Source organism: Pleuronectes platessa, chromosome 2 (genome assembly GCF_947347685.1).
Source record: "Pleuronectes platessa chromosome 2, fPlePla1.1, whole genome shotgun sequence".
In the NCBI taxonomy this organism is placed as follows: domain Eukaryota; kingdom Metazoa; phylum Chordata; class Actinopteri; order Pleuronectiformes; family Pleuronectidae; genus Pleuronectes; species Pleuronectes platessa.
In genome coordinates this window covers 4,071,002-4,181,044 of record NC_070627.1, presented here as the reverse complement: position 1 = coordinate 4,181,044, position 110,043 = coordinate 4,071,002, and the positions used below count along the sequence as shown (strand labels likewise).

The 110,043-nt window shown below is 43.4% G+C and overlaps 14 protein-coding genes across 23 annotated transcripts in view; 4 read left to right on the top strand and 10 right to left on the bottom strand.

Moving 5' to 3' along the window:
- The first annotated feature begins 475 nt into the window (after positions 1 to 475).
- On the top strand, positions 476 to 3,935 carry LOC128459301 (uncharacterized). Its single transcript, XM_053444436.1, has 5 exons — positions 476 to 1,075; positions 1,382 to 1,552; positions 1,647 to 1,825; positions 1,975 to 2,215; positions 2,415 to 3,935. The coding sequence occupies exons 1-5, from the start codon at positions 476 to 478 to the stop codon at positions 2,940 to 2,942; spliced, it is 1,719 nt and encodes a 572-aa protein (XP_053300411.1). The 3' UTR covers positions 2,943 to 3,935.
- Positions 3,936 to 4,308: 373 nt separating this feature from the next.
- Positions 4,309 to 9,026, bottom strand: pdhb (pyruvate dehydrogenase E1 subunit beta). Its single transcript, XM_053429710.1, has 11 exons — positions 8,935 to 9,026; positions 8,781 to 8,834; positions 7,181 to 7,288; positions 7,004 to 7,066; positions 6,852 to 6,887; positions 6,568 to 6,758; positions 6,218 to 6,312; positions 5,939 to 6,049; positions 5,677 to 5,768; positions 5,450 to 5,591; positions 4,309 to 5,172 (listed from the first exon to the last, which is right to left on the bottom strand). Exons 1-11 carry the CDS (start codon positions 8,971 to 8,973, stop codon positions 5,027 to 5,029), a joined length of 1,077 nt encoding a protein of 358 aa, XP_053285685.1. The 5' UTR covers positions 8,974 to 9,026; the 3' UTR covers positions 4,309 to 5,026.
- Positions 9,027 to 11,982: 2,956 nt separating this feature from the next.
- Positions 11,983 to 29,653, bottom strand: pxk (PX domain containing serine/threonine kinase). 4 transcript variants are annotated; one of them, XM_053429708.1, is made up of 19 exons: positions 29,376 to 29,651; positions 23,192 to 23,242; positions 22,326 to 22,373; positions 20,574 to 20,760; positions 20,399 to 20,476; positions 20,093 to 20,166; positions 19,906 to 19,980; positions 19,113 to 19,217; positions 18,459 to 18,560; positions 18,192 to 18,353; positions 17,896 to 18,013; positions 17,693 to 17,771; positions 17,399 to 17,447; positions 17,202 to 17,279; positions 16,530 to 16,616; positions 16,081 to 16,144; positions 15,841 to 15,900; positions 15,028 to 15,056; positions 12,139 to 12,206 (listed from the first exon to the last, which is right to left on the bottom strand). In XM_053429708.1, exons 1-18 carry the CDS (start codon positions 29,475 to 29,477, stop codon positions 15,040 to 15,042), a joined length of 1,536 nt encoding a protein of 511 aa, XP_053285683.1. In that variant the 5' UTR covers positions 29,478 to 29,651; the 3' UTR covers positions 12,139 to 12,206; positions 15,028 to 15,039. The 4 variants fall into 4 exon arrangements, 3 of the variants coding, with proteins under 3 accessions (XP_053285681.1, XP_053285682.1, XP_053285683.1); XM_053429706.1 differs by lacking the exon at positions 15,028 to 15,056 and having other exon boundaries at positions 11,983 to 12,206; positions 29,376 to 29,653; XM_053429707.1 differs by having other exon boundaries at positions 12,061 to 15,056.
- Positions 29,654 to 30,711: 1,058 nt separating this feature from the next.
- On the bottom strand, positions 30,712 to 31,532 carry LOC128455242 (hydroxyacyl-thioester dehydratase type 2, mitochondrial). Its single transcript, XM_053438928.1, has one exon. The coding sequence runs from the start codon at positions 31,530 to 31,532 to the stop codon at positions 31,047 to 31,049; it is 486 nt and encodes a 161-aa protein (XP_053294903.1). The 3' UTR covers positions 30,712 to 31,046.
- rpp14 (ribonuclease P/MRP 14 subunit) lies at positions 31,479 to 34,133 on the bottom strand. Of its 3 annotated transcripts, none has more exons than XM_053438936.1 (6): positions 34,016 to 34,133; positions 32,646 to 32,805; positions 32,422 to 32,506; positions 32,022 to 32,098; positions 31,833 to 31,911; positions 31,479 to 31,616 (listed from the first exon to the last, which is right to left on the bottom strand). In XM_053438936.1, exons 2-6 carry the CDS (start codon positions 32,735 to 32,737, stop codon positions 31,560 to 31,562), a joined length of 390 nt encoding a protein of 129 aa, XP_053294911.1. In that variant the 5' UTR covers positions 32,738 to 32,805; positions 34,016 to 34,133; the 3' UTR covers positions 31,479 to 31,559. The 3 variants fall into 3 exon arrangements, with proteins under 3 accessions (XP_053294911.1, XP_053294914.1, XP_053294918.1); XM_053438939.1 differs by having other exon boundaries at positions 32,646 to 32,824; positions 34,016 to 34,079; XM_053438943.1 differs by having other exon boundaries at positions 33,940 to 34,058.
- Positions 34,134 to 35,150: 1,017 nt separating this feature from the next.
- LOC128461750 (monoacylglycerol lipase abhd6-A) lies at positions 35,151 to 40,760 on the bottom strand. Its single transcript, XM_053446847.1, has 9 exons — positions 40,545 to 40,760; positions 39,844 to 39,971; positions 38,424 to 38,583; positions 37,909 to 38,022; positions 37,428 to 37,560; positions 37,176 to 37,333; positions 36,819 to 36,873; positions 36,516 to 36,616; positions 35,151 to 36,058 (listed from the first exon to the last, which is right to left on the bottom strand). The coding sequence occupies exons 2-9, from the start codon at positions 39,957 to 39,959 to the stop codon at positions 35,885 to 35,887; spliced, it is 1,011 nt and encodes a 336-aa protein (XP_053302822.1). The 5' UTR covers positions 39,960 to 39,971; positions 40,545 to 40,760; the 3' UTR covers positions 35,151 to 35,884.
- A 3,213-nt stretch (positions 40,761 to 43,973) lies between these two features.
- Positions 43,974 to 55,614, bottom strand: lmcd1 (LIM and cysteine-rich domains 1). Its single transcript, XM_053440573.1, has 7 exons — positions 55,381 to 55,614; positions 49,018 to 49,178; positions 48,498 to 48,753; positions 46,620 to 46,769; positions 46,228 to 46,461; positions 45,688 to 45,906; positions 43,974 to 45,288 (listed from the first exon to the last, which is right to left on the bottom strand). The coding sequence occupies exons 1-7, from the start codon at positions 55,405 to 55,407 to the stop codon at positions 45,178 to 45,180; spliced, it is 1,158 nt and encodes a 385-aa protein (XP_053296548.1). The 5' UTR covers positions 55,408 to 55,614; the 3' UTR covers positions 43,974 to 45,177.
- Positions 55,615 to 56,800: 1,186 nt separating this feature from the next.
- gmppb (GDP-mannose pyrophosphorylase B) lies at positions 56,801 to 64,315 on the bottom strand. The gene is made up of 10 exons (XM_053443364.1): positions 64,197 to 64,315; positions 62,847 to 63,037; positions 62,632 to 62,712; positions 62,279 to 62,327; positions 62,020 to 62,162; positions 61,224 to 61,382; positions 60,941 to 61,019; positions 59,352 to 59,479; positions 59,072 to 59,254; positions 56,801 to 58,690 (listed from the first exon to the last, which is right to left on the bottom strand). Exons 2-10 carry the CDS (start codon positions 62,973 to 62,975, stop codon positions 58,559 to 58,561), a joined length of 1,083 nt encoding a protein of 360 aa, XP_053299339.1. The 5' UTR covers positions 62,976 to 63,037; positions 64,197 to 64,315; the 3' UTR covers positions 56,801 to 58,558.
- A 1,893-nt stretch (positions 64,316 to 66,208) lies between these two features.
- pde12 (phosphodiesterase 12) lies at positions 66,209 to 70,447 on the bottom strand. Its single transcript, XM_053439246.1, has 8 exons — positions 69,564 to 70,447; positions 68,894 to 69,321; positions 68,657 to 68,762; positions 68,080 to 68,230; positions 67,659 to 67,737; positions 67,427 to 67,549; positions 67,080 to 67,285; positions 66,209 to 66,751 (listed from the first exon to the last, which is right to left on the bottom strand). Exons 1-8 carry the CDS (start codon positions 70,142 to 70,144, stop codon positions 66,632 to 66,634), a joined length of 1,794 nt encoding a protein of 597 aa, XP_053295221.1. The 5' UTR covers positions 70,145 to 70,447; the 3' UTR covers positions 66,209 to 66,631.
- Positions 70,448 to 71,433: 986 nt separating this feature from the next.
- atp6ap1la (ATPase H+ transporting accessory protein 1 like a) lies at positions 71,434 to 75,677 on the bottom strand. Its single transcript, XM_053444387.1, has 6 exons — positions 75,583 to 75,677; positions 73,510 to 73,578; positions 72,958 to 73,146; positions 72,613 to 72,663; positions 71,803 to 72,040; positions 71,434 to 71,691 (listed from the first exon to the last, which is right to left on the bottom strand). Exons 1-6 carry the CDS (start codon positions 75,675 to 75,677, stop codon positions 71,434 to 71,436), a joined length of 900 nt encoding a protein of 299 aa, XP_053300362.1.
- A 1,121-nt stretch (positions 75,678 to 76,798) lies between these two features.
- Positions 76,799 to 78,826, top strand: rps23 (ribosomal protein S23). Its single transcript, XM_053438413.1, has 4 exons — positions 76,799 to 76,889; positions 77,800 to 77,959; positions 78,154 to 78,274; positions 78,637 to 78,826. The coding sequence occupies exons 1-4, from the start codon at positions 76,886 to 76,888 to the stop codon at positions 78,781 to 78,783; spliced, it is 432 nt and encodes a 143-aa protein (XP_053294388.1). The 5' UTR covers positions 76,799 to 76,885; the 3' UTR covers positions 78,784 to 78,826.
- A 1,035-nt stretch (positions 78,827 to 79,861) lies between these two features.
- Positions 79,862 to 87,132, top strand: LOC128455289 (dynein axonemal heavy chain 12). Its single transcript, XM_053438986.1, has 13 exons — positions 79,862 to 79,985; positions 80,286 to 80,441; positions 81,004 to 81,056; positions 82,214 to 82,348; positions 82,552 to 82,710; positions 82,921 to 83,166; positions 83,696 to 83,867; positions 84,290 to 84,395; positions 84,483 to 84,662; positions 85,498 to 85,626; positions 85,756 to 85,884; positions 86,376 to 86,529; positions 86,756 to 87,132. The coding sequence occupies exons 2-13, from the start codon at positions 80,311 to 80,313 to the stop codon at positions 86,941 to 86,943; spliced, it is 1,782 nt and encodes a 593-aa protein (XP_053294961.1). The 5' UTR covers positions 79,862 to 79,985; positions 80,286 to 80,310; the 3' UTR covers positions 86,944 to 87,132.
- A 4,225-nt stretch (positions 87,133 to 91,357) lies between these two features.
- On the bottom strand, positions 91,358 to 98,896 carry ip6k1 (inositol hexakisphosphate kinase 1). Its single transcript, XM_053438999.1, has 7 exons — positions 98,664 to 98,896; positions 98,425 to 98,551; positions 95,990 to 96,230; positions 95,425 to 95,606; positions 94,715 to 94,896; positions 93,238 to 93,471; positions 91,358 to 92,203 (listed from the first exon to the last, which is right to left on the bottom strand). Exons 1-7 carry the CDS (start codon positions 98,778 to 98,780, stop codon positions 91,685 to 91,687), a joined length of 1,602 nt encoding a protein of 533 aa, XP_053294974.1. The 5' UTR covers positions 98,781 to 98,896; the 3' UTR covers positions 91,358 to 91,684.
- Positions 98,897 to 109,355: 10,459 nt separating this feature from the next.
- The window catches only part of ccdc66 (coiled-coil domain containing 66), an 8,108-nt gene continuing 7,420 nt past the window's right edge, over positions 109,356 to 110,043 (top strand). For all 5 annotated transcript variants that reach the window (XM_053439506.1, XM_053439498.1, XM_053439516.1 and 2 more), the window contains exon 1: positions 109,356 to 109,633. In XM_053439506.1, the coding sequence (XP_053295481.1) occupies positions 109,623 to 109,633 (11 nt within the window). In that variant the 5' untranslated portion in view covers positions 109,356 to 109,622. The remainder of the gene's footprint in view (positions 109,634 to 110,043) is intronic.

Here is a 110,043-nt window from a genome sequence, read left to right as displayed (position 1 = left end):
GAAGCAACTGTAAGCTTTAGCAAAGTGTTAGCATTTGGTATTTATACACAATTTCAAGTATTCATAGATTCATGCTTAGCTGTTCAAACCTATAGGACTGTTTACGATCTCATTGAAACAGGAACCTGTTGAGACCTCCCGTCACCAGGGGGCGGCGGCCGCAGCGTCACATTCAACAGGAACAGGAAGCTGTTTTGTTTATACGCGGTTACATCCTGTTGGTCTCACCGTCTGTATTTTGCGTCTGTTGCAGATAAACTTCTTCGTTAAACTCCGCGTCTGTCGCGTTCTGGAGTCAAACGGACGCGGCCGCACGAGTCACCGAGGCGGACGGGTTTCACGGAGAGACGCTGGGAGTCCCGTGGGTCGCATGTAGCATTAGCAGGTCGCGTTAGCCTGGAGCGATGACCGCGGACAGAGTTCTTCTCTCTGCGTGTTTCGACTGTTGACTCAAACCGGAGATCCGCCGCTCGTCATGTCGAGTGAGAACAGCACCGCGACGACCCCGGGGGAGAACGGGCCCTCGTCCGACCCGAACGAGCACGACTATGCTTACTCCGTGGAGAGCGGCTCTGCTCCCGCAGAGGAGCCCTCCTTCTCCGGGACATCAGCGGTTGACAGCGGAGTCACTGCGGGGGAAGGCTTCACTGCCCCGGCTGAGCAGGAGCAGAGCACCCCGGTGGAGCCCGCTGCCTCTCTGCCGGTAGAGCTGCCCGAGCCGGCCGTGGGGGCGGAGGTGGACTGTCCCGTGGGGAACTATGTGGAAGCGACCTCTCTGATGGCGCAGGCCGCCTCCTCTACCAAGCAGCGCGGCAGCCGCCGGCGGATGGCCTGGCCGGAGGACAGCAGCTGCTCCTGCTGCAAGTCTGTGTTCGAGCGCCACGGCCGCAGCTTCAACCGCCGGGCGGTGCACACCTTCACCTCCCCGGACACCGTGCACTGGGCGTTCCCGGACACTGTGGTGCAAGACCGGTCCTTCCTCTGCGAGACGTGTGCCCAGGTCATCCGGAGCAAATGCAAACGCAAACAAGTCGGGAAGCGGTCAGTGTGGCTGAAACCACCGGACACCAAACAGGTAGATGTGGGTGTGAGAGGGAGAGAGAGAGTGAGTGTGTGAGAGTAGGTGAAAGAGAATAAGTTGTGTCTGTGAGAGAGAGAGAGAGAGAGAGAGAGAGAGAGAGAGAGAGAGAGAGAGAGAGAATGATTAATTCCTGAAAGTCAATTAAAGAAAACAATCTGGGTTTTAAAAATGTTTCCAAACCATTTTTTCTTTTCAAAACGTAAACAGTCCGAAGTTGTATCTTCTTGCTTTATACAACATGAGTGTCATTATGTCCATAAAGACCAAACACCTGAAACATCCTCATGTGCTTGGTGACAGCAGTCAGACGGCAGAGACAAGAAGAAGAAAGGCCGCAGGATGGGGAAGAAGAGCAAAGCGGCGCAGCTGGTGAGCAAGTCCTGCTACAAGGCGGCTTTCAAAATGCTCTGGTCGGCTAAAGGCGCCCGGAAGCCCATGATGGACTTCTGGTGTAAACAGCTGAAAGAGGAGGTGAGGACGCACACTCCCGTCATTCAGGATAAATCGCTTTAGTCTTCATAACAAGCACGTTTTTATTTGTTGTGTATTCCCTGTTGCGGTGCAGATGAAGTTACTGTCGCGGCAGACAGGCAGCCCCTTTCATCACAAGGTGACGAGCAGGAAGCCGCTGTCCTCCTTCCCCTGGCGACGCTGTCTGAACTGGGCCCAGGAGAAAGCTCCACTGGTCACCACCTGCCTCCGCTCCCTGTTCCCGGACCTCAACGCCCTCGCCAAGAGCAGCCAGTAAGTTGCGTTTGAGCTTTGAATGAGGAATTCTGCTGTCTGCTCATTACCTTTTTAATATTATCTACTTAAACTTCATCATAGGCCTGTGAATCTAAATCTGAGCGGTTGGGGGTCTGACGAGCATCTGCTTTTCTTTTGTGCGGTAGCCTGCTGTCGGAGGAGCAGGCGCAGACGCTTCTGGAGCGCCGGGCTGTGGTGGCGCTCTCCATCCCACTGTTCACTCGGAACATCTGGAAGAACAACTTCCTGCAGGCGGCTCTGGGGGCGGAGCTCCGTCTGCAGGGCTGCTCCGGCGCCGCGCTCGATGCCCTCAACACCATGGGACTGTGTCAAAACAAGGACACGGTCCGGCTACTGCTGCACCGGCTCCGGAACGGCAAGAAGACAGTGAGTGTCATGATCAGCGGCTCTGGTAGTGCAAAGAGAAAGAATGTTGATCTAACATTCATCAGTGAAACTCCTCCGGATTCAAATGAATGATGATGCTTTTCTGTTTTCTGTTACAGTTTAAATGTGTCAATACTTTTCTAGGAACTTTATTCAAGGTCTTATTTCTGAAGTTTGTGTGTGTTTGTGTTTTTGTCAGTCAACACAAAATGGACGACAAAGGACGAGGTTGATGCAAGAACAGATGAAAGGTGAACAGATGTCAGATGTGGAGGAAGACGATATCGAAGAGGAGGAAGAGGAGGAGGATGAAGAAGAAGAGGAGGAGGATGATGATGATGATGATGAGGAGGAGGAAGAAGAAGAAGAAGTGGAAGAGGAGGCCGAACTAGAATTGGCAGTGGAGCAGACAGAGGTACCAGATGGTGTGCCACAGGAAGTGGAAGAGGGGGAGGAGGAGGAGGTGGCGGATCAAGCAGCAGAGGAAAAAGAGGAGAAGAAGAGGAGGAGGAGGAAGAAGGCAAAGAAGCAGAGGAAGGAAGAGAAGAGGAAGGAGAGAGGCAAACGAAAGGCGAAGCAGAGAGAGGAGGCGGATGATGATGATGAGGAGGATGATGAGGATGATGATGAGGAGTCGGAGCAGAAGAAGAGGAGGGTGGTGGTGGTGAGGCTCGGCCTGCTGAAGGGACATTCAGAGGTTGGACGATCCGACCTATCAGCTCCCTAAGACTTTGTAGGCCCCACCCATGAACTCAACATGCCACACCCACAACCAGCACGAGAGGCTCCGCCCTCACCTCTATTCATTTTCTCATTAAATCGCTTTTTTATTTCATCGTTAAATTTAACTCGACCATATTAAAAAACATCTTCATCCTCAAAATTATGATTCAGGGTTTTGACTGTGGCCTGAACAACTCGATAGATTGAGTCTGAACCAACAACCATCAACCGAGGACAAATTATAGTAATAACATAATGGCTTTGGTTTAAATAAATTATAGTTTTTAACATTTGTAAACTCAGCCAATCAATAATCTCTTTGTATCATTTCCTTGTAAAAGCAGTTTTTTTATTTTCAATAATGTTTCCTGGTTGTGTTTTTCTTTGATTCAAATCCTCTGGTGGTGGAACACGGGTCCACTTGAAGAGTAAAGCCACCAGCCACTGATGAGTCTGTAAATGTTCAAATATCTGTTGGGAAGTGACCTTCCAGATGTTTCTCCAGCTGCTGGGTGATTCAAGTTATGGGGAAGTAAAAACTGTTTTGTTTTCTAATCCTTATTCAGATGGATTTATTTTTATTACCTATGAGAGCAGCTCTCACAGTTCAGAGTTTGATTGATGAAGGAGCAGAAACTGGTGGATTCTGAACACTGGAAGCCTCAGACTGTTTGTGATCACAATCTGAAGTTGTGTGTTTCTTGTTTGAAAAGTTTCCTCAGCTGAGTCGATGTACAGACGAGTTACAGACCTGGGATTTCTACTTTTATTTTTCTGTTTACTGTTCGTGAGCTGAACAGATTCAAAGCTTCCGAACCAGTTTGAATCCGGCTGTAAATAAAGATGGACGACATGTCAGATCCCCACGAGTCAAACCAAAGCGCCTGGATCAGCGGCAGTACAGGTCATAGACCCCCCTCTCCTCCATGTTAGCGGATGGGACACGGATCAAACTAACAAGTCAATGTACACGTTGAATAAAAGTTTCTGAAATGTGGTTTGCGTCATTTTAGGTATCTTTGAATCAAATGGATGTACGTTCACGTTTCTTATAAGTTTATTTGTTGCTAATGAAAATGAAAGAATTCTCTAGAGCTAGAGGTTTCCTTGAGATAATGTGTTCACAAGGCAAACAAGGGGTTTGAGGTCAAAGTGACCTTGACCTTTAAGGTCATTCTTTCTCAGCACAGAGGCAGAAAAACACATTTTCCCTGAATACATCACCAGTGAATTAGAAAAAAAATCAGATTCACGGCTACAGTTTTAAGCTAACCCCAGTCACCATGTGTTCATACTGGGAGGAACCAGTGCACTGGCAGACACGGGGAGAACATCCTGAAATATAAATGACGTGCGAGATCGAGGCAGCGTGAAGGACAAAGGTTTTTATTTCTGTAACAGTCATTTACAGCAACAAAAACATCCACAGAGCTGCTGCAGCTACAATAAATAATCCGGACCACGCTCCACCTCCAGTGATCGGCTGGGTCATTCTTCTTCACTGCTGCTTTCAAAGACTGAGTTAAGTGTCGGTATAATTAAGTAAGTAGACTGAGTTTGTGGATTTGGTGGTTAGAAATATAGGAGAGCAGGGAACATTAATCTACAAAGTCCCTCTGGAGGGCTGAAGAAATTAAGTTCACACATTTATTCTGACCCTGGCAGCTCTCAGACCTGTACACTGATCAGATCCTCACCTTCTCTATGCTCACTCAGCAGTTTGTTGTCATCAAATGTCACAGAAATACAGTTTTAAAATCTACAGGATAAAGCTACTCTTATTTTGAAGAGGAAGAAGTGGACAGAGCAACCAGAGCCACACGCAGAGCTCGGTTAAGTGTGTACATGAGTAACAGAAGTGATGACTTGACAGAACTCTTGTGTGTCGGCAGCTCTGGGTGCAGGTTGAACAGCTGTGCGTTTCATCGATCAACATCTGGATGGAAACTAAACAGTCGGGAGAAGTTTTTAAAGAAAGCGTTTGACTGTTATTTACACAAGGTTTAAATATTTGACCAATATCTGTGTGAGCAAGACAAAGAGGACTCTGGTAGGATTGTCCTGTGTGTGTGTGTGTGTGTGTGTGTCTCAGATGTTGAGGGTCTTTTTGACAGAGAAGATGATGTCTTTGATCTGCGGCAGACTGTTGTCCTCTAGGATTTTGGCGTAGGGCATCGGGATGTCGACTCCTGTCACTCTGGTGGCTGGAGCGTCAAGGTAGTTAAAAGCTGGACCTGCAAACACACACAGGAGGTTAAAATAGAAAATACATGTTCCCAATCTGCAGAAGTAAACAAAGGTGGTGGTGAGAAGTCTCCAAAACTGCGGTCAACATCTGTGACAATAACCCCCAGGGCTTCAAGTTTTTACTGGAACCACACATTCAGAATCAAATAGCACTCATGAAGAGGAGGAGGGGGACATATATCAGTTTCATAGGTTCTTTAAATCAAGATATCCAGGTTTAAAGTTCACCGACAGATCAGAACACAGGTGTGGGATCATGCTCACCTTCCATGACCCTGGCACAGATCTCTGCTCCGACGCCGAACTGAGGCCAGCCGCCTTCCACCGTCACCAGATGGTTGGTCTTCATCACACTGGCCTCAATAGTATCGATATCCATAGGACGGATGGTGCGCATGTTGACCACCTGACAAACACACACAGAGGAAGTCGTTAACCCAGCGCTGAGCACAGGTGACCTCTGTCAGCCATCAACTGTGTTGTTCCTCTACCTCACACTCGATTCCCTCCTTGGCGAGGACGGCAGCGGCGTCCAGACAGTAACTGACGTATCGAGAGTGAGACACCAGCGTGACGTGAGTCCCTGAAGCACAGAGGACAAGAACAGAGTTTAGAAACAAGTCAATGTCCAGATAATCGACGAGTCCAGGTCCATTTCCATCCACTGTTGTATAAATATTAGGTGTTGTTGTTTTATATCTTTAACACTCAGACAAACTGATGCATATCACCTGAGGACGGCATGAGTCTCACCTTGTCTCTCCACTTTGGCCTTGCCGATGGGAATGGTGAAGTCTTTGGATTGTGACTCCTCCGACATCTCGAAGGCAACGCCATACATCAGCTCGTTCTCCAGGAACACAACTGTAACACACACAGAGGCACGGTTACAGCTAAAACATATCAACAGAATCTAAGTACAAACTTGGGCTTTGAATGCGTTTGTATATAAATGAGCAGAAAGTAAAAAAAAGCTGTTGAAAGGAAGGAGCTGGAGGAAGGGAACACCCCCGACAAAAGATGGTCTCTCACCGGGGTTGTCGTCTCTGATGGATGCTTTCATGAGACCTCTGGCATCTTCTGCGCTCCAGGGACTAACGACCTTCAGACCAGGACAGTGAGCGTACCTGCACGAAGAAGACCATCGCTATGAAAACACTTCTCCTTCGGATACTTCAAGTACTAAAAGGATATTATCTCTCAGGCTGGTTTCATGAAAGGGACGCTGAGCACAGTTAAGATCTGAATCCAATAGAAAAACTTTGGGAAATTTGCAGCGTTAATTCAGCTGCAACATGCAACTTCACCACTAGATGTCACTAAATCCCGCTCACTGAACCTTTAAGTCCTATGTAAAGCTACCAGAGTAATAATGAACGCACCAGGCAGCGAAGCACTGTGAGTGCTGAGCAGCGACGCCGGCCGATGCTCCGTTGGGTCCCCTGAAGACGATGGGCACCGACTGCAGACCGGCGGACATGTAGTTGGTCTTTGCTGCAGAGTTGATGACGTGGTCGATGGCTTGCATGGAGAAGTTAAAGGTCATGAACTCACAGATGGGTCTGAGTCCGGCCTGCAGGGGGCGACAGAGTAATATCAATAAGAGCTGACAAATAACGTTATAAATTCACTCACTGTAATAACCGTGTGTGTTGACTGAACTCACCATGGCAGCTCCCACTGCAATACCAGTAAAGCCAATCTGTGTCGCGGAGAGAGAGAAGGAGCATGTTAGTTGTTTCCAGTGTTTTCATCACAAACAAAACAAACAGGTTTATTTACAACAGAGAACAAGAGGTCGAAGGTCGAGTGTCTCACCTCGGAGATCGGAGTGTCGATGATACGGTTGTCTCCGTATTTCTTCCACAGACCTCTGCTCACCTACACACACATGTTAAGGATTTATTAGACCTTCGGCACAACAGAACAACATTATTTTGTTCCTGTTTGACCATTTTCATGGACGTCATCGTGCTGTGACGAGGGTCCACTCACCTTGTAGGCTCCGTCGTACTGAGCCACCTCTTCACCCATCAGGAACACCCGCTCGTCCCTCTCCAGCTCCTCGTCCATCGCCTGGTTGAGGGCATCACGGACGTTCATCTGATAACAAACAGCAGCAGAAGGAGAGGTATCAATATCCTGAAACCACTTTCTGATAACAGCACTTGGAGAGATAGGCGGATAGAGGGATAGATACAGAAGACTTTATTGTCTTGCTTTGTCGAGGCAGAATTTTGTCTTTGCTCACATGTGCAAAAGGTTCTATACAAGGTTTCGTTAAAAACACAAAATCCATCCAGAAAGATTTAAGAGAAACTCACATAAGACTTGCAGAGTAGAAGTAAAAGGCTGAGAAAAACTAAATTCATGATCACTGATTTTTAAGTAAATTTGAAACTTAAATGAGGAAAATGTAACCTTAAATCCTAATATGCTAAAGTAAGGTTGTGCAAATTCTCAAATTTGAGAAGAAGTCAATTATAGCTTAAAAATTAAAAAAAAATATTGCTCAAAAGGTAAGAATGTGTTTCTGAAGGAGGCTGTGGACATATTCAGGCTGTCAGTGCTTTATAGGGGCTAATATGACAATAAAAAAACACAGCCTAAATATAGGTTGGTATGGTCTGGACTCCCAGTATGAAGCCCATAGAAAAGCAGTAGTCTCGCCCCCCCCACTGGTTTCTGCAAGTGAGTGGGGAGGGGGTTGATGATGCTTCTAAAACGCGACAGGTGCAAAAATGAAACAAACAAAAAGTGTAAAAGTGGAGTCACACACGTAGAAGACACAGACGGAGATGTCAAAGGTTCTTGTGATAGGAGCTGATGACAGCTGTAAAACGTCACTTCCTGTCTGTCTGCTCCACCTCTCCATGAGTAACACACAGGATTTGTTGCTGTTGTGCATGTGTGAAAACAAAACTCCGGATAAACTCTGGAGACAATTCACCAGATTTCACCCGCAGGTCACGTCTGACAGGAAGGATCCTACTGTAGAAGCATGGCGCTGCAACATGGCAGCCTCCAGGGAAGAGGTCCCACTTGTGATGTGGATATAAAGGCTCATTCTAAAGTAACCAAAACCCGTTTAATCTCAGTTCCAGGTGATCGTATTCAAATGAAACACTATGAATCGATGTCTGCTGATGAATCCTTCACACTGGACCTTTAACGATCTCTTTTAAAGCGGTTCTGTGGGTTTTAAAGACGCGTTTAACAGCTTTGACATCCGCACGTCAGCCCTGGAACCGGAGCCTCGACACACACACCGGGTGGCGGCTGCGGTTTTGCAGGTGACCACGGCTGGAGCCACATTGTCCGATGTTGTGCTGACATTGGAAAGTCGCTCCCGAGGAGACAAGTGTCACCAGGAGGCTAAAAAAAACCACACACAACCGGTTCAGGGATGAAGTCAAACACCCGGAGGATCAGGGGGTCGACACGGTGACACCGCACAGGGCGGACACACACCACCCCCGGATACAAACTGATCACAGCTGGTATCTGTCAGTGAGCTGCGCAGTTTTAAACATCAGGGAATGAAAGTGTGTTAGCTGGGAGGAGGCTATCGTTAGCCTGTTAGCTGCTAACTGACCTGCACTGCGGCCGGAACGCTCCTGTGAAACGCCCGCAGCGTGGACACGGTTCCCTGAGGGGAGAGACACACACACAGAGAACACACAGCGGCAGTCAGAACCTCGTACTGGGGATTAAAGTGCAGCATAGAGACGGTGGAGCGGGTTCCAGACCTTTGCGGAGCGCAGAAAACTCTTCACGGACGCCGCCATCTTCAACCTGTCCTCTGCTGGGCAGAAGGCGGGGACTCTGCTGAGGTCGGAGCGCTCCTACCAATCAGCGCCGCGCTTCTGTTGTGGGTCGCCCTGCGTCACGTCGTTCAGCCAATCGCAGCGGTTCGGTGTTGAAGGGGGCGGGAGGAAGCGCGAGAGGAAAACCCAAGGACATAGTCAAGAGGTATGGAGGACAAAACCTGCCATTAATTAATATATTATATTATATATGTTTAACAATTGTAAGGATGTAAATCAAAAAAAATTATTTTAATCACAGAATTTGACAATTTATTCTTCAGTCAGAACTAAATGCAATAACTTTACGAATTCCATGTCCTACACAAATATGCATTTTTAAAATAACATTTTATTAGTAAAATAAATTATTTAGTCATAGAACTAAATGTATTATTAAACTAATGACATGGCTTACACAAATACATATTTTAATACATGTCGTAACTGAATTTTAAAAGCAACATTTCATTAGCGTCATCGGGTTTGCAATAAATAAAAAACTCAGTCACGATTTTCCTGAACCACTTTTTATTCAATGTTCATTTGGTAGATGCAGTTATAGTTTCATCACAGCAGGCTTACTGGAGTTCTAACCTCAGTATGGATGAACACGTTCATTGTACAGCTGCAATAAATGTAGAGGAGATATTTTAAGACATTGGGAAAGAACTTGATAACATTGTGTGTCAGTCGTCAATAACCTGGACACTGCAGTGGTTTTAATAACAACTTGCTTGTAAACCAGCTCTGGGACTGAACACAGACACACCTCTGGACTCGTCTCCCACTTCTCTCACGGGTAAAGTGCTGCAGAGAAACATTCTGACACAATTTAATGACCTTTCAAGACGTGAAGACCATCGCATTGGACCGGATTGCACAGAATAGCAAAAAACAAATGATTTCAGCACAGAGCGTTTCATTCAAAACCAACGCTCCCAGTGCTTAAAGTTAGTGATTAGAGTCTTCAGGCTGCAGGAGTCACCTGAGCTCAGGACTCTGCCGCTCTGTCGCAGGACAAACACCTCAACACACAGAATGAGCTCTCGTATTTGTCAGGTAAGCATAAGGCTAAAGCTAGAAGCTACAACAACTGTGATCTTTCCTTTTTTCTGACATTTTAAAGACTAAATGAAAATAATCATTAGTTGCTTATTGAGGGTAGTGGTAATAATCTGCCTGAAGATGGAGACATCCTGTGTGTTAGAGTGTTTGTATCCTCACCAGACAGAGCTTCACACATACAGATGATCTGATGTCAAATCATATGATACTGTGACATGCAAAACTTTTACAAAAAAACTAAATCAGATTTACACAGGCACAAGGATCCATATGGCACAATAAAACAAAAAATAATCTCAGCTGTGACGACAACAAACATTAAAACACAACAGAATTAAAACAATAATATCGGGAATCAGACAAGGGTCTGAAATCAAACCTGAAATGAAAGTTAACTGAGTTCTGTGGAGGGTGAATGTTAAAGACACCAGAGTTAGTGGACGGTGTTTCCCAAACAAAACAACTTGTATTTCTGTTTCTGCAGGTTCGACTTAAGCAAACTCAAACTTCTCTGATCACTTCTCTGATTTCCTTCTTTCCAGGCGGCTGGAAGCTGAAGAAGTCGCATTCGGAAAAGTTGTGCGTTCGGTCCGCTGTCAAATCTCTGATGTCTGAACGTCACAAGCTCATCACGTTGGAATTGCCGAGTCTTTTTTCCATCGCACCTTCATCTCATTTTTATTGATAAATAAACATTTGTCTAATTTTCACTCAGGTTTTCTAGCAAACTGAAAGTGCACAGTGAAGGTGGTTGGAAATGCTTTTTACTGTAATTGGCAGCATCACGATTATCTGTTTTTTTTTATGCTCTTTGTTTTGTGCGACACTTTGAGTGCACGTCTCGACTAAAAGAGTGATTACGTTGTCCAGAACAAATCTACATCTGACCAATCAGGTTGCTTCATGCTTACTGAGCGGATCAACACAAAATGGAGTCTGAGCTGAAAACTCACACGATCCTGAACAGAACACTGCTCAGTCCAATAATGTTCAGACCACACAAAGTCCACAGCAGGTGTGATTGGTGCAGTTTCAAACACCCCCCCCCCCCTTCATATGAAGTCATTTCTGTCGGTCATGTGACTCTTGTTCTTCTTGTTAAATCTCATTATTCTCCTACAATCAACTCTCAAAAAAAATCTGCAAATTCTATATGGTTTTATAACTCGTTTCCGAAGCAAATAAATGTTCTAATATCAATATAAAGGTACATTTGTCTTGTCTCTAATGCAGAGGCCTGTCTTATAAACATTTTGAAACTTAGGTGATTTTTATATATTTTTTTGCAGTGCAGTTCAGCTCCTAATATTCCAGAGGCGTTCTTCATTTCATCTGATGTCCTGCAGCGAGCGAGCAGCAGAGTCTGGATGCTACACGTCAAAGATGAGTGCGAGATGATTTCAAAAGAGAGGAAGCAGGAGTTCGGGCCAGTTTCTCCACACTGCTCCAGGATCAGGACTGTGCAGCGCCATGAAAACGTCTGATCACATAGTTCTTGGATCAAGGATATTGAATTTGTCCCCCACTTGGATCAGGCATCCACAGAGGCTCCAGAATTTCAAACTCCAGAATTCAGCAGCCCTCCAGACTCGGTTTGAGTTTACCATCTTGTGATCTGGAGCCTGGTGGCTCCGACCCTCAGGGGCCAAGGATTGTCTCGAGTTCTTTGAAAGCAAAAGACTGAGGCGACAGTTCCTTCCTCCGACAGTCCTCTGTTCTTTCTACCCACAGCAATGGATTTAAAAAAAATTAAAAGCAGGTAAAAGCAGGAATGGAGATAAAAACTAAAAAAAAAATGGTACTTTGATTGGTTTTCACATCTCTGGGAGCAGCGACATGAACCGGACCACGATGCAGAACCAGTGGGTCGTCATGTCGCTGTGATGATGGTTTGCAGTTGGAGGACGGGCTGCAGCGGGCGGGGGGGCGGGGTCAGGTGACAGGTTTGCTGCGGGCGGCGGTCTCAGCCTTCTTCAGTTTGCCCTTGCTGAAGGCCTGGATGGAGCTGAGCAGAGCAGAACGACCTCCCCCTGCGCCATCAGAGGAAGACAGGGGAGGAGGAGGAGGAGGACAGGAGGAAGAGCCCGGCATAGGAGGAGGAGGGGGAGGAGGAGGAGGTGGAGGAGGAGGAGGAGAAGTCTGGGCTCCTGGATTAACGAGAGAAGAAGGAAAAAGGAAGGAATGAGAGAGAGCAGCGGTTTCTAGTCACTTTCACTTTCCCCAAGTCCCCAGAGGTTGGTTACACAAAGATCTGTTCACTCTTTAGTCTCAGGAGCGGTTTTCATATCACAGCAATTTGTTTGGCTGAAGATTAGAAAATGAGGAGAAGAAGTTATATCACCAGACGTCAGCTCATTCGACAATTTACTTCAATTTTTGTTCCACTTTCTAATAAGACACCTTTTACAAAAGGGTTTTTAACTAATAGCTTCATTCAAATGAAATGGTTACTACATGATTTTTGAATCCTTTATAGATCAGTTATACGCCATTAACAAGAACAAGTTTATTTACTTATATCGTTAATAAAAGGTGGATTTTCAGACTTTCAGAAGAGTCAACATCATCTACTGCTGGTGATATCAATAAGCTGCAGGTGAATGATAAATGCAGCACTATTGTGTAAAGGGAATTAATCAAGAGTTAAAGGGAAGGGGTCTAGAAGGTCTTTCACACCAAGTCTGTATTTTTGGTAAGCATCTTTTAAATCTGTGATTAAATAAAAAAAACATTGGGTTCATCCAAACCATTTATCTCTGATGTTCTTTTGTAATTTAGATTTGATCGAGTTATGACATTTTTGACAGAAATTCACCTCATGCTGTATCTTTAAAAATCGCTGGTGTTGCTTAACGGCTTAACGAAGATTTATAAAAGGTTTGGTGAGATATATACTTACCAAAGCTTTTAGTTAACTACTTAACCTTTTTATAAAAGATGACTTATTATTATTCTGTGGTCTGTGGCTTTTCCAGAGTTAATCTTTGTGAAACCAGCACCTGCAGATCAGTGTCCAGGCTGAACTCAATCCACCACCAGTTCAACTCAACCTACAGTTCAGGTTGTCAATAGTTTTTCATGCTATTGACAAGGTTCGATTCCGGGCTTCATTTACATAGATCAAGTCAAGAGCTCCATTGGATCCTGGACTGTGTCTTGTACTTTCTGAGCTACTGTCCCTGGGTTCTCCAAACAGAGTTCAGTCCATTTGTTTGGTCAGAACCACGTTTGAACTGATGGTGAGTTGAACATGAACCTGGAACTTCTCTTCCACTTGTGACACTTCTCTTCCCGAACCAGATGAAACCCAGGGGTGACGACAGGCAGCAAAGAAAAACGCTGCGGAGCTCAAGCATGAAGCTGAGACCAGAGACTCCGGCTCTCTCACTGTGCAACGACGTCCCTGCTACGTAATGATCCCTCAGTTTGAAAGATTCTAACCAGACCTGGAGACAAGAGACACTCTGCCTGGTTACAGACGATGTCATCAGTGGACAAACCAGTTTCTTTTTGCTGTGATGAACACAACAGGAGTTTTAGTCATTCCACAGATTCGTTAAAGATGTGAGTAATGACAGCAGTGATTGTCTCCAGGAAGGTTGAGGAACAAACTGACTTTCATTACAGCTGCAGTGACCTTGAGTGTTTTTGATGTGATACTCAGATGATTCTACACAATGCAATTTAATTTGTGTGCTCAAGCTTTCTGAGGACGAAGAATGATCTGAGTAAACAAAACAAAACCAAAGAAATGCTTCAAAATGAGGTATTGAAGAGTTCTATTAGACTTTGAGAGGAAAAAAAACCCTTCACAGCTAATAGCTTAAAAGAAATGACCAGTTCCATAAGTGTTTAACATCCGAGACGTCTCCACTGTGAAATCCCAAAACACATGAAGCGCAAGACAGGAACAGAGAAGGAAACAGAGGAACAGACAGACATGCCAACCGACAGAACAGACGGGTCACAATCTCCAATGAGAACACCAGGTCTGAGTCGGGGGGGGGGGGGGGGGCTGGACCGTCTGAGACGTTTTGGAAATCATTGCAGATTGTGAGGTTTTCATAAAGATGTGCGTACACCCTCATCCAGGCAAGACACGTCCTCACACTCGAGAAACTTCAGCTGCAACATTCTTCTTTTGTTTTTCTAACTTTTCAGATGTAAAATTAATCTTCATCATCCTCTGGCAGTTTGGTTTATGATGACACGGTGTTAGAGAGAGTTGAGATGGAGATTGTTTCTAAACTGATGGCTTCCCTCTCAGGTTGAATGAAGAATAAAATATATATATTTCATACATGTTATAAAGGATCAAGGGAAGTTCTCATTGAAGGAAATAAACAGGCTTATTGGGTTTTTTGTTGAATTATAATCAAACTACACTCGAGAGTAGGTTTGTCCGGGTGAGCTCTCATTTCTCTTACAAACATTTTGATCCAAGTATCATAGTTTTGTAATTTGCGAATGTGAATACGAGCCAGATATGAATTATAATAATCAATGTATTCGTCAGACAATTATCATCAAGAAGTTGAGGTGGAGAAATGTAAAAGTATAGTTTGTCCACCAGAGAGCGCTGTCAGGTTGACTGATACACTCCAGGATGGGCTACTAAGTAAAATCAGAATTAAGAGCTGAAGTAAGATTGTTTAGGTTTAATAACAAATATTAAGAGGCAATACATCTTTATCAAACTTTTTCATAAGCGCCTTTCGAACGTCTGGGCTGAAAAACGCTGCGATGACCTGGTGAATGTTTGCGACCATGAGAGTGTTGTGGTTCCTCAGGTTTCAACTAGGTGTCGTCTTCTTCATGACTGGATCTCATAATGTTGCGACAGGTCTTTGTGACCAGGAGCTTGCTGGGAGGCCCGGGTGTACGACAGCTTTTAAAAACAACCAGAGACCTTCATCATCATCATCATCATCATCATTATCATTAGCGCCATTAAAGCTTTTACTTTACCCAGCGACATGGTCAGAATGGAGCATGCTCTATGGTGGAGACAGCAGAGGAAGGAAGAGGAGAGAGAGGCACATGACAGTTATCTGTTCAGTGGACCAATCAGCAATTACACAGTATGGACAGGACGGAGAGGAGAGGAGAGGAGGAGAGGAAACAAGGAGAGGAGACAATAATACCAGGGTAGGAAACTGAACTCAAATTTGGGTTCGAAAAACAAAAGCTGAAAAAAGAACATCTGGTGGTCTTCTCTATTTTTCTTATTGTCAATAAACCATTGTTGGCCTCTTGCTCAAAAGGATCTTCATGGCCTCACTCCCTCATATATCTGTGACGCTCAGTACAAGCTGGTTTAAAGTGAGATCCTCCAGCAGAGGCTTTTTCTATCTGTGAAATACAAACTGATACCATGTGGGTTTCATTCCACACAGGGAACCTTTTGACACTAAGAAAAATAGAGATGATGACCAGACTTAGACTTCGGCAAAGTATAGAATCAAACCTCTGTGGTTCCCACCCTGTGTTCAGCTAGTTACAGACACAACCAGGTCACGAGGACACAGAGCTACAGCCGACACACTGAAAACCAGGCAATCCAACGATGAGAGAGACGGTGAAGAGACAAACAGGTTGAGGCAACTGTTTCAATCAATTAATCACACGTGCAGGTTTCTGGTGCAATGATGCTGTTACATGTGAGACGACGGTGCTGAAGAACTACTGACCGAGTAGGTTCCCTCACCAGTCTTCAACCGACAGACACACAGACAGACAGAAGGGAGGACAGACATCTATATTACAGACAGAGAGACATACCTGTGGTGGATGGGGGGGTGGGGGAGGATGGGCATGTGGGAGGAGAACTGGCTCCAGAACCTGAAAATACAAAGAAGAACTGAATTTTAATCTTCATCATTAACCAATGGAGCTGTATTATTAAGAGTGGGTTCTTCATGATGTCCTGGAGAGTTTAGATTATCTGTATTTGAAGAAAGGTGCCACATGAAAAACAAACAGACACAAACAGACTGAGCTGCAGGAGGAGCGCTGACCTACCAGAGTTATTGTTGTTTCTGACAGAGAGGTCTTCTTCATTTTCATAAGCCGACTGTCTGGACTTCTGCAGAGACACAAACCAAACATGGCTTCAGGCTTTGTTGTGATGTTGCTTCAAACATTATCGGGCAAACGAGGTCTCTTCTCTGAGAATTAAAACATTCAACATCTCGTGTACTTGTTGAGTTTGAAGGTCACACTTATTGGAATGCAGGCGGATGTGAAAGGTCAAAGTTAAGAAAGTTGAACTCCGATGGAAGCCGAGCTGCTGATTTGCTTTGCCACAGGAAGTGAACGTTTTATTCCCCCCCCCCTCGCTGGCACAATTTCAGTCTTTATAAATGGGGGTTCTGTCCTTCACCCTAAAGCCATTTTTAGAAATGAACTTTGAACAAAATATCCCATAAGCCTTAGTCACAGAGGGTTACGTAATGGACTCCGCTGCCTACCTTCCTCGCCAGAATCTTCCTCCTCTTCTTCTCTTCCTCGGAGCCGTGGTGCGACTGAGCTCTGGTCAACCTCCTGTGCTGGTGCATCTTCAATCAGAAGTTCAGACACAACGTTAGCCTCCTGACAAACAGCAAACTTCACCTTTACAATCTGCTAGATGAAACCTGTTAATAAAACCTGGACAGAAAACTGAAAATGTCGCTGAACCCAGAGGCTTTCACCAGATAAAGAAAGTCAACAATAAATATCATAGATTTTTACATACACTGGATAATCTGCACAAACTGCATTAGAAGATTTGAAAGAACTACTGCTGCTGCTGAGGGTCAAATTGGGTTTATTGTATTTGGAGTTTTGCTACTCTCATGAAATCAGCATCCTGTGCCCATCATGGCAAGAGCAAGTTAAAATAATACCACGTCGAAGTCAGCACGGAGTTTTTGTGGTTGCAACATGAAGAGGTTGTGGGAAAACTGTGTTGCAAGGTTTTCCACAGCTATTTTGTCATAAGAGCCACAACTCCTTGCTGAATCAATATTGTGTTGCCCTTATCTGGAAGGTCCCTGTTGATGAAGGGTCGTGACCCAAACGTCTCCAGTCGAGCTGCTCAGCAGTTTGAAACAGGAAAAGTAAAATATGAACTCAAGTAGAAAAGGAGATGTGTGACGCACCAGCCTCTGCTCCTCCTGCAGCCGCCTCTCCAGGCTCTCCTTGGCCGTCTTCAGGGCCTCCTTCAGCCGGCTGGGAACCTGGAGGAGGAAGGTTGAAGACATGATCCCAATCTTTCTTACAGAACATTTCCCCTGACAGAAACTAAACAAAACAGCGAACCCAGCTGACAGAGCAGATTTCAGACCGAGCCTCTTACCTTGATCTGGAGTTTCTCTGACTGTTGGAGCTGGACATCACTGAACAACCTGCAAAACACAAACCGTTACACAACAGCGACACAAAAGATGCTGCTCTGGTTCCTGCACATTTCCCCTTTTTAACATTCCAGCCATTCCTCTACATTCAAGAGGAGGATCTTCTTTTATACACAAACCTACCAGTGGCCCTTTCTCTTATGGACGGAGGCTTTACCCTGATGTTAAAAAAACAAACAGCCATTGCAACCTGTGCATACGACAAAATTTAACAAAGACACACAAAGTGAACTCACGGTGTCTGGACGAGCTGTGACACCGTCGGCATCCCGCTCTTAGAGGCTTCTGAGGACAGAATGGACTGCAGCACTGACACTGAAAACACACACACACAGACACACACACGTTAAGATCCGTCTCCCATCAAAGACACAAACTTCCCATCCCTTAGGTCGTGTGTGTTCATCTATACGAGGTGTGGTTGTGTGTTTACACGTACCCACGGCTGTGTAGGGAACGGAGGCGTACTGATCCACGGGGACTCCGTCTGGCGGGCGGCCACACGTCATCTCGTACAGTAAGTGACCGAAGCAGAAGACGTCGATGCTCTCTACGGTCTGCAGACACACACATGTATTATCTTCTACACATCAGGTAATGGATCTTCATCATAGACACAAACAACCAGTCACACACACACACACAGCATCACACCTACAGGCAATGTCAAATCGCCAGTTAACCCAACATGCACGTCACTTTAACGAATCATTAACTGAACCCATGTTTACTCACATTGATCTTCCTGAGCGGGGTGAAGCTGGGTCGTAGTGTTGAGGGAACTCCCAGCATGCCGTTCTCCACGTCCATCAGTCGACACACGCCGTCCTCCACGATGACGTTAGACGCATGCAGGTGACCATAAAATAGGCCACCATCGTGCAGGAGCTTCAGACCCTGCACACATACACACACAGACCTTAATAACACTGAGAGGTGACTGCGTGTTATTCTGTGTGTGTGTGTGTGTGTGTGTGTGTGTGTGTGTTTTTGTGTGTGTACCTCCAGGATCTGCCGGCCGTACAGTTTGATCTGCGGCAGTTCGAGGCCCTGGCTCTTCTTCGGGTTACAGTACTTCTTCAGGTAACTCTCTCTGGGCTTCACCTGCAGAGAGGGAGAAGTCAACCGTTTGTACTGGAAACTACTTTCTTCTATTTTCTGCTTAGGAAATAGTCCCAGTGAAAAAAGGCCTTTTGTCCTCTGTGGTGAATCCAGGAATACAAAGACGCATTCTTTTTAAAGATGCAATTTGTACAATGCAATAAGCAGCACAAATTGAATTCTATTCAGCCCCAGTGTGTTGGGGTAGGAGATAAATCTGAGATACAGATATTTCTCACAACTACAAATGTCATTAGTGGAGTGATACTATTCATAGTAGGGTTTATCTAACCCTAATTCATAGATCATATTAGCCCTAAGAGTCCTGGGCTATTTTGGCCGTTTTTGCCTTTTCATACCACATCAAAAAAGTTTATCTTGCCAATGTTTCTTTGTTTTTTTGTCCATATAACTAGAATTTGTTTTCTCACTTTGCCATCATTTATCAACATAAAGCCAGCGTGACTCCAGAGGGTTTGAGGCAGGAGGTGTTTTGCCCGGCCTCTGCAGTTGGGCCGTTTCTGTCCCTACATCCTGAGTGTTAACGCAGTGTACCTTACAGATGTGGTCTCTCAGGGAGCCTCGCTCACTGAACGGCCGGATGAGCAGAGCTGAAGACTCACTGGTGCTGGAGAACAACAGCGGACAGAGATATGGCGCCTGTGGAGGAAGAAGAGGAGGAGGAGTTCACCTAATTAAATTCCACGGTTAATCAGAAATGAATATCTATCTGTCAATCTCATATTAATAATCATATGACAAAAACTTACAGTTGAATAGGAGCATGTGATCTAACTTTATCTGAACCACTGCAAAAACTGCAAGGTCCCTTTAGCAGGAGTTCACGTGAGTTTGTATTTCCATCGTCACTGGATTTAGAAACAGCCTCATTTAATAATAATGGAGAAACAAAGATATTCATATCGTTACATCTTCCAGCTGGGGAGTAAAATATCAGAAAACCAGACATGTCTGCACTTGAGAGGAAATGATGCAAGTGTAGCAGCAGAACTTGGTCTTCTTCTGTGGTTTTATTGCTTAAGAGCGGAAACTTTTAATTAATTTGTTTATTTTATAGGGAGTAATGTCGGGGGACCTGCAGGCCCCAGCCTGTCCGGGTCAGGGACCTGAGCAACACCACCAATTGTGGTTTGTCTTGTTTGTTACTGAAACTTCACATGAAGTTTTTACAGTGTTTCCTCAGAATTGATTCAGTCTGTGGTGGTGAACTCAGGCTCCTCCTGGTAACTGACAAACACGTCGATGACACAACACTTTTTCCTATTTCATACACACACACACACACACACACACACACACTCACATTCACACTCACACAGTTACTTACAGAGAGGCTGGTGAGCAGCTTCATCGCCGACTGAAGGTCTTTGTCCGACAGGAACTTATCAGGACCGATGTCGACCTGCAGCAGACACACAGATCTGATCACTTTGTATAAAATCAATTATTTTATTGATCAGTAAAAGCTGTTGTATTGAAGATTCATGTGTAAGTGTTAAAAGTCCTGGACTCACCCAGCTCAGCAGGTACCTCTCTTTGGGCTGCTCTTTGTTTTTGATTAAAAAATATTTCTTCCTGATCCTCCAGCCTGAAAAATACAGAGCATCTATTTGAGTGAATGATGTTTATTGAGATATAATGCATTCTCTAGCACGAGAGGTTCACTTTATATTTGCCTCTGGAGGGTAATATCAGGTTTGTTTACAGGTAATCAAACCATTTCACCATGATAAAACTTCTCTTGTGTAAACAGCAGAGTGAACTGATATATATGATGTACAGAACTTTTTCTTTGTTAAAAGCTCGAACCTGAGTCTTACCAATGTCTTTGAGAGGCTCCTGAACCTCCCACTTCAGGTCCGACCTGAAGAACATGGCGACCTGCTGCAGGGCGATCTCTAACACACAGACAAAAAGAGAACACTTCTTTAGTTGACTCAAGAAAATGAAATTCTTTCTTTTCTCTTGGTTTTAATGACAATGAGGATTAAAGACCTGTGTAGTTGGCACAGTAGTTGTTGGGGTCCAGGAACTTCTTGATGGTCAGGGAGCTGCACAGCAGTGGATGCTGAGTGATGGAGTCCAGGTAGCTCTGCAGTCCTCTCTGTCTCTCCGCTATGAACTCCCTGTCCATGTTTCCAAGCAGCTTCTTAGGAGGAAGAGGGAGACTGATCCCACACACCTGGAAGGAAAGAGAGAGAAACTGCTTCAACATCCATGCATAGTTTGTTTTCTTATCATGATTCAAATTCCTTTTTGATGATTTCATCTTTTCTCGTGTTTCATAAAAGTATTCTCCAAAAAAAAAAAAAAAAAAGCACAGACAAACAAACAGACTTTCAGGAGGTTTCCCGAAAGTTCTGCTGTTTATTGACTGAGGTCGGGGGCTGATGGGAGATGGGGGTCAGAGTGGGACCTGGACAGGAAATGAACAGGCAAAACCTCAGCAGAAAAACTGCTAACTTCCTGTTATCCAGGAATGAAGTGTCCCGACCATGACAAGAGGACACAACCGGAACAATTTGACACACGACTAGTTGAAGGTCCAAACTGCTGAGTTTGATGTTCTGGGCCTCTTTGGAATGTGAACCTTTAAAATGATTAATGTCTGTTTTTACAACCCCTGTGCTCGAGGTTAAGATGTTTATGATCTGTGAGCAGTTTCACGTCTAAACTTCTGCGGCTGAGTCACTTCAATGAAGGTCAAACGAAGTATAACTACCTGATATTACAAATGTATGTAGATCCCACTAACCCTCATGTGAACCCTCAGATTTACCCTTTGACCCATTGGAAGGAGACTGAACTCACTTTTGAATCTACTTTTCTAACAAAATCATTCATGGGTTTTTAGACAGATTTAGTTTCCTTCAGTTGTGGTAATGTTTAATAGTAACTGCTGCTATGTAAACTCTCTGGAACGTAGCAGATTAAAATACAGCATGTGAATCTATAAAAGTCACTAGCTCTGCATTTGAACACATGACTGATCAATGGTTAACGACAACGTGGGGCTGAGACCTCAGGTCAGTGACCATGCGTAAAGGTTCTAGTTTTCCATTGTTTTTCCAATGGAAGCTTCTCATTACAGCCCTAAGAGCTAAATAGTGTGAAACCATTATCTCTCCCCTATCACAGGACCAGTCAAGACTTGTGATGACACACTAACCACAGCTCTGACGTGTCGTAATCCACCGGAAACAGAGAGGAAAATTAGCCAAGAAGAAGCTGGGTTGTGCTTCAGAGAGCGTGAAAGTGTGAACCGCTGACTTCAGGGCAGCTTTTCTTATAAAGTGAAACCAATCATCTACAATTCACTCTGTTACCATCATCCAAAGTCGACCGGCAAGTTTCAAACACGTCAGAACAATAGAATCTTCTTCCTTGTGTCACCGGTAGAACTGAGTCATTTAAAATCATTTCGAAATTATTCTCAACTGAGCAAACAAATGTCTCAAATAGTAAACAGCCACATGAGAACTTTGTCAAAATAAAATGATCTCAACTGTAAAATGGCAGAATATGATCCTTTACAGTTTTCTCTGACACATCTGAGTCAGTACAAAGGAAGGATGTTCACTACAGCACCAGTCATCGCCTCTTTGAGTATTCCTAAACTATGAGTTGAAAACTTAAAACACAAAATCATTCACCACCACAGGAAAACAAGGAGACGTCCATCTGGCAGCTCGGTACGTTTTGAAAACATACAGATGTAGATGTTTGGTGGAAACATGTGAAACTCACCATCAAGCTGCCGTTGAGAACATCGAAGTCACTGTAGCGTCGAATCACCTGCAACACACACGAGAAACTGTCAATCACTGTCATCACTTCACCTCAGAACACCTTTATGTTTAATTCACTTTTCATCGACCGAAAGAGAGACATAAAATAACTCGAAATAAAAAGTCAACCCGGTATGAACATTAAAAAGGAAGAGAAATAATTCCAAGGATGGATTATGGATTAATAAGAAAATACAATACTATACATAACCGATTTAAGCCGATTATACATATTTACACCCAGTCTAGTCTGAAAGGTGAATATTAACTCATCATTTCATTATTTTAATCCAGTTCTCAACAAATGCTTTAAAAAAAGAAAATACACACCAGGTTGTTACAGTCATCAACAATACCTTGAAAGAACTCATATTTACTAATACACTAATATTTCCTCGACAAAGCTGTATCACCCAGGTGGATTCTAACTGATAAGAGCCTTTCACAGACATATGGCTATCAGCCTTTCTTATGTGTGTCAATATGAAAACCTTTATTTTCCAGAATAAACAGTGCAGATAAGATGTGTTAGATTTGTTTTCTCTTTATTTACAGTTATTTATGATAACGTTTATGGATTTTACAAATATATATCAGCTGACATACCTCTGATCATGCTCTCGTAATTATTACAGGAGCGAAGGAGGAAGTTAGATGTGAGAGTCAGAAGAGGCACAAAGTCCACATGAGGAGACGTTTGATTTGAATGAGTCAACAAATCACACAAGAGACAATGTTTGTTTCACGTGTGAGAGTTTGTGTTATTGACGACAAATGTGTGGTGGACCTTGTGGAGACACGTGATGTTGTGATTGGTTTATTTACCTGCCAGCTGTTGTCTGAGGACACGCCTCTCTGGACTCGGATGATGTACTCCTGAGAGACGGAGAGAACAAGCCCATCAGTACATTTTATATGATGCTATTAAAAAAAAATGAAATGTCAAAATAATCTGAAATTGAAGTGGTTGAAACAATAAGAAAACTTTGCCACATAAAGTTGTGGTGAAATAGTAGTACTATGGCTATTATAAATTTATACTTTGATGGTATCCGACATTAATACACCAATTTACATTAGTTCGACAACATTGTATGAATTTGTAGTGATTTTTCTCAGCATCACTGAGCGAGCTAAGCCGGATTCAGTCATGAGTACCAGGAAACTCTGACTCAAGTATTAACAAGCAGCTGTAAAGTTCAGTGAGGCCATAATGTTCACCACATCCCAGAAAACAAACTTACCCGAAAGATACAAACTTACCACAGTGCCATTCTCAGAGCCTTACCACTAATAAGGTAAAAACAAGTCTGGTTTAAAAGTATAACCCCACAACCCCAACTTTGTCTAGTGACACCTTCACATTATCTATGAAGTTACTGGTAACTGTTGTAACTGTTTCTACACATTGGCAGAAGTGAAACCTCTGTTTGAGACACGTTCCTGGTAGAAGTGCTGGTTCGTTGGTAGTGATGGTGCATTCATTGGTTTGTTGGACTGGGTGACTCCAGGCTATGGTGGCCACTGACTCATCCAACAATTGGCTTTGTTGTTGTATGGTTTTGATCATGTTGTATGGTCTGTTTGGATCAGACACCAAATAACCTTTGAGTTACAAGCAGAGTTTTCCATGATTGTGAGGATATTGGTTTTCTGATTACCCTTTTTGTTAGCATTGTAAATGAATGTCTATCTGTTTCATGTTTGTGTGTTTCATCTCATCTAAAGATTCACTGACACTGACTCACAATAAAAGAGGGCCGGCCGACCCTCCTGGGATTATTACAAGTAATGTATTCTTACTGTAAATGAAAACACAGGTGTAAATCAACAGTGGTGCTGTGCTGCAGAGGTGCAATGCTATGGTTATATAAAATAAAATAGATACCAAGTAGAAATTGTCCAGTTATATATTCATTTAATCACATGTTATTGTTTGGGAGAGACCGGAGCATGTATTTAATAATTTCACACTAAAGTTGGCGTATATGAAGACAGCTTTTGTTTTCGCTGGCATCATTTGGACGTGGCAGCCCATCATGGCAAGATCAAGAGCAACACAATCTATACAATTCATCGAGGTAAGGTTGTGTTGTGCTTTCATCCATGGGCAGTTCTATTATTCACATGGAATCAGCGAAGTTAACAGTTTCCATCGTCCCGGGTTCTGTGCAGCACCGGTCTCATCACGGGTTCATAGATCCAAAGCCATCACCTGCTCCTTCGAAAGAAGTCGAGGCATCGGGGGACGAAGCTGCAGCAGTGCTGAGCAACACTGCTACCGTTACATCCAAGAAAGGTACCGCGGCACCAACCACAGCTCTAGCAGGACCGGCCTCATGCAGTGCTGCTGAGGCTACGTTAATAGCGACTGCAGCATTGTACCAAGCTGTTTCAACATGGCATGCAGTTGTAGCGCTGGTTGAAAGCAGTGCTGCTGAGACGTCGCGCAAAGCTTCTGCAGCATTGTGCAAAACTGCAGCCACGTGGATCACAGCTGAAACGTGGATCACAGAACCGCTCTGTTGCAGTGCTGCTGAGGAGTCGTGCACAGCCACTGCAGCGTTGACCAAACTTTGAGAAAGAAGACTCACGGCCGCAACACTGGTCGTCTCCGGTGGTGCGGCGGCGCCTGACAGAATAGAAGAGGGGCAGGTCCTCTCCAGTTCTGCCATAGCATGGTGCACGGTGTCTGCAGCGCTCGACAAAGCTGCATCCACCTGGAACACGGCTGCAGATCTGGTCTCATCCAGTGATGCTGCCGCAGGTCCAGTCTCATCCTGTTCTTCTTTAGCTGAAGGCTCCGATTCTGCAATGGCCGATGGATTCTCCTCTCTCTCTCCAACGCTAGCTTCTGATTCGGGCCGTTCAGTGACAACCATGTGTGTTAAATTGTTATCCTCATCAATATGTACATTTCTCTCTCCAGTTGGACGGTAATGGTTAAATACAGCCATCAGAGTGATAGTTACAGTTGTGCCTAAGAGGACACCAAGGCTCAGGAAGGACATGTGGCTGGGTTTTATTCCTTTCAAAATGTGTGGGTATCCAGAATAAGACAAATCTGCTTCTCTTAAATCGTGCCTGTACAAAGTAGCTTCTTTATTCCTTTGCTTCACAGGTGGCCTCAGGACCATACAGTGCCAGAGTAAAGAACTAAAGGCTTGGAAGACCAAAGGCATCGTCTTGTACCAGATGGACATTATAGGTCAGGTGTCCTTGTACCGGGCCGGCCTTTCTTGACAGTTTGATCCCTTCGCACTGCCCTGCTTACCTGCACTCACTTTTAATGTTAACAATAGGCTAATTATGGTCATAGGACACTTACAGTTCTTGAAGTTTATTTTGTGTATGTTTGACACGAGAGGCACACAGCCATGACAAAAGATTGAATGGGAAAATCCTGATTCATGATCCGACACCATCGATTAATAACTCAATTGATGTGATTGTGCGGCTTCTGATAGATTCTGATGGGCCTGTAGTTGAGTGTCAGAAGAGGGTCGGCCACTTTGAACACAGCAGCAGGTTTCCATGCATTGAAAGCTCACCAGTGGTGCTGTGCTACAGATCTGCAATGCTAGTGGTATATAAAATAAAATAGATACTAAGTAGACATTGTCCAGTTTTATATACTTTTAATAGCATGTTCGTTTGGGGAGAGACCGGAGCACCCGGAGGAAATCACACTGTAGCGGGAGCATTTGAGGGAAGCTTTCCAATGGTAACATTTCAACGTGACAGCCCATCTTGGCAAAATCTTCGGCACCACAGCAAAAAATATATGCGATAAAATATCCAAACAAACCCATATATACAATTCATACAAGTAAGTTTGTGTTGTGCTTTCATCCACGGGCAGCTCTTTTCACATGGAGTCAGCGAAGTGAACATTTTCGAGCGTCATGACTTCGTGCAGCAACGGCCTCATGTCGCCAAGTCCAACGCCATCACCTGCATCTTTGAACAAAGCTGAGGCTGAGGCTGTAGCGTTCAAGACAGCTACTGCAGCATCGAACACGGCTCGGGCAGGACTGTCGTCTGTCAGCGCTGTGGCGACGTTGTTCACAGTGACTGTAGCATTGTACCAAGTCACAGCTAAATTGCCGGCAGCTTGACCACTGGTTGACTCCAGAGCTGCGTAGAGGTTTCGCAGAGCATTTGCAGCACTATAAAAATGTACAGCCAGGTTGTCCACAACTGAAACACTGGTCTCATCCTGCAGGGCTGCAGCGTAGAAGGCAGCCACTGCCGTGTCAAACAGAGCTACATCCGAGCCGGTCTGGTAGAGTGCCTGTGCGGAGTTGTACACAGCATCCGCAGCATCCAGAAAGCGTTCAGAATGGTGGAACACAGCTGCCCAACTGGTCTCTTCCGGTGGTGCTGGAGCGTTAGCCGGAAGTGAAGAGAGGCAGGATCTTTCCAGTGCTGCTGTACCATCGCACACAGTGTCTGCAGCTTTAGACAAAGCTAGGGCGACTTGGAACAGAGCTGCAGTGCTGCCTGTGTCCAGTGAGGCTGCAGTGTCCAACACAGCTGGTCCGATCTCATGCTGGTTTTCTCTAAGGTTTAACAAAGCTGCAGGGTTTGACTCTGAGTTGTTATCCTCATCAATGGCGGGGAGGAAATAGTCAAATATAAACCTCACAGTTTTGGTGACTGGTATGCCTATAAGGCAAGCAAGGGTCAGGAGGGGCATGATGCTGGGTTAGGGGTTCTATTCCTTTCGTAAAAACGGAATGTGCTTCTTTTGTTTCGTGGCCTTGCTAATGAGCTTCTTTGTGGGGGGGTTTCGGCAGGTGGCCTCATGATAAGCAAAGGTAAAGTAACAAGTATCAAAGGCGTGGAGGATCAAAGGCGTGGAGGATCAAAGGCGTGGAGGATCAAAGGCGTGGTGGGGTCATGATTTTCTTTCATCCATGCTTATATAAAGCACAACCACTCTGTGCCTTTGATTCAAATGGAGGGTTTGGACGAGTCGATAATGAACATGTTGAACAAAGGTTTTTTTTCAAATTACAATGCACTGGCTACAACAGACTAATAGAAGCTATAATATTGACCAAGCAAATTGTGTTTAATGATCCAGAGCGTTGCTGCATCAACATCAACACTGACCTTATTCAGTGTTGATGTTGTATCAGGCAGATGTGACTGATCCACAATTTGCTTGTTAACTATTATACAATTGAGCGTTTCTGCTAAATTATTTAAGTCATTACAAGCTGCTGACTCAGTTTCCAGTGCCACAGTAATCTCTGACCTCAAGTTACTTATCATATAACACAGTGAGGTATTCAGGTTTAAAGTTTGAGTATCAGCACATATCTTGAGGTGAAGTTGTGGAGTTGGAACTAGAATGTTACTCAGTAAAGAGGCCCGATAGTTAGTTCTCTTATGAAGCCACTTAAAAGTCCCATCCTCCAGTCTTAATGTAAGAGAAACACAAATTCTGGATCCACATCAAAGTCAAGTCAAAGTTTATTTATATATCAACGCATTTCAATTAATTCCATTATAAAAATGAAGATGTGGAGGTTATATTACAAATGATTGTCTGTTTGTTTGGAAGCAAGATTACGGAAAAACTGCTAAACGGATTTTAAAAATAATTGGTGGAAGGACGTGGAACTGGTCGGGGAAAAGGTCCGAAATATTCAGTGTGAAAATTGATCAGCTGGAGATTTTAAACTCTTTTTATAGTTTTGAGATTTTAACTTTTAGCTGATTCTTCGGAGGATAATTCATGGATCTTGATGAAAAATTATGTGGCATGTTTATTGTTTAGGGGACTGATGTGTATATGTGAATGAAACATGGTGCAGATCCGAATAAAAATCTTCATCTAGTAAATTTGAATTGTAAATATTCAATATTCCCAAATCAGCGTTTCTCTTAAAGGGCTGAACCAGGTGTGACATCCTCCTGAGGAAGAACTACCACTGGTTTCATTAGGGGACTGTTGGGCCTCAATGGAGTGACAATAGAATTGCATACATGATTTGATTCCATCATGTGGGGGGGTTTTACAGTAACAGCCTGACTGTCAACAACAAACGAATGCTGCGTTCATTATCGGACAGACAGAGAGTCATCCTGCCCTAATTTGAATACAAACAATACCAAATCGTGATAAGCTGAATCGGCTCACTGTTTGTTTACCTGCCGTTTCGAGTGGTTCAAAGCTCATATTCCAACTCAGGGGTAACACCGGACTGGTTTGTCAACATCAGAAATCAGACGCCAAATTCCGTCCGCAAATCCAACTGTTTACTGTGTCAGTAGATTGCAGCAGACTGCTGAGATTTATAAAGTAAATATACATTTCAGCCATTCGATAGTTTACAGAAAGAAGCACATGATGCGATACATCCTCGTGTTTGGTCCCGGGGAAGCGGTCGATGGGGAAAGTAAATAATAACTACATGTTGGATTACAGGTGTTTGATGGAGGTGATCAGTAACACAAACAGACTTGTACGTTGTGTAAACATACAACTTTAGTTTGTCAGTATTTTAAAAGACACATTAAGACCAGAAGTGTTTGGTGGAATGTGGTCTTGGGATCACTGGCCCCAGAGCAGGAGAAGTTCAAGTCAATCGGGGACATAGCTCCTTGTAGTCGGCAGTGTGCTGACTCCTAATCAGTGACAGCGCTAACTGAGCCCGGGTCAGCTGCCTGTCCGATAATGGACCCATTCGGAGCCCGATACACCGCAGCAGGTTGAGGACTCATGTCAGCTGAGTCTCGGGAGCCGGAGCTGCTCGTTGACTCCTCGAGTCACAGGACGTTTGTGACTAATGTCAATTTTCACGCGATGAGACACGAATGAAAGCGTCTACAAACGTGTCCGATAATGGAAGCGGTGACGCAGCGATAGACTCAGACGCCCCATTCAGAGGAAGTTCGCGGTTTTCTACAGACCAATGTTCGCCGACAGGGAAGCAGCGAACTGCGGGTTCACAGCCGAACCTTCACCCGCTGGTGTTTACCTCCGGAGAACACTCACCGTGTGGGACTGCAGGTTCTGGCTGGCTTCGATCACCGCGGTCAGGGGCACGGTGTCGTCCAGTAGCAGCTTGCCGGGGGCAGGCTTCTCCAGGAAAGACATCCCGGGGCATCAACGGTGGAAGTCCAAGCCTACGGTCCGTCTGTCAGTGACTGAAGCCGCGGGAGAGACACTGAGGCGGAGCCCCGCTGAGCGGAGGAGGAACAACAACAAGCCGAGCTAGCTGTTAGCTTAGCCTCATCGTAACCAGGAAGTGCTGTCCTGGCTGAACGTCATCACGCCAGCTTCGTCGTCATTAATAGAAAGTGGAGCCAAGGACTCGAAGCCTCGTCACCGCTCCCTGCTGGTCAGGAGAAGGAAGTGTAGCCACACACCCGTTTTCAAATTCAAGAATAAACCTTATTTATAACCTTAACCTTATATTTGTTTTAAAAATGTATGAAACTTAACTTACAAATACAATACAATAAAATAAAAACAATTTAAAATAAACTATCAAAATAAAAATAATACAATATTTTTGGTTGTTATCCTCCTCATAGTTGATGCTGCAGTTCTCACGAGAGTAGTGTTTTGTGGACTCAAACCATTCACCCACCCTTCCATCGGCATAGTGGTGATTAGATGAGTGAATTTAAATTTTTTGGTTGAAGTATCCGTTAATCTGAGCACCAGTGCTACCAGCGGCTGCTGCACAGAAGCACTGGGAGGTTGAAGATTTCCACCATCTTTACAATGTAGTGCTGACAGTTTTTTTCCCATATTGATAATGTGGAGGTCAAAATCCACCAAGACCAGCTGGACTATTGTCAGACCAAGAAATTTAACATGTGAGGCTAAAGGTGGTTCAATTGAATGCATTATGATCAACAGTCAACACTGAAGACAACATGTGAGATTCCTCTTAGAGCAGCAAAATATCCCACAATACAAGATATGGAAATATGACCAAGGGATTTTTTTTTTTTTATACCCGAATCTAATTTTCACCTGTCTTCTGTTTTGCATTAACTTATGTGATAGTTGATAAATAATGTGTCTGTTTTACTGTGGGACAAAAGCTATTTGGAGACAACTTGGGCTTTAGGGGATTCCATGTACTTTGCAATATTGTCTAAGGTTTTATAGATCAAATAATCTGACAAATATTTGGCAGATAGATCAACCGTGGAGATATTTGTTGGTTATTCTACAGATAACATGCTGCGGTGATTGGTTGGACTGAAGAGCAGCCTGTTGGTCCTCCATGGACAGCCTACACAACCAGAGTGAGGCAGCAAGGGGATAACAGAGGCAATGAAGTGAACTGGACTGACAGAGATGCAATGTAAATTAATCAAATTCAACAATAACTTCACAATTTTATTCCACCCAAAAGTTTCTAACGTTAAACAAAATGCAGAGCAGAGCCAACAAAGTACAAACACTGCATTCTAAATAGTCATCAATGTCTGCTTGTCATGGTTCAAGATCAGAAAAAAAAGAGGAAACAATAGAATGAAATGTGCAAATTCCACTGTCTAGAAAAGTTGCTTCAAACCAGAACCAACTTAATCCTGGAGATGATGAGCCGCAGCATGGGCAGCAGCAGCGGCCGCCATTTTTAGTCCCAAAAATTGTCACATCATCTGAACTGTTCACTGTCAGCTTGCTGTGACCTCTGACCTCATCTCAACCCTTCTTCTGCTGATCCTCTGGCATCATCACCATCACATCCCCCTGCATCACCACCTTGTCCTGTACCGAGCATGTCACCGCAATCAAGGCGAACGACATCTTGATCTTGACGACCTCGGCTTCGGCCAGCACCTCCTCGCCAATATACAGAGGCGCTGGGAAGCGGATCTCCTGGTGCAGGAAGACGCAGCCCGGGCCGGGCATTCTGGTGCCGAGCACAGCCGAGATCAGGCCATTGATGAGGACGCCGTGCACGATGGGCGCCTCGAAGGAGGTGGTCTTGGCGTAGGCCGGGTCAAGGTGGAGGGGGTTGCTGTCACCCGTCAGTACGGCGAACAGCTCCACATCCTGGGTGGAGAAGGCTTTGGTGAGGGAGGCGCGCTGGCCTATGTGGAGCAGCCTACAGGGTGGAGGAGCTGCTGCGATGGTCGAGAGACACAGCTGGGACTTGTTGAAGACGCCCCTCCATATGAAACTCATCTTGAACAGAACGATGCTTCTCCTGCGTCAGTCCAGCTGCAGCTCTCGGCTGTTTCCTGTCAGCGCCAGAAGATACGGAGACACCTGAAGACAGAATGTGTGAAACGCGTCAACCTGACAGAAATGTTTCCTCTCACATGCAGAGGTTCACCTCTGACCTCTGAAACCCAGCTGGGATCAAATAATGTGAACTTAACACTCCCAATTTTATTTTAAATGTCTCATGGTGTACGTATTGTATCTGCATCAAGAATTAATCAGTTTATATAAGCAGTTTTGGAATAATTGATGATGTCTGACCTGCAGCACTCTGAAGGCACAGGCCTGGTTCTGGTAGGATCCCAGCAGAGTCAGGGAGCTCCACAGCTTCACCAAACCCCTGAGAAAACACACAGAACCAATTCATCACATGTAGCAGGTGGTTTGAATCAGAAAGTGACTCAAGAGTGGAAACTTGTTCTGGTCCTGCGGCTGCGGACTGAAGCTCACCTGCTGTTAACACGTAGCAGAGCCGTGCGTTTGTCTTCATTGTACTTCAACACGTCAAAAGCTAAAGCGGCTCCCACCTAAACAACACATGAACATGCATGAAAACAAAACTGCCTCCACAGCTCACGGGGTCTGTGGCTCTGTGTGCTGGGGTACATTCGACTGTGTCAAAATGAGCACAGGTTCAGTTCCATTGCCGCTAAGCTGCGTTTGAACCGCTCAGCAAAGGTGTCTCTGAGAGCGGTGAATGCAGGCGTGTCTGAGGACTTCCCATCATGCACTGAGCCATGGGAATCATCAAGGAAATAACACCTGAAGACCTCCCAGCATCAGAGCACATCACATTTGTTCAGCTGTGGTGGGAATCAAACAGTCGGCCCGGACATAACAATGACCTCACCTCTCCGTACAGGCTCTTCAGGCCTGAGGTGATAAACTGCTTAAATTCAACAGCACTCAGTTTGGTAGACTCATCTTCCAGGACACTGAACAAACAGAGATATAGGATTTGTGAGAGATGGGCAGTAATCATGTATAAATGCTCTTTTAGAATATTTTAATATTTTGGAGCAGACAATAAGATACTAGATTTATTTATCACACTAAATGTTTACAGGGACTTACAGGCAGACATTCACGTAGTGGTATGGCGCGGCGTTCTTTAACACCACCCGTTGGTAAACACCGGATTCGTCCTTCTTGATGACGCCGCTCATGATATCACAGCATCGGTGACTCCGGCTCCCTCAGGTGATGAGCAGCAGGCCAATCAGCTGACGTCCAACTGGAACAGGAACAACTTACTGATTAAAAGAGATGTTTCTCAAGTTCAACGTGAAATTTGAATATAATAAGTCAAACGTGAACGTGTGTCTGAGGTAGATTGTGACTAAACCATTTCAAAACAACCGGATGTTATTTTGCACAAGCCTGAAAAGCTTGTTTTTAGTATGGATGTGTCTGATGGGTTAACACACCGACGAATCAGAGGTCAGCCCCACTATCTCCAAACGTCAATGCATTTTATCTGATGCACTTAAAAACTCAATACAGAGCATCACGTGTGCAAAAGTTTGGGAACTTTTGACTTCTTGACAGTGCTTCATCTCTGTCCATTAGACTTTAGTGACTCCTTCTCACAGACTAATCTCCAGTGGTCTTCATTAGTGTGCACCAGGGGCTGTAGTCACTTCTTCTCACTTTAAAACAGATGTTAGTGGTAAGAGTCAGTGTGATCTGTGTGACACATACATATATATATACACATTTATGTACACACAATGAAATGGAGCTGCTCCGAATCAACATAAACAACCAGAACGAAGCTTATATCTGCCTGGTTGAAAAGTCACTGTGTCACATGGTTGTAACCACCTGAAGCTAAACTAGCTAACAAGAGGTCAAAACGGAGCTAAGTGAAGTGGCTAACGAAGCTAGCTCGTAGCTGTTGGGATGTCCTCTAAACACAGCTAACAAGCTAGCAGCTTATGGCATTGAACATGAAGCTGCAGGATGTTTACTCACAGTCCAAGCTAACAAGCTAACAGCTAACAAGCCTGTTGTTGTGATGTTTAACGTGAAGCTGCAGGATGTTTACTCACAGTAAAAGCTAACAAGCTAACAAGCTATAAAGCTAACCAGCATGTTGTTGTGATGCTTAACGTGAAGCTGCAGGACGTTACTCACAGTAAAAGCTAACAAGCTAATAAGATAACAAGCCTGTTGTTGTGATGTTTAACATGAAACTGCAGGATGTTTACTCACAGTGAAAGCTAACAAGCTAACAGCTAACAAGCATGTTGTTGTGATGTTTAACATGAAACTGCAGGATGTTTACTCACAGTAAAAGCTAACAAGCTAACAGCTAACAAGCATGTTGTTGTGATGTTTAACGTGAAGCTGCAGGATGTTTACTCACAGTAAAAGCTAACAAGCTAACAGCTAACAAGCCTGTTGTTGTGATGTTTACATGAAGCTGCAGGATGTTTACTCACCAGCTTCACCAACAGTCAAAGCTAAAAACGTGGTTTCCACACCAGCTCCAGGGCAAAGCTCACCAGAGCGCATGCGTGCTCCTTGTGGTGCGTTCGCGTCTTCACGTTTTTAATTCCCCACTGATAACGTGTGAAGTTAAAGTGATGGTTCACCCCAAAAAGGGAAATTCTCTCTTTTTGTTCTCATCACTATACTGGTGGAGTGGGCGAAATTGGTTGAGTCCACAAAACACTTCTGGAGTTTCAGGGGTTAAACAGTGCTGCAGCCAAATCTAATACCATTGAAGTAAATGGTGACAGATTCTTCATATGTAACAAAACAACAGAAAAACAACAGAGAATGCCTGCATACTGCTCCAGTGGTGTCAAAGTGTCCGTAAGCGCCAACATTCAAATTCGAGTCGAAACGGCTTAATTTACACTAAGTTTTAAAGGTTCAGTGTGTAGAGTTTAGTGACATCTAGTGGTGAAGTGTCGTGTTGCAGCTGAACACCCCCTCACCTCACCCTCCCCTTCCAAAAATGACAGATAACAGGTAACCTTCAGATGTCATAAAAACTCAAAAGGTGTTTAGTTTGTCCAGTGAGGGCTACTGTAAAAAAAATGGCGGCCTCCGTACAGAGGACCCGCTCCCGATGTGAATATAAAGTATTTAAATATAAACGGCCCATTCTAGTGTAAAGAAAACAATAATTATTTTATATAAAATTTCTGCCATTAGATCCCTTTCAACTAAATCTTACACACTGAACCTTTAAAATTAAATGTTTAAGTTATCGCCGATGTCATCATGTCATGTGAACGTTGACGTCTCTTTAGAAATTACAGAAAACATATCTGATAAAAAATAATGAACTTTAGTGAACTTTTTAGATGAGGATGAGGATGAGGCAGGATTTATGACTCTATATGCAGCCAGCTCTCAGGAGGCGATCACAAGGATTTGGCTTCACTTTGGGGGGTTGTCAAGTCGTCCATCTTTATCTACAGTTGATGAATATATAGAAATATGTTATGTCATGAGAATGTAAATGATTTTTTTGCACACTTATTTCAATTTAAAAATGGCCTTTCAAGTCAGACCTGTCAGGATTAAAAACCTGTCCATGATTTGAGACACCAATTATTCGTCAGATTTCTTGTTAGAAGGTTGTTTTTATTGGGAGTTACACGACTCTCTTTGTTGAACATACTGCAGGTACAGTGCAAAATATTTATGGAAGAATATGCAAACATTTTGTTTCAAGCTTTGAAATTCTTCATGAAACTTTACGGCTCAGTTGCCACACAGAGAACTATCTTTCATTTTTCATGGCGAAACCTTTTACAAGTGCTAAAATTCTTAAATAATTATCACATTTTTATCGTTGATAAATTGACGTAAATATCAAATATTACACATAAATCGTGAATCCCATTCACCATTCGTAATGTCAATCTTAATGTGTTTTTATGAGATTAAATATGCAGCAGGAGATTTGAGACACAGACAGACATCTGTCACTCAGTGAAACAAGAGACAGAAATACAGTTTTATGAAAGAGGAATGTGCAGCGTCCTCACATGGAATGTTCTCACTCAGCATATAAATCTAAATTAGAAATAACATCCTGGTGCTGTGTGAAATCCAAAGTGGTTGAACACTTCAGGACTTCAGTCGGTGGCTTTTTTGTGCGTTGGTTTAGTTTCACAGATCTAAAGGCCGTCTTGGAAAAGTCTTACAATAAACTATACCAGTGCATCACCACCACAATCGTTACCTCCGTCACTAATCATCACCATCACTAATCTTCATCTTTACAATCACTATCTTCATCGTTGTCATTCATCATGAGGTCAGGGGTCATCGGAACGGTTCTATAGTTTTCTTCAGGATCGTTTTTTAGAGTCTTCTCCGTTGGCTTCATGCAGGAAGTCCATGACCAGCTTGGCAGACTTCCTGGGCCGCTCCAGCATCAGAGTGTGACCACAGTCGTCCAGCAGCTCCACCCGACAGCCCGGCTGTGCCGCCTGCAGCACCCCCGCCCCCGACACATCCAGCAACTGAGGGACACCAATTTATTAACAGCTTATTAACAGCCCGTCATATTTGTGGTTCATTATATTAATCTTTTCAATAACAGTGTGAGCAGCACAGCTCCATTGATGGCGATATGATAGTTAGTCTTCAAAGTAGGTAAAGAAACAATTTAGTCCCATTTAGGATGAACTTAATTAAAACAGAAAGAAATATACATTATAGTTTTAGAATTTAGCTCAAAACACACATCAACCTACGAACTGCTGACATGATTATAGACTATAAGAATGTTTTTTTAAATATGAAATTAAACTTTATTTTTTCTTCTTTGAATATTTGGCTTTATTTTCTTAAACTGTGTATTATTTCAATTACAGTAGGAATTGTCTTATCATTTTCTTCTGCTATGTAAAGCTGCATTCTGGTGTTTTAATATATTTGGTTTCTTAAGGACCATTATGATCAGTGTGATTCCATTACCCGGTCTTCCTTCCCCCATATGACCTGCAGGGGCGCTGTGATCCGATGCATGTTCTCCTGCAGTGAGTAACGAGACGTCTCCCCACAGATCTCCGTCAACACTGAAAACATAAAACTGTTAAGATGATGCCAGCACAGTGAAACACTTTGCTTTTCTTCATAGGGATCATTAACATCCACAAAGAGATCCTCACTCTTCAAATTGAGATGTTTTCATTTAATAAGGATTCGGCCAATTTTTTTATTCTACTCTCAGCTGCTGAAGGGCTTTTATTGTGAAGTACACGTAGATTGTAGACTGACCTTCTTTGAAGAAACTATTGTCAGGGATTCTGTTGTCCAGGAAACCTTTGAGGACCTGGTAAAACACACACACACACACACACACACACACACACACACACACACACACACACACACACACACACACACACACACACACACACACACACACACACACACACACAGAGACAACTTAAATGACCGCCCTGCAGTCACATGATTAGCTGGAGGAGCTCCTGAGTTATCCCATTCACAGGACCCAAAATGTATTTGGGTATTTCCCAAATACACCGGCAGCAGCAATAAACAGATGGAAGGAAGTTGTGTGAATCCTTGAAGTCTGAATGGTCCTGAGTCGGAGGCAGCCGGGTCCTGTACCTGTCGGTGGAGGTTGACTGGGGCGTGGATGCAGATTCGCAGCAGGTTCTTCACCTCCTGAATGGTGGTGGGGATCAGAGCGATGCCGTCCTCCTTCTGATTCGCCTCCCGCTCCTTCAGATGAGTGATGAACTCAGAGTCCTTTGGAGAATCCAGACCTGGAGCACAGAGAGGACGGGAAGAATAAGAGTCACGATTAATTCTGCCTCGTGAAACGCTCTCGGGTTTGAATCCCGGAGGAAGACAATTTACCTGACGGGCACATCAAGGTGACACTGGACAGGTGGGCGGGGTAACAGGCAGCGTACACACCAGCAACTTGTCCCCCCATCGAAATGCCGAGCAGGTGGAAGGGTCTTTTATCCAGACCGATACTCTGCACAAACTGCACAGACAGAGAAGTGATCCTTTAGACTCGGACACACAAACCGTTCATAAAGATGGACGACATGACAGCTCCCATGAAGTGAAGCCGAAGCATCTCAATCGCCCCCTAGTGGCTGGCTGCTGTATGGTCGTAAACACACCTGGTTTATTTCAGTGGATGGGACAAGGACCAAACTTAAACTTCAAACTACACAGCCGTGGTCCGCCTTAAAGCTGGTAGACCCAGAACTCGCTGGAGGGATTTCACAGTCCATACGGCCTGGTCGTCCATATCTACCTTTTTTTAATCAAGCGTTTTTTCGGACTGAAACTGTTGGACTTGAACCTCTACGTGTTTTGAACTGACCTGGTGGATTCGGGCGACCTGGCCCTGGCTGCTGTAGTCCTCCACGCTGGTGCGACTCGTCCCCCCGTGTCCCGGCATGTCCACACACACTATATGCAAATTTTTTGGGAAGAACTAGTCGGAAAACAAACACACAGAAGACAGACAGGAAGGAAATGTGAGTCCCAAAGCCAAACAATGTAGTCATTCCGGTTCTGAGCCTTTCAAACCAGAAGAGTGAGTTTGTATGGTAGTTTGTTACATGTTCTGATTTGGGACTTTAAACACATCGATCCTTCCTTCAGTTCCACTTTTATCCTTCTTCCTTTCTTCTGTACATTGGGTCTTTCTTTCTTTCCATCCTTCATGCTTTCCTTCACTCCTTCCTCGTCTCCTTTGGCTTTCCCCATCTCTCATTCCTTTCTTTCCTTCCTTCCATCCATCAATCTTTTCATCAGGAGTATACTTGCAGACCGCACTCATCATTCTTACTTTGTGTACATATGAGAAAAACAATGATTGTGTGTATGTGCTACCTTCAGGAAGGGCAGCCACATGTCCTTGTTGCCGGAGAAGCCATGCAGCATCAGCAGAGATGGTGTGGCGCCCCCTGGCGTACCGCGGCTGGAATAACAGAAGCGGTAACTTCCACTGTAAGAGTAGCTGACCACCAGCCCCAGTCTGCGACGTATAAACCTGCAGAGGATCACAGAAGAATCACTGGGAGGCCACGATGGTACAGAGCTGAGATGTTAAAGAGGACACAGAGCTGTGTAGAAAGCTGCTGTCCTCAAAAATCTAACTTCTGTCAACTCCATCAGGTGAAAGTCCAGCGCGAGTATCAAACAAAACCATTAACAAGCATTAGCCAGTTGAGGGTTCATCCTCTGGAGAGCAGGGTGTGGCCAGGAAATCTCTATATTCAAAATGACAATGTTAACGGATGAATGTTCCAGTTTCAGAATCAGAATCAGAATCAGAAAGTATTTATTGCCAGGTAGGTTTACACCTACAAGGAATTTGCTCTGGTTATTGGTGGAAACATAAAAACATAAAAACATGAAAACATAAAAACACAATAAATACAACACACAACACAATAAAAAGAAACAATATATATTTACTCACTATTTACTTCTTATTTATTCCCTTTTTCTAATATTTATACCAAGTAACATTTATTTAGACATAAACATATCTAAATAAAATATATATAATAGATAAAAGATATAAAAGTGAAGTAAAAAGTGAAATGCAAGATGCAAGACAGTGAACAGTGTCAGATAATAATATCTATTAACGACCTAATTTAAGCACTAAGCTTATGATGTCATGTTTTTTCTCTCTTGATCTTGAACTTTTGCTCAGTTTCAAATCTGCTGATAAAACTGTTATATGACAGTGACTCAGCACTCGTGTGTGTGTGTGTGTGTGTGTGTGTGTGTGTGTGTGTGTGTGTGTGTGTGTGTGTGTGTGTGCGTGTGTGTGTGTGAGTGTGTGTGTGAGTGTGTGTGTGATATTAAGATAAAGATATTCTGTGTCTCTCTACAACTTGGAACAAAGTCCAGTATTGGCTCAGATGAGGTCACATGTAAGTGTATTTTGGAGACATTGACTATACAGCTCAGCCACAGCTTGTTATTTACATCTGAATACACTATTATTTTTATTATTATACCACCCCCCCCCCCCCCCTGGCAAACTTAAACCACCATCCAGCCTGGAGAACAAACTTACATGAGCGAGAGATCTTCAACAGCCCAAATAACCACGAGATAACCTAGATAATCACTCCACATATAAATATACAATTTTAAAGTGACTTATGGACTTTGGCCGGTGTTTGTGCTGGACCCTTGCCCCCCGTCCCCCCCCTTACGGCACCCCTGGCTTTGTGTCTGTTTGTGTGTGTGTCTGTGTTTGTGTTTGTGTGTTTGTGTGTGTGTGTGTGTTTACCAGTTGTAGGCCTTCAGCATCGCTCCTGGCCAGAAGAGGAAGGTTATTAAAGTGAGGAAGGGGAGGAGCATTATACCTCCTGCTGGAATGATCATCTTAGCAACATTCAACTCCATCGCTGCACACGCCTGTAATAATAAATAAATAAAATACATTTTACAGGACGAACATGTGCACATGGGTGTTCATTCCAATGGATCCGGTTTAAAGGAAACACAGGCGTCAACTGAGCAAACAGGTTGGACAATATGTATAAACAGTTTATCTATATATATATATTATCTCAAGGCTCCTTACATAAAAAGAGAGTTTTCTGTATGTTTTAAACACTCAACGAATCTGTCACCATTGATTCTGCTGCAGCGCTGTTTACCCCTGAAACTCCAGAAGGGTTCTGTGAACTCAAACACTTCAACCACCGCTGCACCAGCACAGTGGATCATGAGTGAAGTTTCATTTTCGGCTGAACTTTCCTTTTAAAGGAACTTAAACAGAGAGAAGTGGGCTGAGTCAAATCTGGAGCAGAGTCCTTGGATCGAATCCTCACCAATAACTTGAGTGTATATAACAGAGTTAGTTGGTTCAAAATAACCAGATCAGAAACTGCAGGTCCCATAAAGACACTGAGTCAGTAAAGCTGCTGCTTTTAAACATTATCATCATCAAACATGATCTGATCTGACCTGTAAAAAGTACTGTACCTGTCAGAGTCCTCTTCACTGTCTGTCCTCACTTCAGTCCTCTTCACTGTCTGTCCTCACTTCAGTCCTCTTCTCTTCAGTCTTCACTTCAGTCCTCTTCACTGTCTGTCCTCACTTCAGTCCTCTTCACTTCAGTCCTCTTCACTGTCTGTCCTCACTTCAGTCCTCTTCGTGCTCTTTCACCCACTTTACCAAACGTCAGATCACACTTTCAAGTGCACTTAAAGGGGACGTGCAACGAAGGGGCTGTGCTGCGTTCAGGTACTGTTTTAAACAATGCACTGTTTGTGTGTGTGAACGAAAACTGCAATAACACACCACACGAGGGCGCCACCACCTCAGGCCAAATACTAAAGTGTGACTGAACTCAAATATTGAAGTGTGACTGACCTCAAATATTAAAGTGTGACTGACCTCAGCTGGATTCAGGTCCTCAGGTTTATTCTACTATATAATATTTGTGTATTATCATGACCTGTGTGATACAGTACAAGCAAGTGTATCTATTTCAACACAAATCTTTGCTCCAGAGATGACAAGAATAACCAATATGTTGTTCGACAGAAAATTATTTATTGCTTATGGGAAAATGATTTGATAAGTAGTTTGATAAAGTAGCTTTATAAAGCTGATATGCTAAAAAAAAACACAAAAGCATAGTAGTACAAGCTTCTATAATGTGAATATTTTCTGGTTTTAAAAGTTTTACCAAGACAGTAAACTCAACATCTTCATATTTCAATATATAATTTATATGTATCTACATTTTATGTAATAAAAAAATAATTTGAAACGGGGTTTACAAATAAAATGTTTTATTATTATTTGTATTATTATTGTTGTTTTCATTACTTGAAGATTGGTTTCAGGATTGATCATCTTTTTGAGGTTTACTGATTTGTTTCCTATTCTATGATACATTTTGAGCATGTGTGGATTTTCTTCTTGTCCATGTTTGGGTGAACTCGTAAATTTTATCACAAAACAATCAGTTAATTAATAAAGACAAAAATGAGTTAAATAGAGACAAAAACACAGAAGTAATTTCAGATATTAAAAACAACTTTGTAATAAAGAAGTATACACGATATAACGAAATAACCTAAAAGAACTCAGCTCTTAAAACCAGATTTCCAGTAAGTTTGAAGCCACATGTCGGAGGATGGAGGCCTGACACAGCTGTTACTGTATTTGAGTGATGATAATTCCAAATCAATTTTCAGTTAATCAAATTATTTGGACCCGTGTGATTCTGTGGCTGCCCCCTGGCTGGTTTCTGACGATGTTCTCCAGCAGTAAAGGAACATGTGTTACACTCAACAACACAAAGCTGGACTCATCACACTGATCACTTCCCTCAAAACACATTTTCTCACCCACTTTCTAATGGAATCCGACATAAACATCAGATTTTCTGTTAAATTGGAAACTGTCTCTAGCCTCAGAACGTTCTTTGTGTTCTTCTCACTGGTTGAAAGTGGTGATGTCTCCATACATGGGTATTTAGAGCTGTCTCCGTAAAATCAGCTGCCTGCTGCGGCCCTTCAATTACATCATGAGCGCATGAGGGTGAACTAAAGCCGTTACGACGTGGAACGATCAGATAAACAAATGAACTGAAACCCAGTGTGAAGCTCCATCAGGCCGCTTCCCGCAAACAAACCCTCTCGTCACTGTTGCTTGCAGATCTTTTTATATGACTTTTACAAATGCATATCATAAAGATATCAGTTATGACATGAAGATCTCCACTTCCTAACTTGACGAGCAGGATGAGAACCGGGATGGAGACGAAGAGATGGAGCCAGGATTCTCTTTTTCCAGTCTGTTCATTGTGAGATCCCAGGGGAAAGAGGGTCGGGCGTATTAAGGAGACGGATCTTTATGAGTGTGTGAGATTCGGTGCAGCTTGAGTGGATTAAAGAGACTGTTGGTCCCTTGTTGAGTCGATCACTCCGCTCAGTGTCATTCTAGTCGTGCACGTATGTAATCATGTCCACATGCATCCTGGAGGGGTCCCACAGGAGTGATGCTTTAACTCCATTACTCTGGATGTACACAATGAAATCTATAATCCCAAGAACAAGGTGGGGCATTTGTGACAAACTGGACAGATGAAGCTGGAGACTCTGAATGTCCCATAATTCTAAATAAAAGCATTTAGCCCAATCGGAGTATAGAATCACAGGAAGTGCTGAAACAATTCCTCCGTGAACCCCCCCCCCCCCCCCCCCCCGATGATGGAGTGTGCTATTACAGATCATCATACTCAGCAACCCAAACACATTTATCTCAGTTAGGGACTAAAAATATCCTTTTCTGGTTTTTCTTTCACAGTTTAGGTAACAGCTGCCAGGCGCTCAGCTGGGTGACGCAACCGCTCAGGAACGTCCACCGAGAAACCACAGGAATAATTCACATTCCTGCAGGAAGTACGTCAGCATGAGCTGGCACACACACACACACACACACACTCACACACAAACACACACACACACACACACACACACACACACACACACAAACACACACAGTGGTTGGTATCATTAAATTAATGATATTTGGATCTGGATCTGTGACTGACGTTATGGTGAAACCTCTACATGCTACTCGGCCGTGGACAATCACATTTCATCAGAGGTTTATTATTCATCTCTCTCCACAATCAACTGAAGTAGCAACTGTTGCCTCAAGTTGAACTGTTTAAACAGGTTAATGTGTTACAATGTGTTTAAATTGATTTAAACTACCTTTTAGTTTTTGTTTGTTTTTTAAATTAATCATTTATTGGTTATTTATTGCTTATCTGTGATAAAAAAGCGCCATATAAATAAACATGGGGAATAAAAATATGTCTTCATCAACAGGTAGTTTTCCATCTCACTGTAAAGTCAATGTACACAATGCTAATGATGTGAGGAGCAAGAAGAAGAGATGATAGATTTACAGATTGAACTATTATCAGATATATGTCATCACTTGTCATCAAGTGATCTTCAAGAAGACGACACACAACAGGCTGATCGGTCAGAATCAACTTTTTATTCTGAATGTATCATCTGTGAAAACATGACCAGCAGAAAAATCTCTTCCCTCCGACAAATGTGAGACATTTTAAAGACAAAACACAACTGAAGATAAAGACTTCTTCATACGTGATGGAACCATAATCAATATTCCAAAAAGATTTTACTTTCTACATTACTTTGTTTGATAGCATCACATTGAACAGAATTGTTGATATGCTACGTCTTAAGCTAATTACGTCAAACAGTAAATTGTCATTGTTTCTGAAGAGTTAGCAGCGATCTGTTTGAAAAGTAGAGGAAGGATTAAAAAAAACGACCCAAGCAAATATCAGCTGATATTAATATTAATTATATCTTAGAAACAACGTAAAGCTACCTTCTATGTAAGGACGGTTTTATTTCTGGCTTGCTTGTTTTTAGGGATTATTTTTGGGCCAGAAACTTCTATTTCCCTCAGTACGTTCTTCTCACTCTTCATTGACTCGTAAGATTATAATTTTTATAACTTTGTTTAGAATATGAAACTCAATGAGTGATACAACCTGAATAAAGCAGCATTAAGCAGCAGCAGAGATCCATATGAAAGATAAAACAAGTCTTCAGTTTAACTCAAATAACGCATTGAACTGTTGAATAAATATGAAGAAAATTATATATCAATGGGTCATAACATCAAACTTTTTAAACTTTTTGTTCTGTTAGTTCAACACACCATTAAACGTCAGTTAAAAACAGATGCTTGACATAAAAAAAAACATTCAGCTACGCAGGCTACCATTATTGCTAATTGCTAATTAGTGTTACGTCTTTTCCAGCCATTTAAATATCCAGTTCTCTGAGGTTAGAGCTAAACAATACGATTATATCTGCTTGAAATAAATGTTAATACGTGAAACACAAAGCTGCACAAACCCAAACCTAAAATTTAAGGAGTTTAAAGAAATTTCAAAAAAACATTTACAAGTTTGTTTATAGGTTTTAGGTTTTGTTTCACTGACATTAATGTTAACATAACAATATAACTCTCAGTTAGCCACAATTTTGCAAACACAGAGTAAGAGTTTTTTTATTATTATGATCAACAACCATCTTTTTGTTTTTAAATTAACTTTAAAATTTTTTTCTTTTGACTCCATAAAAGATAATAATGACATTGACAATTTACAAATGGACATAAAGTAAAAATTGTTTAACAATGTATCTAATCAAATGATTTGTTATCCCTTTTAAAAGACATATTGTTTATGATTAATATGTCTCATTTCATGTGACTCGTTTGTTTTCTGTGGCTACTCTGACTTTCAGTTTGTGTCTGAGACAGAACATCTGGTTCCCGTCCCTGTGAGAACTCCAAGTGCTAATAAATCTACCAACTCCTTCTCTAAGTACTTTAAACACTCTGGAGTCAACAAAATCTCTAGTGTCATAAACGTGGACATTTTATCCAATTATTCTCCATTATTTATTCATAACTTGTTATAAAAACCGCTAATAAACAATGTTACTTTTACTTTTTGTCTGCTTCAATGTATCTGAGTCACATTGTCATTCGGTTTCCGAGCAGAGCTTCATCATATCGGGGAGAATCAAACTGTGTGAGTGTCTCAGTGCTGACACGGGGTTTCCAGGTCTTGTCCACACTTCCAGCAGCAGCAGTGATGAAGATGCCATGTCCGTCCATCTTTTGCTTTATGGAGAGTCTGGCAGAAGATCAACTGAGGAAGGAGAACAGGGGACAGACAAGGGGGGGCGGGAGTATTTAACATCGATAGTCACTTTATTTAAGTTACAATCCCAGCAGATAGAGATTGTTTTCTAATTGAAAATGTTTGAGGGGCTTAGGTAAAGTTCACTTCACAAGTAATCTGGTAGTTACACCTTTGTTTTGTTCTATGTTCTTAAATTTTAAATAGATTAATAAACACCACAATTATTAATTAGTGTCAGCTTTAATTTGATCTGGGTTTAGTCATCACTGAATAAACTGTTTGGGAGATGCACACGTCGCCTAGATTAAAAAGTTAAATTTAACACAATTGATAAACCTGATAAACTTGTGTGTCACAGAGTGAAGTTTGATCTTTTAAAGTCAGTTCCCTGTGACGTCCGCTCACCTCGTCACATCCGGAGCATCGCGGCCAAACCGACTGACAGTAGTGCCGTCCGCAGAGCAGCTTCTGATTGGACCAGAAGTAGACGAGGTCCACCAATCCCTGGCCACACTCTGAACACACGAAGCAGCTGGGATGCCACAGGGCGCCATCGTAACCCGCACGCTCAGCATAAACAGCTGGACTCTCCGGGGCAACCTCGCTGTGGCAGCCAGAGCACCGCTACAGGTCAGAGAGAGGGAACAGAATATGGAAATCTTTTTTTTATCAATTTTTTTATCAATCAGTTTATTAAACCAAATAACGCGAAACTGACAAAACGGAGCAGTACCACGGGAAACCTCTGGGGGCAGTGTAGCCGATAGTTCAAGCGTACGCAAGAAAAAAGCTTCACAAACTCTTCCCCTGGAACTCTTGACTCTGTGCTGCCCTCTAGTGGATAGATTTCTTATCAACCGTGCCAACGTAGTGGCCGAATGTAAATGAGCTACATCATTTGAAACTAAAATGATTTAAAAATCGTCAGGCGCCTTATCTACTCACATGATCAGTCTTGGTGTTATCGGTGCCGTTGATGGAACCAGTGGCAGAGGAAGCGCTGCTACTGGTCGAGCCGTGGTCCTGGTGCTCCAGACCGTCTTTCTTATCCTTCGCTTCCTTCGCTGTCCTCTGGTTGGCTGCTTCCCTCAGAGCTCCGCCCTCGCCAGGTATGGCCACCTCTCCGACTCCGAGCACTTCCTGTTTGTATTTCTGCACAAACAGCAGCATGGAGGAAATCTGCAAGAAGACGATGCCCGAGGTCTGAGATCAGAGACTTTGTGGTTTCATCCGACATCGAACCACAAAGATCATCATTAGATAAATGGTCAGCGTAGGTGTGTGTGTGGGGCCTAATTGAAACAGTGTTGTGGTTGCATGTTGTTGATTTGTGTTACCTCCTCCTCACTGGCCAGGCTCTGACACTTCATGGGGTCCTGGTCGTAGGCGGGGAGCTGGCTGAGGAGCTGCCGGCGTCGCTGCAACGCTCCATCAGTCCCCGAGACCGGACGTAGACTCTCCGGGATTAGCTCCATGTACGTCATGGCCTGAGAGGAGGGAGGGGTATTTAAGTTCTAGCGCAGGTAACTCCAGACTCACACTAAACAAGACCCTTCAGTCAAGCCTCAGGGAATACCACCCTCCACCGTGCACCAGAACTGTGCTGGGGTTCAAACGTCTCAGAAGCACTTTGCTCTTCAGCAAACAAAACCTCTTATTGTTTCCTTTCAGCATTTTTTAACAACTATATTAAAAGTGTCCACACTCTCATTGTGCTCCTTCAAGTCGTGAGGAACCAGTTGTGGTGGTTTGAGCATCTCATGCACTGCCAGGCACACCCAACTGGGAGGAGACCCCAGGGTGGAACCAGAGCTCGCTGTAAGGTTTATACATCCCATCTGGACTGGGAACGCCTCAGGATCCCATATGGAGCTGATACTGTAGTTATTTGTGATGTGTGACAAATAACACTGCTACACTATCGGCCCCATGTTCCCACAGGAGGAGCTGGAAAGTGGAACAGCCGGCTGCCACCTCGACCTCAGGGATAAACTACAAACTTGAGTGAAAACAATAAATATATCGTCAATATCAAAACTTCAAATAAAAACTAGAAAATATGGAACCACTGTCTTTGTCTGTCTCACTCTGTAAAGTCAAATATCACAGTCGTTATCACACCATCCAGGTGTTGTCACTGACACGTCTGTGCCTCGGAGTCAGTAGCAGTGACTAACGTGTGTGTTCACAGCAGAGAACCAAATCATGGGATGGAACAGAGAACATGCTGACGAGGCGGATCTGGAGAGCACAAGCTGAACCACAGTAATGTCTCCTGCCCCTGCGGAGCTCAGTAATCACTGTCATCATGGTAATTACAGGCTGTGAAACCTGAAACATACGTGAGGCTGTTTTTAATGGAAACCAGACTGTGGACTGGGACGAGTGCAGAAACAGAACTCAGCTCAACTCAACAGAACTCAACTAAATGAAAACTAACAAATGAGTTAAGAGGTAAATCTCTACGATCGGAATTAAAGGTCTCATGTTGACAACATTAACAAGTACAGACACTGAAGTATTTAAGTTTTTCCCTCATTAAACACAGAGAAACCTGCAGATGGGAAACACGGCTGCAACAAGATAATAAGACCTGTTATTATTAAAACAAATCCAGTTCAATGTAAAAAAGTTTAAATATTAAAGGTCCAGAGGGAAAGATTCAGGTGATAGGATCTATTGGCAGAAATTGAATATAAAATGTGATGACTTCACTAGTGTGTTTCATCTAAATTGTATATATATATATATATTATATATATATATATATATATATATATTATAGTTACATCGGAGGCAGACAGGTTTTTTACAGTAGCCCAGACTGGACAAAAAACTAAACCTTTGAGTTTTTATGACATCTGAAGGTATCCAAAGGTTCTCTCTTATGTTTGGAGGGGGGGGGTATTCAGCTGCCACTTGACACTTCGCCACTAGATGTCACTAAATTCTACACACTGAATCTTAAAAGCTCAGGTTGAATGTTCACACTGTGTTTTCGTGTTTTTTTTTTGCAGATACTCCATCTTCCTCCCACAGTCCAATGACATGCAGCTGAAGTTACTTCGAAACTAAATCCCCACTTGAAGGTTGTTTGTCTTTAAATATCAATATCCTGCGATAAACATATAGAATGTAGCTGTTCAGATGTGACCTGACAGACTGAAGCATCGCACTGGAACAACTGGCCTCCTGCACTTCCCACTGATCCTCACCAGTTTCTGGTTGAAGCCGGCCGGCGCCCAGTCGTATGTCGTGGTGCTGAAGGTCGGGTCTTTGCGTGACACCACCGGATTTGTCACGATCATACGGTTCCTCTTGTACGTGCGAAGGCCACCACCTCCCTTGACCTTCGCTGTCAAGTGGGAGCAGGGTGAGTCTGCGAGCAGGCGTCCCATTCGCTGGTCATCCTCAAGGTCACCTCCGGGGGCGTGGTCGACCGTGCTGCAGCCGCAGGCCATACAGGCCTTCCTGTACAGCAGAGGTGGAGATGAGTGGGAGGTAGAACAGGGAAACAAAATCACCATCAACGACTTGCTTGTTGATAATTGTGAAGAATCAATTTCAAGATTCCTATTTGACTTTCCTCAGTTTATTGTGGCTCAAATAAACAAAACCACAATATGTTTCACTCCAGGAAGGAGCAGAGGAACCAACGGGACTGCATCCAGAACTTTGTTTTTCTTTTTGTTTCATTTTTCATCCAAAGAGGAATAATTAGAAAAAGGGTCGTACCTCCAAGAATGTGGCTGAAATCCAGAGCAGCTCTCTTTACATACGAGACACACTGCTGCTGCTCCTCCTGCTCCTCCTGCACCTCCTGCTCCTCCTGCTCCTCCTGCTCCTCCTGCACCTCCTGCTCCTCCTGCACCTCCTGCAGTCTGCTTCATAGACATCTGAGAGGACATTGAAATAAAAAAACATTGAAGGATGCACTTCTGTTATATATATATATATATTCAAATAATTGATATGACTACAGGAGATATAAGTTTCTGCATTATAAGAAACCAAACACAGAGAGCATCAAAGGTCAGAGGTCACGGCAGCCTGTCAAGACAACTGGTATCGAGGATCTTTACACCAGGAGAAGAACAGATGAAACATTTATGAAAGACAAGAGGACAGTGGTCTTTGTCTCTCGCTCTCCCACAGAATCCGTCCCAGTCAGACGGACCATCAGCAGCACTGGGAGAGATCCTACCTACGTCTGTGACCGTTAAAACATCCAGAAAGATACTACTGTCCACATCAGGCAGGCTTTAACAGTTTATTTAATATACGTTTTCAATGCTTTCTATAATTCCTATAATTAAGTTAATATTCTTTTAAATAGGCTTTTTAATACCCCTGAGTAATATTCAAACTATGTTTGGTAAAAATCTGTTGCTTTCACAAGTTGCTCCGTTATTTCTGACCGTCAGACCCACAGCTATGAGAGAAGTGTGTTTGATGGAAAATTTATTTTACAGCACCGCTCGTAAAAACTCAGCAGAGTAAACAGAGAAGATGAAAACATGAAATCCTGACTGTCCAGAGGCGATGATGAAGATGAGTGAGGAAGTTTGGGATGAGAAAGAATTTAGATCATTTCTCAGCGCGAGTGGGAGGAAGAGCAGGGAGGGAACACACAAACACACACACTCACACACACAAACACACACACTCACACACACACACACACACACAAACACTGGGTGGATGACCTCACTGGTCCACCCAGTGAGGTCATCTGTCCTCACAAACCCTCCAGAGTCTTACTGCTCACTTCATTCTTCACCTCCTCCCCCTCACCTCCACTAACATACTCTTTTTTCCTCTTTTATGTTTCATCTGTCTCTCTCTCTCTCTCTCTCTCTCTCTCTCTCTCTCTCTCTCTCTCTCTCTCTCTCTCTCTCTATCACTCTCTCTCTCTCTCTCTCTCTCTCTCTCTCTCTCTCTCTCTTTTAATTCACTCCTCACCGTGGTTTCTTTTATTGTTCACAATGTGACTCACCTGTTCTTCTCTTTTCTCCTTTTTCAGTTAAAATGAATGAAAAATCATCCTCAATATTTTCTAAAGTCAGCTGGAGTGATGGAGACATGATTCTCGATGTGTGTCTGTGTGTGTGTGTGTGTGTGTGTGTGTGTGAACCTCTGGCATGAAACCTGATGACACAACCTGCTGCTATTATTGTCCACCTGTCCATCTGTCACCTCTCAACAAGCCTGGGTCTCCTCAGGGAGTCGTTTGTAATATAGTGTTTATTTATAGAGACCCAGGTTCTGACAGAGGGATGAAGCTGCTATAACAGGGGCCTCACTCACAGTGATGAACAATGTCCATATGCAGCATCATTACAGCTGGAGACAAAGAGCTCAACTAGGAGAGTAAATAACCATGTAGAGATCTTTATATCTCTACATCTCTATCTCTCTCTATGTCCATCTCCCTATATCGCTATATCTCTATACCTCTTTATATATATTTGTCTTTGTATTTAATGCTCTATCACTCTATCTTATCTTATCTCCTGTACACAAACACAAAGAAGAGTCCTGCTTGTGTTGCTCGATGTGCTGCTGCTGAGGTTTCACGTTAACGAGGCTGATTGACACATGTGAGACATAACCAGAGGAGAGACGAGCCGTGTGATTGGCGGCGAGGGAGGACACAGGAGTGTGTGTTCAGAGGTGTGAAGTGTGTGTGTGTGACAGGGAAGAGGCCGCTGATCGGCCCGTGTTGAAAAGGTCACGGTGATGACGGCTGGAATAGAAGCAGCTGAAGAAGAACAAGACCTCATTACATCCCCCTGGAATACACCGACACATACATAGTGTGAGTGTTTACCATTGTGTTACCAGACTGACACCAGTTCACAGGCTCCAGGTCTGATCATCTGAGTTCAGGGAGGAAATACGGATTTTCCTCAGGAGACGCACACAAAGATTTCAACTATGAAAGACAACAAGATTCAAGAGGCTTTGACGATGAGGGTCGACATCGATGTGCAGTGAATAAAAACACCTGGTTTCCACAGCTGGATTTATACGTCATGTGCTTCCTGCTGCCGCTCTACCCAGGCTCCTCCCAGATCATGTTCACATCCGAAACAAGTACCTTTAAAAGGAGCATTCCACTGAAACTCATATTTCGGTGTAATTTTATTCTTCCTGTAAATAAATCACTGCCAAGGAATCCAGTTTGTTTGGAGATGTGTTTGTTGAAAAGTTGTTTTCACCAGTGACTCACTGGGACTCTGGTGGGAGGAGACTGAGTCACAGGAACTTCAGACATGATCCAATCTTTCCTCCGGATAGGAAATTAACTTATTACTCATTACTGACACTAGACAGAACACAGACGACATGATGAGGTGATCTTGTCTTGTGTTTTGATCAAGTTTTAATTTGCGGAAACAACTAGTTTTCTCTGTGGTATCTTAAATTTTGTAAAAATATATAGGCGGTGGACTAGGCAGAAACTTGGACTATGGGCAGAAAAGGTCTCTGGTTCGACTCCACGGAGAAACAACAAAAAGACAAACCTGGATTGATCTGTCCAAAAATCCCTACCCTGTCTAGTGCCCCTGAGCAAGGCACCTTACTCCCCCAACATCTGCTCCCCGGCCGCCGTACATGGTCGCTCACTGCTCTGTGTGTCCTGCACCAGATGGGTCAAAAGCAGAGGTTAAATTTCCCTACCTGCATGAGTGTGGCTCTGCATGTGTTTGGGACTAATAAATGCATCTTAATCATCTTAATCTTATTTTTCGGTCATTTCGACTTTTATTTTGAAGTCCACTCATTCTAAACTTCCTGTTTATCTCTTATATACTATAGAAAACGTAATAGGAAACATGTGAAGTTTCACCTTTTCTCTAACTTAGCTTCAAAACGCTTAAAAAAACCTAAGAATGAAATGACAACATTTCACAGATGAAAACAAACTGTTAAATATTTAGGTTTTCTTCAACTATAACCAGAGCTAAGAAGTTCGAAAATTCATTTTCATGAATAGAGAGCGAGAGAGATTTAAATGAGCTGAACTAGAAAGAAGTTTTTTTCTGGAGAAAGACGTTGGCAGCTCTATATTTAGGATTCAGATAAGACCAGTATGTTGTCGGTGGATCGGACTCGGCCGCCCTCAGTCACTCCAAACATGTGGGCTATGTGAAGGGGAAAGGGCCGGACACGCTGGGAGATAAGAGGCTGGAGGTCACAGGGGTGAGGCGACCTGCTGCAGTTTGACATCCTCACTCTCCCAGAGCAGACGTCCTCCACCGTCCCAGAGCAGACGTCCTCCACTGTCCCAGAGCAGACGTCCTCACATTCCCAGAGCAGACGTCCTCACTGTCCCAGAGCAGACGTCCTCCACAGTCCTAGAGCAGACGTCCTCACTGTCTCAGAGCAGACGTCCTCCACAGTCCCAGAGCAGACGTCCTCACTGTCCCAGAGCAGACGTCCTCCACAGTCCCAGAGCAGACGTCCTCCACAGTCCCAGAGCAGACGTCCTCCACAGTCCCAGAGCAGACGTCCTCACAGTCCCAGAGCAGATGTCCTCCACAGTCCCAGAGCAGATGTCCTCCACCGTCCCAGAGCAGACGTCCTCCACAGTCCCAGAGCAGATGTCCTCACAGTCCCAGAGCAGATGTCCTCCACAGTCCCAGAGCAGATGTCCTCCACCGTCCCAGAGCAGACGTCCTCCACAGTCCCAGAGCAGACATCCTCACTATCCCAGAGCAGACGTCCTCCACTATCCCAGAGCAGACGTCCTCCACAGTCCCAGAGCAGACGTCCTCACATTCCCAGAGCAGACGTCCTCACTGTCCCAGAGCAGACGTCCTCACAGTCCCAGAGCAGACGTCCTCCACTGTCACAGAGCAGACATCCTCACTATCCCAGAGCAGACGTCCTCCACAGTCCCAGAGCAGATGTCCTCCACCGTCCCAGAGCAGATGTCCTCCACAGTCCCAGAGCAGACATCCTCACTGTCCCAGAGCAGACGTCCTCACAGTCCCAGAGCAGATGTCCTCCACAGTCACTGCAGAGACTCAGTTTCCATTGCTCTTGTCCACTCAACCAGTTGTCTTGGATCATGATGGAGGTGCCGGATGGGCCTCAAAGGGAGATTGGAGATTTTTCTGACATCTACACAATTTCCTCAGAGAACAATTCATGGGTCTTGATGAAATAAATCATCATATGTGGAAAATAACATCTATTGTATCTTGGCTTGATTCAGTTTGAGGTCAGACGGCCACTGTGGTGGATCAGAAAGCACCTCCTCACTTGCCTTTATATGTATGAATACGAGATACAAAATATTTGACGAATGAGTTTATCATGAATTCAACATTATCTTTTTTTTTGTATGTTATTTGTTCCAAGGACTGAAACCCACAGTCGATGGTTGACACGGGGCAGAGAATCAAACCCACAACCTCAAAAACGTCTGGAGGATTCTCTCCCTCCAGAGGCCCCAGCTTTTTCCTTTGGATCTTAGAGAAAGAGTCTGAACAAAGGGAAACAGGCGGAAACCTAACGACACAACGCGTTCCAGTGAAGTCTGAGGTTCCCTCTGTATGAGGCTCAGTGAATTCACACCCAATGTGAAAACACTCAGCTCCCAGTGAGACCAGTAGCACATTGGGTTCATTTGTGGGTGTGTTTGTGTGTTTGTTGTGGGTTATTTCCAGCCTGGTGATGACACTTTTTCCATAAAGGGGGGACGGGGGGATGAAACCCTCGACAGGTGACACTGATCCCTCAGGTTTCGGGCCTCAGGCTGATGTGACCTCTGATGAATTAAGAGGGATCTGTGGGAGACAGATACCAGAGCCGGACCCGACCCGGGGATCAGGTCCGCTGGGTCACGGATTACATCGACTGATTTAGAAATTGGACGTGAACGAGCCCGAGAGATTCATCATAACTGACTTCAGAATATTTCTAACTGTAGAACACACGTGTGAAACAGAAATGTTTTTCTTTTGAGCTAAGTTTCTGCTCTGGTGTCGAACTGACAAACCAATCAGACTCGTCATGTTCCTTTGTCTGGTTTTAAGCAAAATTGTGCAAAACCTACTGGACGGAATAAAATAGAACTTGGTGGAAGGTTTTGATATTTATACATTTTAAATCTAAGGGTCAAACAGGACCTTTGCAAAACAAATCCAGGAGCTAACAAATGTAATTATCATTTAGATGAGTTGCTGCCATGTTTCCAGCCTGATGATGCCGAAAGTCTGATGTTCTTTTACACTGTTCAAATATTTGGGATTGAATACAATACATTTTTTAAATAAAATAGCTCAACACGATCCTGAAATAATATTAAAGACTGGAATGATTAATTCATCAGGAGGAAAGAAGGAGGATTTCATTCATACGTTTATTTCGCAGATTTCTCTAGAACAGAAGTGAAAGTGATAAAAGAAATAACCGCTGCTGTTTTTTGGGAAATATAGAAAGATTGTTCTCTTCATTGAAGAACAAATTGTATATTTTCAATACATTTGCATTCATCAAGAAATAGAGTAAAAAAATAAGCCAAATTGTTCTTTTAATTAAAATTTTAAACTGTATTTTAGTGTATTTTCCAAAGAATTGTGAAGGTTTCTGTCTCATCAGCTCATGGAGGCAGGATTCATTCATTCATTCATTCATTCATCTTATTATCAGACCCTGGAATGCACTGAAAGTTGGTTACATGACTATAACAAGCTTGGAAGTTGTCGTAAATCAACATATAGAGATAATAATAACTCATATAGCATCAGGAGGAGACTGACAGAAGCTCCCACAGCTTCTATAGACATAACGTTTCTCTGAATCAACATCAACACAAACTAAATAATGAAGATAAAAAGTCTGATGATGAGTGAATCAGAGCAGAAAGGTGATGTTTCAGGAAGCTTGTAGATAAAAACTCTTTCCCACTATCAGATTCTATATATACATATCTTCATGTAATTGGAAACAAAGTTCATGTAACTCAGAAGACTCATAGTCTGAGAGTGTTTCTCCAGAACTCAATCAACAGCAGAGTGTAAGTGACCTCTGACCCTTGACCTCCACTCCACAGGTCCTGGACAGGGGAGACTGTTTCCTTCCTACCTGTGCCATGGCTGCGCTCACGTCCATGTCGTCCGGCGGTGGTCGTTGGTTCGACTCCTCGGCTCCTCTGGTGCTCTCTGCCTCTGCTCCTCCAGAACAATGGGACTTTAAATTCCTCTCCTGTCGACCACACTTCCTCTCCCCCCGCCCACAGGCGCTCCTGCTCTGCCGGCTCCGCTCAGCCCACAGCGAATTCAACCGTCTAGACTTTCATCTCATGTCAATCCTGCTGAGCTGAGCACCGACCCTCCTCCTCCTCCTCCTGCTCACTCACTCACTCACTCCTCCACCTGGTTCCCACCCTCGGCTTCCTGTCGGGACTTTTTCTCCTCCCTCCTTCTCCTTCTCCACTCAACTTGAACTGAGCAGGTTTCTTCACCTCCTGATTTTGCTCCAACTGGGAAGAATGTGATCTGTCTCCCAGCTTCATTCACCTCTGTGGTTTCTCTCTGCTCTGGCACATTCTGCAGGAACCTGCAAAGTTCCAGCTGCAGACATTAGACCAGTTAGGCCAGTTTGGAGTTATAACCAGCAGCTGTGCACTTGGTAATGACCCAGACTATTAGTCTGGTCCTGGTGGTCAGTGGAGCGGAGGAGGATACCTGGTGCAGCGAGGCCTGACCGCTCTGTTTGTGTTTTTAATCTGAGACAAAGACAGAGAAGCCCTGAGGGATTCCCTGCTCTCGCTCTGCCAGCCAGTCACAGAGGAGACTGAACGAGTGATCGGCCAATAGAAACATCACATAGTCCTCCTCCTCCTCCTCCTCCTCCTCCTCCTCCTCCTCCTCCTCCTCATTCTGCAGCTTTTCACTGTGGTTCTGAAGAATGTGATTCACCACTTCCCCAAGCAGGGCCCAACGGCTTCAGCTCACTTTACCGAGTGTGTTTATCCTCAGAACAAAAGCTGTAATCAGAGATCTGGACCTGAGACTTTATTCAGACTGTTTAGCGCCTGGTGGTGGACATGAGGTTAAAAAGGTTGTGTTTCCTTTTCCCCCCATCAGCATTTCATTCGTTCAGATGCATCATCCATCTTTATACACAGTGTATGATCTGGCTCTACTTTATTTTCATAGCTTATTAGATGTTTTTTCATTTTACCATGTCACTCAGATTTGTTGTATATGATTACTTCAGTAGTTAATTGTGTAGAATTCAGAGCACTTGTGAGACTGACAAGAAAAACTCGATATAATACGAGTCCAGCTCCTGAAACACTGGATCAGGATACAACAAAATAGTTTCATTTTGATTCATTCATTCATATTCATGTTCATCCATGTCTCATTCACACAATTTTTCAAACTAAATTACTATAAATAATTCATTTGATTTCTCTAACCCATTTTCACAAATTAAATGTTTCAGTGTTTGAACAGTAAACTGATAATCACACAAAAAAAAGAGGCGAGACGAGATGTGAATGTCAGTAGATTATATTATTCTCTTTAAAAAAAGACTTTATTACAAAGAGTTGACTTCATTCGTTCAGACACAAAGTCTTCAGTATCCTAAAAACAGTTTTATCAATAACTGCATTAACGAGCATAACTGCATCCTGTTCAGAGATCAGTTCGGTGTCCGGCAGCTGGAATCACCGGCTGCTTTGTGCAACATGGAGGAAAAAACATCAGATCTGACCTCAGTGCTCCAGAAAAGCTTCTACTGGAGATGTTCAATGACTCGGGAATATGTAAACCTTCATTTGAGTGAAATCTGCTTCCAACAGAGTGTTATTCATGTAGCTCAGTAAAAAACTTGAATTGCCCAAATGTGTGGTTCAGTCATTCGGGGTCAAAGCACGACAGAGTTTTAGGGCCAAAGAAAAACAGAACTTATTTCATAATATCATGAGGAACTATGAGATCTATACATGACAGAGATGTTAGCAACAATAACCTCGAAGCTGTTTCCTCCTCCATTAAGGAGATTATTTCAAAGTCCTGATACGTTAATTATGTATCTTATACTGAAACATATTACTTGATTAAATACAGATGACAGACTGATTTTCTGATATCTCTAATCATGACATGTCCCCTAAACTTCTGAGGTTTTCTCAAAAGGGAGATTTTTCCCCTCTGAGTGACCTGATGCTCCGTGGGACCAAAGGATGAATCCTTCTAATCATCAGTTTAGTTCATGACAGGATTCTTCTACAAACAGAAAAACATGCTGGAAATAAAGTTATATGTCCCTTTTGTATTCTTAGTGTCTGACTCTAAAATGCAGTTTGTTTGGCATTGAAGCAAAGTTTCTATGATACAAAGAAAGAACAGAAAAGTTCACCGAGGCAAAGACGAAACAGAATTCTTATATAAAAATCGATTGAACTACATTCAGGCGGAAACAAAGACGACTCCAGTTGAGGATGAGGCCGTTTCTCTGGGTTTCATAATTCACCGCAAGAGCTTCAGATGTTGAGTCGACACTTTGTTCTGCTCGAACCAGGAGACCAGACATGTTGACGTTGAGCTTTTAGAGCCCTTAAGTCCAGAAGTGAAGTTCCACATTACTGATGTGGTTTTAGTGAGCGCCCTCTGCTGGATCCCAGGGGGTAAAACACTTCAGATGGTCCGATGTGCTTCTAGGATTGTAGATTTTGAATTCAACAAGCAGATTGAATATATGAATAAAAGTGACAGCCCTGGTGGATTCAATTATAACCATCACAGCGTTTTGATTGATCTCAGTGACACGGTTTCAGGCTCCGTTAAATGCACAGTGAATCTGAACAGCAGTGATCATATCCTTCCCTCACCCCCTCGTCCCTTAACATTCTCAGTAACTTCAGTATTTGTCCCTCCACCCCGGCCCCCCCCCCCCTCTACCTCACCCTTTATTATTAAAGCAGTGTTCACCACCTGCCACATTCAGGACGGGCCAGGCTGCGTTTCAGCCGATCATGCTAACGCCATCGTGTCAGACTGATGGAAGGTGCAGCCAATCAGGGCGAACAAAAAGAGGCTCAATTAATTAAATAGAGTAAAAACAAAAAACACCTTCATTTGTTCCCTTTCCCCTCCTCCTCCTCCTTCCTTCTGCCCGTTTGTTCCTCCCTCTCTCTCTCTCTCTCTTTCTTTCTCTTTCTCTGGCACAGCTTGGGCGTTCAGTTGAGTTCATTAAAAAGAAGAAGGCGGGGCGAGCTCTCTCCCCCCCCCCCCCCCCACGCCTGCAGCTACATGATGATCCGCGGCTCCGGGACCGACTCGTTGATGGATTTGTGAGGCAGGACGTTGGCCCCGTTCAGGTACAGCTCGTCGTTCACGATCACGTCCTCCCCGAGCACCGTCACGTTCTCCATGCGAACCTGACGACAGAAGTTAAAACAGAAGTGAGACGACTGATGAAAATACACATGACTCATTGTTTAACTGTAGCAGGTCAGAGAACTTCAGATGTTAATACAGGTTCTGATTTTGACCCAGGTCTGCTTTTAGGAGGAGATGAGATTCTGCCTGATTAGATCAATTCTAACGGACAGTTCTTCACGTATATAGAGAGTCAGACAGGAGCAGTAGGTTAATCTGACTCTTATTTGCTAAAGCTGGTAATTATTAAACTCAAACAGTTCTGCTTTCACCATCATGTCTGTGTAAATGTCTCTCACAGCACATGAATCAATTCCAGAGTCCATCTTGTCAAATGATGTTTGTTTGGAAACAGCCCTTGTCCCTCGTCCTCCACTCACCCACTGACCGACCGAGGAGCTCCAGCCCACGATGCAGCTCTCCAGCCAGGAGTGGGATCGAACCCGCGCCCCCTTCATCACCGTGCAGCGCTTGATCCGGACGCCGTCCTCCACCACCACGCCGGCGCCGAGGCTCACGTTCGGCCCGATGGTGCAGTTCTGCCCGATCTTAGCTGTCGGGTCCTAAGGAGGAGAGACAGAGAGGAGTGGAAATCATCTCGGACTGTTTACGGTTCTTTTTAAATCTGATGGAACCATAACTTCAACCAGTGGTACCCACCACCAGGACGTTCCCAAGGAAACCGGGCCCCGTGTGTAGCCTCTCAGGAGCCTGTTGTCGTAGCGACTGAAGGTACATGCACATCCCTGTCAGGAAGTCTTTGGGCTGACCGATGTCCATCCAGAAACCTAGAGACAGACAGACAGACAGGTGGACAGACAGGTGGACAGACAGACAGACAGACAGAGATAAAACCAGTGAGATCAGTTAGTTTCCACTGAAACAAGGACACAAAACCAGTAGGTTCTTGTGATCTCCCACAGGTTTGGTGCTGAAAGACGACGTCACATGATTGACAGATAAGTCACCTGCTCTATAAGTTCACAAACAAATTGAATAACTTTCACTGTTGAGTTGAATTCCACACGTTGAGCATCAGTGAGCACAGTTTATTTTAATTTATTCTGTTATTCCATTTAAACTATTTTTTTTTAAATTGTACTTATTAAATTGTGTTGTGTTTATAAGCCTGTGTACGTCAACACATCTTAATTGTGAAAGTAAAACTGTTGTAATTATTCAGCTACTTGTAATTATTCAGTGATATCTATGATGTTGTGTTGAAGTTGACTTTTGCTCTGACGGCAGATTTGTTAAACTGGGCAAAAGAATCACTTCATCAAATCCTCTGCATGAGATCACAAAGACCTTCAGTTCAGTCGTGGTCTTAGTTGTTAAAGCAGGGAGCTGCTCACGAGGGAAACAAAGCCACTATGAGGTGGAGCAGAGTGAGACTGGGACCAGTCTGTCTGACTGGTCTACAGGACGAGAGGAGGATTAACTACGTTGCCCTGCCGTGTCACTCAAAGCTTCTTGCTCCCAGAGAGGGACGTGGATCTAGAGAAGCACCGATAACAGATCAGAACGGTGGTTGATTCTGATCTAGATATTGATTTGGGTCTGAAGCAGAATCCAGATCCACTGATTCAACGTGTCCCTGCAGAACAGCTGATGTCAGAATCTGTGCTTCTCTACAGACGAGTCCTCTCCAGAACTACTGACTAGAATAACACTTACGTCTGGTTGAGCTGTGAGCTGCAGTGACCAAAGCAAGCACGCAGGTGAAAAACCAAAATACTTTCTAAAACCATGTTTCCATTTTGCTGTGTCTGGTAAAATAATTGAATCCTGAGTACAGAAGCCCAAACTGGACAAACTAAACACCTTTTGAGTTTTATGACCACTCAAGGTTTCCACAGGTTCTCTCTCGTGTCAGTAAGGGGAGGCTGAGGTGAGGGGCGTTCAGCTGCGACATGACACTTCACCACTAGATGTCACTAAATCCCACACACTGAATATTTAAAGTATTAACATGTCGTAATGGTGACCTCACTAGAGAACAGACCATAAATCAGATGTATGTGTTTGCGATGTCATATTTTTTTCTTCTCAAAAGGAATTGTTTCTGTTTATACAGTATAAAATGAATAAGTAACTATGGGTAGGTGGTTTTCATTCATTCATTCATTCAACTCAAGAATCTATGACACTATGTTGAGTTGTGTAACCAATTACAAAACATGAGGTCTTTACTGAATCTGGTGTATAACAGCACTATACTGTGGCCCAGCAGTAGTGGTGACAGTTACCTTGGAGCTCGAAGGCGTACAGGTGCCCCTCCTCTGCCATGACAGGAAATATCTCCTTCTCTATGGACGTCGGTCTCAGCTGCACAAACAAAAAAAAACAAAATGTTTCTTCTGCTTTTCATTCATTATGTAGAATTATCAAAATAGAGAATTTAACTTTTTATGCAGTTTTACAAGTCTCAGTACTTGCTACTTCATTTTAGACACATGTTGACACAATGTTTAAGTAAGTAGACGTGTGTTTGTGTGTGTGTGTGTGTGTGTGTGTGTGTGTTCCTCTCACCTGGATCCTGCTGAGCATGCTGGGATTGAAGATGTATATGCCTGCATTGATCTTGTTTGAGACAAAGACCTGTGGTTTCTCCACGAAGCGATGGATCTTCCCGCCTTCCGTCTCAAACACCACCACGCCGTACTTAGAGGGCTCCTCCACCCGAGTCACCTTTACACACACACACACACACACACACACACACACACACACACACACACACACACACACACACACACACACACACACACACACACACACACACACACACACACACACACACACACACACACACACACACACACACACACACACACACACGATTAGTCAATCTTACATTATAACACATAAGTCTTCTGTATTATATTAAAAAAATTAAACACAGCAATACAAAGTGTCAACTCTATAGATAGTCAAACAAATTTCTGAGATGTCGCCTTTTATTTATGTATATACAGACATAACGTATGAGGTAAATAATAATCAAATACAAAGAGGACTCTGCATGACTGTAAAACGTTTATTTATATGTTTGAATTTATTTAACTTCATTTCTCTGATGGAAGTTGAAATTGTCAGTATTAAAAATTTAAGCCATATATAATTGTGGTCTGAGTTTTGTGAGAATGACGATATCCAACTTCAGACGTTGTTTTAGATTCACGACTGAATATTTCAATCTGTTCTCTAACTGCAGTCAACTTTTTAGCAGCACAGCTAAAAACCATCTAACTCTGACCGGACCTTGTGTCTGGGTTTTCATTCTGCAGCTAAACAAGGTCCCTGTGCTTGTCTCCGTCTTTCTCACCACGATAGTTCCCTCCTTGCCGTGGTTGCGGTGGAACTGCAGAAGATCTTTGAAGGGAAAGTCACAGATGACGTCTGAATTCAGGACGAAGAACGGCTCCTTGTCCACATCCAGCAGGTCTCGTGCCAGCGCCAGAGGACCGGCTGTAAACCAACACACATAGTGACGTCTGATTTCTACTCTTTACATCAAACTTTCAGTCATAGTCATGAAAGATCAGTTTCCCGTCTGGTTTTGTCTGTGGTGAAGAGAAACTCACCTGTTCCCAGAGGCTCCGTCTCATGAGACAAAGTGATACGGATCCCGAGCTGAGGAGAGAACAAAGGAACAATCAGGATGCAGCCCCATGAATATTAACACTCAAATGTATGTAACGCTGCAAAATATGAACCACTTAACAGCTATTTATCAAGCTGTTTTCAGACATGAACCCTGCGAATAATAACATTTTGACAAAAGCACTAGAGTGCTTTTACTTTGAAACGGGTACAGGAAGTGTTGCAAATAATGATTTACAGGTTTTTCCTGTTCACAACTAAAGCGTTCAGATTGTGTTGTTTATATAGGTGTGTTTCACAGGTGTCATGGTGTGTCAGTGATTGTTCCACGTACTCTCTCCTCCTGGACTCGCATTTCTCTCTCCAGCAGCTCTGACATGTAGCTCACCGCCAGAACCACATGGTCCACCCCGGCCTACACACACACACACACAAACACACACAAAAACACACGGTGACAAATTACTTTCACTGAAGACAAGAAAGTTGAGAACACGAAATGACACATTGGCAGATAAGGTTAAATCCCCCTGGGTGTCTCCTCTGTACCTTGACCAGCGCCTCCACCTGGTGCAGCAGGATGGGTTTGTTGCAGAAGTCCACCAGCGGCTTCGGGACGCTGAGGGTGAGCGGTCGCAGCCGGGTCCCGTACCCCCCCACCAGGATCATGGCCTTCATGCTTCTGGTAGGTTAGCAACTTTTAACGTAAGGGTAACTTGCAGCTCAGAACCAGAACCAGCCTGGACAGGAGAGAGAGGGGAGTCACAGATTTGACCGTCACAGCAAGGTTTGTTGAAGCACCTGCCAGATTCATCACATATTTGTTTATAGCTTTGATAAATTCAATCGCTTATTTCTTATCCCAAACTATCTACGATTATGTTTTAACCCATCTAATATTTCAAATGATTGGAAAGCGTAGCATTAAAACATTAGTCTTTTACAGTGTTGCATTATGGGTGACTTGTAGTCTCATATGTTGCAGTAACGTGAGGCTGTCAGAGAGAAGAAGGAGGCTTTGTTTGTCCAGTTTAACCTGCAGGAGATTCTGAAGACTGGTGTAACATGTTATGTATATTACTAAAAAACTCGTAGTAAAAACTTGCACAGCCAGATATTCACGATGAAAGATAATCCACGTTTAGTGTCTGGCACAAAGGTCTCGCTCATCCTCACCCTGACAGAGAGAGAGAGAGGCCAGGAAACCATTTAAAGATCTATGGGTGTAATAATGTAGTTATGAGGACTGAGGACTGAGTACTTTTATAGAATTTGTTATAATGACTCATGAGTAATACATTAATAATATAGTAATGACTACTGAATATACATGTACTAGTGTTAAGGTGCTAATAAGTATCAATCACTGTAAAAATGTTGAGTACTGACTGAATATTCATAATGACAACTGAGGTGACATGTAATAGTGAACTACACACTACTAAGTACACGTGTAAAGAGGCAGTAATGACTTCGGAGTACTCATGCAGTGTTTTTGGTAGTTTTTGTACAGGTCGGTAACACACAGGTGACAGCAGCACAACACAAACACAAAGCAAACGACAGATTGAAACGTGTCATAGTAAGAATAGCAGCAGCTAGCCGGTGTTAGCATCACACCAGAACAGCTGGGGCTAACGAGGAGCAGCGTCAGTCTCAGTGTGAACACGTGGGAACAGTTTTGAGGAGATAAACACAGACTGAGTGTGTTTTTGGTTTCAGTCTGTCAATGAACTCACAGTGATTGGAGCTAGCTCACGTTAGCCAATATGCTAACAAGCTTCATTTAGATCAGCTGACAGGGGAGGCGCCTGTGAGCTACAGTTGTTAGCCACAGTTAGCATCGCGTGTGTTTCTTCTTCTGTGTGGAAAGTTGAGTAAAAACAGTGAAGAACTCACCGGGATCAGTTGATTCCAACGAGTCCAGCAGGTTCAGGATCAGTGAAACTCCACGAATGACACGTAAGATTGTTCAAACAGGAGCGGACGTCAGGACGTGACACAGACACAACATCCGGTTCACGGTTTCACAATAAAACTTGTAGTGCTATCACATGTCTGTCCCGTGAGCTGAGTCATCTGTTGGTTTCCCTTTATTTTCACTCACTGAGTATTTCCTCACGTTACATATATATATATATATATATATGTGTATATATACATATTTATGCACAGAAGATGTCATAAGCTGGAAAGATTGTTGTGATTTGTGACATTGAGCTACATAAGTAAAGATTGACTGGACTTGTTATCACTTTTTATTCAGACTCAGGATCAAGATAAAATAAAATCTATTAATAATAATCATCATCATCATGATAAAGACAATCAGTAAAAGTAAATATACAATGCAAACATTCAAATATGTCTAATTCCACATAGACACAGATATAAATATACACCTAAAACACTCACTTGGTCTCATTCACACTTACACATATGCACTTACACAACCAGAACTACACGACACCATTACATTCATTAATTTTTAATGACATGTAATGTAAACTCCACCTCCTTCATTTAAAATAACTTACCATTTGAGATAAACCACCAGGCACCAGAATAATGTGTTACATTACATTACATTACATTACATTTAGCTGACGCTTTTATCCAAAGCGACTTAACAAACTTTATTTTTATCGCATTATTTTAGTTTTTACAAAACTCCTTTGTTATGTCCAAACTTTGAGTTTCAATCCCAGGTTTCAATCTGATCCATCGAAAACGTTTTCAAGCTTTTATTCTGGTTGTCAATCACCTGGTTTCCGATTTGCGTCTCCCTGCTGTCACCGACTCGCGGATGTTGGAATTCGCCCGATTTTTAATTAAAAGGGTGAATTATGCTAAATTAGAAAAAACAAAAATATGTCTAGATATTTAATTAATTCTTATTGATTAAAAAGAGACCTAAGCTTCAAGGCTATCACATCTATGCCGTAAAATTGTATCTTAACTTTGTCTCCACCCCCAACATAAGACTCGGTGGTACATTCCACTTCGGTACCGCCTCCTCACCACTTCTGACCAATCAGAGAAAAACAGCGTGGCGAGGGAAGGCGGATGTTAATGTGTCATTTGAAGAATATGAGGAAGTTTTAAATCATTCATGTATTAATTAAAGGTCCAGTGTGGAAGATTGAGGTGAAATGGATCTAATGCTAGAAACTGAATGAAATAATCCTAGTGATGGTTTCACTTGTGAGTTTCATCATAGAGTAGATTAAGCAGAACAAAACTGAATATAAGTAATGTTGTTTATGGAAACACTACCTTTTTTTTTATAATCTCAAAATGTTACCAACAAACAGTAATAGTATACACAATTTGACACAACACACACAAAACAGTACAGGGAGCAGGAAGATAATTCCCTGACTCCACGTTAAGCCAAGAGGAGATTCAGGTGATAATTCTCTAGTTGTCATGTTGTTATTTAAAACATTGATTAGAGCCACTTCAATGACAAGTGTCTTGTTTGAGAGTGAATGAAAACTAGTGGGAAAATCGTCCCTAAATTCAAATGGCCAAGATGTCCTGCTTCTGTGGCTGAGTTCGAGCTCGTCCTGCTCCTGCTACGAGTGAAATAAAGGGCTGATGACATGTGATGAAAACACTGTGGAGAATATTTAAATCTAATGTGCACTGAATATAAAGCATTTGTAAACAATGGTCATTCCTAAATGATCACAAAAATCAGAAAAATATATTGTAATCCTACTTTGTTAAAGTATATTTTTATTTTTTCTTCCCTGACAGAATTTGACTTGACAGATCTCAGATAATACACCCCCCCCCCCCCCCCCCCCCCACACACACACCCCCCCCCCCCCCCCCCCCCCCACACCACACACACACACACCCTGAAAGTTCAGATGTGTTGACAAAAGGAGCCAAATTCATCGATGGACGTTTCAGTAGACTAAATTTATTTTTACAATTCAGGCAACTTGTTTGACCATATTAAAAACAATAAATACTTATATTGAAACCATTCAGATTACATGTGGTCTAAAATGATTTTTAACGGCTGTTTAAGAAGGCGAAGGTGAACCAGCCAAAGAATCACTTCTGAAAGAATTAACATGCAAAATTTAATTAATAACTTTTTCTTAAAAGTGAAAAATCCAACACTGAATATCAGTGATGATAAATCATTCTTGATATTAATGACTGTAAATAATATGACATGATCTCAACTGTGTCGTTCATGTTGTTGTTGATTTTCACTTATCTCCAGTAAACTCCAGTTACTCGATTTCATTCAAATATTAAAAATTAAGTATTTGCAGTTCTCAAGCATCTTCAACCAGGTGACTGGAGGTCAGAGGTCAGGGGCTCCAGCGCAGGTCACACACGAGGGCGATGTGGTCAGACGGATGAGCCACACTGGGCAGAGCCTTATAGGTTGTGACCTCCTGGTGACTGGGCAAAGGAATCATCTGCTCCACCTGCACAAACGCACACATGCACACCATGTTAGCTTCTTTGGTTAGTTATACAAATAACACAACCCAATTAGAACTGTATAATCAAGCAATTTAATCATTGCCAAGGATTTTACCTTTTCATCTGCACGTTCCAAATAAAAATCTGGATCTAGAGAATTTAAATCTGGGTTCATGAGAAGTTGAGCCATTTACTCTACTGAGTTATATTTCAGTACAAAGATTTAAAACAGTAATGAGTTAGTAAACAATGTACCATTTCATTTACAGATTTTCTCACACATAGCTCTCATGCATTGGTTAGAAGCCTGTCTGGTATCAGTATTAGTACCTGCATGCTGTCGGGCTGTATGAAGATGTAATCCAGGCAGCCTTGAAATCCCCCCACATAGTTGGTGTAGGCCGGCTGGCCGCAGGCACTGAGCAGCGGGGGGAAACCAGAGAGCAGCTCCATGCTGCAGGACTCCTCCGGGCCCGAGCTGCTCCAGTCTGCGTGCTGCTGAGGAACCACCACCTCAGTGAGCAGCTGGAACACACCTGACACGGCAGCAGGAGGTAGACAGAGATAATGTGAGCAGCTGTTACAATGAGATGGTGTCTCTACTAAACAGATCCACAGAGGCAGTGAATATTAAAACATTGAAATCCATGAGGCCAGACGTTTGGGTGGGGATTTACCTGAGGAAGGGGTGGAGTTAAAGTCTCCACAGAAGAGTAAAGGAGCTCCCGGTGCGACCTCACGGATCACATGACTCAGGTGTTTGAGGGCGACGCCCATCTGGACCAAGCGAACGTTCCCTCCTTCAAAAGAAATTAAATAATTTTCGGACATTTATGTAAATCATGATCATCACACTTCTTCTTCTCTTGTCAGTGACTGAGGTGTGTTCATGTTCGAAGGAGCTTTTACCTTTGGGGTGCCAGTACAGGTGAGTGTTGGCCACACACACCTTCCTGCCTGGGGTCTTCAGGTCCTCCAGTATACTGACCTGCAGGAACAGGAGAGATTCATAAAGCTGTTATTATATTATTATAAATATATAAATCGGCTTTTATTTATTTATTAGTTTGACTCCTGTTGGAAATATTGTGCTCTTGATTTGTCTGTTTAAATCTTCATAACGGTAAATGCTGCATTATTAACCCCAGAATTTGTTTTTTGTAATACTCTTGTAAGGACTATTCTGTTTCCGTTCATTCCAGTGAGTAAACTCAAAACCTGAATGAGATGCATTATCCATCAGCAGCAGTAATGAGAGTAATTTTTTGTTTTAACAACCTTAATGTTTGATGTAAATATTCATAAACGTATGTTGCACAAACTGTCATACCTGCAGCGAGGTGGATCTCTTCAGTATTCTGTCCTTCAGGGTCAGGTCGCTGTTTGCAGAAACCCTCTCCAGCAGCTCAGAGTGGATGGGGTCAGAGGTCAACGCCTCACTCAGCATGATGTCATGACGACTCAGCAGCTGGAACTTGGACCTGAAATCAACAACATTTATTATTTACATGACCTAATCCTGGATTTAGATGTAAATATTTAAGATTATTTTTAACCAGAGATAATTATTCATCTTCAAAATAAGAATTAAACCAGACACATTCAATTATGTTAAATCAAGGGATAAGCATTTACACAAAGTCAATATTGTCATTTAAATCAGTCCTGATTAGTGTCCTGATGTGGCACCAATCACGATGGACTGATACATCGAGGACTTTTAGTTATAGTTACCACAGAATTTCTTGTATATCAAAATCACCCAAATTATAAGCTATAAAATCCAAAACACTCACCCCTACCATGACATGAATTCACACTTATAGAGAAACATAATCAAATCCTGACTACCCTCAAAAACCTCCCCCTGACGCTGCATCAGACTAAACTACTCCTGCAGACCTGACCTGCGGTAGAAGGTGCTCAGTCCTTCATGCTGCCTCTCCTTCAGCTTGAAAACTCCGTCCAGACCAAAGGCATCAAGAGCCGGAATCAGACTGTCCTCAAACACCTCTGAAGACGGCAGAGACACACATCCATCATATGTCAGCACAAAGAAGAGCTGGAATCTGACATCTTTGGTGTGGATCCTCTTCTAATAACTCATATATCAAACTGATCCAAGAGAAATGCTTTTTCTTTACCTGGGTCGACCTCCTGCAGACAGATGATGTCAGCGTTGTATCCAGCCAGCTCCTTCTTGATCAGGTTCTGTCTGTAGTCCAGCTGCAGAGCGTACGGGGCGCAGTACGGGTAGAGCACCGTCTTGGACAGTTCTGTCTGGGCGTAGACATCTGCAAGGATGTTGTAGGACACCACCCTCATCGTGGGCCACTCGGCCTCTTTGACAGTGTACGCGTGTCTGTCATCAAACGTGCACATGCCTGGTCCGGCCTCCACGGCTCCCACAGAGACCAGCTCCTTGGCCAAGCCACTGCGACCTCCATCTTTGGGTGTGCAGCGCAGTTTGAGTCTGCAGCCAATGTCCTTGTTGGACGGGATGTGGACTCGCCCACATCCCACCTGAGTCCAGCTTGGCTCCTGACCTTCGACCTCCCCAGGAACTTCAGAGCTGAGACCGTCACTTCTGCAACTAATCTTAAAGCTGAGGCTGTTTTACTGGGATTCTGAGTGAAAAAGTGAAAAGTTAGATTGCTGATATGGTCCTGATGTGACAAGTCTGAGTAAAGTGGATTTAGATGTTGAACTGGTGTGATGGGGTCTGGATGAGGAAACCGATCATACAGTGAGCTTCAAATAGCACTGAGCCTCTAAAGGAACTCTTCATCATGGACACTGTGATTTGAATACTACCTTTCCCTGGTGTCTGGGCCTGTTTCTTTGAACCAGGTGAACTCGCACTCCTGCAGGTCCCCGAACTCCACCTCCAGTTTGGGGCACACGGGGAACTCGGCCAGCAGAGACACCGGGAGCTCGGCGGTGGTGAAGGTGGGTGAGTTCCTGTGCACCGAGTACTGAAGGTCTCCCACCTGCAGCACGGCTCCGTCCCGCCAGGCCTCCGAGTTCAGCTCCGTGTCGGGCACCTCGTCCCCCCCGAAGAACAGCTTCACCACGGCGGCGGGCTGCGGGGCTTCGCTCGGCTGCTGCGACTTGCGCCTTTTGGTCTTCTTCGCCTTCCCCAGGCCCTTGGCGAAGCCATTGGAGATCCGGGCCAGGGCCTTCGCCAGCGGCTCGTCCTGGTCCCGCAGCATCTGCTTCTTGCTGCCGTCCAGGGTGAAGGAGATGGTGAGCTTGGGTTCCCCGGGGAGACACCTCACCACGGCGGGCTCCATCGTGCGGAGGAGGCGGTGGCAGGCTCGGGTCACGGTCTTCGGGGAGGAGAGCAGCAGGCGGCGAGGGAACAGAGCGAGGACAGCGGTGAGGCGGTTCAACATGAAGTCCCCGGAGCCAGTGAGGGGACAACCGGGCAGAAGTAGACCGAAGAGGGGCGGCGAGAGGCAGGTCGAGTCATACAGCTCCACCGGTTAGCCACATGCTAACAAACTGTGTGACAAACACACTGAAACCGCGAGTTGGACTCAACATCCGGTGGCTTGTTTCACAACTAAACTACACAAAAGGTTCGTGAATTAAACCTCAGCGTAGATCAACGTGTTGTGTTTAATATTTAAAAGTTAGAACATGAACTGTCAGCACTTCCCTGAGGTCAGCGTGGGCTTCCACCTGCTTCTGTGGTGTTGGTTTCATCACAATCAAAACACCGTGTAGGCGCATTACTGCCACCTATAGGACTGGAGTGTTAATCAAGAGATTATACAGGAGGAATAGATGATTTTAGCTGCATTTCTTTGTTGATAATAATAATAAAAAATTATAATCACCTATTCATTTATATTTTTTATATTTTCCATGTGTTTAAATTTCATGTTTACTTTACTGGTGTCTATTTTTGACTGTCCCCTTTGCTGAAACACAGTAAATTGTTGTGGGGCTAATAAAGGATTATCTTATGTAATACTACTACTACTACTACTACTACTGCTACTACTAATAATGTATACAAAATAATGTAACCGTACAAACATGATTCCTCTCATTACTAACTCGAACGACAATAAAGTACCTGTTAAACTGTTTCGGTCCACGGTGTCTGCATTTTCCATTCCTGTGACATTGTCATGATATTATCTTCCTGCGCTGCACCCCCCTTCCTGCCATTATAATACTCTATGTCCAAGTACATGTCCTGCCTTAAGCTTTGATCAGTGAAGAGTCATGTGAGACGCTGAGTCTGCAGCTGCTAAATGTTTTTACGTTCTGTGACAAGAAACACAGAAAAAAGGTAAATAGATATAATAAATACAATAAATACAATTGTCAAAGGATATCTAGAGAAGAACAGAGCAAACCAAATGAGCCATTTTTAGAATTTATTTATAACAAAGACAAATACCACAATTCACCGATAGATTACAAAACTCTTGTTAAAGAAAGCAAGTCCTGAGCAGAAAGTTCAATCATACCAGAGATCTGGTGTCAGAGGTCAGCATCGAATTATCTGTGGTTGTGAAGTGTTAGTGTGTGTGTGTGTGTGTGTGTGTGTGTGTGTGTGTGTGTGTGTGTGTGTGTGTGTGTGTGTGTGTGTGTGTGTGTGTGTGTGTGTGTGTGTGTGTGAGAGAGAGAGAGAGAGAGAGAACAGTCTCTATTCATCTTCCTGGTTTTACTACAGGATATTTTTCTCTGCCATGTTTTCCACATAGCAGTGTTCAGGCTGCTCAGGGGTTTGTGGGTAGTAGGTGTCGGCCTTGTGCTCGTCCTCGTGCTCGATGTGCTTCAGGTGGATGACCATGTGCAGGGCGTAGGCCAGGACCAGCAGCAGGATGAGGGAGGTGACGAGGCCCATCAGGATGGCCGGCGTCAGGAAGGTGGCACAGTCGCTGGCCGGAGAAAACTTACCGGAGCTGACGTTGAAGGCCTGAATCTGAGGAGAGGGAGGAGACATTTTCAGATGTAATAAACAAACTTAGTGTGATGGTTCAAAGACATCCTCCCTGGTGTTAAGGCGCAGTAAGTGTGTGTCAGTGACTGGTACCTGGAAGTCGGTGAAGGTGATGGTCCAGCGGCGGGCGTGGTCGGTGCTGGGCAGCAGCAGGGCGCTGTGGCGTTGCAGGTTGCTGACATGGAGGCAGTGGTAGGAGGAGGAGGCCGGAGCGTACACCTCGCTGGCATTGAACACAGCTTCCTCAGACGTGTTGTAGAGCAGAGAGACGCTGTCCACGGAGAACCACCACTGACCGGACGACTCGTAGAAGGTGTTGGACAGCTGCAGTCTGACACCAGGGGGACGAGAGAAGACTGTGAATCCAGACTTCACATGTGTGCTCTGCTTGGCTCTTCATTGTTAACACATTAGAAGAAACACAACGTGCCTTATGGGGAGTAGTTCTGAATAGAATCATAACTTTTATTAACTTCCTAGGGCAACTTTTAGACATATTCATGTAGATCTGACTTATCTGTATTTTTGCCTTTTTGATCACGTGATTGTCATTTATTACCTCCAAAAAGAAAAAACGTTTATGGCCTGTTGTGTTTATTTGTCAGCTGGATTACATAAAAACTACAAAACCCATTTTCACGAAACTTGGTTGAGGGATTCGACCTGGACTCTGGAAGAACCCGTCAAAGTTTTTTGTATTTGCGAATTAAAGAAACATCCTAGCCAGAATATGACGGGATGATCTTGATGAATAACGATGCTTTATGACAACAAATTAATAATTTAGGTTGTCAGACTATTCACTTATTTCTTGTATATATAATAGCTGGATAATTGTTGGGCCTTGGGGGAGTTTTGCAATATCGTTTGGTGTATATACGGCAAGCAGGGGGTATGACTAACCTGATTGAAAGGCCTCTCAAATCCTCCACGTCTCCAAACCTCATGAGCAACCTTCAGAAACACACACACACATTATTGTTACCTTGTGATTTGATGACCCAAGAACATTCTGACTCTTTGACTCTATTATCAACATCCTTCCTCTGTTTTGACTTATTTCCACGTGTGATTCAAGGGACTTTCGAAGCCCAAGGCAAACAATTTTTATTCAAATACATCACAAATCAGCTCAGAAAACAGATCAATCCCCAAAACATCATTGTTGTCTGATGCTGTTGAGGTTGTGTGCACATCAGGCAGACAGGCAGACAGGCTCATGCAGACAGACAGGTGGACAGTACATACGTTGCCTTGTCCCGGCGGCAGACAGACTGGCTGGTGTCCACAGATTTCTGAGGAGAGAACGCTCTCTCCGTCAGGTCCAGCTGCTTCTGCTTCTCGAGGCGCAGAGACAGTCTCCGGGCCTGGAACAGGACGCACGGCTCCCCGTCAGAAAACACCTGCAGGGGAGACACAGGTGCAACGTGGGGGATTTACTCAGATACTGTACAAATGGGGTATGCCTGAACTTCAGTATTATAATTTTATGCAGCTTCATACTCTTACATTCAGAGGGATTAGTTCTACTCTACTAGTTTGAACATATGTTCCATACCCTTACACCTAATGAGCTGAGAATAGTAACCTGCTAAATGAGACATTTAGAAAACCTATAGTCACCAATATGTTGAATTAATAGTATCATAGCTAAATAGATATATCTTATAGAGCAGATTTTTCGTCGTATTGTCGTCACATGAGAAGATGGATATAAGTTTCATGTCTGCGCGCAGAGAGCAGGTCCAGGACGCAACCTGGAACATACAGTTAAGTCATGTGTGAAGTGAATTACGCCACCTTGAGGGGAGGGAAGGGTAGAGCAGCTCCTCGAACCTGAAGTAACTTCCTCTGTGGAGCCTCTGGAGACTGAGGAGGAGGATGGACACAGAAAGTGAGAATAAAATCACATGGATTCAGAAAGAGCCATTTATATACATATTAAAGTAACTCCAAACTTCTAATATCTTCTATATTATTTATGTGTATGAAAATAAATACGTGTATCAACACAATCTTTGTTACAAAAAGGTTTATCCCTCTCACACCACATCAGACCTTTTGTCTTTCCTCCTTTCTTTTCTTTCTCCCTTTCATTCTCTTTTCTCAACTCGTGAATCCCAGATCTACAAGCAGTGAAATGAAACTATCCTCTTTCGGGATCACAGCACTTTCTTATTTTTAAGCAGGTATTACATTGATTGTTCACCTCTAATCCCCAAAAATAAGTAGAAGACCTCATTTACCTGCAGCATTTGTCTGATTGTTTGCTCTGTGTCCTCCATCCACATCCCTCCATCACTGTGTGTGACCCTTTCATCTGCAGAGGAAATAACATAATTTAACTTTAATGGTGGATAAATAGATAGATAGATAGATAGATAGATAGATAGATAGATAGATAGATACTAACCATGGATTGGAGCGACAGCAGCTCTGTAAACAAAAAAACAACAGGAGAGTCAATAAATAACCAAAACAGAAAGATAATGTTCATCATTACTTATTTTGCAAAACAAGGTTTAGCTCCTCTTGTTTTCTGGGTCAGAGCTCAGGACTGTGGCTTGAGGGATCACATTGATGACATAATCACACAATCAGAGTTCACACACACACACACCGGTCATGCAGGATGGGGTGGCTCTCGGCCAAGAGGAGATTTTGCAGCTTCTCCCTATTTTACCACGAACAGCTGCACACTGTGAGAAATGACACATGAACATCTGTTTACACGTCCGGCATCATTATCGTCTCATTAGAGTTCGGTTTGTCTCAGTGTCACTGTCAGAGAAGAACTTCTACTGAAGGATTCTGCAGAAACCTCAGATTATGTTTCATGACCATGTGGTTTGTTGGTGTTTCAAATCCAGTTCAACACTTTTGCAGGTAGAAGGGTTGAGAAGATATTGTCGTGGTGGTGAAGAATAACTGAGAAAACGACTTCAAGTGTGTGACAGCATGAAAACTCCAGCATGAAAGTCAGATGTGCTTTAGCTCCATCCAAAACCTTCACCTCCATCCAAAACCTTCACCTCCATCCAAAACCTTCACCTTCATCCAAAACCTACACCTTCATCCAAAATCTTCACCTCCATCCAAAACCTTCACCTCCATCCAAAACCTTCACCTTCATCCAAAACCTTCAGCTCCATCCAAAACCTCCAGCTCCATCAGAGCTTCACCTTCATCCAAAACCTTCACCTCCATCCAAAACCTTCACCTATAATCCAAAACCTTCACCTCCATCGAAAACCTTCACCTCCACACCTTTATTTTCTGCCTCTTTAATAAGAAAACAACATTTTCCTCTTTACCTCTGGACATTGGCAGTAGAAAGAAATTGCGAGGACACGACTGGGAATAATACTTGTTTGTGTCAATCTGATTGAGTGCAATGAACTCTCCTTTTAGCTCCTGGCCGTGAGCAGATCAGAGCAGTTCTACAGAGCTTCTAACCCTCATTCAGCTCCTTTTTGCTTGTTGATACACGTAAGCTTCAGTCTTTATGCTCTGCTGTGATATAAAACACAGAAAATCAGACAAGCGATTTTCGCTTGCTTGCAAATACTCTGTTATCTTAATTGTTGTCAATTAGATTTCTGTCTATCAACTAATTGTTTCTTGCTGGACTGACGCTTCTCCCAGTGTTCCTCAAACGACCACATAATAATTTTTAAAAAATCACAGTTTTCAAGAAATAAAAAAGAATAAATAAATGAAATTCCACAAACAGGGCCTGTGGTCAATGGGAACACGTCCGTAATCTCTGAGCTGAATGTGTCGGGAGTCAGAGATTAGAGAGTCAGGAGAGGTGAAACACAACAACTCTCATCTTCAAACCGCTTCAGATCCCTTCCTCTGATCGTCTCCTACCTGTGAGCAGGCGGCCGGTCGAGGCAGGTAGACGACTGCAGGTGGAGGAGGAGAGAGAGGAGGAGGATGCTGCAGTGTTTCCACGGCGTAGCCATCGCGGTGGCGACCGGAGTGTGATGCCAGCACACACACTCTGTCCCCCTCTCCTCCTCCTAATCTACTTTAATCAGCCCACTGTCTCTAAGCCCCCTTGTCAGACCCATGAATCATCCAATCGGAGAGAGAGTGACAGGGGCAGGCAGGGTGGACAGGACCCGCCCACCGGTGAAAGACATTTACTGGTCACATATTTTCTCATTTCAGGTCAGTTCAGACAACAATGAGTCTCAGCAGATTAAAGGTCATAGTGATGATGACACTGTCAGAGCAACATTCACCAGATATATTGGGTCCATTTTATCGACATACACTTACAGAACAGAAATGTGAAAGAATGAATCTGTACTTACTGACTCACGTTTTAAAGAAATATAATAAAAAGCATGAATATCCTAAAAGGACCTAATCCCTTTTCCAGACAGGGAACACATAACATCATTGACTTAATCTGCCTGTTTGTAATCCAGACACACAGGTGTCTGGATCTCACTGGGAAGAGGAAATTGAGGTGTCACAGCCGCACCAGGAACACGAGGCAGGTAAACACAGTGTATTTACAAACATATATATATATATATATTTATATGCTTGTATGTTTACATATAAGTTGTATGTCTCTAGCCAGTGCAGTTTCAGTCTCATATGAAGCCTTTGTGACTTTTGACCATTGACAATTTAAATTCAATCATTTTAACTAGTGTTAATAATTTGTTGAAATCGTCTTCATGTCCCAATAGCCATCAAAAATATTACAGCTGGACTGTAATAAACACAAAGATCATTTCATTCAGGTTAAATACAATCAAAGTTAATTTAAAAATGTAGTTTTATTATTTGAATTCAGAACGTATATATATTATTCTGACTTTTTGAGAGGTGTGTCTGTTACCTCTAATAAGGGTCTGAACAAAATAAAAAAATAAAAAACAATTAAATGAAAGTTTGGTATAACCTTTATAACATTATTCGAGTTCTCTTTATATAAAGTAGTTTTTTCTTAATGAAACGGAACATTTAATAACATTTAATAATAATGACAACAATAATAATTATATATTTAATAAAAAATCAGACGCGCACTATAGAAGTGATACTTTTAGTCAGGCACATTGCGTGGCCACGCCCGGCTGGGGTCCTCGGGCTCGACTTTTAGCGCGGTGCATCTTGGGTCCTTCCTTTCGGTCCCAGGCTCGCTTGTGAAAACATGGGTGAGCGTCAAACTTCAGCAAATATGTCGAGTTATTCCGCGGATTCCACTGATTTTTCGCACCGGTGCTGTTTACGAGACTCTTACGCACAAGTCTCGATGTTTTAATGTCGGTTAAACTCCGCTGATAGCTCAGAAATGTCCCCGTTAAACATTCGCTCTCCGCCGCAACGTGGAGCGGCCATAACACGTCCGGGACCCGGGGTGGCCAGTTAGCACCGCTAGCTTAGCATTCAGCCCTGTTTTAATGACCTTTAAACCGCCTTCCGCTTATATTAAACTGATTTATTGAAAAAAACGCGTGAATCCCCGCTGTCCTATTCTCTGGCGTCAGATTGAGAAGGAGCTTCGTTAGCTTCACGTTAGCATGGTTAGCTTAGTTAGCCTCGGCACAGGTTGATCAGCGCTGCAGGTCTATCAAGGGGAAAATGGTTTATTTACACATTCAGAACAGATCTGTTAAAAAATCCAATCTCCATCTTCTCACACCTTCTGTAGTGAGTCAGATGAGGAGGTGGAACGAAGCTGGATTCAGTTCAAGGGTCCTGGTGATAGTCACGTAATCAATCTCTCACTAGGAAACAGCGTCTGGTCAGGGTTTCAGTTCTATGAGTGGTTTTCTGTTCGTGACACCAACACGTGAGAAGATGAAGTTATTTAATTGGGCTGTTAAGCTGGAGTCAGTCACACCCGGAAGATATTTAACTCTGACAGGGTGTCACTCCAGTGTCATCCAGTTAGTTTCATTCAGCCCTATTGGTATCTCTGGTTGTGCCTGTTTAATCTGGGACGGCTTCTGTCCCTGACGGTTAAGACACTTTGAGACTTTTCTAGATCTTTGCATCCCACTGAGTCTGTGTTCTCTGTCCTTCTGCTTTGATATTAATCGCTGCTGTTCTTTGTTCCCTCAGGAAAGTGTCGTGGTCTGCGTACTGCCAGGAAGCTCCGTAACCACCGTCGTGAGCAGAAATGGCACGATAAACAGTACAAGAAGGCCCATCTGGGCACAGCCCTGAAGGCCAACCCCTTCGGAGGAGCCTCTCACGCCAAAGGCATCGTACTTGAGAAAGTGTGAGTACCACACGTACTCCTGAACTGTAGACCACTGAGGGGGAAATCGTTTTAAGAACGAAGAAGTTTGGAGTACTTGGTCCCTGGTGCATTTTATCTCACTGTCGATGAGGCCAAATGCAAGTTCTAGGCATCAAATGAGGTTGTTGAAAGGATTAAAGTGTGTTGACGAGTGTTCTGTGTTTTCTCTGCAGAGGAGTAGAGGCTAAGCAGCCCAACTCTGCCATCAGGAAATGTGTGAGGGTGCAGCTCATCAAGAACGGAAAGAAGATCACCGCCTTCGTCCCCAACGACGGTTGCCTCAACTTCATTGAGGTAAACGCTGTTGATGTGAAAACCCTTCAGGAACATTAAGCCAGAACAAAGTCAAACTTTGTGATACAACTTTAATTCAGTACCTGGTAAATGATTAAAATATTACAGCTTGCAGTCTGGTGTCATCACATCTTGGTCTCAAAGCTTCACCTAATAAATTCTGTAGATTTTCCGGAATCTATACGTACACATATAGATATATTTGACTGAATCTGTCCTATGTAGCTGTCTAAATGTGACAGTGTCTAATTGGTCCTAATTAGAAATTTAACTGTACAAGTCACTTTAGATGGTTGGACATTGTCTCTCAGTCCTTTTGTCTTCCTCTAACCACGTCCTCTTTGTCTCTTCCCGTCCTTTAGGAGAACGATGAGGTGCTGGTGGCAGGATTCGGACGTAAAGGTCACGCTGTGGGTGATATTCCCGGTGTCCGTTTCAAGGTGGTCAAGGTTGCCAACGTGTCCCTGCTGGCTCTCTACAAAGGCAAGAAGGAGAGGCCCAGGTCATAGACAGTTGATGCAGAAAATAAAATAAAAATGTTTTCAAATACAATCTGGTTTCATGTTTTCATTGTCGTAGGACACTTGTTTCATGAATATTTTCCCTTTACGGTCATTCAGGACAAGTAGATGTTCAGGTTGCATGTTCCTTTAAATCCTTTAAGACTTTTATTTTCAATGAAGAGCATCTAAATGGCTCTTGAATCCAAAAGGTTGTATAATCTGTTCATCCAATCCCACACACGTATGAGTCCTGGGCAGTTTGCTGGCCATCACCTTAAGTGTCTTTACAGGGACAGTTCAACATGTGGACAGAAGTTTGGCTTCAAACTGACAACTCTTTGGGGCTTTGTAGGAAAGTCACTCAGACCTCAAACGGATAATTCATGTAAATGGAATGTTAGTCTTGCTAAACTGAAACATGTCTGCATCAGACAAAATAATCATTACTGCATTCTATTGTGCAGGAGTCACAGCAGCCAAATTGTTTAACATGAGACAACTGAGCGATGCCACGATAACATGAGGGTTGTTGATCATTAACAGACAAATCCATTCATAATAATTGGGTGATACTGTGTTTTCCTGTCCTGAGTGCCCCCCCCTCCAGGGCCCTTAAAGTCATGTTTACTCAGTCACTTGGGTTTATTAATTGGAATAAATGCAGATTGATAAATCCACTTGATAAAAAATTTCAGGCAGATTGACGTCTTTACCACAACAAAGATTATTTTTGATCATGTTTTCACCTGCTGTGAATCCTTTAAAAACTCTTTTGCCTCAAACGAGTCCAATGTGTTGTACAAATAAATACGCTGCCATGTGTAGTCACCTGTTAATACTGTGTTTAAAAATGATGAATTACAAACAATGTCCTGCAAAGTCAATGTTTATTTTTATTTATATAGTACATTTAAAACAACCTGGTTGATCGAGGTGCTTCTCAAAGTTTTAGGTTCAACAAGAAGACGGCAACACGTGAATAAAAGTCCCACCCACTGTGTGTTGATCAGTTCACTGCATAAACTTAGCTGCAGAGTAAATATAGCAACAAGTGTCCTCTCCCCTGTTTCACCCCCCGAGTCTGAGTCCTGCAGCCAAGTAGTCACAGGAAACCTTCCATCTCCTGCGACAACAACACATCCTCCGTTAGTCTGCAGCGACTCCACAACTGAGCAGGAGGAACCACAATAACCACTGAAACCCACAAGGTAAATAAACCAGTGACGTCGGCCTGCACGAGATGAGAGGAGCTGCCTCGTTGGTCCAGATGATTTAACTGAGTAGTTTTTAGTGATGTAAATCGTAGTTGTGTGTTTAGTATATTTTTCTGTCCTGGAGGAAAGTTTGAAACCTCAGGAGTTACAGCTGCAGACTGGTGCACATGGTTTTGGGACTTGACCTTTTCTGTTCAGGTGTCCACATACTTTAGGCCGTGTAGAGTCCATGAATCATCTGCTTTAGGTTTAGTGAAATAAAGAAGGACAGATTTTTCCCTCCTGGCTCAACAGGGTCAAGACCCCTCATGTGGACAACATGGAGCATCAGCGACTCAGCTTAGAGGAGGAGGAAGAGGAGGATGATGATGATGCTGCGACTCAGTTCATGATAGAGCAGAGTCTGATGGAGAGCAACAAACACAAAGAAGCAACACAAGGCGACAGGAGGTCAGTGGAGCTGAGCACACAATCAGATCAGCTGCTCGGGTTCTGTTAATAAATAAATCCAACAGGATCAGAGTTCTGCTCGTTCCTTCACTGTCGTCATCACAGATCATCATCAACACTCAGGGTCTTTTTTATTAAAGCTTATGTTCTTTAACTACACTGAGAAAATACATCACTTCAATTGGTCACAGACAAATAAATAAAGTTTGCTCAAAGTGTTATTAAAGTAATTGAGAGTATTCATTTTAATATATTTAAGTTTTTCCCAAAATTCTCTTTTTCAGTATATATATGGTTTCTTAAAATTGAAGAAACTTAACACAATAAATGATAATTTAAATTGTTTTTAAAAAGAAATATGAACTTAATACATACATACAAAAATACATTTACCTCAATCTTAATTTAGTTTACCATTTTGTTTGTTCATTTAATTTTTAACTCGTCTATTTCTTATCCTATAATTAAAGATATAAAATAAGTTCAAATTAATTTTATGAACTGATTTTCCCTATTTTAATTTTTTAATTTTGTTAGATTTTTCCTCTCTTCCCCCTCACAGGTCTGGATGTGACTCTGCAGAAAGCAGCTCACTCTTCTCTGCTATAAGACAAGGTGAAGGGGGGGGGGGACAGCAGCATGAAGCCTTCTGTTGTGATTTATTTTTAAAGAAGTTATTAAACAGGTAGTTTGGTTTTCATCTTTCCATGTGCAACTCCTGTATAACCCCGTGTCTTAAATACAAGTACAGGTGACGTTCAATGATGAGTGTGGTTCAAAGTGCCCGAACAGGCTGGTTTATTAAAAAGTCAATTCAAAGTTGATGCATCTTGCTGCAGAGGTGTGGCCTCCAGTCAGCAGGCTGGTGCACTGGAAGTCACAAAAACAATACACATCAACAACAACCCCCTTTTCAAACTATTACCAGTGCCACAGGAAGCCACCAATGATATTAACCAGAAATGAACAGGGGAACTCCCACTGGACCAGCCACTCCTGTGACCGCAAATACAGCAAATAAAATATAGAATGAATATAAAATAAACAACAATCAGCACTTTGCCTGTAAAATCTCAGACAAACCACCTAACACAGTTTAAAAGTAAAACACATTTTCCCACCCTGTCTTTTCCAGTTATCTGTTCATTGTTCATTGACGTCTCCTAATATCGAGTTTATACAATTTCTGTATTAGATCTTTTTTTTAAAGCCGTCATGGGTCAGGAAAGTAAATCTCTGAATTTGTCTCCGCCCTGAGGCAACGTTCCATGTTGGTCCCACATGATCAGAACAAATCAGAAACCATCATGTTCCTTCTAAAGCACAAAACAGATATTGAGCCCAAGATCTTAGAATAACTTTTTCCATCATTTATTAATCTGTGGTTTTATTCTCCTACGTAAACCAAAAATACCCATGATCATTTCCTGAGGCCCAAGGGAGCATCTACAACTTTCTTCTTTCATCTGATCTTCAAATTATGATGAGACAGCAGAATAGAAAATCACATTTTCTTACGCATTTAACTTATTAATAAATGTCTACTTTATACTAATGAGGTCATGCAGGAATATATGACCTCAATACTTTTTCTCCCAATAATCATCCGTGAAATCTCTCTTTCCACTTTGGTGAAAGTAAAACTGAGAGACTGAAGTTTAACCTGTGAAAACCAGAAGCCTCCAGTGAAACATCTGAATATCAGAGTCCTTTGATTTGACTGTGAACGCGTCTGGAGCGGAGCTGGAAGTTATCGTCTGTTTATTCTCCAGGTGACGAGAAGCTGTTGAAGGATCTGAGCGTCCAGCAGAGGGATCGGTTTCTCCAGGCGGACGACAGAGGCTGGATTCCTCTTCACGAAGCCGCGGCTCAGAGCAACCACACCGTCCTGGAGCTCACGTTCAGAGGTTTGAATCTGCTCCGCCTGGCAGGTGGAGGCCTCCGTCAAACACGGCTACCTCAGTCTGTGTGGATTCTCGTCCAGATCAATAAAATCTAATCAGTCAATCTTTGAGTCCAAGTGACAACTGGTCAAACTTAGAAGAAGTTTCCTGTTGGCAGAGTTGAAATGTCATGTTTGTGAGGCCTCTGTGACCTTTGACCTCTCCAGCTTCAGGTCCAGGGGCTGTGGAGCGTCGGACTCTTCGTGGTCAGACTCCTCTCTTCCTGGCCGTAGAACAAGGTCTGATAGAAAACACCTCCTTCCTCCTCAAGCATGGATCCCAGCCGGACAGTCAGGACCCGGAGGAGGACTCACCGCTGTTTGTGGGTACGATCCCCGGCAGCTCCTCAAAACCTCAGCTTGTGTTCAAGGAAGAGGTTTTCTAAAGTCTTTCAACAAAACCTTATTTTATTGTCTTGTAAACATCTCAAAAACATTTGTTTGTTGTATTCTCAGCAAACCAACAGCCTCATAAACCTCCCATACATTCACATGAACAGTGTCGTACATCCTGTGTCTGACTCTGTCCCTGTGCAGCCGTCCGTTCAGACCGCCCCGACCTGGTGAAGCTGCTGCTCCAGCGGGGCTCCGTGGTGAACCAGGAGGGCTGCCACGGACGCCGACCCCTCCACGAGGCCTCGAGGCTGGGCAAGGCAGCGCTCGTGACCCTGCTGCTGGACGCCGGAGCCCGGCCTGACCCCCACAGCCACTACAGCCTCACGCCACTGGCACTGGCGGCTCAGGGCGGACACCTGGAGGTGGTGCAGATGCTGCTGAAGAAAGGTGAGGGGGGGGGGGGTCATAAAGTTCAACCAGAACCACTTAGAGTTTGGACAGTTGATAAAAAGACTGAGAGAGAGTCTACGTTAGGGAATGTATGAATAAAAGAAAGAGAGAAAGGAGACTATTAATAACTGATTATTATGAATCTGATTATTGTAGATACAGACAATAAGAAATGGAAACTTAAACAACATTGTTTTCATTCACATTTTAAACTTTCACCACTTCACTGCCTCATCTGTGATTGAGCCCTTCAAACTTTTCCAGAAAGTATCGACTGTAAATCAAATCGAAAACATTTCTCTATATTTTTTATATTTTTTTTCTGTTTAATTGCACATTTTTTTATTTCTATTTAGAATTTTAGAATTGAGTGGAATCAATAATGTTTATCTGTAAGATTTTGAGTCATCACTGTCACACAGAACATGTTTCTGTGGGTCACAGGTGTTGTAACGTGCAGGTGTGTGTGTGTGTTGTGTGTTGTTGTGTGCGTGTTGTTGTGTGTGTGTTGTTGTGTGTCCTGCAGGTGCAGACGTCCTGTCCCGGGCGCAGGACGAAGCCTCCGTCCTGTACGAGGCGTCTGCAGCCGGAGATCCTGACGTCATCAGGCTGCTGCTGGAACACGGCGCCGACGCCAACGTCGCCAAACACACGGGTCACATGCCGATCCACCGCCTCGCCCACAGGGGGCACCTGCAGTACATGTTCAATTACTAAGTTCTTATAAACATTGATTCTCTTTCTTTAAGACAAAGATTCAACATCAAAAACAACAGCACTAAATAAATGGAGCTGTCAATCAATCAAAATCTACAGGATGATTCACACAAAGGCAGCATTTAATAACAATAGTAAATTTAGTCATTTAGAAATAAACCAAATAATTTAATTGAAATAAATATAATAAGATAAATGATGAAGATAACAAATGAAAACATTGTAATTTAAACCTGTGGTGCAGCAGATGGATGAAGAACAGAGACTTTTACCAGTTTCATTATGGGAGGAGTGGAATCCAGTGTTTTGAATTTGATTTGAAATGTTTATATCTTGTTTACAGTGTGTGTGTGTGTGTGTGTGTGTTTGTGTGTGTGTGTGTGTGTGTGTGTTTTCTCTTCAGAGCTTTAAAGCTTATTATTCCTGTAACGTCAGTGGCAGAGGTGAAAGACAGTGGGATCAGTCCTCTACACACAGCCTCTGCAGGAGGACACACAAACTGCATCAAGGTGTGTGTGCGTGTGTGTGTTTATTTTCATGATCAATGTGAGGTGACACACACTTCAAGCCCTTCTAACTCTCTCATCTCCCATCAGGCCTTGCTGGATGCAGGTTACGACCCTAACTTCATGCTGCACCCCGGTGTTCACCACAGCTTTGATGACGAGGGGAAGTCGGCTCTGTTCTTCGCCGTCTGCAACAACGACATGGAGTCGACCAAACTGCTGCTGGAGGCCGGAGCCATGACCAACCAGGACCCGGTCAAGTGTCTGCAGGTGTCACACCACTAACTCTCATGACACGTTACACTTTATATGATTCTGCTGGTAAAATACTAAAGATGCAAACGAAACAAATATTTTGGGAGAACCAACTTATTCACTTGTTTCCTGAGTCCGATTAGAAGATCATAGTTAATATGTATTTTCTTTGCACAGAGGTGGTTGAGGATGTGGTTAGCTTAGCTTAGCATAAAGACCGGATACTGGTATAAACAAGTTCATAAATATACATTTAACAAAGATTCATGTTTGAAGGAGTCGTACCCGTAACTTTCATGGAACAGCTTTATGATTCTGCTGTTCAAATACTTAATGAACTAGTTCAACATGCAAATGATCAAAAATTACTTTTTTGGGAAACTGAACTTATTCACTTGTTTTCTGAGAAGATCAAAATTAATATGTACCTGTTGTGCACAGAGGTGGTTCAGGATGTTGTTAGCTTAGCTTAGCATAAAGACTGGATGCTGGTATAAACAGCTAGCCTGTCCAAGTTCATAAATATACATGTAACTAAGATTCATGCCTGGCGGAGTCGCTTCATTTAAGAATTCTTTCAAACAGCAGCAGCTTCTTTGTCGAATCTGACTCTACAAATATTTAAATGGTCACATCCCTGAACTTTATCATTTGATGAGGTTTTGTTCTGGATCTATTCATTATTTTGGAACAACACTCGGGTGCAGTGTAGATGCAGCGTCCTGAAGTCTTGTTGTCACATTGCGGTTGCCAGGTTTGTCTTCACACATTCTGTGCTCAGCGACCACAACAGGAAACACAACAGGAAACCCAGTGAGCCCGGGGATGTTTGTCGCTCTGTGTCCCTCAGGTCGCTCTGCGGTCGGGGAACCACGCCCTGATCCACCTGCTGCTGAGGTTCGGAGCCAACGTGAACTATTACTGCAGAATCAACACGACCCACTTCCCCTCGGCGCTGCAGTACGCCCTGAAGGACGAGGTGCGGGGGGGGGGGGGGGGGGGGGGGGGGGGGGGCACCATCACTGAAACACACGTCTTCTGATTCAGATGTGTTAATGTGATCAGATGCACCGGATCTACACTCGATTAATCAGGCCTGTCTCGTCAGGTGGTGCTCCGGATGCTGTGTAACTATGGTTACGATGTGGAGCGCTGCTTCCACTGTCCCTACGGCGACGGCTCCCACATCCCGGAAGACTTCGAGGGGTGGAGCAACACAGTGTTAAAGGACACCATGGTAACGAGCCGCTCCGGGGAGGGGTTGCTCTGTGGAGGTCACTGGGGGGGGGGGGGGGGGGGGGGGGGGTGTTCAGTTTGGCTCCTCTGGCTGTGGTTGACCAATCAGAAGAGCGTGAACCAAGCGGCCAATCAGAGCAGCCGGGGATTGATAAGAGGCAGGAGCTAAAAACCCAGTGTTTGAGACAGAGGCTGAACAGAGGAGCTGCAGCAGTGGACAGTTTGAGGAAAGTGCATTTTAACCTTTTAAAGAAATAACACAAGTTAAAATCTGAATATGATCAGAATCGACTTCTTTAAATACAAAATGATTCCTCAGATGTTGTTGTTCATCTTTATGTCTAATAAATGTGATTGAGCTTTGATGTTTTACAGTTTAACCATCATGAAAACAAACACAACTAATGAATTAAGGAAATACACAACTTCTACAATCAATGCAAACATGAAAGCACCCCCCCCCCCCTCCTCCCCCTCTGTGTGTCTGTACAGTTCTGTGAGTTGATCGACGTCTACTGGCTGAAGCACCTCTCCGGACACATCGTTGGCGTCCTGCTGGACTACGTGGATCATGTGACCCTGTGCTCCAAGCTGAGGGCGGCAGTGATGGAGCAGAGGGAGTGGCCCCACATCCGCAAACTGCAAGGTGAATCAAATCAAACTTTATTGATCTCTGCCCCAAGGAAGACAAACAAATAAACTCTGCATGTCTCTGTCTCTGTCTGCGTCTCCTCCTCCTCCTCCTCCTCTTGTGTCTGTCTCCTCCTCCTACTCCTCCTCTTCTTCTTCTTCTTCCTCCTCCTCCTCCTCCTCCTCTTCTTCTTCCTCCTCCTCCTCCTCCTCCTCCTCCTCCTCCTCCTCCTCCTCCTCAGAAAACGCCCGCTCTCTGCAGCACCTCTGTCGGCTGCAGATCCGTCGTTGTCTCGGTCGTCTTCGTCTCCGAGCGCCTGTCTTCATGAGCTTCCTTTCGTTGCCAGGGCGACTCAAGGACTACATCCTGTACCAGGACAACGACCTGTATGGTTGCCAGGGCGACACACCGGGGGGGATGCAGGAGTGAGGAACAATCCAAATAAAACGGTTGAATATATAATATGTCAAATCATTTCTTCATTTGGTTTCCACATCATATTTTACACTTTGAGCCAAAAGAAATTTGATTTTTTTATTAAATAATTTTATTGTATTTTCAGATATCAGAATTGTTTATTCCTTTCTCTTTCGGAAAAACTGTTTAAGAAGAATAAAAGTAAATAGTCAATTTCACATCAGTGGATAAAACCACAACTCTGAACTAAATATTTGAAAACTATTTTAATAAAAGAAAAATCTCTTCTTTTATTTATAAGATAAGACAGAAGATAAAGTTTCTTATAATATTTTGTGATAAAATACATTTTTGCTTTAACTTTAAAGTAGTAAGAGAAGTTAAATTAGTTTGATTTGTGATGAAACCGGTTTATTTCAGCCTCTGCCGGATGATGTTCAGATGGTTTTGAGGACAAATAAGCTTTAAAGATGAAAATTGAAATATTGAATGACTCAGGATTATTATTGTTTCTATTCGACTCACTGATCTGATCTGAACTCGCTGCTGAGACTTCAGACAACAGATGTGGACGATACGGAGCAGGAGGTCAAAAAGATTACACACAATACATTTAATAACTTCGATGAGGACGTCAGCCCTCACCGTCTCCTCTGTCCACATCCACAGATTTTCATCTCTGTCTTCACATGAGTCTAAAAACTCTGAGTCTCATCGAGCTCTTTATAAAACCTGGCTTCCTCTGATCCAAGATTTAAAGTGAACACGTGACCGACTGCTGCTGATGTGAATCCAGGCTCCTCCTGTGATTAGGATGATGTCCCCACAGAAAGTATTAAACCCTGTCAGCCGAGTTATCAGAGCTCGTACCTCCACCGAAACTCAACAGCTCCCTTGAGTTCAATCAGCTGCAGCAAATTAATCAATCAATTACTCTCGGGGAAATATGAGAATGTAAAAAAGTAAGATTTATCATACCATACCTCTTAATACTGTTCACATTCCATTTATATTTATTACTGTACTTATTTATTTACATATTCCACTATGCACAATACTCTGCACTTTTAATGCCTTTTTTTGCTCTTCTGGTTAGATGCTAAACTGCATTTCGTTGTTTAAGTACTTGTACTGTGCAATGACAATAAAGTTGAATTTAATCTAATCTAATATTTCAAGTAAGGTACAGGTGAACAATTCATTGATCCGTGAACCAGAGAGATTTGCTTTTTTGGGCCAAATTGATTTATAGAAATGTTTCCAATAATCTCAGTCAATTGATTATTGACTATTTGCTGCAGCTCCACTTGGGATAAGAGTTTCTATTTGTGTTTCTGAAATTGAGACGTGTCAGTGCCAGACTTTAGGTAAGATAAAGTGGGTTGGTATGAAACAGTATAAGTTTAAGATTCCTATGTGAGGACAACGAGGTCTATGACTTCAGTTCCCTCCTTTGTGTTGAGACGTTAGTTTTCAATAATTAATAATAATAAGTACTAATTAAAGTGACTGAGAGGAACCGAGTTTTATTCCACATGAACCTTTTAAACCTCTTTAATATCGGCGGTCTTCACCTGCTGCTCAGATCAGACCCGGTCGCTCAGACAGGAAACACAACACGAGCCCAAAAGCTTCTGGAAAGATTTAATCTCACTTACTTCCACTGTTCTAACAAACAGGACAATGTCAGATGCAGAAAATGCTGCTAAATATCTCTGATCAGTCATTGAGGCTAATATCCATGAATAAATATCACGATCTGAGAGGACACGTGGAGCGTCACTGCGTTGGACTCGGTGAGGACTGTAACAAGACCGCTGGACGCTGTGCTGAAAAATGACTCAAACAGGAGGACGTAAAACGTGCATGCAGTTCTTTACCACCTCCTTTAAATGTGAAGTGAAACAAACCAAAGACTAAAGATGGCGTCTACATCTGCTCTAACACACACACACTCACACACTTTCAAGATGAGCTCTCCACCAGAGCAGCAGAGGTGTCGGGCTCAGTGAGCAGACTCAGGTCTGGATTTGCTGCTCGTGTTTCTTCATGAAACATCTTTTTTTTTTGGTCTGTCGATGCAGAATCATCGTCAGACTGAGGCCGAGTCTTTGCAGCAAATGGAACAGACTTGAGTTCGCTCGAGTAATACTGCTTATACTCGTGACTTTTCACACAGTGTCTTAATTTCTTTACAGTTTATACATTTAGGGGGCGAGACATGTAAAAGACAGAACATTTGCCCCCACATATGGGTAAAGGTACGATAAAAAAATAAATTATCACCTTGATAAACCAAAAATAAAATATTCATATTTGCTCTATTCCAGCTCCTGGGGTTAAGTTCCTGTTCTTGTCCAGCAGGGGGCGGTGCGGCGTCACGACCAGCCTCCCTCTGGAACTGGACTGTGATTGGCTGACACCATCTCATCTGACCTATTACATGAGATATAAAACAATAACATCCTCTGCCGACTTTGACCTGAGGATGATTTTCTTTACTTATTCTTTTTTTTTGGTGTCGAGCTGAACGATAGTTACATCATCGTTTGTCTAATTATTCATCAGGTTTACTGTTATTAATGATTCTAAGCAAATTATATCACAACTTGTTTTTTTGTGCATTTTTTTTAGCACACTTTACACATCAGAAAAATATTCTTGACATTAAATATTCCTGTTATTCCACCATGTCACTCTAGTGCACAGAATAAGGCTTTTTACTACTCCGACACTTTAATCCTGTCAACAGATCCCATGAAAACCAACAACGCGTCTCTTTAAACGTTCTGAGTTCTCAATCCTGTGGAAATACACGTTTACCTCTGGAAATTTAAAGTCGACAAAACTAAAACCACCTCAGAGTTCAAGCTGTTTCTGGAGCTTTAACATCACAAGATCCTGTGAAAGATGGAAAGTTCCTTCTTGACATTAGAATCAACAATTTGATTAAAACATTATTTCTAACAACGTTTTGTTCAGAAACACTGAAAAATCAGGGAAAGTTCGGCGACCTTCAAATCTAAGCAACGATCCAAAACCCTGTCTTAATAGTATACTAAATTTTAAAGTATATTTGTTTCACCCAGACAAAACTGCATTGTCCTTTTCCTGGTAATCAATTCTTTGCTGCTTCAAAACAGCAGGAAAGTGTTTTGGAAACATCTCTAATTATCACCACAAAGTCACATTAACAGCTGATCTAGAGCTTTTCGATCTGAAAGCTCCAGAGCAGCTGCTGATCGGAGGCTGTGGGAAGATTATCGTTGGCGGCTGACCGACACGTTGGAGGATGAACTTCCAGGAGGAGCTCAGGGGCTGAAGTGCAGCGAGTCATTTCTGATCATCTCTCTCCCGTCAGCCGGAAAATAAAAGCATAAAATACACAAATCTACATTTTCTTTAAAAAAAATACTTGTCTCGCTACTTTCTAGGAACTTTTACAAACACCAGGAAGTAGGTGGGTTTGCTGGGGGACTATTTCCAGCAGCGCATTCATACGTAGTGGGGGGAACATGTGATCCAATGTAAAAGTGACGTGTTTTGGCACAAAGAAATAAGATCTATCAGACTTTTACACTGAAACATGTCAAGCGGATGAGTTTTCATGGGGTTTGTTGACAGGATGAAAAATATAGAATATCACTAGACTGGATTTTGGGAAACTGACACTGACACAATAGAGAGGAGGATTTTCACAGGACACCGACTACTTGAAGCCCCAAAAACTGACATATAGCGTTTTTTTAAAAAGGATCTATACTGTTTCCTTAAAGTCTAACTGCTATGATGCAAACCTCTGTCGCACTTCTCCCTGTGGGCGTCGCCCTCTGCACCGCCCGAGAAAAAAAGGTTGCCATCTATCATCGCCATCTATTGCTTTAACAGATGCTTGTGTGTGTGTGTGTGGTTCTGAGTGCGTCATGGAGGTAACGCTGAAAGAGTCTGTTCACCTGTCTGGGTTTGGTTTGTGTAGAGAAAGAGGAGTGAGGAGTAGGCAGGGGGGTGAGGGGGTGAAGGGGTGAGGGGGGTGAAGGGGATGAGGGGGTGAGGTGTCACGTGATTGTGGGTCAACTTCAGTGGGCGGTCCCTGGGATTCAGCTGATTGGTTGTTTCTCTGCTCCACGGTGCAGCTCCACAGATAAATGTTCCCAGGATGTGTGTGTGTGTGTGTGAGTGTCTGCTGTTGATTGTCTATGTTTGTGAGGACCATGAGGGAACCTCGTCTGGTCCTAAATCCTTCAAAGTCTCATTCGGTGTGAGGACCTCAGTCGACCTCATTACTTCCACCAGGAAGGTTTTTTTTTTTTTTTAGATTTCCACGGTTTCCCTGATCATTGTCAGTGATTGATAACGATTGTGTGGGTGTGTGTGTGTGTGTGTGTGTGTGTGAGGCTGTGAGCTTCTTCTGAAAAGGGCTCATGCCAGTTAAGTTTGGGTTTTAGTAGAGTACTGGAGTTTGGGCTGTAGTTGTGTTAACTTTATGTCATACTATGTCAACGAGGGTCCTCACAAGTATAGATGCACAACCGGTGTGTGTGTGATCCAGAGGTGATCCAGAGGTGATCCAGAGGTGATCCAGAGGTGATCCAGAGCTCCACTGGCCCACCTCCTGCCCGTTGCTATAGTAGCTACTTTCCTGTAGAATGCCCATGTGCCCATGGTGACGTCCTGGAGAACCCTGTTCCATATTTACAGCCGAGACGAGTGTGAGTGTGTGTGTGTGTCTGTCTGTGTGTGTATGCAGGCAGAGCTACGGCAGGTTGCCGTCCCGCAGGCTCTCCAGGATCCGGACCAGGCTCTCCAGTCCGAACATGTAGCCCCGGTCCGGCCCGTCGTGCACCGCCGTGTCCCCGCGGAAACCCTTAAAGGTGGAGTGGGCGAAGTCGATCATACGAACGTCCACGTGGGGGGGCTGCTTTGGTGGGGCGGGAGGAGGGGGCAAGGAAATTAAACTGGGAGCAGAGGACGGGGAGGAGGAGTCTGGACGGGGGTGAGGGGAGGGTGTAGGTGGGGAGAAGTAGTGGCAGTCTGACGTGTTGGTTGGGGCTTGTGGGGGGGGATGAGGGGCAGGGGAGGGCAGAGCTGTTGGTCCGGACCCTTGAGAGGACAGCGACCCCGGGTCTGGTTTCTGGCTCATGTCCGTTTGAAGGGGGGTGTCGGGGGCCGGGGGAGCGAAGGGTCCGGGGCCGGGCTCTGTCGGGGCCGGAGGAGTCTTCTGCTGCCAGGCTGGATGCTGCCCAGAGCTCAGGACTGACGGGCCCCCAGACTCCTACAGAGATAATCAAACACAGTGTTGATCAGCATGAATATAACATAATATAATATAATAAAACATCAGCACTGTCCCACAGCCTGAGAAACAACCGTTATGTTTTTATTATACCTACAATAACCGATGGAGCCTGTAGGGGGCAGCAGAAACAGAACACTGACAGAATATCACCTCCAAGGAGGAGATTCCACCCTCATCCATTCGTTTGTTTGTTTACCTTTATATCATCAAATGTCTGATGAACAACTTATTACAATGCATTGATTTACTGACAGAAAAACACATTTCCTTCAGGGTCATCTTTGTGTTATTCTATAATTTTGCTCTCAACAAATTCCAGGAAAAGACAAAAGTCCATCTCTCAAGCTCAGTGGAGGAAGCCATCAAGTCTTCACAGCCACTGTTATAAACTAACTCTTGTTTTAATGTTGATACTGGGCGGGGGCAGCGACTTCCTTCCTCATATTGAGCAACATGATGTTACCCAACTGATAGTTTGACGTTTCAGGCTCTCAGGGTACAACATCGATTTTCACAGTATTACTGGATTTTTGATAATGGAAGTAGGAAAATAACATTTTACAATGTTTTGATAAAAACTAGGTTATAGATACAGGATCAATATATAGCCAAGGGTGACAGTTAGTGCTGAATCCAATTGCTGTATAGGTCACCTTGAGGGTCTGGGGCCCTGGACAGTTGCCCTTTCTGCCCGGTCCCTAATCCTGCCTCAGTTTCAGTTTTTTGTGCAATGTAAACAAACATTAATCTGGGCTTCATCTCTCACCTCCATGGTGTAAATTCATGGTGGCACATGCAGACACAGCAGCCTCTCACAGAGCACACATTTCACTGAACCTGCATGAAATGAGGAACTGCTGAATTTTGGTTTTAATAGAAAATGAGGCTACAAATCTACAAAGTGCACTGCTGTTAGAGTGAGAAAATGATAATAATCCAGAACAAGGCATGTAATATAAGAGATGTTTACTTTTCATTTTAACATTTAAGCATTACACCGTCAGACTCACCTTTCCCTCGTAGATGATGAGCAGCGAAGACGAGTAGAAGCGGTAGGAGGCCTGGCTCTCCAGCACCGCCTTCAGGCTGCGGAGCTTATTCAGGATTGGCTCCAAGAGGTCCTGCCTCAGGCCCTTTCCGTTGTGCATGTACTGGTAGAGGGCCTGGCGGAACCCCTCGATCGACAGGCCGCGGCCGTAGTACTTGTTCCTGCAGAGGTAGTGACCGGTGTTCAGCTGGTACACCTGCACACACAGATGGAGAATCTTTAAAACACATGACAATAAGAGTACGATTGTTCACGTTCAGAATAAAATCAGATCCCACTACTCAAGCTGTGTCCATTGTGGGTGTACCTGCAACAAGAGTAATCTATGTCTATACTACCACAACGGAAATGGCGAATCACATGACCATCACATGCACTGGGTGTGCACATGCCGATGTAAACAGGAAGCAGTCTACACGGCAGCTGGTTGGTTAGATGCAGAGCATTTTACAAATGAGAAACAGCACTTGAGAAAAAGTAAGAGCAGGAATTTCCTGTTTTGGACGAAACGAAATGTTGGGTTCACCTCTGAGAGTGAAATCCTGACCAATGAGACGCGATCAGGAAGCGAGAGGAGGCGTTTTTACATCATCTTTTTTAAATGCCTCAGTTTCTGCCCGACGATAAAATTGGGTTTTTCATTTTAGGGTCTTGAAAACCTCCAGAGTTGTGTGGACAGCAGGTGTGAATGATTGATTTAAATACTAAACCCTTGGATGTAACCTAAGAGTTACAGATGGGCCAGTGCAACTACAAGAAGTATAACTAAGTATAGTGTTGAAAGCACAAATAGATAAATAGATTCTTCACATCACCAGACACAACTAGAAATTAAAATCTGTGTGTTTTTCACTCTTTTCTAAATGTTCTCATATAATGTGGCGTCACAAGTTATTTTTCGTTTTCATGGGAGAACTTTAATAATGCCGGATCTCCATCCTGGTGGAGCAGCGCCAGGGCTCCATTGTTTACACCAGGGAGAAGCTGATGAGCCTCTGACAGACTGACATTATCGGAGAGAGACATGAAGTCCCCCCAAGGAGCTGAAGAGGAAATACTGGAGCTGCAGAGCTGAGAGGAGACGATGGCAAAGGAAGAGGACATAGTGGCCGTATCTTCCCTCTATTGTTATGGGGAACATTAGATCACTGGGCGAATAAAACGGACGAGTAAACATCACTCACAAGGAGAGAAAGTGTTTTTCATGAGTGTTCTGTTATGTGCTTCACAGAGACACAGCTTCATGAAAACATACCGGACTCCATCGTGAGTTTAGAAGCCGTTAGTCAGTGTGGGCGGACAGGAGTAGCAGCCCCAGCAGCAAGAAGAGGGGAGGGGAGGGGGATATTTCAATTTAACTATCATGTGGGGATAAATAAAGTCTTGGTTTGTCCTGGACCGACCGTCTGATAGACTGAGTGGAGAAGCTGTGGTTTTACCTGCATGCCGCACACTCTGACCCCCAGCGTGGCTGAAGTGCTCTGTTCACATTTCTTCATCTGCCTGGCCGCCTTCTCCTCGGAGGCGTCGTCTCCGTGCTGCCTGGTGCCCATCTTCAGGTCCAGGATGCAGGGGTAAGAGAAGTGATGAACCACGTTCTCCAACAATAGAAACTCTGGTTATGACACTTAAGTTAAGGAGCTAATTGCTCTTTGATGTCCGAAACTGAGTTTTTTTGGGGGGGGTAGAGGAAAGATGCAAATATAACACAGCCTACTATGAAACCAAAGCAAGTTTTGTCTTGAGTTGAATTGAACAGAATGTATTAAATAGTTTCAAACACTAAATATTGTCTGTTAAAACCAAAGTGACAGCCGCCTTGTGGAATCAGTTTGACTCCTATCACATGCTGAGCTGCGGACATTGTGTGTGTTGCTCATTCACTTTCCTCAGCTGTTTCCCCGGCAGCTGCAGCTGCTCCCTTTGAAGCTGAAGATCAAAACTCCACCTTTAACCCGATAACCTCAGTCTCCTCCAACACTCACTTTCACTCCGACCTACTTCCTCACAGCCTCACTCATATTTACAGAGGCTACAGTTCCCTTTTACTCTTCAGGTAACTCTAGGATCGGTTCTTATGAAAGCTCTGGGCCTGACTGTTGTGGCTGGTGATGATTAGTGTGAGATGTGACCGGCTAATGGAGGATACTGAAGAGCTTGCGGTCCTTGGACTCAGATCTCATGCGACTGAGCTGCTGTTTGTGACAGCGGAGGCTCCAGGGGTTATGGCTGATCTTCTCTGATGACAAACCACTGTTCCAGTCCAACATCTGGAAGGGAACGTCGGAGTGGATCTTCGGGTCGAGCCGGGGACTCTTCAGCTCTGCAAGACTGCAGGAGGAGGAGGAGGAGGAGGAGGAGGAGGAGGAGGAGGAGGAGGAGGAGGAGGAGGAGGATAATGAACACTGAAAAGTTAACACAAGGGGATTCTCACCTCAAATTGTTGCATCTATGAAGGACATCAATTATTCAAATCAGTTTGACCGAGTTTATATGCACCAAGCAGCCAGTTTAGTGATTGTATAGATGTTCTCAACTCAAGAAATATCCTTAAAATGTCAGAAAATAGAAGAGAAGTTAATTTAATTTAAAGTCTTCAATGTCTTGTTTTGTTCAACCAACAATCAGAAACCCACAGACTTTCAGTTTACAGTGAAATAAAACAGGAAATCAAGTTTGCAGACATGAAATCTCTATATGTGACATGACCTTACTTTTCAGAGGTGTCGGTGTCATGTGACTCCCTCCGGTCAGACCGCTCCTCCTTGTGTTCGGAAGAGGAGGAGGAGCGGTGGAGACTGCGACGGGAGTGTTTCCTCCTCGGCTGCTCCCTCTCGGGAGGTTCGCGCTCCTCGTGGTCACCGGCCCCTCCCTCCATGTTGCTCTCCACGTAGGGGTAGGCCACCAGGTTGATGTAGCCGTCACAATCGCCTTCGAAACAAACCAGCACCATGCCTGCCAGGAGGGAGAGGAACACAGACAGAAACATGTTTATTTAACTGTCCGTCCCACAACACACAGAGGATGAATAAAGTTCAGAGGCAGAAGTAACAAACGATGGCTGCATATTGTCATATAATGACAGAATGCTCATACTGTAGTATCTTGTATTGCCAGTCCCAGGTCTGGGCATTAATATGTTTAACATAGATACAAGTGGACTCAGGTCACATGGTGAATCATCATAATGCAGTTTGTTAATATCTGGAGACTGAATATCAAGATGGACGACGTGACTGCTCCCAAAAGTGAATTCAAAGCTGCTGCCAGAGTTGCTTTTTTCCATCTTTATCAGTCTGCTTATCATTTTTGAATAAAGTCCAATTATCCTCAGATCTTACCAGTCCAAGTTTGACAAACCCCTGGTCCCCTTCATATCAGATCAGGCCTCTTTTAGATAAACATTAAACTCATGAAACTTTGGCTCATGCAGCACCGGAGAAGATCCCGACTTCCTGCTTAGAGAAGCCACAGACTGCAACTCATCATAATTCAGCTGCTGGTGTTATAACCAGAATAATAATCACACCGATCGGTTGTGTCTCTTGAATCCTCCGCGGTGTCAGTTATCTTTCAGAATTCAATTTCAGATCCACTTACTGGCTCGCCATGGTTCTACGGTATCTGATTTCTGTTAGTTTATAAACCCAGCAGATCTGTCGGGTCAAATTCTTCTTCTCCAAATATTAACTCAGGAGTCACATATCAAACAGTCAAAATGTTTCGGGCTGAAACAACCTTGACGGGTTCAGAAAGTCGTGGCCAGGCAGCTGTTTGTCTGTCTCTTGTTATTAAACCAGTGGGACAATGGTAGTAGGGCAAAGATCCAGGGTTAAATATAGACTCCTTATAGTCTCATGGTGTCAGGGCACTAGAACCAACAGCACCAGCAGGTTGGACTGGTGAGAAAACAGATCATTGCAGTGGGAACATATCCAGCAGGTCTCATGTAAAGAAGCTCACAGTCCTGGAAAGGTGGGAAGTATTTTTAGGTCATAATTCCAGGAATTCATTTAGACTGATTCATCATTAAGTCAATAATATGTCAGTAAATAATAAGAATGTCGACCATAATATCAGCATGTAGAGTCAAGTGCAAAGCTCTGTGAGGCTGCACTCAGACACAGAGATGCTTTGAGTTAAATTCTAATGTCAACATGCTCACGATATGTGTAGTTAGTGTCAGGACACAATAACCTGGAACAGAGTCATCACTAATGTGTTACATGGGTCCTGTCCACCATTTAAATCTTTCATTATCTTAGTCATAATCTCCTCTCTTACACAATTCGCCAAAACTTTAAATAGGTTGCATAGATGTGTGTGTGTGTGTGTGTGAGTGAGTGTGTACAGTGACTGTCAAAGTGTGTTTGGGTCTGTAACTACAGCAAAGGAAAGTGGAACCAGCTCCAGTATGTGCCTGGTGATGAAGAGCAGAGCAGCTCAACCACTCTAATGCCATTAAACATCCGTGCTTCCTTCCCTCTCCGCTGTCTGTCTGGTTTTTAGAGATTTGTTTGAATAAAAGCCGGAGGAGGACTGAGGTCCCCTGAAAGCTTCACAAGATCAGAACCGAAGGCCGAGCTAAAAATGTGAATCCACTATTACATCACAAAATGTCTGAGTGGAATGTCATCAAAATGAAGAAGTTACATCTTTGCAAACCTCAATGAGTCAAGTGCATTGGAGCTGAAGTTGAATATTAACGTACACAACGCTAGTTTAGTTGATATTTTCAACATTTCCGTCAAAAGGATTTGTTCTGGCAGTGAGAGCGTGTACACGAGTCACTTCTGTTCAAACAGTCACAGACCGCTGACCTTCCAGTTATGAGATTGACAGCAGAGGACATGCCACATAGAGGCAGCAGAACCAATTTGTGATTCTGAGTTGTGTCCACCTGATGTTTGTGAGTCCAGTATTTAGTCTCTTTTTGCTCCTGCATGGGAAATATCTGGTTCTTAAGGGTCCATTCACACTTTGTAAACCACACAGGAGAGATTTGTTTGGTTTTATCTTCTTTTATTATTTAACACCAGCCAAAACACAAACAGGTCCCTCTGATGAAAGAGCTGAGGGGATAAGTTCACCAACAAATCCAGCATCCTGGTCTCCACTGGTACTAAACAACATCAAGGTTTGTACTGACCTTTATACTCAGGGGTGAACTCCTTCATCTCTGGAGGCAGAGACTCGTAGAATCGCTGCTCTCTGCTGATCAGAGGTTTACTCACTGTGTGGTCATCGTAACGCATCATACTGGTGTGACCCCCCACCTACACACAAACACACACACACACACACACACAAAAGTAAAAAATGATGATGACGTCAACATGGAGCTCTCCCTTTATAACAACTTTTCTATAACACACAGAACTCTCTCACCTGGTGTATGAAGGGCTCCAGTGGAACGCCTCCTGGTCGCAGTCGAAGTGAAGCCCCTCCCCCCTGTCCCGCACCCTGTAGCTTGTTGTCCATGTTGTTGGTGTGAGGGAGGCACATGGCTCCTGGCAGACGCACTGCGCCTCCTCCTGCAGAGAAGAGGAAGGATTTAACAAGGAGGTGCAGAGTTCTGTCAAAGGAAATAATGTTCCTCTCAAGTGTTGTAGCAGCTACATCTTCACAACTCTTTTCTGTTTGGGTGCTGACAAGGGAAACACTTTGTCATATTACCCGTGTCATACATCAGGAGGGTTCCGGTCTTACCCTGGGCATGGGCTCTGTTGTGTAGTGACGGGGAAGGGGGGGCACAGGGCACCACGGGCTGCTGGGAGCGCACGCCGGCCCCGGGGGGAGGCGGCGCCAGACCGAAAAACCACCTCGCAAAACCTCCAATCAGAGTGCTCCAATCCACCGCCGGCAGCACGGAGACCCAATCCCGACAGGGGTTGGGGTGGGTGGGTGGATGGGGGGGCAGAGATGGGGAGCGGGCAGAAGCAGCAGCAGCGTGTCAATTAGGCAAGGTCACCACTTCCTGCAGAGAGAGGAAGAACAAATTGTTAAATGTGGCCACTGACGATAAAGTAAAAGTGCTGTGAAGCCAAAACTATGACCAAGGCAGCTTCCCGTTGCCTCACACACACACACACACACACACACACACACACACACACACACACACACACACACACACACACACACACACACACACACACACACACACACACACACACACACACACACACACACACACACACACACACACACACACACACACACACACACACCTTGGACCTTCAACGTCCTGCTGATGATGTGAAACTCAATTTTTTTTTACTTTAAAACACCACCAGTACCCTAAAGATAAAAAGTTTTTCATGATAGATTTTTCAATGAGCATTCAGAAACACGTTTACTCAAATACAGGATGAAATCAAAGCTCATCTTTTACTGAAAAACATTAAAATAAAATAATACAAAGCATTAGCATTTGAAAAAAACAACACAGGTGACGATAACAATAGAGGACGACCTCAGATTTTTTTTTTCAAAATTAACACATCAAACTGCTTAAGATGTAAAAGAGCTCATGGATTTATTTTAGTGAACATGTGGATTTTTATTGGCGGCAAATCCTTCAACATATACAGGAGATGATGCTGTGTTCTCATCTTCCCATTTAAATCAACTGAAGGCTCCTGAAATAATATGATCTGATTTTATAATTCATTTTTATATTATGCTGCTCTCATTGAGTCATCACTATAATGTAAATGAGGGAAGATCTGCATGAAAATGTCGTTTTCAGTTCAGCCAAACGCAGCTTTTTATTTCTGCTATTTGAGCGGTTTAAAAAAAAAGGGTGCAACAGAGACAACAACACAACTCATGCATTGAATTCACGGTGTTGTGTAGAGGTGGATCAGGACCCATAGTAGACACACCACAGTAAACAGCCACAAGTATGTGGACCCCTGTCGTCTTGTTTTAGTATAATTTGTCCTAATTTCCTTTCCCATCATGACTCATCAAAGGCCTGAAGACGAGACAAGACAAGATGGCATGAAAGAGGGAGACCGGAAGAGCTGAGGGAACAAAGAAGAAGAAGAGGATTGGAGGAGAGAAGCAGGCCTGCTAATGATGTCACAGCCTGCTTGTGTGTGTGTGTGTGTGTGTGTGTGTGTGTGTGTGTGTGTGTGTGTGTGTGTGTGAAGGCATCATCTGGACAATGTCAAGATTGTAGTGTTTCACGATGCTCGACTGATGATATCAAGATGTGAGCTAAAAATAAACAGTAAACAGCCTCTGCAAATAAGAGTTCGGACACTGAGACATTTGTCAAAACATGTCAACAAGTATTTCCCTATTTTCCTCAAGAGAGAAAGCTCTGTTGATCAGGAGAGAAATACAGAAACTAATACGGGGAAGTAAAATATAACCTTTTAAGTTCTGTTTGAAAAAGCAGGTGTAGGTTTATAAATTATAATACACATAAAGATTCCTAGAAAACGTAGTGATTTACTGGGAAGGGCCCAGACAGACAGTAGTGTGACTGTGGGACAGCTAATACTTCACTAATGATCTAATGTTGTGTTCTCCTTCAATGATTTAGTTTTGTCATCAACAACACATCTAGTAGTTTCACGGTTTACTTCCTTCCTGTGTTATTTTAAGACGACTCAAACAAATCAGGTCATTTGTGAAAACACGTTCATGACATTAACTTTGTAATTCAAAAGATTCAATATAACGTTTTATGGATTAGGACACAAAACAAGTGTCTGGTAGGAAGTTACGAGGGGGCATATTTCCACATCATATAGATAAATCAATAATGAAAATAAAAACTACCTGTAGCAATAGTTAGTTATTTGAATGCAATCTGTTCTGCAAGGATAACATTGACTCTGCCCCTGAAATTGAAGCATATTAAAAGACTCCAATCCAAAAGAGCAGGGACGGACTGCAGCCGTTTGGTGACGGTAAAAACAAAACAAGACCTTGTTGTCAACAGTAAGAACTTGTATCACACCGCCATGATAAACTGTGTTAGTCATGAACACCGTCATAAACACTGTGCACATCTGTTCACTGTCAAGTATCAATTTCAAGTATTTAGTAATAGCAGCGGTGCACCACAGGAAGGCTTTTGTTGTGACAACATCACTGAGGTCAGCAACCCACTGCGTCTGCTTGACTTGCAGGGGAGAGATGAAAGAAGAAGAGAAACAAACTTACTGCTTACGTGAGAAGCTGATCAAAAACTTCCAACATGTCATGAAGGTCAAAAAATGACTTGAACTACATTGTTCCTGCAACACCACACACCGGCCCCTCATCTCGACTGCTCACTGCACGGTGCATATATATTTAACCACGATGGGAATTCAACATCCAACACTCTGATCCCAAGTCACGATACAACACACACACACACACACACACGCACACACGCACACACGCACGCTCGCTCGCTCGCACGCATGCAGTCAACAGAGCTCACAGAGTTTCCCATGAGCAATGAGTTCTAAAGTTAGCAGCAAACAGTAAACATCAGGCCACATGTGTTATGTTCTGAGATCAGTGAAATCGGCGTGATGATCCCTGACCCTACAACAGTTCTCTACACAACACACACAGTCTGTGACATTGGAGGGTATTACATAAACTTTAAATTTATTTATAAATGAAGATCACATGCAAAATGGAAATGTATTCATTTTATTCATCGCTGAATTTTAATTGTTGAACTGTATCAAATGAGGCTGTTAAACCCCCTAAAGGGTTCCATGTGAGAAAAGTGTCCAATTCAAACAGAAATCTGTATTTAAGGTGATGTAAGGGAAGAACCACTTTTAAAACTTTAAGGGCGTTTCTGATATTAGGGACTAAACACATCTCTTCATATCTTTTCTTCATACTTTCTTCTGTAAATAAATGTTTTTATATTGACAAACATGAATGCCAGTAGAAGAAGTTATGGAAGTTATCCAGTATGCATGGAAGTCTCATATCTGCCATTTGATAAATAAGAGTCTACTTTAATGCAACAAGAGCCAAAACCTGAGGTGTGTGTATTCTGAGGACTGGACATGTGACTTTGAAATGATGCAAAACAGGGGAAGATGCGTTTGTGTTTAAATTTCCTCAGAGGTAAGTCCGGGGGGATTCAGTGAAGAGCAGTTGTTAGTGTGGACGTGTGGTTCCTGTTAGTAGCTGGTGTTGTCGTCGATGACTCTTGGCACACAGACAACAGGTGTGTGTTCCTGAGAGGCAGCGCCCTCTGTGCAGTGTGATGATGAGGCTGGGAATAGGCTGGGGGAGGGCAAAGTCAAGGACGACTCCTCTCTCCCTCCTCCTCTTCTTGTTTCCTTCATCCCACTCCTCAAATCCCCCTTACCTCACATCCCCTGGTTTCATCTCCTGCTACCTTTCAATTATTCTTTCTCCTACAACTGGGCAGTGATGTAGTGTTACCTATTTATACATCTCTCTTTGTGTGTGATCAAATTTGGTTGTTCCACCCTCACAGTTTTAAAACCCATATATTATATACTACATCCTAACAAAGCAGTAGAATCCTATGTCCCGTCATAAGTAGTTCAAAGGTTGCGTGGGCTCGTCTGCACTGACGTCAGGGCTGCTGGCTTTTTCTGCTTCCTGTCAATCAGGTTGTTTTTCAAGCCTTTGTGTTAAGACTGTCTACTGTCATGTTACTTCTACGCCTGCAATTACTTTCAATGTTGACTGACAGGAAGTAAACAAAAAATTCAAAAAAAGTTTTTCCTACAGCCCAAAGTAATACCTTCAAGATGCTTGTTTGTATAACCAATAGACAGACACCAGGGTTCTGTTGCATAAGGCAAAGAAAAGGAGAAATCCTTGATTTTTGTGCATGTATGCATTATTATTGTCTGTGGATGTAAAGTTTAATAAATCAGTTCCAATAGAAAGATGTTATGAAGTGAATGGACTCTCCAGTACACCTCCACCACCTCCTGCAGCGCAGACCACTGATGACAAAACTTAATTCAATTCAAAGGTTACTTTGAATCAAAGCCAAGTTTCCCAATCGTCAGTCTGGAGGCGGCGATTCTACGTTCAAAACAAACACACTACTCACAACAAACAGATCTCTAATCAGCGCCCTGTGTTCTGCCCGGTTCGATGAATGGCCTGAGCGTGCAGCCAATCAGCTAAGAGGATCTGTGTGAACATAGCTTACATCATCATCCATCACCGGGACAAAGCTGTGGGCTCACTGCAGCTCTACGATGCTGACAGACTGATTAAGGTGCTATTTCTGACTTACTGATCATCTGCGTGTTTGTGAATGTGTGTGAGTAGATCCTGCCGTCCTTCAAGTCGAGAGCGGGAGCCAATCAAGGTCTTCCCGGACATGTTAACTTGTAGAAGTGAGAAGTTTAGCAGCAAGTTGCATCTGATCTTCGGGCATAACTGAGACTTTGAAGAACAGCTGTCATCAGCCTTGTAATCATTTCAGTTAGTTTAAACCCAAATGTCAAACATATGCGGTTTCTAGCTTTTTAAAATGTAAAGGTTTGTGGCTGCTTTGCTTTTTTCAAACACGACAGCACAGTAAGATAATAAATTCATGTATTAAAGTAAACTCTATCACCTGTTGTTTGCTGCCACTTTGTTAAAGCATTTCAATAAAGACAAAAAGAACAAAAAACATTGTCGACCAATTCTTGTCATTTTATACCTGCTGCAGAAAATATCTGTAAAACCACCTCAATATTTTAAAAACTTGTCTTGGTGGCTTTCCTCTAAATTTAGAAATCCCAGCCTGGAGCTGTTCCAGTCACCCAAATTCAATTTCCAAGATAAATCCACAAACTCAAGGACCAGGGCCAGGACATCATCTTCATCATCATCATCCACACCCGCATCATTATTCACAACTTGACCCTCACCATCATCTCTTACCTCAGCAGCTGATGTTTACATGCTGAGTGGTTGCATTAGTGAAGCACATCATTACCACAGTAAACGGTGGTAATAGGGGCTGGAGGTTGCTACTGCTGACATGTGCTGTAATCTCACATTTCAAGAAGGATCCAGGAGACACGGAGGGAAACATAGAGTCAAGTGTAAGTGTAAATAAAAAAGGGAGGTGAGGAGGAGGGAGGATGGGAGGAGGAAAATCATCTACAGATTAGTTGTGTTTTTGTGAAAAATTGGCATAATTTCCCAGATCTAGAAGCGATAATAAACATTAAAAAAATGTTCAGTTTATAACGATTTTAAAACCGAAAAACTCTTCACATTTTAATTCACGATTTTGCGGTATATTTACTTGAATATGCATTAGGAGTCCCTTGAGTTATTGACTAATAAATTCAGCTGTACAACGGAGATAACTAAGGGACAGAGGAGGGAAGGAAATAGCTATCTAGAAAAGTATGAGTGAATGATCCAGATAAGGAAGCAGGGGAGGAGGTGAGGAAACGGAGGAAGAAGAGAGTTCCAGCTCTTTCTCTGCACAACGCAGGTGCAGCCCAGTGGGAGATGAGCCCCAAACACATCCGTCTGTCCCAAGAATCACAAACTACGACAGGGGAAAAAACGCAAAAAACACTGACACACACACACAGATGCTGCCAGGATGCCCAGACAGAACTCAACAGCTGCAGAGGGACACACACGCACACACAGGGGAGAACAATTTGTCCTATCAACAACCAGGGTGAGACTTCAGCTAGGATCAGTCAAAACAACCACCAGGACCACACATGTCTCCCATCTGGGCTCCTCTCTCACCACAGCCCCGAAAACTCTGGAGTCTCCTCAGCAACCAGAACTCACAACACACCAGTCAGCTGATTACACTTTCATATCAGGTCAATGGAGATAGAGAGTTTGAAGATTTTTAAAAGCGTTAAGAAGACGTGTCCCCTTAGCTGTTTGGTTGAGTACCAACATTCCCAAAATAAATTCTTCTGATGATTTGGCCTTGCTTTTTGAGGCCATTAGCTATTTGAAAAACAGTTTGACACAGAACACAATGAATTATGGGATATGTTGATCGGGGAAGCATCCGCCCAATGGAGCCACCATTGCTCAGGGGTGGAAGGACACATTTGGAGGAACCTTTAATTGGGACAGCCTCAAAGTCTACAAATGCGGCTTCTGAAGGAAACGGCCCCTGAATTCAGACCCAACTGTAGAGAAGCTACAGTTGGGTCTGTTAGTGTGAGTGTGAATAATTTATTTTAGGGTTAATTTTTCACATGCAACTCTTTCTTTTTATCATAAAAAAGCTGATTCCTTTACAGTGGTACAACTTTTTATCTGTGTGTTCATTTTTAATCATCTGATTTCTACTATACAAATTTTCTATTCACCAAGTCGCCTCCATGTTCCTGAGAGCAGCACTTACAGAATAGCAGTAACAGTATATTCTATTTATTACTGCTACTGGTAACTACTTACTATTTGTCAGAAGCAGGGTTTTATATCAGGCATGGAGAACTGCTTGTCACTAAGTCTTGACAATAAATGTGAGTGTTGAGCCCAAAAGTAAATCATCAAACTAAGAAATCCTTCCTCATTGGACGAGTTCCACTGTTAAATAATCTACACGCACCCATTCATAGCAAAAGCACAGGCAAACCTTTCCTATGTCCTTGCTCTACAAACAATGGATTAAACAGAGAAAGGAGCGCTCCAGAAGTTGGTTCACTGCCTGGAAAGGACCAAATCATCAAATTATAGACTAAAAGCTAATTTTTTATATACATATCTCAGTTGGCCAACAGACATTTTGTCACGTTATTATTCCTTTAGGTCTGGTGACAGTCGATGCTGATTTCATCGCATAAAACCCGGCTGAGGTTTGTATACATTCTGTAAAGTGAACGCAACTGTTTTTAATATAATACCTCCATTTACCTTAGATTAAAAATCTGCACCAATACAGAGTTTTCTAAAAAATGTCTTTATATTGACACTGTCATAATGAAATTGTAAATCAAGAAAAATGCAAATAAAAATGGAAGATGCCCTCAAATAAACAAATTGAGGTGTACAGATTTCTAATAGAACAAAAAAAACGAAGATAAAATGAGTAACTGTGATGTGCTTATGATATCGACACTTCAACAATATCTCACATTTGAAATGATTATCCCTCATATGTAGCGTTGTGACAAAGACGTCCTCCGGCACTGAACTCAGCACCAGGAGACAACAAGGGGAATCTAAGCATCTGTCATTGTCAACAATCACCACCACACTCACACTTTTTTTCACACCACATCGAGTGAGAGCTCTGACACTGATGATGTCAGTAACTTTCCATAAATGAAAAAAAAAAAGAGGTAAACAGCGAGCACTGACGGATTTATGTCTCCAAACATGTGGGCTTATACTTTGTGCGTGCGTAGGCTTGAGTTTCACACACAAACACAAACTCCAGTTGAATCCTTGTTTGAAACACTCACATTAGAACCTGGGCTACAGCTTTGTCCCTACATACCAACATCTAAAACCAACCCAGATCTGCAAAATTAAGATCCATACACATCAATATTAGACCAAATCATTACACCACACTTAAGGCCATTATATTTAAAGCAGAAAATGTGTGAGTTTATGCATCTTTGACACAAAATAAAGCTTTTTCAATGACAACACCCATGGAGCATCTCTGGAACTGCAGCGATTTGAACTTCAAAATAACAGAACTACTCTCTCTTTAACTAGGGTTAAAATATCATATAATTATTCTGTAGCTACCACACTAATATTATTCTATGGACATTTGCAGTTGTTCCCTCGATCCCTTACTATTGAGAACAGAGACCTGGACGCACGCCCATGATGTGACAGTAAGTGATGGTGAGGGAAACCAGGCAACACGGAGGAGAAGTGACCTGTTTCCTTCTTCTCATATGTTAACAATGCTGTCAGGGAGTAATAACCAGTGGGGGTTAGCATGTCCAGCTACGTGAGACCTATCACAGGTGAAGTCAGCCCACTGGGGGGGGATGTCAGAGGAAAGACTGGTTAATGCACAGGGGCACAAATCACCCATCATACCCATCAAACCCATCTGCAAGCCACCACTCGCTCCCACTGTGACACACATCAACATCAGGGATTAAAAGTGTGTATTCACTGGTGTTGTGGTCAGTGTGGAGCTGCAGGATAACACACACTTACATCAGGAGTATGACAACAGATACACACAACCATCACCATCCCCCGTGCAGCTGCAGCTAAAGCCAAATATCCTCCGTCATTAAACCAGTCAGTAACAACAAGCTAATTACTGGTAATACCACGTCCCAGTGGGTTACACCTGACCTCAGGTATCATCACAACCAGCTAGCTTCGAGCTAATCAAACTTTTAGGCACCCACCTCTTAATGCTGCACACGGCACCGCTCCGGGCTCCAGTGTGCGGACCCGTCGGATTGTGTTGTTACAAGCCAGCAGTTGTGTAGTTGCGACACTGGCTGTCACACCACACGTCCACACACACGCTCGCCCGTAGGAACCATGTTTGTTAGCGTTAGCTGTCAGACTGGCCAGCTTCTTGACCTTAGCCTGGCAACACGCTAGCTCGCCGAGTCTGCTACACGCATCGTACATCAGCACACAAATGAACACACAACCTGGAACATCGTGTCCCGTCGTCTTACTTTAGACCAGAGCCCGTCTATTCCCGCTCCGCGGCCCCGGAAACCGGTGGAAAACACCGGCGTTACCTCGACGCTGCCCCGCCGTCAAATTAGCCGAGCATGCTAACCCGAGCTAAGTGGCTAACGCCGCGGTTCGACGCTGCGCAGTGTCTCCGGCAAGCGGCGCCGAGCGGCCCCCGTTAGAAACGTACCTCCTGGACCGGGCGAGCCGCGGGGTTGACTTCACGTTGGATGCGGTTCAGCGGGCGACGGGCTTCATGGATGTCGGTGCTCGGTGTCTCGTTGACGGTGGAGGAAAGAAAAACATCCCGACGTCATGACAGCGGAGCTAACACAGCCTGTTTGGTTTTTACGCTTCATTTACAGCACTGGGCTCGGTCCCCTGGCGCCCCCTAGCGGCTGCAGCTGCTTCCTGCTGGGGCTAGGGGGGCTCACATCAGAGCCTGAGCACAGGTTGGTCCTCACATACCAACATCTACACAAACCTACTGTACACACATCATTAAACTAAATCCATTATATTCACACCTATTCAATGGCTCCTTCTTCCTTTTGGGGCTGGGGGGGGGGCACATCAGACCCTGAGCACAGGTTTGTCCCTATTATAAACTCAGATCTGCCAAATTTAGATCCATATACTTATCATCTCATAATTATGCCTTATTATATCATAATTATGAATACTGACACAAATACTATGGAGTTCTTATTCTGGAAGTCTGAATTCTACTTATGTTTAAGTTTTACAGTAAATGACATCACCGAGCAACACTTACAACTTCGGGTACAAGCGAAGCTCACATCCCATGATGTATTGTACGATATACATCATACGATTGTATTTAATGGTTTGTATCGTTCTCATGTGTCACAATCTCCCCCCATAGCAAATGTATGGTATTTTCTGATATGGATAGTTGCTTGTATGCCAATGTCAAGGCCTCTTCAAGAGCTCATACACTGTTAATGATAAATCATAATAAACTTTATTAATAAAGAATGCTTTCAAAACACCTTTCAAATTGAAGGCGAACAATAGGGAACAGTTCAAAAGCAAAAATTCAAAGTCAAATTGAAGATCACAGAGGAATAGAGCATTTATACAAACGTTTAAATCGTTAAAGAAAAGCATAATTAAGAATAAATAAGACATAATTAAACGATTGAAATAGAAGGTTAAAGTAGAACTATTTGAAAGCACATCTATAAAAATTCAATTTAAAAGATAGAGTGAGTATGTAAATGCCAGCTAGGCCAAAAAGGTTCTTTAAATGGAAACGGAATTTGAGGAGCTTAAATTTCAGCAAAATTGTCACTGCAGTTATAATTTAAGAAGTATTGTTAGAATAATTAGCACGTAGTAACGTAATTATTCCTTATATGACGTACGTAATCATTATATTTAGCTATATCGTCACATTTGGACTCATCGGTTCTTTCTCTGGAGTAAATGCAACATTGACAAACGTGAGCGACCAAATACACGCCTCCGATTGGCTGTTGACTTTGCAGCGGAATTGAATTGACCAATCGGTGACACCGTTCTTGGTCGTTGTCAGCAACCGACGTACACAATGTGAGGACCCGGAAGTGTCGTGTCTGTGGCGACGCGGTCATCGACGAGCCGCTCGAACCCGCGTTAATTGAACTGTAAATCCTCGGTTAACCGCATGTTCCTGCTTGTAGTCGGGTGTCGGGAAACCCGCCGACGCTTTGAAGGATATTCTCTATCGCCATGAACCTCGGGTGAGTCTTGTTCTGTTAAAACTAAACCTATAGTAGCAAGCTAAGCTAACACACTGGCCGAATGTGTCGCAGTGCAACACACATGGATTGTGTTGCACTTTGCAAACCAAACTTTTAACACACTACTAATGCTGTTTACAAAATGGTCAAACGTAAATGGGGCTTATGATAAAAACAACGTGTGGGAGCTACAGAGGAGTTGTCATCGTTCTTTAGTTTTGGTTCGTGGTTTCAGAGAATGATCATTAAATGTAAATATTAAATGAATCTGGAGTTCCTACAATGATAAATACAAATATGTTTTATTATTAAATACTATATGTTTACCCATTGTAATGTCATGACCTGGCAAGAGTATACAGTATGTACTCTTCTGTATCTGTGCCACAAAGTGTGTAGCTATGTTTAAA

Coding starts and splice junctions, on each gene's coding strand:
- LOC128459301 (XM_053444436.1), top strand. CDS start 476: ATGTCGAGTGAGAACAGCACCGCGACGACCCCGGGGGAGAACGGGCCC. Junction 1,076..1,381: donor AACCACCGGACACCAAACAG/GTAGATGTGGGT, acceptor GCTTGGTGACAG/CAGTCAGACGGCAGAGACAA. Junction 1,553..1,646: donor GTAAACAGCTGAAAGAGGAG/GTGAGGACGCAC, acceptor GTTGCGGTGCAG/ATGAAGTTACTGTCGCGGCA.
- pdhb (XM_053429710.1), bottom strand. CDS start 8,973: ATGGCGGCGTCCGTGAAGAGTTTTCTGCGCTCCGCAAAG. Junction 8,835..8,934: donor GTTTTCTGCGCTCCGCAAAG/GTCTGGAACCCG, acceptor CTCTCCCCTCAG/GGAACCGTGTCCACGCTGCG. Junction 5,173..5,449: donor CTGTGCCAGGGTCATGGAAG/GTGAGCATGATC, acceptor GTGTGTTTGCAG/GTCCAGCTTTTAACTACCTT.
- pxk (XM_053429706.1), bottom strand. CDS start 29,477: ATGTCTTTCCTGGAGAAGCCTGCCCCCGGCAAGCTGCTACTGGACGAC. Junction 20,167..20,398: donor GGAGCCTCTCAAAGACATTG/GTAAGACTCAGG, acceptor TGTATTTTTCAG/GCTGGAGGATCAGGAAGAAA. Junction 16,617..17,201: donor TGCAGGAGGAGCAGAGGCTG/GTGCGTCACACA, acceptor TTCTGATTGAAG/ATGCACCAGCACAGGAGGTT.
- LOC128455242 (XM_053438928.1), bottom strand. CDS start 31,532: ATGAGTTTCATATGGAGGGGCGTCTTCAACAAGTCCCAGCTGTGTCTC.
- rpp14 (XM_053438936.1), bottom strand. CDS start 32,737: ATGAGCGGCGTCATCAAGAAGGACGAATCCGGTGTTTACCAACGGGTG. Junction 32,507..32,645: donor CACTACGTGAATGTCTGCCT/GTAAGTCCCTGT, acceptor CTGTTTGTTCAG/TGTCCTGGAAGATGAGTCTA. Junction 31,912..32,021: donor CTGCTACGTGTTAACAGCAG/GTGAGCTTCAGT, acceptor GTGTTTTCTCAG/GGGTTTGGTGAAGCTGTGGA.
- LOC128461750 (XM_053446847.1), bottom strand. CDS start 39,959: ATGGAGTTGAATGTTGCTAAGATGATCATTCCAGCAGGAGGTATAATG. Junction 37,561..37,908: donor AGGTCGCCCGAATCCACCAG/GTCAGTTCAAAA, acceptor CTGTCTGTGCAG/TTTGTGCAGAGTATCGGTCT. Junction 36,059..36,515: donor TATGGGGGAAGGAAGACCGG/GTAATGGAATCA, acceptor GGTGTCCCTCAG/TTGCTGGATGTGTCGGGGGC.
- lmcd1 (XM_053440573.1), bottom strand. CDS start 55,407: ATGGACGTGAGCGCAGCCATGGCACAG. Junction 49,179..55,380: donor TGAGCGCAGCCATGGCACAG/GTAGGAAGGAAA, acceptor ATGTCCTCTCAG/ATGTCTATGAAGCAGACTGC. Junction 45,907..46,227: donor ATAACACCAAGACTGATCAT/GTGAGTAGATAA, acceptor TCTGACCTGTAG/CGGTGCTCTGGCTGCCACAG.
- gmppb (XM_053443364.1), bottom strand. CDS start 62,975: ATGAAGGCCATGATCCTGGTGGGGGGGTACGGGACCCGGCTGCGACCG. Junction 62,163..62,278: donor GACGGAGCCTCTGGGAACAG/GTGAGTTTCTCT, acceptor GTTGGTTTACAG/CCGGTCCTCTGGCGCTGGCA. Junction 59,255..59,351: donor TCCTTGGGAACGTCCTGGTG/GTGGGTACCACT, acceptor TCTCCTCCTTAG/GACCCGACAGCTAAGATCGG.
- pde12 (XM_053439246.1), bottom strand. CDS start 70,144: ATGTTGAACCGCCTCACCGCTGTCCTCGCTCTGTTCCCTCGCCGCCTG. Junction 68,231..68,656: donor CTGAGCACCTTCTACCGCAG/GTCAGGTCTGCA, acceptor TGTTGATTTCAG/GTCCAAGTTCCAGCTGCTGA. Junction 66,752..67,079: donor TACAGCCCGACAGCATGCAG/GTACTAATACTG, acceptor GCGTTTGTGCAG/GTGGAGCAGATGATTCCTTT.
- atp6ap1la (XM_053444387.1), bottom strand. CDS start 75,677: ATGGCTACGCCGTGGAAACACTGCAGCATCCTCCTCCTCTCTCTCCTC. Junction 73,579..75,582: donor GACCGGCCGCCTGCTCACAG/GTAGGAGACGAT, acceptor CCTCCTCCTCAG/TCTCCAGAGGCTCCACAGAG. Junction 71,692..71,802: donor TCACCTTCACCGACTTCCAG/GTACCAGTCACT, acceptor CCCTCTCCTCAG/ATTCAGGCCTTCAACGTCAG.
- rps23 (XM_053438413.1), top strand. Junction 77,960..78,153: donor GGCATCGTACTTGAGAAAGT/GTGAGTACCACA, acceptor TTTTCTCTGCAG/AGGAGTAGAGGCTAAGCAGC. Junction 78,275..78,636: donor GTTGCCTCAACTTCATTGAG/GTAAACGCTGTT, acceptor CCCGTCCTTTAG/GAGAACGATGAGGTGCTGGT.
- LOC128455289 (XM_053438986.1), top strand. CDS start 80,311: ATGGAGCATCAGCGACTCAGCTTAGAGGAGGAGGAAGAGGAGGATGAT. Junction 85,627..85,755: donor AGTACGCCCTGAAGGACGAG/GTGCGGGGGGGG, acceptor CTGTCTCGTCAG/GTGGTGCTCCGGATGCTGTG. Junction 86,530..86,755: donor CCACATCCGCAAACTGCAAG/GTGAATCAAATC, acceptor CCTCCTCCTCAG/AAAACGCCCGCTCTCTGCAG.
- ip6k1 (XM_053438999.1), bottom strand. CDS start 98,780: ATGTGCCTCCCTCACACCAACAACATGGACAACAAGCTACAGGGTGCG. Junction 93,472..94,714: donor TCAGAGTGTGCGGCATGCAG/GTAAAACCACAG, acceptor CTGTGTGTGCAG/GTGTACCAGCTGAACACCGG. Junction 92,204..93,237: donor TCATCATCTACGAGGGAAAG/GTGAGTCTGACG, acceptor TTATCTCTGTAG/GAGTCTGGGGGCCCGTCAGT.